General features: G+C 41.2%; 1 long non-coding RNA gene across 3 annotated transcripts; it reads left to right on the top strand.

Moving 5' to 3' along the window:
* The first annotated feature begins 23552 nt into the window (after nucleotides 1-23552).
* Nucleotides 23553-99588, top strand: LOC138737622 (uncharacterized). Of its 3 annotated transcripts, none has more exons than XR_011341074.1 (4): nucleotides 23553-24176; nucleotides 26448-26535; nucleotides 86858-86935; nucleotides 99465-99588. It is a non-coding gene; the product is annotated as an uncharacterized lncRNA (long non-coding RNA). The 3 variants fall into 3 exon arrangements; XR_011341073.1 differs by having other exon boundaries at nucleotides 23553-24362; XR_011341075.1 differs by lacking the exon at nucleotides 26448-26535.
* The last annotated feature ends 44591 nt before the right edge of the window (nucleotides 99589-144179 follow it).

The raw sequence follows: 144179 nt of genomic DNA, 5'->3' as shown, positions 1-144179 counted from the left end.
AAAGGTAACCACAGAAGTCAATGTCATCTGGTTGGAGGATGACCAGACAGAATATGAGGGGGTTTTCCTCCAATGTGCAAATGGTCTCAGTTTGGCAGTGCATAAGGCCATGAACAGACATGTCAACATAGGAAATGAAATGGGTTGCCACTGGGACATAACCACAATTATAGCGATTGGCAATCCATTTCAATTTCCTACCCCATTCCTATGCCGAAATGTCTATCCATGGTCTCATGCACTGCTAAACTGAGTCTTCCCACAAACTGGTGGAACCATACCTCATATTGTCTGGGCATTCTCTAAGTCAATGGCATTAACATCAACTTCACTGGTTTCTGTTAGATCCTTGATCTTCCTTTCACATTCTCTCTGTCTCCTTTCCTCCAATTCAGCATTCACCGAACTATCCCCCTCCTCAATCAATTCTCAGCTTTACTCTCATGCCCTCCTATCCATATCCATTTATCACTTCTTGGTTGTTGGCCAATGCTCCTCCCCTGGCCCTTCTTCCCTTCTCTCCCCACCTTGTTATGTATTGATTATTATGTGCTGTGTATTTTGTGTGCCCTGTGGTACTGAAAAATGCTGTTTTGTCTAGTTGTACAGTTAGCTGATAATAAACTTGAACTTAAGATTAATGATCAGATCAAGTACGAAAGACTGACTATGATGTATCCCAGGAGATAATTGGATTTTATTTGAGGCTCTGTAATGTTATTCCTCATGGTGAAATGAGGTGGCATTGTGCAATTTCAACTTTTGATCTTTACCATTTCCTGGTGTGAGAGTGGAGTGGTGTGCTCCTCCTGTCAGATATGGGGGATCAGGGGTGTCTGAGGACTGCATCTGCAGGAAGTGTTTCCAGCTGCAGCTCCTCTCAGGCCATGTAAATAGGTTGGAGTGGCTGCTGGACCCAACAAGGAGCATAGAGGAGTCAGAGAGGATCATAGATAGCAGTTTCAATGAGGTGGTCATATTAAAGGATAGATGGGTGACTGCCAGGAGATGCAGGATTACATTGCAGGAATCCCCTGTGGCTATTCCCCTCTCAAACAACTTTACTCTTTTGGATATTGTTGGAGAAGAAAGCTTCTCAGAGGAAAGTAGCAACAGTATCACCACAAGCAGCTCTGATGTAAACTGGATCTCAACAGGACAAGCAGCATCAGTGGGAGAAAAAGAAATGTCGGTGTTTTGAGTCAAAACTCTTCATCAGGTCTTGATTTCACAGAAAAGCTTGTGTAGAGAGCTCAGAATGTGAGGAGTGAGACAGGGGCTGTAATGTTAGTGATCATGTTTACATGGCCATTAGCAAGGCCTTGATTATAGTTCCTGTTTGATTAGACTTGGCTGCCAGCAGGAGGCTGATACAGAGCAAGAGACAGCATGTACAATCTGTAGTGGAGGCTTGCAGTCTCATGGCACGCCTCTTGGGCCATTTACATCAACTTTAAAGTAAAGAACCTTTTCCTTCATCCATGTTTTTCCAAGGAACTCATACATATGAATACAAGATGAAACATGATGTCAGAAGTGGGATGAAGGAAATTAAAAGGAAATACTTTAAAAGGTAAAATCTAAAATCAGCAACTGATCAGTGAAGAGAAGCTAACAAGGTGAAAAATGAAAGGATTACATCCACCAGCGAAACTTCATTTGACAAGTAATGTGGCTGAAAATTGGAACAGATTTAAACAGCATTTTGGATTGTATTTAGTGGCAGTCGGAGCTGATGAGAAAAAATAACAATGTGAAAGCATCAGTTTTCTTGCATTGTCATGGGTGAAGAAATCCTAGAGGTGTATAAAAACTTAACATTTGCTATAGAAGGAGACAAAATTAAATTGGAAAAAATAATGGAACATTTTGAGGCATACTGCATACCTAAATGTATTGTGATGTTTGAAAAGCACAGATTTTTCATGTGGACAGAAAATGGAAGAAAGTATAGATCAGTATGTGACTGAATTGAGAAACAGAAGCAAAACTTGTGAATTTGGTGGACTGACTGACTCATTGATAAAAAGCAAGATTTGTGTGTGTTATTTCAGATAATAGTCTAAGGGAAAGACTGCTAAGAGAGCAAAATCTAGACCTGGGAAAAGCTATAGCACTACAGAAACTGTAAAATTGCAGGCAAAGGAGCTGTTCAGTGAAACTAGCTGCAACGTGGATGCAGTGAACAAGAATGGACATAAACCATTTAACAAAAAGAATGCCAAAGGGGAAAGAGAGGTGTGGCCAGTGAACAAAATGAAAGGGACAATCAAATCACCTACCAAAAAAGTGTCCAGGATATGGTAAAACATGCAATATGTGCAACACAAGCAACCATTATGCCCGTTGCTATAGGAACCAAGTGCAACAAAGTAAGGTTCAAGCAGTAGATGAAAGGGAGATAAAGGAATTCCATGTAGATGTTGTGACTGAAAACAAGAAAGAAAACAGAGACTGGAGGTTGAGATTAAAAGTAAATGACATGTACATTTCAGTTAAATTGGATACTGGAGCACAAATTAATGTAATATTAGAGACTGATTTTAAGAAGATTAGACCAAGACCAAAGATGTATGGAACAAAAGTGAAGGTGACAGGATATTCAGGTACTGCTATACCAGTGCAATGGTCAAAGGGAAACACAAGGACAAAGAGCATATTCATCATGGTACCAAAGGATGTGCAGGCCATACTTGGTTTAACAGCCTGTGAGAAACTGAACCGGGTAAAAAGAGTCCTCGTTGTGGAAAATGAAGGAGATACAGTCTATGATGAATTCCTAAAAGAGCACAATGACTTATTTCAGGGCCTACGCTGCCTTCCAGGAGAACACACGATCAGAGTGGATAAACGTGTGCCACCGATAATACATTTAGTCACACATACTTCCTAATGCAGGATCTCACTCACACAGGAGTATATGACAGAGTTCAGCAGACACTCATCAAGATTATTTTCTATTCCTATTAATCACCTCATTCGACTCTTCAGATACTGGTAACGCAGCATTCTTTATGTAGCAAAGATATATAGCCAACGTTTTGATCAAGGTATGATCAAAAAGCAGGCAAGCACCTGAATAAAATGGTGCAGGAGGGAGGAAAGATAGGGGGAGGAGCACATGCATGAGGCCATAGATGGATATAGGTCAGAAGGCAGAATAGAAAAACTGGGGAGTGATGGGGGGGGCGGGTTAACTCTGAATGGAGAGCGAAGGGGGTGAGGATCTGGGGGAAAGAAGTCAAAGGGATAGGGAGTGAGACTGGTGAGGAGCCTAATGGATGCCAGAGAGGTTGCCGTTAATGCCATCTGGTTAGAGATTGCCGAGACGGAATATTAAGTATAGTTTCTCCAGTTTGTGGTGGCCTCAGTTTGGCAGTGCAGGAGGTCATGGTGTGGGAGTGGGGTTTGGAATTGAATTTTTTTGTCACTGGGAGGCAACCCCCTATATTACAGTGGGCAGAGCAAAAGTAGAGATGCGAAAATTCTTGTGAAGTGTTGCCTCAGTTTCAAGGACTGTTTGGGGCCCCATATGGTGTTAGAGGAGATATTTGCATGTGTAGCATTTCCTGCTGACAGAGGGATAGATACCAAAGTGCCAAAGGGTGGGAACGGGTGAGTGGACGAGGAAGTCAGGAAGGGAATGGTCCCTGTGGAAGGCAGAGAGTGGAAGATGTGTCTGATAGTGGGATCATGGTGGTGAAAATTGCAGAGGATAGTATGTTGGATGTGGAAGTTATAGGGAATGGCCAGACCAAGCTTCGATGCAAGGGATGTGGAAGCTGATGGAGTGGTAGACTTCCATGCAAGTCTAGAGGCCGGGCCAGGGAAGATATGCAGGAAGTAAGGTCTTAGTTGATGTCTGTTATAGTAGAGGGGAAGCCACATTTCTTGAAGGAGAATATCTTGGATAAACTGGAATGGAAGATCCCGTCCTGGGAGCAGATGCGACGGTGATGGAGGAATAGAAAGAAAGGAATAAAAGCCTTACGGGGACAGGTTGTGAAGAGGTGTAGATGATTGATTTGTAAATTGTAGAAAGTTTTCTACAAATCCACCAACTTCCACAGTTATTTCAATTTCACCTTTTCATACCCTGTTCCCTGAAAGGATTTTTTTCCTTCATCTCCGTCACATCAGCTCCTAAGATGAGGTCTGCCATGCCAGATCATCTGATATGTCCTCCTTCAAAAAACATGGCTTTCCCTCTATCACAATCAACTCAATCCTTACCAGCATCTCCTCCATTCACTGCACATCTGCCCTAGCCCCCTCCACCCCAAGATGCACAAGCACTGAGTTCCCCTTGTCCTTACCTACCACATCACCCCTCTCTGCCTTCAGCAGGGACCAGTACCTCTGTGGCTCCCTCATCCATTCATCACTTCCCACCAATTGCCCGCTTGGTACCTACCTCTGTGACTGCAGGAAATGCTACACTTGTGCTACATACCTCCATTCAGGACTCAATAGTCCTTCCATGTGAGCCAACTTTTCGGTTGTGAATCTGCAGGGGTCATCTATTGCATCCGGTGCTCCCATTATGGCTTCCACTACATCATCGGAGAGATTGGACACAGACTGATAGTTGCACTGAGCACCTTCGTGCTGTCTGCTGTAATAGTAGTGACCTTCCAGTGGCCAACCATTTCAGTTCCATGTTCCACTCCTACACCAATGTCTGAACATGGCCTCATGCACTGCCTTACTGAGGCTACCTTGCAAATCGGAGGAACACATAATATTCTGTCAAGGCACTCTCCAACCAGATGGCATTACAATCAACCTCTGGTTTCCAATAGGCCCTTCCCCTATCTCTCTCCCTCTCTTTCACTATCCCCGACTCCTTTTCTCCAGCTCCCGCCCTTTCCCTCTCCATTCAGAGAGCTATCCTCTCCTCTATTACTTCCCAAACTTTTCCTCTTCTGCCCTCCCATCCATTTCCACCCATGACCTCTTGCTGAATGTGGATTGTGAAGATGCAGGTGGCCTCCCTTTCTGTCTGGACTATTATGGATTGAGAATCATCATGTGTCCTCCATGTCTGAAACTTATTTGGAAGTTGCATCACATGCCAATCAAGGTTGGATTCCGGCCATCATTAGTGCACACCTTGCCGTTGGCTCATTTAAATGACTCAGGGTCATCATTGGGTAGATGACCAGCTCAAAACTGCATCTTCTGGCTATCCATCCCATAGGATGACGATGATTTCTTTTGTCAGTTTGTGGGATTTGATAAGAGGACACCCCATTCCTCAGAAAGGAACAGCGTGTGTGAATGGATTTAGGTGAGTTGGGGTTGCTCAGGTCCAAACCCACCCTCTCAATGTCCCCTCCAGATCCAGCAGCACGATGAGGTCCAAGACGGCTGGGGGATGTTCTGTTATAGGGAATGGCCAGACCAACCTTCGATGCAAGGGATGCCCTTTCTGCACTTCACAGCACATGTTTTCTTTATGACTATTGACCCGACAAGAGGGTTTGTCCACCCTTTGACAGGCCTTGTTTTCATCTTACAGGGTGTCTAGCCACCCTCTGCACCAGGCAAGCCTAATGGGGGAACCAGTTTAGTTGTCAACCACCCGACCAGTCAAAGGTAGTACTGGGTTACATGGTACCAGTAGCACTCAGGTGAGTGACATGACAACAGAACTGTATAAAACATTGGTGTATAGCATTTATTTCTCTCTGCCTCATAATCCTAACCCTGGACATCACTCTATGCCAGGTTGCTACGTGGATATTGCTGGAAGGGTCATAGGTAAAGTGTGCACTAAACTTAAGCCAAGCTGAGGTACTGTGATAGATCAGGGCTTACAGAGAGCCTCACCCCAAATGGTACAGAGAATTGGATGTGTGTTTGAAAGTCCCTGTCTGTCGAATGTGTACACATGCATGAGTGTGTAGAAGATAGGCTGGAGTCCAACCTGGGTCTGATGTTAATGCCTATAATTGTTTCGTAGAAGAGTAATTAAGTATCATTTGATTTTGTCCCATTTATTTCCTGTGCATTCAATAAAGTTACCGGTAACACTTGTGTCTAGACTTGTCTCTCCGTAGACCTACCAAACCTGATACTCTTCCAAACACAACAGGTACATACCTACTTTTTGCTCATACCGTGATGAACAGCTCAGGCCTGAAACGTTGGTTATGTATCTTTGCTACATAAATGTGGTGTGACTTGCTGAGTTTCTCTTGCACTTTTGTCTATTCACTCCTTTAGAACAAGGTTTTACACTGGGAGTACAAATGAATAAAACTGCCACTACTTTATACGAGTAGCATTTACATTAATATGTTAAACAGACAAAAATAATATCGAACTCCTTATTAACTACTTTGAAGAGATGTGAAAGGATATGTATAATGGGGGTGGATTAACTGCAAACATTCAACTGAATTCTGTATTGTGACCAGCGTGTCATCTACAGAAGGCAGCTGGAGTATTGGTGGGTATGTTTTCTGGCTATCATTTGTATTTTAACTTTTTTCATTGGTCTTGTACAAGACAAAATAAATCTTGGATTTTTGTTCTCTCTATTGTTTGCTTGGAAGTTGCATTGTTAGATACACAAGGGCAGAGAGGAATTATGTTGGCAAAAATTTAGCCTGAAATGAGCTTGATGATCCACCTGGTTTTATTTTATATGTATTTTTCAAACATTTTAAATTATGCAGTATGGGTTACCCTTGTACAGTACATATAGTAAAAGGTTTGGTAGATGTGCAGCACGAAAAGTGTTACAATTGTTGTATAAAAGACCGCCCTGCTTTACATCATGAGACCCACATCATGATGTCACCCAGAGCTATATATTCATACATATGTGCGTGCGTGCGTTACACACACACATGTATGTGCACCTATATGTATGTATATATATGCACCAATATGTATGTGTATGTATATATAAAAAAATACATATATATGCACTGATATGTGTGTACACATACACACACACACACACACATAAATATATATATATATATATATATATATATATATATACACACATAGATAGATAGATAGCCATGTTAGTCTCATAGTATTAAAGAATGAGAAAAGCACCACGTCTCCAAGTCCTAATTGTGTAAGTGATGATGTGGAATGAAACAAAACCTACACGTGCTCCACGCATCAACCGGGGGAAGGAAGCAAAAAGATAAAGGTAAAAGGTGACTACCTAACGAGCTTCATGGGTTCTCACTAAAAGATCAAAGCTAAAGCACGCCAAGATGGTGGAGGGAAAGTTCGGAGAATTGAACGAAGCAGTTGAAAGTTGGGGTAATTATGTAGAACAGTTTAACCACTACTGCATAGCCCATAATATTATTGGAGCCCCAGCAAACAGAAAACATGCCCTATTCCTCAATATAATGGGCAGCAAAACATTTGATCTCCTTAAAACTTTGCTGTCCCTGAAGGACCCAGGGATGAAGACATACACTGAGTTATGCACAGCACTGGGGCACCACTTAAGCCCCAGACCACCAGTTATGGCAGAAAGGCAACGGTTCAATGAAAGGAAACAAATGCTGGGGAAGCAGTAAGTGAATAGCTGCCAGCGCTGCATAAACTGTCCAAACACTGTCACTTTGAGCAGTTTCTGACTCATGCACTTTGAGACGGATTGGTGATGGAGTTGGCAGATCACCAGGCAAAGCAGAAATTGATGGCAGTAGATGATGAAGTAACTCTCGGCATCGCTTATAGATCTGCCTTCAGCTCGGAATTGGCAGACAAAAATTTGGATGCAAGCCAACAAGACCTTCTGGTCGGGATATTTTCCCGCCAACAGTGCTTCTGTTGTGGGAAGTACAAACGTCGCCCAGAAAACTATTGCTTCAAAAATTCCAAATCCCACCATTGCAAAAAAAAAGCGACTTATCAAAGCAAGGTCCAATTAATGAAACAGTAAAACGCAGGTGGACTCCAAATTGTGATAAGCACCCAGCCGAAGTCAAAGCACTGGCAGAGAAAGAGATCAGCCCGAACAATGAGCATAGTAACAGCTTTGAGAACAAAAAGAGCTGAAGTTTTACACATCCAAGAGATACATGAGAAAAGCACAGCAAATCATATTCAGCTGAAAATAAGCAACAAACCTCTGACAATGGAACTCGACACAGGGGCTGAAGTGTCTCTAAAGCCATTATATTTAAAGTGACACTTTCTACCACATCTACCAGTGAAAACAACTTAAGTAATACTGAGATCCATTACTGGAGACAAAATTAAAGTGTTCGGGAAATGTACGGTCAAGGTACAATACAAGCAACAACAATCAAAAATACCATCTCTTCATCATAGATACCAGGGACCAGCACTTTTCGGAAGAAACTGGATACAACACATTACCCTAGACTGGGTGGAAATCAGTTCAATACTGAATGTAAACGATGTAGACAACACATAGCCAGAACTCAACCAGATTCTCAATGACCATGCCATGGTTTTCCAACAAGGATTGGAAAAGATCAAAGAGATTCAAGCCAAACTGCAATTAAAAGAGAATATGGAACCAAAGTTCATCAAAGCCAGAACCGTTCCATTTGCAATGAAAGGAAAAATTGAAGCTGAGTTAAATAGATTAAAAGATGAAGGCATATTAGAACCAACAGAATACAGTGATTGGATAGCACCCATCATACCTGCAAAGCAAATGGTGAGATTCACATTTGCGGCAATTACAAAGTCACCATCAACCAGGCACTAAAGGAACCAGAACACGCCATGCCCAAAGCAGAAGAATTATTCCAAGCACTAAATGGAAGGCAAGAGATCACAAAATTAATTTGTCACAGGCATACCAACAATAGAGTTGGACAAAGAATCAAGAGAATATGTGACAATCAATACCCCCCTGGGACTAGTCACCTAGACACGCATCCATGTGGAATTTCAGTAGCAGCCACGATTTTTCAAGCTACAATGGACAAATTACTACATGGAATAGCAGTGGGATGTTACCTTGATTATATCATCACCACGGGCCGAACAGACAGGGAACACTTACAAAACCTTGAAAAGGTCTTAAGCAGACTACGACAGGATAAGTGGGTCTTCATGCTGCCCTAAGTGACATACTTGGGATTTACAATCGACAAGGATAGGGTACAAATGGTTCCGGCAGCCACAGAAGCCATTCACAATGCCCCATATACAACCAACAAGTCAGAATTACAGTCCTTTCTATGGCAAATAAATCACCATCACAAATATATCCCTAACATGTCTACACTGTGCTGCCCCTAAACTGCTTACTCAAGAAAGACCAAAAATGGTACCGGGTACTGGGATACAGAAACTAAAATCACAGTTGATCGACTGAAGGAAATGTTAACATCAGCAAATGAGGTTCTACAACCCAAACGAGGTTTGGTGCTTCACCAGTAGGACTAGAAGGAGCATTGTCCCATATATTACAGAGAAGGGAGAGCAACCAGTGGCATTTGCTTTGCGGACATTAACTATAAATGAATGCAATTGCCCACAACTGGAAAAAGAAGGATGAGCAATCATTTTTGCTCTAAAAAGATTTGAACAATATCTCTACCGAAGAACTTAACACCCTAATCACTGATAACAAACCTCTAAATTTGATTCTGGGTCCCCCACAAAGCGGCAGCCAGAATTCAAAGATGGGCCATGCCGCTAGCCACACACAACTACAAGGTAAAACATAAACCGGGAACACTCAGCAGCCATGTGGATGCCTTATCACTCTTACCACTACCCAAGACAGAACAACGAGAAGAAATTATTAAATGGACGGCAGAGGCAGCAACTATCAACCAAGAACAACTTCAACAACTGCCCATTAGGTTCAGATGATCAGCAAAGAAACCAAAATGGAGGCAACTTTAAGCAAAGTCTTATTCGTTTCCCTTAATTTTTGGCCAGAATCTGATGAGGTCATACCAGAAGACCTGAAAACTTACTTCACCCGCCACCATGAACTATCAATTGAAGAAGGATGTTTACTATGGGGGACCTGTACAATTATCCTGGCCAAATGGCAAAATACCTTATTACCAGAGCTGCACCATCCAGGAATGGCACGAATGAAAGTGCTGGCCCGGATGCATGTTTGGTGGCCATCAATAGACAGAGACATTGAAACAACAGTGAGAGAATGCAAAGTACGTCAGACAACGCAGCCAGAAATGCTGCAGGCCGAGGAAATGGCCTTTCAGACCCTGGCATTGGATTCGCATAGACTTCGCAGGGCCATTCATGGGAGAGACTTTCCTTATATTGGTGGACGCACATTCTAAAAGGCCAGTAGAGTCACATATGAAAATCACCAAAGCCGATACTACAACTGAACATCTTCGGGCCATGTTTGCCACATAACGACTACCTCATGAATTGGTCATGAACAATGGAGTCCAGTTTACAACAGAACCTTTTAAGAGATTTATGTGCGACAACAATATCAGTCATATAACTACTATAGGGAGGTGGAATGCTTTGTACAAACATTCAAAAAGGCAATAAAAACCAAAAAACTCCGAAATGCCTCCTGGACTCACAAAATTGCAGATTTCCTATTGGGGTACAAAAATACACAGCATTTCACCACAAAGCACACTCCAGCGGAATTAATATTTGACTGCAACCTGCGGACAAGACTGTCCATAGTTCACTCGAATCTGGGCCTCAGTTTAGAAAAATCAACATCACCACAAACTTTTCCAAGAGCACTGGAAGTGGATGAGAGAGTACTGGCACAAGATCACAGACAATACAAAGACCCATGGGTGGTAGGGGTGATCCTACAAAAGTTGAGCACCTAGTGGGAGACAGACTGTGGAAATGACACATTGACCAATTGTGGCCATATTCTGACACTAAAATCCATGAACTACCTCATGACCTGCAGTAGGTACAACCCGATCTGCCGTGGCCTGCCACAGCAAACCAATCCCTTGGGCTAAGTGAAAGTGGGTGGAAACGGTTAGCCCAGTAACTGCGATAAGGAGCCCAGCACGTAGAACCCCGGAGGCCAGCAAAGGTGGCATCGTCGACCTGACTATCTATGGGAACCACCCAGAACAGCTCCAAGCAAATATCAGTACACCATACCACGCCGAGGTTGTACAAGACAGAGAGAAGACCACCTGAGTGCTTTAAGGACTATGTTCCAGTTATGTGATGGAGTAGTGGCCAACCGGGTAAAACTAGCCTTCTCCAGAAAAAAAGTTAGGAAAAGACAAAGCTCAACAAATATAAAATGTAAGAAATAGAAGATAAAGTTACAGAGAAGAGAAAGAAGATGGCACCCAAGAAGGAGAAAGTAAAAACAACCCAAAAAAAGTCACCAGAGAAGAAAGAAGAAGGCCTTACTGGAATGAAGGAACAGAGAGCTGTGGTGGTGAGGAGCGCCCGATCCCAGAGGTTGGTGCCTGCCCTGCGGAGTCATGACCTACCAACATGTGGACTTCAAAAATGGCTCTCAGAGCCAAACAAAAGTGCTCAATCAAAGGAACAAGAAAACACCGATGGGAGGGGGGCTCAGCAGAGGAGTGGGCAGCCACAGCGTGACCAGCTGAGAGACGCCTGACACCAGGGTGCTCAGCTGGAGGATGAGAATAGCGGCAGGGGAGGGAGCAAGGAAACAGACAAGGGAGAAAAACGGCAGGGTAACCGACAAGAGGATCAACGGCAGGAGGCCCGACAGATGGACAGCCCAGGAGGGGAGGATCAACAGCAAGAGGAGGTCCAACAAAGGTATAAGCAACTCAACAGGAAAAAAAGAGACACAGACACAAAGAGAAGATGAAGACACAAACACTCACACAGGTACAAACACAGAAGAGGAAAAAGAAGGTCAAGATCTTCACAGAGAAATAGAAGGTGAAACAGATGGATAGAATATAGATAAAGCCTTTTTTGAAGAACAAATGAGATCATTAAAAGAATGGTTATCATTAGAATTTAGTGCAATTAAAAGCAAAATCAAAAGAGCAGAAGATAAAATGCAAAGTTTAGAACTGGTCATGACAGAAGTAGGGAAAAGAGTAGAGAATGTGGAAGAGCGAGAAACAGCTGTAGAAATGGAAGTAAATGACTTAAGAGAAAAATTGGAAGAAAATGACAAAAAAATTAAAGGGACAAGAGTTGTTATCTCAGAAAATTGATATGTTGGAAAATTATAGTAGGAGAAATAACAAAAATAGTGGGCCTGAAGGAGGGTGAAGAAGGCACAGACTTGAAGGAATTTATAAAAGGATGGATCCCGAAGGTCCTGGGAGCGACAGAAATGGAAATAGAAAGGGCACACAGAGCACTAGCTCTGAAACCACAGGCACATCAAAAACCAAGATCCATCTTAGTAAAACTTTTGAGATATACGACAAGAGAAAATACACTGGAGCAAGCAAGGAATAAAGTTAGAGAAGGTAATAAGCCATTGGATTATTATCCAAAATAATTTTTTACCCAGACATAAGTTTTGAACTCTTAAAGAGGAAGAAGGAGTTTAATACAGCAAAAATTATTTTATGGAAAAAAGGTTATAAATTCATGTTAAGATATCCAGCCATGCTTAAAATATTTATACCCAGGGAGCAAAACAAACTGTTCTCGGATCCGGAGGAAGCACAAGAATTTGCAGAACGTTTGCAGGAGAGAAGAAGAGATAAAGAGATGTAACAAGAATGAAGAATGTTGATAAAGTATATATAAAGATGTGAAAACAATGTATACGTAAAGAACTAAAGAGGGAAAAGAGAAGGGAAGGAAGGGGGGGAAAAAAGAGCTTTGTTATATGTGTTTTAAAAAAAGTGTTTTCTGGGGAGGGTTGGGGGAGAGGGAATAAACATCACTGCAAAATCAGTTGATGCTTGCGAGCAAGATCACAATCCAAATGGAAAGGGGAGTTGTGGTTGCCCGGCAAGGGATAAGGGGCAACTCAGAGAGGGGGGAGCATTTGGGGTTAAGGTATTATTGGGTGTAGGAATTGTTGGAGTATTTTATGTTGTAAATGTGCTGTTTAAAAAGGGAAAAATAAGAGATGAAAATGGGAAAAAGAAGGATGGAGGTGGCGAGGAAGCAGAAAAGAGGTGTAAGCAAGATACAAGATGGCCACATTGAACTATATGATTATAAACATTAATGGGATACATAACCAAATTAAGAGGCTACTAAATTTACTGAAGAAAGAGAAAATAGATATAGCATTTGTGCAGGAAATGCATCTAACTGAAGTGGAACATTACAAATTAAAGAGAGACTGTCTAGGATACATAGCGGCAGCATCATATAATTCAAAAGCTAGAGGTGTAGCCATATTAGTTAACAAAAATATTCAATCAAAATAGAGGAGGAAATAATAGATCCAGCAGGGAGGTATGTAATGATAAAGTGTCAGATATACTCAGAATTTTGGAATTTGCTCAATATATATGCACCTAATGAGGAGGATCAAAAGTTTATGCAGGTTATATTTTTGAAGATTGCAGACACACAAGGAAATATATTGATAGGAGGGGATTTTAACCTTAATTTGGATCCAATATTGGATAAAACTGGACAAAAGACAAGCAAAAAGAATAAAGTAGCCAAATTTATGGTTAAATCAATGCAGGAAATGAAACTTATGGATATATGAAGGAGGAAACACCCAAGAGAGAAGGAATATTCATATTATTTGAGTAGGCATAAAACGTACTCAAGGATTGATATGTTTTTGTTGTCGGCCCATATTCAAGGGAGAGCTAGGAAAATGGAGTATAAAGCTATCAGATCATTCACCCCTGTTATTAGCAATAGAACTGGAGGACATCCCATCAAGAACATATAGATGGAGGTTAAACTCCACGCTAATTAAAAGACAGGAATTTAGAGAGTTTACTGAATGCCAAATTAAAACATATTTTGAAATAAACACAGAATCAGTGAAAGACAAATTTATATTATGGGATGCAATGAAAGCCTTCATTAGAGGACAGATAATAAGTTATGTAACTAAGAGGAAAAAGGATTACAATCAGGAAATAGAGCAGTTGGAAAGGGAGATAGTAAGTACAGAAAAGGAACTCGTAAAAAGGGATGATATAACAAAAGAGCGAGAATTGGCGGACAAAAAAAATACGAAACATTACAAACGTACAAGGTGGAGAAGAACATAATGAAAACAAAGCAAAAGTATTATGAACTAGGAGAAAAAACACAAAATATTAGCCTGGCAACTTTAAAAAGAACAAGTTAAAAGAACTGTATTTGGCATCAAGAAAAAAAGACAAACAAATTACATATAACCCAACAGAGATTAATGAAAACTTTAAGGAATTTTATGAACAATTATACCAAACTGAGAATGAGGGGAAAGATGATAAAATAGAAGAGTTTTTAGCTAAAATTGAACTGCTGAAATTGCAAGAAGAGGAACAAAACAAACTAATAAAACCATTTGAAATAGAGGATATATTAAAAAAAGCTGCCGAACAATAAAACACCAGGAGAGGATGGATTTTCAATAGAATTTTATAAAACATTTAAAGAGTTATTAATTCCTCCTCTCCTGGAAGTAATGAACCAGATAGAAGAAACACAAAACTTCACAGATTCATGTAAGACAGCAATAATTACAGTAATACCAAAAACAGGGAAGTATCCATTAACATCAGCATCATATAGACCAATATCTCTACTTAATTCAGATTATAAAATAGCAAAATTATTAGCAAACAGATTGGCTGATTGTGTACCAAAAATAGTAAAACAAGATCAAACTGGATTTATTAAGAAAAGACGAACAGTGGATAATGTCTCTAATTCACGCAGTTCAAGGAAATAAGAAACCAACAGTGGCTTTTGCTTTAGATGCAAAAAAAGCTTTTGACAGAGTAGAGTGGAACTACTTATTTAAAGTATTACAGAAGTTCAATCTACCAGAAAAATATATTAATTGGATTAAAGCATTGTATAATAGACCGTTGGCAACGGTAGCAGTAAATGGATATGTATCGAGTTACTTTAAATGAAGTAGGTCAACTAGACAGGGATGTCCACTATCCCCCTCATTGTTCACCTTAGCAATGGAATCTTTGGCAGAACTGATAATAAAATAAAATAAAATAAAAGGGATAAAAATAAAGGAGGAGTATAAAATCAGCTTATTTGCAGATGACATCATAGTATACCTAACAGAACCAGAGATATCAATAAAAGAATTACATAAGAAATTGAAGGAATATGGAGAAATATCGGGTTACAAGAGCAACGCAAAGAAAAGTGAAGTGATGCCAATGAGTAATGGGGATTATACAGAATTTGAAAAAGAATCGCCATTTAAATGGCAAGCACAAGCAATCTGATAACTAGGTATCAGGTTAGATAATAACTTAAGCCACCTGTACAAACTAAATTATCAGCCACTAATAAAGAAATTGCAGGAAGATTTAGAACATTGGAAAGAATTACCGCTAACGTTGATAGGAAGGGTAAACTGCATTGAAATGAATGTGTTCCCAAGTACACAATACTTATTTCAAACGTTACCAATTCCCTTAACAGAGAAATTCTTTAATGAACTAAAGAGAATAATAAGGAAATTCTTGTGGAAAGGGAGGAAACCGAGGGTAGCATTAGATAAATTAACAGAGAGGTATAACCAAGATGGTTTGCAGTTACCAAACTTTAGAAATTATTATAGAGCTGCACAATTAAGGTATTTATCAGATTTTTACCAGACAAGGGAAAAACCAGACTGGACAAAGAGAGAACTAGATAAAATAGGGGAGGAGGTACCGGAACATAAACTTTATAAGTGGGATGAAAAGTTGGTGCAATATAAAACCTCACCAGTATTGCATCATTTACTTAATATATGGAAGATGATCCACTTAGAAAGGAAAAAAACGAATTACCAAATACCAAAATTATTATTGATGCAAAATCCATTAATCCTTTTTACAACAGATAACCTTTTCTTTAGAGAATGGGAGAGAAAAGGAATCAAAAGAATAGAAATTTGTTTTTTTCAGTAATAATTTATTAACATTTGAACAGTTGAAGTACAAACATAGAACAATGTTTGCATATCATCAACTGAAAGCTTATTTAAAGGATAAATTGGGAAACAGACTGAGATTACCAGAAGGAAGCAGCTTTGAATATGTGATTACAGACACAATGATAATTAAAAGATTTATAACAAACATGTACATTAAGCTGCAAGATAAGGAAAAGTATGAAATAAACTATAAACCTAAATAAAAATGGGAAAAGGATTTAAACATAAAGATAAAAAATGAAGTATGGGAAAAGTTATGTTCTGGAACGATGAAGAATACAATAAACACAAGGTTACGCATGATACAGTATAATTGGTTACACAGGGAATATATTACTCCTCAAAAATTAAAAAAATGGGATTCAACATTATCAGATAGATGTTTTTGCTGTAAGAAGGAAATGGTAACGACAATACATGCAATTTGGGCATGTACGAAAGTGAATATGTTCTGATCTAAATCAGATATTAAATAAAATCACAAAAAATAACACCAAAAAATCCAGAGATCTTTCTTTTAAGTAACACAAGAAGTAAAGAATTAGTCCTCAAATTGGATAAAGCACAAAAAAGATTTATTATGATAGCCTTAGCTGTAGCAAAAAAATGTATAATGTCAACTTGGAAAATGGAAGAGAGCCTGAGAATACAGCAATGTACATGGAAATGATTGAAAAGACAAACCCCTAACTTAGCCTCCGAGCAACCATATCAGTGAATAGGAAGGTAGTCGCTACAATTAGTTACCCTTCACTTCCAATGACCTGCTAATTTCTCCAGCACATTTCTTTATTGAATTGTCCAGGATATGATCCAGTTCCTTGAGGATTGTTAGTGCAGCACTCATCCAGGCAACTGGATGGTGGAAAGGGCTTCTGGTGTCTGGAATTGCTTCACTCACCAGAGGGTACCCAAGGCGCTCTGCTAACCACTACATTTGTGTGCCTGCAGCAGTTGAGTTTCCAGTTGATCCTGATTCCCAGCTATGTTAATGCCAGTGACATCGAATGCCAAAGCTAAATCGTTAGACTCGTTAATAGCATTGGATAGAAAGATTTTGCTTCCTGAACGCTTTTGGGTGTATTTTATGCTGTTTTGTATATTTATTATGGACAGTAACATAAACTAAATAAGATATTTTGAAAATACTAACATACATATATTGTAAATCCATAATTCATATTCTAAGCATACCTTTTTTCAATTAAAAAACTAATAAAACAAAAAAAAGAAATAAAGAAAATAATAGAGGAGAAAAACTCAAACCCCTTAACTAACCACATTGCTGGATGCTATACATGACTGGTATTAAAATAAAAATGAAAGTTAAAAAAATTAATATAAAGAACATGGAAAAGATTCAAGTCAAACAATTTAATTACACCAAAGTTATAAAGTAAGATAGTGAGTCATAAATGACCCCCATAACTTCTGGAATCTTATATCTGAATTATTAATTGAATAACAAATCTTTTCCATATTCAAACAGGACACGAAGTCACACAGCCACTGATCATGAGTAGGTGGGGCAGCATCCCTCGGTTTAAGAAAGGCAAAAGAAAAGGTGGAACCCTGAACCAAAGATAAAGAAGAATTATTCCCCTCCTGTTGTACCAAAGAGGGCCACCAAAGGATTCAGCATTCAATCCATATTGAAAATTTTTGATGAAGTATGGAAAACTCCAGTTATGCTGTTGATCACAAAAACACACCTTAAGCCTGTTCTGTGCTGTATATGGTTATATGTGTCATGATAATGAATATGCATGATATGTATTAACCTGACCGGAAGTCAGATGGTATGCACTGGAGGTGGAAGGTACAGGATGATGAAATAAGGGAAGCAGGAAAATAAAGACACTGAGATGTTCAACTGGTAAAGCATGTGGTGATGGTGTTATTAATTTCACATTTTGGGCCACAAATGTGACATTGGCGACGAGGATAAACATTTTGGATTTTAAATGTGATAAACATTTTGGATTTTGAATCGGTGGCTTTGAGCTGGAAGGTTTTCTTCATGGCAGTCACAGAAGCTGAATTTCTAGCACTTCGAGGTGTTCCTCATTTTGACCCGAGGGGTGATGCAAGCACTGTGAGTGTGAAGTGGAAGGCATGGCTGGAAGAATTTGAAGCCTACGCCGACAGTCGTGGCCTATTTCTCGATAGCAGTACAGCGGAACAGAAAGCGCAGCGGAGGGCGTTACTTCTCTTCACCGCAGGACCCGCAGTTCGGGAAACTTTTAAGATGCTTTCGAATACTGGAAGGAAGGAGGAATACCAGAAAGCCGTAGATGCATTGAATGCACACTATGTGGTGACACCGAATGCTACATTTCAACGCCATTTGTTTCGCAAGACAAAACAAGAAGATGAAGAAACGGTTGCCCAGTCATGACGAGATTGCGACAACTGGCTGTGGGATGCAATTACATGGTAGCTGATTTGGACAACCAGTTATTGGATCAAGTTGTGCAGCACTGCAGATCAGACAAACTCAGAAGGCGATTGCTGGAAAAAGGGGGTGAGTTGAAACTTACCAATGCTTTAGCAATTGCTGCTGCATTAGAGGTTGATGAGGGGAAATTTCATACCATGAAACTGAAAGACAACTCAAGCCAGCCCAGTAAAGACAAAGTTGGTCAACAAGTAAATAGGCTCTCACATAGCCATAGCCAGCCAAGAAATATGCCGACACATGGCTTGGAGTGTTACAGATGTGGAAACAGAGGTAATTTTGGAAAAGACCCATGCTGCCCAGCAAAAGGCAAAGTTTGTAGAAAGTGTGGAGGTAAGGACCACTTTGCAAAGAAGTGCAAAAGCAAGTCAAATGCAAACCAGAATGGGAAGAGTACAGCTTCTAAGGGCAAAGCTTGGGGGAAAGGAAAGTATCCTGGAAAGAAAGGCACTATTCGCCATTTAGAAGGTGACCCAGAAAGTGACGATGATGATGACAACCAGGATGGGCAGAAATACTATCAGTTTACATTGAATAATGTACATCACGAGAAGGTCCCAGTGATAATTGGTGGTGTGACAGTTCTGGTCATTGTAGACTCAGGCAGTGACAGTAATGTAATTGACTGACATTTATGGGAAAAATTGAAAAAAGATCATTTGTACATCAAAGAAGTGTTCAAAGAAACTGTATCCATACACAGCAACCAAGCCATTGCAGACCATTGGATGTTTCACTGCGACTGTTGAAGCTGGTGACAAGTACACCGAAGCAGAGTTTGTTGTCATAGACGAGAGGGGAGAACCATTGCTGAGTAGACGCACGGAGCAAGACCAGGCAATACTTCATATTGGAGCTCGTGTCAATTCAGTTCAGTCATACGAGGATATGAAGCAAGAATTCCCCGCAGTTTTCCAGGGAGTAGGAAAGCTGAAAGGTCGACAACTAAAGCTAGCAGTGGACAAAACGCTCAAACCCAAGGCGCAACCAGTGCGCAGAACTCCATTTGGACTTCGTGGGAAAGTTGAGGCCAAAATCAAAGAGTTGATCGAGCAAGACATTATTGAACCTGTAGAACATTCAACACAATGGGTCAGCCCAGTAGAGATCATGCCCAAACCAAATGGTGACATAAGACTGTGTGTTGATATGAGGATGGCCAATTAAGCTATAATTCGAGAACAACACCCCATACCAACAGTGGAGGAAGTACTTCAGGAGTTAACAACCAGTCAGGTGTTCTCAAAAATTGATTTAAAATGGGGCTATCATCAACTAGAGCTGGACCCAGAATCCAGGGACGTGACAACATTTGTGACTCACTGTGGATTGTACCGGTACAAGAGACTATTGTTCGGCATCAATGCAGCTCCTGAGATCTACCAGTACGAAATCCATTGAGTGATTCAAGGCATTCTTGGAATTTCCAACATTTCTGACGACATCATAGTCCATGCGGCTACAAAGGAAGAGCATGACAGACGGTTGAGGTGTGTGCTATCCAGACTACAGAGGGCAGGCCTCACCATGAATGGAGACAAGTGCCAGTTTGGTGGCTCAGAGATGGAATTCATGGGACACAGGCTTACACGGGAAGGACTGAACACAGCTGATGCCAAGGTGAAAGCTGTTGCAGATGCACATGAACCCCAGAATGCAACGGAGATGAGGAGCTTCTTGGGATTGGTTAATTATTGCGCAAAGTTCATCCCTAACTTTGCTACACTGGCAGAACCATTGAGGAAACTAACCAGGAAAGGTGTACCATTCCATTTTGGCTCTGAGCAGAAGGGAGCATTCACAGCTCTGAAACAAAGTCTGATGAATGCCGATACTCTTGGGTATTATGATCCGGCTGCACCAACCAAAGTCATAGCTAGTCCTGTTGGTTTAGGAGCCCTGTTGGTCCAGATGCGTGATGTGGGACCAAGAATCATTGCCTATGCCAGCAGATCTTTGACAGATGTGGAAAGGAGATATTCTCAGACAGAGAAAGAAGCACTCGGACTTGTATGGGCCTGCGAGAGATTCCATGCATATTTGTATGGCATTGAATTTGAACTCATCATGGACCATAAACCATTGGAGGTGATCTATGCCGCCAGGTCCAAACCGTGTGCCAGGACAGAACGATGGGTGCTCAGACTCCAACCGTACAAGTACAGAGTAGTTCATATTGCCGGGAAAGCAAACATTGCTTATCTGCTGTCCGGATTGTTGAAAAATGGATGCCCACAATCCAAGTCAGAATTGGGGACAGAAGCAGAGAGTTTTGTACGCTTTGTAGCTATTCAGTCGACACCGGAAGCTGTGACAACGAGGGAAGTCGAGAGAGAGTCCGAACATGACTCAGAACTCATGGAAGTTAGAGAATGTATCCAAAGTGGACAATGGGACAAGTGAATTCACAAGGCATATATTCCCATTAGAGATGAACTTTGTTGCATCGGGCAATGTGTATTGAGGGGGTGTAGATTGGTGATACCACAGAGGTTGAGACTGAAGGCTCATGAAGGACACCTAGGTATTGTTGGTACCAAGCAAAACCTCAGGAGTAAAGCATGGTGGCCAGGTTGTGATAAAGACGCAGAGAAATTCGTCAAAACCTGCCATGGGTGTCAACTCACAAGTAGGAGTAATCCTCCAGGGCCGATCCGGAGTACGCAACTCCCGACAGGACCGTGGATCGATGTAGCTGTTGATTTTCTCGGACATTTACCAACTGGTGAGTCAATCATGGTAGTGGTGGACTACTACAGCAGATACTATGAGTACTCTGTGATGAGGTCAACGACCACTGAAAAAACAATACAAACATTGGCAGAGATCTTCGCGAGATATGGATTGCCTGTTACGCTATACTCTGACAATGGTCCACAGTTCATTTCAGAGACATTTGCTGAATACATGAGGACCACAGGTATCCACCATCATAAGGTAACTCCTAAATGGCCGCAAGCCAATGGGGAAGTTGAGAGACAAAATCAGTCCATCGAAAAACGATTACGGATTGCTCATGCAGAAGGACAGAACTGGAGAGAAGCATTGCTATCCTATGTAGCTGTTTATCGGGCAATGCCTCATGCAACCACAGGAAAAAGTCCAGCAGAAGTACTTTTTGGGAGGAAAATCTGCACAAAAATGCCCGAAATAAAGGAAATCAGGGACGACCAGGAGATGAAGGACCACGATGCTGAAAAGAAGGGAGCAGCAAAACTGTATGCAGACTTGAGGCGTGGGGCCAGGTACTCAGAGATCATGCCTGGAGATAATGTTCTTGTGAGGCAAGAGAGTGGTGGTAAGCTAGACACACCTTATTACCATCAACCCTACACGGTTGTATCCAGAAGCAGCAGTATGGTGACAATCAAGTCTCCACCTGGAGTCCTGTACAAAAGAAACGTGTCTGGTGTCAAAAAGTACCAATCCAGAGCGACACCGAGTGAAGTGGTTGGAAGTCCAATACGAGATGCTCAACCTGAGGGACCAGATGATGTTCCAGAGGTAGTTACCAGCATTCCCGATGAAGTGGCCAGAGTACCAGAAACACCAGTGTTTCCGGTGCTGAGGGTGAACAACCAAGTTGCGACAGTTGCATTGCAGGAAGGCCGAGACGGGACAGGAAACCACCTAAGCGATATGAAGATTTTGTGCCATATTTCTAATCGCGCCTGCATTATCACGAAAGTGAAAGTTTGTGATAGTTGGAATGAGTTTCAATGAAGCGCAGTAATGTTACTCCCCAAGGAAGAGAAATGATAATGGGAACATTTGGACAGTGATTTGATCAATACATCATAAAGTACATGTATGAGTGCTGTATGAATTGCATTTTTGTTTAGTCGACTATTTGGTATTAAATGAAAAAAAAAGTATTGGAATTTAAACATGTGAGGTGTATAAATTTAAATGTTTACATTTTGCACGAGGTGAGCATTGTATTAGTATAATTACAGAAGAACAGTTGAGCTATTATATTGCATTGGGTTATAACAGGTTTATGTAACATTTTGTGAACAGGGAATTTGAAGTTGGTTTTGTTTTGAATTTGAAATTGTTTTGTTGGTTCAGAAGGCAGAAAAATGCTATTGATAGTGTTAAAGTGTTTACATTTAAACATAAAGATACAAAGTTTATTTCTGGTGAAAGGAGGGATGTCATGATAATGAATATGCATGAGATGTATTAACGTGACCGGAAGTCAGACGGTATGCACTGGAGGTGGAAGGTGCGGGATGATGAAATAAGGGAAGCAGGAAAATAAAGACACGGAGATGTTCAACTGGTAAAGCATGTGGTGACGGTGTTATTAATTTCACATTTCAGGCCACAAATGTTCCTATTTGGTGGTAGAGGCGGATTCGCTGACTATGTTCAAAAGAGAGTCTTGTGGGTAACGGAGTTAAGGGTTATGGGGATAAGGCTGGAAAGGGGTACTGATGGTAATGATCAGCCATGATCTAAAATGGCGGTGCTGGCCCAATGGCCTACTCCAGCTCCTATTGTCTATTTAGATATACCGATTTTTGTGATTTCCTGTCATATTTTAAATCTCCTTCAAGGATACAAACCCATGAAGTGCAGCAGGACATTGAAAATTCATTTCCTGCATCTGCACTTGGGACTTCCTGCTGATCCTGGTGCAGTCAGTGACCAACCATGGTGAGAGGACATGGCACCTACGCATCTGGAATCCAGCAATGCTGCCTGTGACAACAGAGGCATCAGATGCTGAGCACAAATTAAAATCAGTAGCAAAACATTTTTAGGTCAGTTGAACTAACGAGCGTCATGAACAAACATCTTAAATTCCATCAAAGTTAACTTGACATTTCTCCAACTTGCTGCGTGAGAGGAAATCTGAAATTATCTTCGTGTTCGTCTTGAAATTGTCTTTCATCATCTCCGATTTATTTTCAAGAAGCAAACCTTTTTTTGGGGGGGTGGGAGAGATGTTGTCCCGTCTTTGGGACTTCGATGGTTTTGCTCTCCCTCGTCCTTTACCAGCCCGTCTTGCTGCACGGAGGGTCTGGGCGACTTCACCTGCTGGGTCGTGGATTGGACTGCCCGTGGTGTCATGGGCTCCACCGACCCCTTCCACGGCGAGTTCACCGGATCCGGTCCATCCACCAACACCCACAGGGACGCAGCGAGCCTGGGATGAGCGCCCTTTCGCTGAGAAAGAGCAGCGGCCCCCGTAAGGGAAAGTCCGGGCCAGCAACTCCTCCTGCAAAAGTCGAGCAGGATACTCACCACTGCACGACACCCTGACGCTCCGCCCGCACGAACTCCCTCCACACTTGGTCGTTCCGAACGCCATTCAGCCTGTCCTTGCCCGGGGCCGAGCGGACGCTCCCCGCCGCCTTGCTGTGGGGAGTCGGGGCACCGACCGTCGCTGCGTCTGCCAGGCGGTAGCCGGCCGACGTGGTCCTGTTAAAATCAGCCATCCTGACCCGCGCCTCAAAAGAGACAATGGCCCAGTGATCAGAAAGAGTTTTCCATCCCCGCCGGCTTCAGAGCAAGGAAGGCTCCGGCTTCTTCTGGCGGCGCGTCGCCGCACGGAGAGGCGAGCCGGTGGCGAGCGCACAAGGCGGGAGCAGCTGCCGCTTGTTGACCGTCGCTAGGGGAGACCCGGCTTCCCGGGACCAGGATCAAGGCCACGGAAAGCACCTCCCTCTGTCCCCGGGTATGGTAAGCAGCTCCGAGCCAAACACCGGCCATCGTCGGTTAGAAGGGAGGGGGATTGACGGCAAATGAAGTTGGGGGTGGGGGCAAGAAGGGTGAGGATCCCCTCAACACTACAAGCGGATGGGTGACGGCTTCGGCAGACATCGACTGTTGAACAAAGACACCACCTTCTTAACTTGCTCGCTCGAGGTGATTGTCTTCAAATTATCTTAATGTAGTTCCATTTTTGTCAATGAATGGAAATTTTCAATGGCAACGACGCAATTGCACAGCTGGCATCGTGGTCCGACGCCGGACTCGGTCCCCGGTGCTCCCATCAGGCTGCGACAGCAATGTTCTTTGGGGAGATGTGTCCATCTCCATGCTGTGAGTCCAATAAACAGTTCTCAACCAGCAAAGACCTATAATAAATGCAACATGGGTGTACTGCAGAAATATTCCCTAACTTCCAAAGGCACTTTAACTCAGTGACTCTGTTTGTGAGCTGTGATTCATTCAGATGCAACTCCATACAGCTGTGAGAGTTTTGAGAACACATGCCCTCCTGAAGCAAGTCACCATTATAAGTGCGCATCAATTCACCTTTGTTGCTAACGTGAAATAATATTGCTCAAAGATAGCCTAAGATAGTAATCTGTTGCTGTGGCAATGATTGTACTCTGATGCCAGTTTCCATACTATAGCATGGGTAACACAATGTAAGTTCATGGTCTGTCGTACCATCTTGGGTGTGCCGAACTATTATCAACTTGGACCGTCTCCCTCCCATCATGTAACTCTCCAATCTTCTCTTAAACGTCAAAATCAAATCTCCACTCCACACTTTCCCCTTAAGCATTTCACCTTTCACTCCTAATCCATGTCCTCTTGTTCTTGTCTCACCCAATCTCAGTGAAAAAAAAGCCTGCTTGCTTTGACCCAGTCTACGCACATCATTTTAAATACCTCTATCAAATCTCCCCTCATTCTCCAAAGCTCCAGGGAATAAAGAACTAACTTATTTAACCTTTTTCTATAACTCAGCTCTTCAAATCCCAGCAAAATCCTTGTCAAATTTTTTTCCTGCACTCTTTCAATCTCATTGATCTCTTTCCTGGTAGGGAAGTGATCAAAAAATGCACATTAGACTCTAAATGTGGCCTTTACAATGGCTTTACAGCTTGTGAAGCAATCTTTCCAATTGAAAAGTCACATTAAACATACAAAACAAATACTTAAGAATGAAATAAGACTCTGACCATCCCTTTATGCAGCACATAACCATAAAGGTCCAACTGCATTCATGTGCAAATGCAGTCATCTTGTGCTTTGCAGTTAAACTTGCACAAATATTCTGTTAAATGAGACTAAGCAAATGAAGAATAAATATTATCGTTAATTTATTCAGTCAATTGAATTAAAATGTCTCTGTCATTTTTTGCTGGGAGTAAGGGCTAATGGGCTGGGGGTAACCTTGGAGAACTGTAGTGGGGCAGGGTTAGTCATTGCCAATGCATATAGAAACATAAAAAAACTGCAGATACTAGAATCTGGAGCAAACCCTCCCCCCCCCCCCCCCCCCGCCCCACGCTGCTGAAGAAATGCAGCAATCAAGCAACATCTGTCGATCCAAAGGGATGGTTGACCTTGGATCAGGACTTTGCAGGAGGTTCACGGGATGCAGGTTCTCCCTCTGTAAACATGCATGTGGGGAAGAAAAAGGGAAGCATCGGGCAGTATCAAGTTTTGGGACTTTGCTCTTCTTAGTCCTTAAAAACCATGATAACCATGACCTAAGCCCTGCCCCAATAATACCAATCCTCACCCCCTCCTCTCAACCTATGTGGGCAGTTCCACCACTGCACCCTGCACCTCCCAGTTCAGATTTGTGCAATGCACAACTGCTCCCCCACAAGCTCCATCAAATGCAATCCACTGATTCTATATTCCACATTCCGTGATGTGGATGACCATAATCTTGACAATTTTGACTTGACAACCTACCTTGTATTTCACCCCACACCTCCACTCAACTATCTCCATTATTACACATCCCTCCACTGTGTAAAGGTTAAAACCTTGGGTTTTTGATTTTTATTAATTTTGTGCCCATCCCTTAGAGGAAAATTGTTTTTTTTAGTGTTACCATAGTTACTATAATGTCATATGTCATAATATCCGAGCGGACCGAGAGTTAGTATCTCATTCTTCGAAGAATCATAACAGAGATATAAGCTCTCGCAATACTTTTTGAATTCATCTTATTTTGTTTATTTCTTTTATATCTGTATAAAGTTGAATATCGTTATACTGTAATACTTAGACGAGCTGGAGTGCGTTGAGGCTTGGCTGTCAGACCAGTTGACTCCGTGGGTTCCACTTGGTAGGTAGGCCTTAATTCCTCTGTTCTCTTGAATAAAAGTTTCTTCTGAAATTGTGTTTTCAGTTTCTTTGCATTAGTAGCCATTATACTCTTGTAATATACAGACAACTTTAGAATAAGCTTTCAAGTTTTTACAAAATCTTCAAATCGGGAATTTATTATTCCAACTGGGGAAAGGTGGAATTACACATCTTCTTCCTACGCCATCACGCCACCCCCCAAAAAATACCAGATTCTATTGCACAAGATTGGGTGAATTGGATTGACAGCCTTGAAATGTTAAAAAGTTTTGAAGTCAACAAATGTTTTAAACCTACAGACTTTGGAATTGTCACATTTGCTCAGTTACACCATTTTGCTGATGTGAGGAAAGGTGGTTTGGGTACTGTCAGTTATTTAGTACTACAAAATAACCAAGAGCGAGTACATTGTGGATTTGTAATGGGAAAAGCCAGAGAGACTCCATTAAATTTGGTCACCATACCTCAATCGGAATTGACTGCCACTACTATGGTGAGCAAAATGGAACTGTATTAAGAAGAGAATTACAGATGAAGTTAGCAGATTCTATGTTTTGGTCTGATAGTACATCAGTGCTTAAATACATTAATAATAAAATGATGAGGTTTTGTACCTTTGTGGCTAACAGAATTAATGAGACCGAGAAGGTTTTGCATGCTTATCAATGGAGATATGTTAAAACAATGGATAATGCAGCTGACATGGCTTGACGAGGATCAAAAGTTCAAATTCAAGCCAACATTTGGGTGTTTAGTTCTCAATTTCTTTCACAATCTCAAGAAGATTGGCCTCAAAATCCAGAAGAGTTAAAAGAATTTTCAATGGAGGATCCAGAAATCCAAAACACTAATGTGAATACTATTCAAATATCTAATGAGAATTATCTGATTATTCAGTTAATTTGCTATCATTCTTCATGGTTTCACTTGAAAAAGGCAGTAGCATGGATTCTTAGATTAAAAACTATGTCAAAAAGGAGAATCTGAAGACTCAAAAGAGCTGTTACTTAACAGTTGATGAATTGGTGAATGCTGAATTGGAGATCATTCGTTTTTGTCAGAAAAAGACGTTTGATAATGGGATATCAAAATTGAAGAAGAATCTGATTATTACAAAGGTAAGTCGTGTTTACAAGCTAAATCTGATTCTAATAAATGATGTATTGATAGTAGGAGAAAGATTGGAAAAAGCAATAATTCCAGAAGAAGTAAAACATCCAATTATTATTAGCTAAGGAATTACATATTTCTGAATTGATTGTTTGACATGTACATGAGAAAACAGGCCATGGTGGTTATAATCATGTGTTGTCAGAATTACGCCAGAAATATTGGATACTCAGTGCTTCAACATTCTTTCTTCTTCTTTCTTTGGCTTGGCTTCGCGGACGAAGATTTATGGAGGGGGTAAAAAGTCCACGTCAGCTGCAGGCTCGTTTGTGGCTGACCAGTCCGATGCGGGACAGGCAGACACGATTGCAGCGGTTGCAAGGGAAAATTGGTTGGTTGGGGTTGGGTGTTGGGTTTTTCCTCCTTTGCCTTTTGTCAGTGAGGTGGGCTCTGCGGTCTTCTTCAAAGGAGGCTGCTGCCCGCCAAACTGTGAGGCGCCAAGATGCACGGTTTGAGGCGTTATCAGCCCACTGGCGGTGGTCAATGTGGCAGGCACCAAGAGATTTCTTTAGGCAGTCCTTGTACCTTTTCTTTGGTGCACCTCTGTCACGGTGGCCAGTGGAGAGCTCGCCATATAATACATTAATCAAAAGAGATATATCAAAATGTGTTAATTGTCAATGTGTGACTGTGGTGCCATCGGCAAACTTGTAGATGGCCACACAGTCATGGGTGTATAATGAGTAGAGCAGTGGGCTAAGCACACATCCTTGGGGTGCATATCACATACATTTTATTAGAGAACAAATACAGTTAACATGAACTTGAATTATAAATTTGTAATATGGGATACTTTAAAAGCACATTTGAGAGATCAAATTATAATCTTTACTTCTAAAATCAAGAAGGAGTATATGAAACCAATAGACCAATTAGAAAAGAAATAACAGTTTTGGACAAAACATCTTCAAAAGAGAAGCTCTGAGGATAAACATAAGCAACTAATTAATAAAAAAAACAATATATTACAAATTTATAGAACAGAAAAGGCGATTAAGAGAACTAAACAGAGGTATTATTTGTTAGGTGAACGATTACATGAAGTACTTGCGCATGGCAATTGAAAGCGGAACAGGTATCAAGAACAATTAATGTAATTTAAAATTATTTGAATGTCATCAGTTACAAACCTCAAGAAATAAATAAATCTTTTAAGAAATTTTATTCTAAATTATATATGCCAGAGTCTTTAAAAGATGAGATTAAAATAGATAGATATTTATTTCAGATACATTTACCTAAATTGAGTATAGTAGAACGAGCAGAATTAAGTGCTAATTTTATACAACTAGAAATGAAGAAGGCAATAAGTTCATTGCAAAGTAATAAAGCACCAGGAGAAGATTGTTTTCTGTCTGAATTCTATAAAGAATTTAAAGATTTATCGATTCTTATCTTTATGGAAATGTTTGCTAAAGCATCAATATCACATACTCTTCCAATAATTACTGTGATACCAAAAAAAGATAGCGACCCTTTGAAACCTTCATCATATAGACTTATTACATTACTGAATACAGATTATAAGATTCTTGCTAAAATATTGGTGAATAGAATGACTAAATTATTACCTAAATTTATAAATATGGATCAGACAGGCTTTGTATAAAAGAGACAATCAGCAGACAACATGGGCAGATTACTTAGTATTATACATTTAGCACAAAAAGAACATCTAATTGATGCTGTGGCTTTAGATACAGAAAAAGCCTTTGACAGATTGGAATTATTTTCCATTACTCAAAAAGGTTGAATAAGATTTTTTTTAATGGATATCTTTGCCAATAACATTAATAGGAAGGGTTAATTGTATTAAGATGAATATATTTCCAATAATTCAGTATCTCTTTCAAACCTTACCTACATTGTTGCTACAAAATTCTTGTCAAGAATTATATAAACATCTAAGGAAATTTCTTTGGAAAGGTGAAATGTCAAGAGTTTCGATAGAAAGATTAATGTGGAAACATGAATTGGGAGGCCTTCAGCTTCCTAATTAAGAATTATTACCAAGTGGCTCAAATGAGGTTCATTACTTCTCTTTTTGAAGGAGTAGAAAACACAGTGTGTTTACAATAGAATGGGATAAAATAGAAGGGAGATTAGCAGAGGAATTTATTTATAAATGGGACTCAAAATTAATTATTGGTGGTAAAGAGACATCATTGTTGAAGCACTTTTTTGTTTGAAATTAAATAAATGGTGAAATTGGAATAAAAGGTAGTTTACTGCCCAAGATGCCTTTGATTCAAAACTAGCTTGTACCACCACTGGACAATCCATTTTGAAATATTTGGTTTTATAAAGTTATTAACATATTGAAGATTGATATGAACAAGGCTAATTGATGTCATTTGAGCAAGTGAGGAATAAATGTGGAATACCTAGTTATACCTTTTTTGTTAGTTTCAACAGAGAGGATATTTAAGGGAAAAGTTAGATCCAGAGATACGGTTACCTATTTGTAATGAGGTGGAAACTCTTATTAGGAGACGAAATGCTAAAAAAATTACTTTTGCAATATTTCTTTGATTGCAAACAGGAACTGTTAAACAAGGAATGCATAAATCTAGACAGAAATGGGAGTTATATTTTAATATTACAATTGATGAGCAAAGATGGTTGGATCTCTGTCAAGATTGTATGACAAATACTATTAATGTAAGATATAGATTAGTTCAATATAATTTTTTACATCAGTTATATTTAACACCACAAAAATTGAATAGAATGAAATCAGATTTATCAGATCAATGTTGTAGGTGTGGTGAAGATATAGGTACTTTTTTACATTTAACTTGATCATTCTTGAAGGTAAGACCTTTTTGGGTAGATTTAGGGAACTTTTTTAGAACAAGTATTTCCACTAAACCCAGAGTTATTCCTATTGGTGAATATAGAAAGAAGAAGACACAAGTTCAAATTAACAATATATCAAATGAAATTTGTTAAAATAGCATTAGGAGTAGCAAGGAAATATATAGCAGTGACTTGGAAATCAGATTCACATTTAGGTGTGGGAAGATGAAATACAGAAATTCAAAGCTATATCCCTTTATAGAAAATTACATATAATTTGAGAAATAAACATGCTATATTGATGCAAATTTGGAGCCCGTATATACAAATTTTACATAGAAACATTCTTCCATCCTCTTAAGACCTGTGCTAACCTTTTTTCCTTAAAATGATCATATAAACTTTGTTGGAGTTCAGTGTTTTGGAAGCAATACTCTGAGTGATCCATGATGCTATCTTTCTTATTTTATATTACTATATATATATATATATATATATATATATATGGGGGGTGGGGGGGAGTGAGGGATTGGGTAGGGAGGGAAATAGAGGGGTTACAACCATCATGTAATGAATGAAAAGTTCTTAAATTTAAATATTTATTGTTATGTATAATGGTTTATTAATTACATGTATGGAAAAAATTGTAAATAAAATATTCAAAAAATAACTACACAAAAGTACTGGAGAAACTCAGTAGGTTCCGCAGTGTCCATTGGAGGCAATGATTTGGGACTGAACCTTTTGATCAAGGTATGAGCAACAAAATAGGTGGGAGGAAGAGAGAAGAAGGGATGTTAAGAACACAGGACAACAGCCAAGAGGTCAGAGGTGGACAATGGATAGGAAGGCAGGAGAGAAAATCTGAGTATTAATCAGTGGAGAGGCAGCTCAGCAAATACAGAGCAGGGTGGGGGGGGGGGGGAGCGGGGGGAGGGAGACAGAGGTATAGTGAAAGAGAGAGATGGGAAGGGTGGTAGTGGGGCAGTGTGGATAAAGGTAACCACAGAAGTCAATGTCATCTGGTTGGAGGATGACCAGACAGAATATGAGGGGGTTTTCCTCCAATGTGCAAATGGTCTCAGTTTGGCAGTGCATAAGGCCATGAACAGACATGTCAACATAGGAAATGAAATGGGTTGCCACTGGGACATAACCACAATTATAGCGATTGGCAATCCATTTCAATTTCCTACCCCATTCCTATGCCGAAATGTCTATCCATGGTCTCATGCACTGCTAAACTGAGTCTTCCCACAAACTGGTGGAACCATACCTCATATTGTCTGGGCATTCTCTAAGTCAATGGCATTAACATCAACTTCACTGGTTTCTGTTAGATCCTTGATCTTCCTTTCACATTCTCTCTGTCTCCTTTCCTCCAATTCAGCATTCACCGAACTATCCCCCTCCTCAATCAATTCTCAGCTTTACTCTCATGCCCTCCTATCCATATCCATTTATCACTTCTTGGTTGTTGGCCAATGCTCCTCCCCTGGCCCTTCTTCCCTTCTCTCCCCACCTTGTTATGTATTGATTATTATGTGCTGTGTATTTTGTGTGCCCTGTGGTACTGAAAAATGCTGTTTTGTCTAGTTGTACAGTTAGCTGATAATAAACTTGAACTTAAGATTAATGATCAGATCAAGTACGAAAGACTGACTATGATGTATCCCAGGAGATAATTGGATTTTATTTGAGGCTCTGTAATGTTATTCCTCATGGTGAAATGAGGTGGCATTGTGCAATTTCAACTTTTGATCTTTACCATTTCCTGGTGTGAGAGTGGAGTGGTGTGCTCCTCCTGTCAGATATGGGGGATCAGGGGTGTCTGAGGACTGCATCTGCAGGAAGTGTTTCCAGCTGCAGCTCCTCTCAGGCCATGTAAATAGGTTGGAGTGGCTGCTGGACCCAACAAGGAGCATAGAGGAGTCAGAGAGGATCATAGATAGCAGTTTCAATGAGGTGGTCATATTAAAGGATAGATGGGTGACTGCCAGGAGATGCAGGATTACATTGCAGGAATCCCCTGTGGCTATTCCCCTCTCAAACAACTTTACTCTTTTGGATATTGTTGGAGAAGAAAGCTTCTCAGAGGAAAGTAGCAACAGTATCACCACAAGCAGCTCTGATGTAAACTGGATCTCAACAGGACAAGCAGCATCAGTGGGAGAAAAAGAAATGTCGGTGTTTTGAGTCAAAACTCTTCATCAGGTCTTGATTTCACAGAAAAGCTTGTGTAGAGAGCTCAGAATGTGAGGAGTGAGACAGGGGCTGTAATGTTAGTGATCATGTTTACATGGCCATTAGCAAGGCCTTGATTATAGTTCCTGTTTGATTAGACTTGGCTGCCAGCAGGAGGCTGATACAGAGCAAGAGACAGCATGTACAATCTGTAGTGGAGGCTTGCAGTCTCATGGCACGCCTCTTGGGCCATTTACATCAACTTTAAAGTAAAGAACCTTTTCCTTCATCCATGTTTTTCCAAGGAACTCATACATATGAATACAAGATGAAACATGATGTCAGAAGTGGGATGAAGGAAATTAAAAGGAAATACTTTAAAAGGTAAAATCTAAAATCAGCAACTGATCAGTGAAGAGAAGCTAACAAGGTGAAAAATGAAAGGATTACATCCACCAGCGAAACTTCATTTGACAAGTAATGTGGCTGAAAATTGGAACAGATTTAAACAGCATTTTGGATTGTATTTAGTGGCAGTCGGAGCTGATGAGAAAAAATAACAATGTGAAAGCATCAGTTTTCTTGCATTGTCATGGGTGAAGAAATCCTAGAGGTGTATAAAAACTTAACATTTGCTATAGAAGGAGACAAAATTAAATTGGAAAAAATAATGGAACATTTTGAGGCATACTGCATACCTAAATGTATTGTGATGTTTGAAAAGCACAGATTTTTCATGTGGACAGAAAATGGAAGAAAGTATAGATCAGTATGTGACTGAATTGAGAAACAGAAGCAAAACTTGTGAATTTGGTGGACTGACTGACTCATTGATAAAAAGCAAGATTTGTGTGTGTTATTTCAGATAATAGTCTAAGGGAAAGACTGCTAAGAGAGCAAAATCTAGACCTGGGAAAAGCTATAGCACTACAGAAACTGTAAAATTGCAGGCAAAGGAGCTGTTCAGTGAAACTAGCTGCAACGTGGATGCAGTGAACAAGAATGGACATAAACCATTTAACAAAAAGAATGCCAAAGGGGAAAGAGAGGTGTGGCCAGTGAACAAAATGAAAGGGACAATCAAATCACCTACCAAAAAAGTGTCCAGGATATGGTAAAACATGCAATATGTGCAACACAAGCAACCATTATGCCCGTTGCTATAGGAACCAAGTGCAACAAAGTAAGGTTCAAGCAGTAGATGAAAGGGAGATAAAGGAATTCCATGTAGATGTTGTGACTGAAAACAAGAAAGAAAACAGAGACTGGAGGTTGAGATTAAAAGTAAATGACATGTACATTTCAGTTAAATTGGATACTGGAGCACAAATTAATGTAATATTAGAGACTGATTTTAAGAAGATTAGACCAAGACCAAAGATGTATGGAACAAAAGTGAAGGTGACAGGATATTCAGGTACTGCTATACCAGTGCAATGGTCAAAGGGAAACACAAGGACAAAGAGCATATTCATCATGGTACCAAAGGATGTGCAGGCCATACTTGGTTTAACAGCCTGTGAGAAACTGAACCGGGTAAAAAGAGTCCTCGTTGTGGAAAATGAAGGAGATACAGTCTATGATGAATTCCTAAAAGAGCACAATGACTTATTTCAGGGCCTACGCTGCCTTCCAGGAGAACACACGATCAGAGTGGATAAACGTGTGCCACCGATAATACATCCATGCAGAAAAGTTCCATTTGTGCTTCAAAAGCAACTAAATGCAGAGTTGGGCAGGATGGAAAACATGAATGTGATTCAGAAGATAGATGAGCCAACGGAGTGGGTGAGTTCACTTGTTGTGGACAAAAAAATGGAAAGTTTAGAATTTTCCTGGATCCAAGAGATCTAAACAGAGCAATAAAGAGAGAACAGTTTTAAGCTTCTGACACACGAAGAAATCATTTCACAGTTTGCAAATGCAAAGTTTTTCAGCAAGTTAGATGCATCATCAGGATTTTGGCAGTTAAAATTGGATGAAGCAAGTTCAAGACTGTTCAATAGTCCATTTGGCAGATACAGATTCCTAATGTTACCATTCGGAATTGCCTCAGCTCCTGAAGTGTATCACAAAACTATCCATATGGTCTATGAGCACCTGGACAGAGTTGATACCTCAATGGATGACATCATAATATGGGGAGCTACGAGAATGGAACATGATGAGAAACTAAGGGAAGTGCTGGAAGCAACAAGGAAAGCAAACCTGAAGTTGAATAGAGAGAAATGCCAGCTCAGAATAACAGAGCTAACATTTGTAAAATATATTATTGGCAGTGAGGGCATCAGACCAGATCCCAGAAAGGTGTCTTGCCATTGGGAACATGCCAAGGCTACAATGCAAAAAGGACATACAGACATTTAATGGAATGGTCAGTTGACCATATGGGAACATTCATATCCAACCTTTCAGAAAAGATGGCTCCATTGAGAAGACTAACAGAAAAGAACATTGAAAGGGAATGGAATCATGAGGAAGAAAAGTCATGAAACTGCTCACAGAGGAACCAGTTCTGAGGTTTTACGACCCAGCGAGACCCATCAAGATATCATCAGACACATCACAAAGTGGGCTCAGTGCAGTTCTTCTGCAAAAATATGATGACTGTCAACCCATTGTGTATGGATCACACTCAATGACAGACCCAGAGATGCGATACGCTCTAATGGAAAAGGAGTTGCTAAGCATCACATATGCCTGTGAAAGATTTCATCAGCTTGTGCCATGACAAGTAATTAGTGTAGAGACTGACCATAAGCCCTTGACTGCATTGTTCCAAAAGCCATTAAATGAATGTCCATTGAGAATACAAAGAATGATGATTAGCCTGAAACACTGAATGTAGAGAAAACTCTGCGTAAGCTAATGTACACAGCAGACATGTTGTCTAGAGCTGTTGACAAGAGAGAGCCTGCAAACACCAAAATAGATGAAGACATGAATGCCTTTGTGGACATGATCACAAGTGCACTGCCCTTATCAGATGCAAAAATGGAGCTCATAAAGTCAGAGACAAACAAAAATGAAACACTGAGACAAATGAGAAAAAACACCTTGGATGGATGGCCCAACATGAAGGAGGTCTGCTCACCGGATGTTTCAGAGTACTGGAACTGCAGGGTGGAACTATCAGTGGTTGAAGACATCATCTACAAAGGAAGTAAAATCCTTATCCCAAAGAGTCTGAGAAAAGAGATGCTAAAAAGGATCCATGAAGGACATCTCGGAATCGAAAAGTGTAAGAAAAGAGCACGAGAGGTGATGTACAGACCAAGAATCAACAGTGATATCACAAATGAAGTGTCAAACTGTACAATATGCTGGACATATAAAGCAAGTAATCCTGCAGAACCATTAAACGCACACCCAGCACCATACAGACCTTACCAGAAAGTAGGCGCTGACCTATTTGAATGTTAAAGGAAGGACTATCTTGTAGTCACAGACTATTACTCCCTGTATCCAGAGGTAAGTAGACTGAACACCACTACTCTTTCTTTGGCTTAGCTTCACGGACGAAGATTTATGGAGGGGTAATGTCCACGTCAGCTGCAGGCTCGTTTGTGGCTGACAAGTTCGATGCGGGACGGGCAGACACGGTTGCAGCGGTTGCAAGGGAAAATTGGTTGGTTGGGGCTGGGTGTTGGGTTTTTCCTCCTTTGTCTTTTGTTAGTGAGATGGGTTCTGCGGTCCTCTTCAAAGGAGGTTGCTGCCCACCAAACTGTGAGGTGCCAAGATGCACAGTTTGAGGTGATATCAGCCCACTGGCGGTGGTCAATGTGGCAGGCACCAAGAGATTTCTTTAGGCAGTCCTTGTATCTCTTCTTTGGTGCAACTCTGTCACGGTGGCCAGTGGAGAGCTCACCATATAACACGATCTTGGGAAGGTGATGGTCCTCCATTCTGGAGACGTGACCTACCCAGCGCAGTTGGATCTTCAGCAGCGTAGATTCGATGCTGTCGGCCTCTGCCATCTCTAGTACTTCGATGTTAGGGATGAAGTTGCTCCACTGAATGTTGAGGATGGAGCGGAGACAACGCTGGTGGAAGCGTTCTAGGAGCCGTAGGTGATGCCGGTAGAGAACCCATGATTCAGAGCCGAACAGGAGTGTGGGTATGACAACGGCTCTGTATACGCTAATCTTTGTGAGGTTTCTCAGTTGGTTGTTTTTCCAGACTCTCTTGTGTTGTCTTCCAAAGGCGCTATTTGCCTTGGTGAGTCTGTTGTCTCTCTCGTTGTCGATCCTTGCATCTGATGAAATCGTGCAGCCGAGATATGTAAACTGGTTGACCGTTTTGAGTTTTGTCTGCCCGATGGAGATGTGGGGGGGCTGGTAGTCAAGGTGGGGAGCTGGCTGATGGAGGACCTCAGTTTTCTTCAGGCTGACTTCCAGGCCAAACATTTTGGCAGTTTCCGCAAAACAGGACGTCAAGCGCTGAAGAGCTGGTTCTGAATGGGCAACTAAAGCGGCATCGTCTGCAAAGAGTAGTTCACGGACAAGTTGCTCTTGTGTCTTGGTGTGAGCTTGCAGGTGCCTCAGATTGAAGAGACTGCCATCCGTGCGGTACCGGATGTAAACTGCGTCTTCATTGTTGAGGTCTTTCATGGCTTGTTTCAGCATCATGCTGAAGAAGATTGAAAAGAGAACGCAGCCTTGCTTCATGCCATTGTTAATGGAAAAGGGTTCAGAGAGCTCATTGCTGTATCTGACCCGACCTTGTTGGTTTTCGTGCAGTTGGATAACCATGTTGAGGAACTTTAGGGGGCATCCGAGGCGCTCTAGTATTTGCCAAAGCCCTTTCCTGCTCACGGTGTCGAAGGCTTTGGTGAGGTCAACAAAGGTGATGTAGAGTCCTTTGTTTTGTTCTCTTCATTTTTCTTGGAGCTGTCTGAGGGCAAAGACCATGTCAGTAGTTCCTCTGTTTGCACGAAAGCCGCACTGTGATTCTGGAACATTCTCGGCGACACTAGGTATTATTCTATTTACGAGAATCCTAGCGAAGATTTTGCCTGCAATGGAGAGCAGTGTGATTCCCCTGTAGTTTGAGCAGTCTGATTTCTCACCTTTGTTTTTGTACAGGGTGATGATGATGGCATCACGAAGGTCTTGAGGCAGCTTTCCTTGGTCCCAGCAGAGCTTGAAAAACTCATGCAGTTTGGCATGCAGAGTTTTGCCGCCAGCCTTCCAGACCTCTGGGGGGGGATTCCATCCATACCTGCTGCTTTGCCACTTTTCAGTTGTTCAATTGCCTTATATGTCTCTTCCTGGGTGAGGACCTCATCCAGCTCTAGCCTTAGGGGCTGTTGAGGGAGCTGGAGCAGGGCGGATTCTTGGACTGAGCGGTTGGCACTGAAAAGAGATTGGAAGTGTTCTGACCATCGGTTGAGGATGGAGATCTTGTCGCTGAGGAGGACTTTGCCGTCTGAGCTGCGCAGCGGGCTTTGGACTTGGGGTGAGGGGCCGTACACAGCCTTTAGAGCCTCATAAAAACCCCTGAAGTCGCCAATGTCCATGCTAAGCTGGGTTCATTTGGCACTGCAGATGCTGTAATAACAGGTATGAAAGCCATATTCTCCAGATATGGCATGGGAAACAAAGTCTTCACAGACAATGGACTCCAATTTTGCAATTTAAAGTTCTGACAGTTTGCCGAAGAGTGGGACTTTGTACACACCACGTCAAGTCCTCATTTTCCACAGTCCAATGGTCTTGTGGAAAATCAGTACAGACAGTAAAAGACTGATGAACAAGGCAAAAGACAGTAGAACAGACTTCTACCAGAGCATGTTCGTACACCGCACAATGCCGCTCGAGTATGGTATGTCACAAGCACAACTCCTTATGGGACGTAGGCTAAGATCAAACCTACCTATTCAGGAGAACCTCCTAAAACCAGAGTGGGAGAAAGTGAGGAAGTTCAAAGAACAACAGAAAGAAAAGCAAAAGTATTACTTTGACAGAGGAACAAAAAAACCTACTGGAACTCTACACTGGTGACCAAGTAAGGCTAAAAGACAAACAAACTTATGGACTCAGAAGGGAACTGTCCTTAGTGAAGTTCAACCAAAATCATACAGATGAAGGTGCTGTTCTGCGAATAAATTGTCAAGATCATCAAATGGAACCAGCCACAATAGACAGAAAGACGGATACTGCTGAACAACCTGAATACACAGCTGAGAAGACATCATCTGAGGCAACAACTCAGATTCAAGGACAATCAATCAGGAGGTCATCAAGACATGTGAATCTCCCCACCCCCCAGCCCATCTGATGCGACACACATGCCTTAACTCTGCCCCACCTGGCCACTCCTCCGTGCTGCACCACGCCAGCCAATCTGGCCCCTGCCACCAGCCCCCACACACCTCACCAACCAGTGATCAGGAGCCAGTCCTGTGACAGTCGCAGACTCCAACAGCCACCGGACCGTCTCAATCTGTAATACTGTGTGTATATGTTATGGGGCTCTTTACTGCAACCTCCCCCCCCCCCACCCCGGGACAATTTTAAAGAAGGGTGTGAATGTGGTGGTACACCACTGGCCTACTGCAGGGGGCGACCTCTGTACCTTCAGAAGAGCATGGGGACAAGACCAAACCTGGCCGGCTGTCAATCCGCTGACCTGAATAGACCAAGCCCCACCCGGTCTGGCGTCAATTACCCTCCGGAATATAAGCCTGAGCTAGCCCTTCGAAGACACTCTCAGAGTTTACAGCAACTCTCCTCACAGCTGGCTCTGTGGAAGTTTATGTCGAATAAAGCGTGTTGTACAGTCTTTTGGTTTTGTGTGTTTGCTTCTGACCGACACCACACCACAACACCCACACCTCCTCTCTCATTACAATTCGGGGTCCCAAACAGGTTTTTCATGTGAAGCAACACTTGTTTATCTGCAGGAATGATCTATTGCATCTGGTGGTCTCTTTGAGGCCTTCTCTACATCAGAGAGACTGGGCGCAGACTGGGAGATCACTATGCTGAGCACCTTAACTCTGTCTACATCAGCCAACCATTTCATTTCTGCGTCCAATTCACATGCCTGTCCATGGCCTCATGTACTATTCCATCAAGATCACCCATAAATTGGAGGAACAACACTGATTTTCTGCCTGGGCACTCTCCAACTGGATGGTATTAACATTGAGTTCTCTACATTCCCCCTCCCTCCCCTTTTCCCCTTGTCTTCTGTCCCATAGCTCTCCACCCCCTTACCTCTCCATCCACAGAGCCATCCCTCCACCACCTGCTTGCTGCTGCGGCCTTCCTCCTTTATCTACCTCTTATTTCCTGCCTTTGGGACCATGATCCTCCCCTACCCCTCCCCCCTACCATTTTGTTCAGAACGCCTGGCAACATTTTTCCATACCTTGATGAAGCGCTCAAGCCCAAAATATTGGTTATGTACCTTTATCTTTGCTATTATAAAGGACACTGTTTGACCTGCTGAGCTGCTCCAGCTTTGTGTTTTTACTTCAACCCCAGTGTCTGCAGACCTTCATGTTTTACTAGACTTGGGCAACTCACTCTCTCCTAATAGGCTAAATATCTCATCTCCAGAATCAACATGGTGAACTTAATCTGCACTACCTACAAAGCTAGTACATCCTTTCTCAAGTAAGGAGGCCAGGTGTAACCATATTAGTACCCTGTACAGTTGCAGCAGAACTTCCCTGTTCTTGGATTAAATTGCATTAAACCTGGCCTATAGTTATCTGTCTTCTGTCTACATCCTTGTTCGTACAACAGACTAAAGATTGCTGCCTTCCAATCTGCTTGGAGTCCAAAGAATTTTGGTAAATTGCCATAAAGGTGTCTTCTGTAACTTCCACAATTTCTTTCATAACCTATCAGGACTAGGGACTTATCTACCTTCAAACTGACTAGTTTGCTTAGCATTACCTTTTTAAGATAGTCATGGTCCTCACATCACATCACATTCTAAACAACACTCTTTGGCTTCAGGAGCTGAGTTACAGGGAAAGATTAAATGGGTTAGAACTTTATTTTTTTGGAGCGTAGAAGGATGAGGGGAGATTTGTTAGAGGTATTTAAGATTCTGAGGGGGATAGACAGAGTAAATGTTGATAGGCTTTTTCCACTAAGGAGTGAAAGGGGAATAGTTCAGGGGGAACTTATTCACTCAAAGAGTGGGACGAGTGTGAATGAGCTACCAGCTGAAGTGGTGAATGTGAGCTCAATTTTAATATTTAAGAAGAATTTGGACAGGTATGTGGATGGGAGAAGCATGGAGGGCTATGGACTGTGTGCAGATCAATGGGACTAGGCACAAAAGTAGTTTGGCAGATTAGAAGGGCCGAAGGGGACTATTTCTATGTGTAATGTTCTATGGTTCTCTGCAAGAGGTATCTTCCACCATGAAGACTGACACATATATGTCTCTGATATTTCTGCATTACCCAATATTAATTCCCCCTTCACATATTACTGGCTTCTTTTCTGTTTGATATAACAATAACAAGCTTTCACTATGTTTTAATCTTTTGGGCAAATTTGCTTCCATAATGTTTCTTCCATTTGTTACTTTCTTGGTAGTTGTTTGTTTTTTAAAGTTTTCCCATTCTTCCAATTTCCCACATCTCTTGGCCACTTCCAATATATGAGCTTTGAATATATATTATGCCTTCCTTTGTCATTTACGCTGACTCTCCCTTCCCTTACCATCCTAGTTTTAAACTGGACTATACTTTTATGGCTCACTGTGAAAAACTTCTAAAAGTCTTCCACTGTTTCTCAACTGTTCCACTTTCTAGCCTATGTTTCCAGTCTATGCTCGTCAACTCCTCACTCATCCTTTAGGCATAATACACTAGTCTTAGATCATATTATTGTGGTGGTACACCACCAGCCTACTGCAGGGGGTAACCTTTGTACCTGCAGGAGTGTAAAAGGACAGGACAACACCTGGCCGGCTGTCAATCAGTCGACCTAAATGGATCAAGCCCCACTCAGTTGGGTGTCAATCACCCTCCGGGATACAAGCCAGCACTGGCGTTCCGAAATCTCACTCAGAGTTACTGCAGCTATAGCCAGCCTGGCTCTGTGGAAGTCTTTGTGGATTAAAGCCTGTTGTACAATCTTTACCTTGTGTGTGTCTGATTCTGGCTAACAGCGCACCACAATTTAATCCACAAATTTTTTCCATGGCTGTTATGGAAAAACTCCTGAGCACAGGGAGCCTCAAAGTTGACCCACACCACCTGGAAGCCCAGAAATGCTTTGAGATCTGACAGTACGCAGTCGAGGCAATAATCGTGGTGCACGCAGGCGGCATCCTGGACTCAGATCAGAAGAGGTTGGTGCTACTCCGATCAAAGCTGAGTCCCCACACCTTCCAGGCAACCATAGGCTGCTCCACATACAAGAGCGCAATGGACACTCTCGAGAACTTGTACAAGCCCCCCATGAATGTGGCCTGGGCAAGGTACCTCCTCAATACCTGAGCCCAGCAACCCAGGGAGACGGCTGAGTCATACCTGGGATACCTGTGAGGGTTGGCCCGACCGTGTCTGGCTGAACCCGGGGTGGGCGCAGGGGAGTTTGGGAGGCTAATCTGGCATGCCTTTGTCCAAGGGCTCGAGGGCCAGCTGGCAGAAGCTGCTGGAAGATAGTATCTACGCCCTGACCAAGACAGTGGAAGTGGTCCGAACCCTGGAAGCTGCAGCCCTGCACATCGAAGCCTTTAATTCCAGGTTCCCCCAGGCTCCTTCATGACCGGCACAAGCTAAAGGTGACGTTTCCGTATCTGGATGAGGTCGTGACCAGCAGGACCACGATGCTAACCTGGAAAAATTCCTCCAGTCGGCTGGAGAGCTGAACCTCACTTACAACAAGAAGTGTGTGTTTAGCACCACCCGCCTCACCATCCTGGGGCCCATGGGGTCATCAGCCCAGATCCAGAAAGGATGCACCCTTTAATGGAGCTACCTCTTCCCCCACGCTAACGGCCCTCCACAGGAGCCTTGGCCTATTCTCCCTTGGAGCTAGGTTCCTTGCTTCTCCGACAAGGTCCGCCCACTGGCCCAAGCTACTTTTCCCCTCCCACCCGAGGTGCAGGCAGCCTTCGTCCGCATCAGGCAGGATATCGCAGACACCACGGTGCAGGCTGTGGATGAGGACTCCCCCTTCCGGGTGGAGAGTGATGCCTCCGAGGTAGCCCTTGCTGCTACCCTCACCAAGGGGGGCACCCCTTCGCTTTATTCTCTTAGACCCTCCACGGCTCCAAGCTAGGGCATTCCGCCATTGAAAAGGTGGCCCAGGTGATTGTGGAAGCAGTCCACCACTGGTGCCACTACCTTGCTGGCAGAAGATTCACCCTCCTCACAGACCAGCGGGCCGTGGCGTTCATGTTTAACACTACCCACAAGAGCAAGATCAAGAACGACAAGATCCTGCGCTGGTGAGTCAAGCTGGCAACCTATAGCTATGACATCCAGTACCACCCCAGAAAGTTTAACGACTCCCCCGATGCCCACTCTCGGACCCGTGCATCTATGCACGACGACAGGCTGCAGACACTGCATGAGTCCCTCTGCCATCCAGGTGTCACCAGGTTGTACCACTTCATTAAGTCCTGGAACTTGCCGTATATTATCAGGGACGTCAGGGTCATGATTGAGGCCTGCCGGGTCTGCGCGGAGTGTAAACCTCATTTCTTTCACCCGCCCCAGGCCCATGTCGTAAAGGCCACTTGGCCCTTCGAGCATTTCGGCATGGATTTCAAATGGCCTCTGTCTTCCACGAACCGAAACGTCTACTTACTCACAGTAGTGGATGAGTACTCACGTTTCCCTTTCGCTATCCCTTGTCCAGACACCTCCACGGCCACCGTCATCAGGGCCCTGGAGCAGATCTTCACCATGTTTGGCTACCCCGCTTTCATCCACAGTGATCAGGGGTCTAGTTTCATGAGTGATGAGCTGCGCCAGTACGAGGGGCATCACGACTAGCTGCACAACGAGTTATAACCCAAGAGGCAATGGACAAGTGGAACATGAAAACGGGGTGGTCTGGAAGGCAGTCCTCCTGGCTCTCATCAAAAGGGTGGGCTGTTGAGTACTGGCAGGATGCTCTGCCCGAGGCACTCCATGCCCTTCGGTTGCTGCTGTGTACGGCTACCAACGAGACCCCTCATGAACGTCTGTTCTCATTCCCCAGGAAGTCGGCGACTGGAATGTCCCTCCCAGCATGGCTCATGTCCCTGGGACCAGTGTTCCTGCGTAAGCACGTACGGACACACAAGGCCGAACCCCTGGTTGCACTCTTACACGCGAACCACAACTGTGCCTACGTTAGGTTTGGCAGTGGAGGACACCATCTCAACCGGGGACCTGGCACCAGCAGGAGCATCCACCACTCCACAGCATCCTTCAGCCCAACACGCCGCCAACCGGGTATATATCCCCATCCCCAGGCAGCTATGGGGCGTGCAGGACCTCCTTGACCATCAGGGGCCCGCATCAGCCCTGGGGGACGAACCTTCGCCCCCCCACCCATCCAATACGATTCTCACACGTCGACCCTGGCCCCCTCGGCCAGCCCTCCGCGTGGCACCACTCCAGTCACACAGACCCCTGCCATGAGCCCCCCCACTTCCCCTCCAACCAGTGACCAGGAGCCAGTTCTACGATGGTCACAGAGACCCTGGCGGCCGCCGGATCATCTCAATCTGTAGATATTGTATGTTGTATAGTGGGTATAATTCCTTGTTACTGCTCCCCACCCCGGAACAATTTTAAAGAAGGGTGTGAATGTGGTGGTACACCACTGGCCTACTGCAGGGGGCAACCTCTGTACCTGCAGGAGTGTAAGGGGACAGGACAACACCTGGCCGACCGTCAATCAGTCAACCTGAATGGATCAAGCCCCACCCAGTCAGGTGTCAATCACCCTCCAGGATATAAGCCTGCGCTGGCCTCCCAAAGTCTCACTCAGAGTTACTGCAGCTATAGCAGGCCTGGCTCTGTGGAAGTCTTTGTGCATTAAAGCTTGTTGTACAGTCTTTACCTTGTGTGTGTCTGATTCTGGCTAATAGCACACCACAATTATTGCACCCTGAATTTGTATGAGAAATTCAGCCATACTGCGATTACTTTTTCTGAGATGGTCCCTAACAACATGATCGTTAATTTTACCTGTCTCATAGACAAGACCAGATGCTACTCAAGAAACCATCACGGATGCATTCAAAAAACTCCTTTTTGACCAACTCAGCTTTGACCAACTTGATTTTCCCAATCTATGTGCAGTTGTTGGTCCAACAATAATAATATTGGGTCAATGGATTAAATTCAGCAATAACCAAGTGCCATTGTTGTGTTTTAGGGTGAAAATTACTTAAATGTGCAGAACTGGAAGCCTCTGTAGCAAATATTTTGCTTTAACTTTTTCATTTTTAATGTACTAGGCCTAATTGTTCAAAGTGCCATAAAATTTTGCATGTCATTTATACACCCATAACAATCAGCATATAAAACACCCAATTTGATTGCTTTTGGAAGCTTGTGTCATTGATCTCCAGAGTGTAGATGAGTTACCACTTCATAAGGATGTCAACAAAGGAACTAAATAGATACAAAACAGTTGCTTCATTTTCCTTCCTTCAGATGTTCCAGCTCCCAAGGGCCAATTCAGCCATACATGCCATAAATTCCTGTCATGCTCTGATTATCAGCACCAAGTGACATCTTTATGCTTGGATGGTTAGGCCTCAGTTTGAGCCAATATTTTCCTGCCTTGACTCAAAGATCCTTGGGAAAGCTATGTCAGTTATCCCTAAATTGTAATATATTCCATGTAGGATCTGCATGGGCTAACATTTTCCCCATCAGCCCAGAGTGTGGATTGATCCTGGGACCTTGCCTTCTGGGGTTACAGTACGATGGCAACAATGGAGCTGTGGCTGAAACTGAATGGTAATTGTAATTGTTAACTCTTTTAAGACTCCTTGAGACCAATAAAATCAAAATAATCATCCCAAATTTCTAGCCTCATAAGGTAGCCTTTCATGTCATCACCACCAACCTTGATCCAATCCTGAACTGTTCACCAGCATAGCAACCCTATCTGTCTACTGATTATTGTCAGCCATCCTTGCCTGCCATTCCTTGCTTAATACTCTCACCTGGTGAAGCAGTCTGTCTGTCATGCGGGAGCGAACATAAAATTGTTCAAATTATAGCCTTGCTATTGAGATTGACAGGCCTTAAAGTCCTTAATGTTGCCAGATGCTTTCCCCATTATCAGGTTATTCATTATGCTCCCTCTCTCCCAAGTATCTTGTAATTCTCTCTCTGCCCATAAATATCAGAACTACTAGGCCCTTCTACACTCTTTGCCTTCACACTTTCTGAATTCCCTCATGAATTTCTACAAATCGGACCAATACAAACTTGATGAGCAGCACCTCATTTTCCATCTGGGCACATTGCAGCCTCCAGACTTAATATCAAATTCTCTAATTTTTAGTAGAAGACTTTATTTTCTGCCTGTTATAATTCAGGCTGAGTTTTTCTCATGTTATTTCTACACTCTGGCTTGATGGACACGTTGAACAGATTCACCATTTACAACACATACAAAGAAGGTTAATGTGTAAATACTCCCATGGTCCCATTTGGACTCATCCTATTAAGAGATACTCCTTTTGTTCTGTCCTAAAATTAACTGCTTCCCCTTCCACAGATGCTATTTCTATTTTAGATTTCCAAAATGTTCTGGTTTTTTTTTTAAATTTCTCTCATAATATTTCCCATTTTCACAAAGGTGAAGGGTTTCAGGCTAACTATCTTATGCCTGCTTCTCTGTTAATACTAGGACTGTAGTATTAGCAATTTCACTGTGCAGGTATGAAAACCAAGTCTTCTGTGTTATACACATGCCATACCACAGAAAGCCACTGGGTAGCAATCATTAACAACAATATGTTTCCTCTATTGCATTGGTTCTCAACCTTTAGTGGGAAGGGAATTGTTACTGAAATATTTTGCTTGAGAAAAATTGTCATTGGGCACATTTCCTATGGAGTTATGAAACCGTGCGCATGAGTCAATTATGTACAATTAAAATAGTGATTTTCAACCTTTTTCTTTCCACACACATACCACCTTAAGCAATCCCTTACTAATCACAGAGCACCTATGGCACAGGGAATACTTAAAATGGTATGTGAGTGGAAAGAAAAAGATTGAGTAACACTGCTATATCCTGGTGTTGACTGCCTCAGGTGTATGTATCAAAATAATGAAGAGCCTTTTCGAAGAAAGAATGGTTGAAATATTCTAACCCAACAAAGGTGTGTGTATATCAAACCTCAAACTTTGAAACTGGTTTAGATTCTAAAACCAAGATGCAGAAACCCTCAAGAGGAGGACTGCATTGAATCAATATTAGGCATCATTTTGTGGGGAATTTTATACCTTCCACAGGGTCCTTGAGCTGGAACCTATATAGAGGGTGTGGGAGGGGGAGATATTTTTTAAAAATTCAGTATGATTCTTATGGTCTGGTTTGACCAGAATCACATGGGCCATTGAGTTAACTGCGTGCTGTACTTCTGTGAGCTTTGTGTAGTCGGTGTGAGATTACAGATAAATATTATGCCATCTTGGCCAAACGTAGCTTTGGTGAGAATGACTGGAATGACAGTAGGTGAGAGATTCATGCACACAGAATGGCCATCGGCAGCAAACATAATCATTACTCATGTTTAAAGGTGAGGTCACTTTGATGTAACTGAATTTTAAATGATCACAGCTAGAGTTCAGGTGGCAGACTTCCCAGTATGTGTACCCAGGTCCACAGCTGTGTACCAAGATGCCCACCCACTTCCCTGCCTCCATATTGTATGAAGTAATCTTTTCTACATGTTTGGGCTGCAATTGAGTTTGAGGGGCACTGGGACTATGAATGCTTCATGAGGTCTGGGGGTGGAATTTTTCTGATTATCTTCCTCCATAAGGAGCCAATCACTGTTAGAAATGGCAGTCAACACCCTCCTCTTGCTGCTTTCGATCTGCTATGGAGTGAAGTAGAATGAACTTGTTCCAGCACAAGTCACAGCTTTCTTTGTGCTGGAACATAGCCACTACTTCAATGAAACCTTTCCAAAGTTGCCACTGATCTGCTTTTTCGTCTGTTTGGTTGTGCTAACTTTCTCTTGATTGGCAGCTAAGTGGTATTACACAGAATAAAGTTTGAGATTTAAAAAGACAGCACTGAGCTCAGGCCTACCCATCTCTCCCTTACCTGTGCACAACACTCCTGGAGCTAATATCAACATTTAAAGGTTGACATAATTGCTATTATGTAGCAATATTTGGCCTCCTCAAAATTGTTAATATTCCTAATTTTTACAAGATATTTGGCAAGCAATTAAATGAATAAATTTCATTCCCATCATTTAACTAAACCTCTTTTTATTGCTTTGTTTGATCAGTCACTATTGAAAATATACTGCCTTCATTTAGACTCAGAGCTTTCAAAAATACCCCACACTGCCCCTTTTGTCCAACTGTTGCATCAATAAAACTGAATGCTTATCTCGTTTCTCCAGTTTCTTTACAAGCACTCAAGGCCGTAAGCCTGACTTAATTGGACACAGGTGAAGAAAGGATTCTACTACAATATCTCATGCAAGTTGTGATAAATCTGCTGCTATCGTTTTCAATGTTTTCAAATTCAGAAAGCAGTTGGTAGATTAATTACTCACTGTTCACACGCACTGTCCTCTGCATTTCCTCTCAAGATCTGTATATTTGGTCATGTGGCATCTAATTCTCTGACTCTCCAACTGTCCTTGGCCAGCCGCACAGAAGTGGCTCAGCATCAAATCAAGAGTTATAACCTTGAGGCACCATACAATCTTTTGGACTCAACATTTGTGTTCAACTGTTTCAGACAATAACCTCCACTCCCATTTTTCTCAGACAGTAGGTGCTGGCAATGGCTCTAAACCAGCAATATATATTGTCTCCAAACCTGATCATAAAGATTGAATCGTTAGAGTTAAGTGAGACTGGCAAGAGTGCAAGTCTTGGAAGTGAATGTTGACAGTGGGGTTGGAATGTGGAAGAAACGGGAGAAGGGGGATGGGTCAAGGCACTGTAGCAAGGAGATTCAGGCCATTAGTAATGGAAATATTGTGTATTGTGATGGGATAAAGTCAGTGATGAACTGTTGGGGGAAGATCAGTACACCAGTAGGGATGGGGTTTGATGACGTGCGAGGAACAATGATTGTGGAGGACTCAGAAGCAGGGAAGAGCAGGTGAAACAGTGAACATGGGATTGAAAAGCACAGGTCAGAGCTGTTGTGCCAGGAGGAAGTGCTCCTGCACCTCCTGGCTCATAGAAGGTATTGCAAAAATAAAAGCATAGATTTTACTTCTATATGTAAACTATGTAGCGGCTACTATGGTGGATGCTACTAAATAAAGGCAAACACACACAAAGGAAGTCAACTCAAGACCAGTTTATTGCAGAGATACACAGACCTTTTATTCCCTGCCTGTTAATGAGTTCATTAGTGAACAGCTGCTGGACAGCCCGCCCCTTTAGGCAGGGGCTTCATCTGATCTACTCGCTGTACTTTGGCACCCAGGAGTGCTAGCCCACGATGTGTCAGGCAAGTCTGTGAACTGATGGTGGCGGTTTGCGATAATGTGCTGTGTGCCCACTACATCATCACCCCCCCAGAATCGTCACTATAAGTTAAGATGCCAGATACTATTGACTTAGGTGGACGTCCATGTTGCCTGGGTTGAGGGCACTGAACTGGTGAAGTAGGGTCTGTATGGGAGATTTAAGTCTGTCCACACTGAATAGCTGTGGGTGCCCTCTGATATCTAATGCATATACCACTCCATCTCTCTTAATCACACAAAATGGTCCATATGGTTTTAGTAACAGTGCCCCTAGAACTTGTCTTTGTTAAACCTGGGTTTAAGCATCTAGAGTATAGGGAGAGAAAGGAAAGATTAGGTCTTTATTCTTTGGAGCGTAGAAGGTTGAGAGGGGATTTGATAGAAGTATTTAAGATTATGAAAGGGATAGACAGAGTGGATGTGGATAGACTATTTCCGTTAAGAGGAGGAAAGATTAAAACAAGAGGACATGAGTTAAGAATTAAGGGGCAGAGGTTTAGAGGTAACATGAGGGGGAACTTCTTTACTCAGAGAGTGGTAGCCATGTGGAATGAGCTTCCGGGAGAAATAGTGGCGGTGGAGTCAATTGTATTATTTAAGAAAAGGTTGGACAGGTATATGGATGAGAAGAAGATGGAGGGTTATGGGCATTGTGCAGGGAGGTGGGACTAGAAAGGGGTGTTTGGTTCGGTGCGGACTAGAAGGGCCTAATGGCCTGTTTCCGTGCAGTAATTGTTATGTTATGTTATAAATACAAATTCAGTGTTTAATTGTGATTGGGGCGCTTATTGCCTAGGTCTTCCATGTTCAAAAGACACATGCCACGCTCATGTCTAGCAAGTTCCAATGTGTCAAGAAGTAACTGGCGGAGCCTGGTGTACTAGTCTTCTGCCAGAGGATGAGCAATAAATTTGCTTACTCACGATGTAGTGGCCGCGTCCAATGTACTCACGACATGCCAAAATTTTGTGTCTTCCACCATTATGCCCCAAAAACAAAACTAGGTTTCAGCTTGAAGAAACCAAATTCGAGGCTGTTGTGTCCAGAAAGGAGGCAAACGATGCTCAACTCCATTAACTGCTTTGGGAGTTGTTGCTGCTGTTCACATTTTTTCCTTTTCCATAAGGATTCAAATTCATTGAATCTTAACTTTGGGGTCACCAATTTGTAGCAGCTACTGTGGTAGATACTACTAAATAAAGGCAAAGATAGTCAACTCAAGACTGGTTTATTGCAGACATGCACAGACCTTTTATTCCCTGCCTGTTAATGAGTTCGTTAGTGAACAGATGCTGGTCCACAGGACCAGCTGGTTAAAGCTATGAGCCATTAGCACCCCGCCCCTTTAGGTAGGGGCTTCATCCGATCCACTCGCTGTACTTTGGTGTCCAGTACTGCTAGCCTGTGATGTGTCAAGTAAGTCTGTGAACTGACGGTGGTGGTTCACAATACTGTGCGCTCGCTACAACTTGATATTTTTCTGTCCAAGGATCCAACTGTGTTAAAAGCAATGTCAGTAGAAGTCTCCAAAATAGATGTCAATGACTAATGCACCTCTTGTGAATGAACTGGGCACCTCTATCCTGACCTATTTCTGTTAAAATCATATGCAGTGGTTTTGGTTTTAGGCAGGCTGGGTTCCTGATTTTAATGTCTCATCTGGGGAAAAGCTTACCCATTCTGGTGGGAGGGGGTTGTGGGATGAAAGCACTAGGTTATTTATTTTATTAAGTTATTTTTTCTTATTTAATTCAGACTTTTGACATTTATAATGACAAAATTCTTGCTGGGAAATGAAAATATAAGAGTTTGGACAGACAAGGTTTAATGAGGTCACTGTGTAATTATCGGTTCCAAATTGTAATGCTACCATTACGTTAAACATCTCTTTTGGCTTATTCTCCAGAAACTTTTTTCAGAAGCATGAGAAAGCTTTGCTGAATCCACAGGACAAAACTCATTTGTGAGAGTGAAAACAAAGTGAAGTCCTTTAATTTATTACATGCATGAATAATGCTAGAAAGACTAAGGGCACTTATGAAGATTAAAAAGAAATTCAATTTAAGCAAGCTCAGGCACACATTGATAGAGATAAGCTGTTGGCATCATATATTGAAAGCAACAAGTAATTTTACTCAGGAAAATGCATGAAATGGTAAATATATTTAGACCTGTTATTTCTTGACATAATATAAGAGAACATATTTTTGGGGAAGAGTGCAGAAAAAAGTTTTTTTTTCTGTTTTACAATTGCACTAACCTTTCTTCATAAGCTACATTTACAGCACTTAAAGTCAATCATTTTGAATAAAAGAATAGAACTGTACAGCACTCATCAACAATTACTCCAGAAATAAATCAAAACAAAATGTCTTATTGTATTTTCACCTTTACTGCAAGATTGAATAAAATCTTTCAGAGATTAGTTCATCGAGAGAAGTGGGAATTTGACATGGAGTTGATGTTGGATATGTTGTTCCTTTTTATTGGTTTTAATTTTACAATCAATAAAAGTGTAACTGCAATAGAAAATTAACTTTATGTAGATACTGATGATGCATCAATTGGTTCAATGTAGAGTACTTAATTATATTGTTTAGTTTTTCTTTTCAGTCTTTGTTTATTACAGAAATATATCTGAGCCAACCTGCTAAGAACTGCAGTTATTGTGTCAATTCTCCATTATGGTTTCTAGTTGATTTCGTATTGTGATTGAAATGGTTACTCAGGGAAAAATTTATCGAAATCTGAAAAATAACAGAAATTGTGTTGGTATTCAATTTAATTGTTTTCCTTGTACTGTTTTTGCATCCAAAATGTAGCTACTGAATGATCTATTTCTAACTCTTCCCACATAAATATTCTGTCCACACTGTACACCCTCACTTCTCTCATTGGTAGTATCATGACTGCTTCATGTTAGTTTTGAATTTGTTCAATGACAATTTGTGGTCTTGAGGTAAGATTGAGAGAACCATGCATATTAATGGTATAGTACAACTCCGATTATCCAAAATGGTTGGGACCTGGCCTATTTCGAATAAACTTTTTTTTCGGAGAACAGGTCATTTTTTAAAAAAAAACAGCCCAGTAGCAACAGCAAATCACTTGTAACAGTGTTTATACAGCAACAAACAACAAGGGAAGGCTTTTGAAGCATTAAAATAAAGTTTAATTTTCACCAAAATAATGCTGGCCACCATTGATCACTGACACTTCCCCACCGAAGCCCTACTCATGCTGGAAGCCGGAGAGGGTCCTGCTGCTGCCACCAGGGGCCCCGAGGCCTGCTGCTGCCACCAGGGGCCCCGAGGCCTGCTGCTGCCACCAGGGGCCCCGAGGCCTGCTGCTGCCACCAGGGGCCCCGAGGCCTGCTGCTGCCACCAGGGGCCCCGAGGCCTGCTGCTGCCACCAGGGGCCCCGAGGCCTGCTGCTGCCACCAGGGGCCCCGAGGCCTGCTGCTGCCACCAGGGGCCCCGAGGCCTGCTGCTGCCACCAGGGGCCCCGAGGCCTGCTGCTGCCACCAGGGGCCCCGAGGCCTGCTGCTGCCACCAGGGGCCCCGAGGCCTGCTGCTGCCACCAGGGTTCCTACTATCAATTTGGCTGTGTAATTGCTTGAGACTTTTGGATGTCAGGTCACGGTATTCTTCTATACTGGGATTTGTGGCACAAGTGAGATTGTAGAAGTTGCACTTGATTGAACCAATCTTTCATTTGTTTATTCTGTTATATCATGCATGCAGTGCCAATTTGGAAACAAGATTTCCATATTCCATTAAATGTTTTCATTTTGCTTCATTTATAAATGTTTAACAAAGATTTGTTTTTTCTGTTGCAAACAATATGGACCTGGTATTAATAAGAAAGCTCTTTGGCTGCAGGTGCGGAGTAAAGTTGTTGAAAAAAGTGAGAGTAATAGTAGGAATAGACATTTCACCGAACTCGCAGTGCTACATAAAAACATCGGAACAACTACAAACAGCGTGGGACAGAAGCGCCAGGTCCTGAAGAGGCCACTGCAAGTGACTGCTGAGCCGCCATCTTGGACATTAGCCACCACTATATTCCCACAGGACAGTGAAATATCATAAAATTAAACTATCTCTCTTACAATAATGCACAAATATTTCAAATGTATATAAGAAGCACGGTGCCAGAATGCACTGATTTTCACAGGCTGGGGCATGGTTACAGAAGGGACAGGTCAAAATATGTCTTTAATGTTAAAATGTCCGCTAGAGACCATTCACCCGATCTGAAGAAGTCACTGCAGGCTACTACCTCGGCACTATCAAGGCCAGGTTTCCCAGCCTTGGTGATCTTAACTGAGAAGACCATCAGTAGTCAGTGGAACATGAGTTATTTTATTTAACTGAATTGTAGGTAAGGTAAACAACAAGGAATTATTTTTAGGTCATAATTGATCATCTGAACACAAGTTCATTCAAAGAATGGTTCAAAAATAGATTGTGCCATTTATATAAAAAAGAACAGTTATCTTAACTGCTGACAGGTTATTGACAATCCATGTCAACAAATTTTCAGCATTACTTATTGGAAAAACAGTTCAGATTTCAGATTTTTGTCAGAGTGCAGGCATGACTTCACATACAACCCTGAGATTTTTTCTGTGGGCGAGGCAGAATTTACCACTTATTGGTCATGTATGGCCATTGAAAATGCAGTGGTAGTTGATGAATGTGAAGTAATGACACACGCAGTGGCAGATTAATCAGAATTTGTTTACTCGAGTCGTGTGCTTATTCTTTTAAAACACTGAACCACACGCATGATGTTGTGACATTCTGTGCCAGTTTGCTTGACTTCTGAGAGATGTAGTCTATCTCTAGTGCCACTATATGCCCCCACCCACCCCAGAACCAGTACTATCACCTGAAAGTTTTTTGGGAGGTCGACCCCTGCGTCGGACTGCTGGCTGTTGAATAGGGGAAGTTTTGTTAACATGGATGGGTTTGAACCTGTCAATTTTGAATGACAGGCTGCCTGGCAATGTCCAAGATGCAAGTTGACCTCATTTATCTTATCACCCTGTATGGTCCCTCGTATGGCACCTTCAAGGGCTGTCCATGTGTTCCTCTGCATACGAACTCGTATTCAATTTGTGTGGTACAAAAGAAACATGTTTGCCATGTGATGATGGTGGTACAGGGGGTAATTTGCCTATGGTATTCCTTAGTCTCCTCAGCAGCTCTTTGGGATCTTCATTTTTACTGGATCCATGTGGAACAAATTCCCCTGAGACCACCAAAGGCACGCCATATACAAGCTCTGTAGACAAAGTGTGAAGATCTTTTGGAGTTGTCCCAATGCCGAGCAACACCCATGGTAATTCGTCTGCCCAGGTGGGACCATCCAAATGAGTTATGAAGGCTGATTTAAGGTGATGATGAAATCCTTCAACCAATCCCATTGGACTGTGGGTGATAGGTGCTTGTATGATTAAGCCTAAAGCTGAGCAGTTGAGATAAGACCATCCATAATGAAGATGTAAATTGAGGCCCTCTGTCAGAAGTGATGTGCGCCGGTAGGCCAAAGCAAGCCACCTGGGAATTAAGGAATGCTTGTGCACAAGAGTTTGTAGAAGCATCTGCCATGGGGACTGCCTCAGGCCATCTTGTAAACCTATTGATCACTGTGAAGAGATAGCGGTAGCCTTATGAAACTGGAATTAGTTCCACAATATCCACATGGACACGGTCAAAGCGGCCATTTACCGGTGGGAAGGGTTGTAGTGGTGCTTTTATGTGCTATGGATTTAGACTTTTTGACAAGCTACACAAGATCTAGCCATTTGTGTGGCATCCTTCTTCAGACTATGCCAAATAAGTCTGTCTGAACAGTCGATCTGATGGATGGATGAGAAAGACCATGGACAGAATCAAAAATGCAACTTCTCCACAAAGTTAGAACCACTGGCCATGGATGTCCTGTTGACATATCACAATCAAGCAGCTCGCCATCAGCATCAATTTGTACATCCTTCCATTGTAGGTTGGTTATCAAAGTGTGATACGACTCCATCTCACCATCTTATGCTTGGGCAGCGGCGAGAGCCGCGTAGTCAATACTGTGGTCCATAGCTGATACCTCGAGCGCAACTGAGTGGGAAAGTGCAACAGCCATTTCATTATCTTTTCCAGAAATGTGCATTGTACTGGTAGAGAATTGTGAAATGAAGGATAACTGCCACTGTTGTTGAGCTAACCAGCAAAGGTCAAGGGTTTATGGTCTGTGAACATGAAGTAAGTGACAGATAGACAAAAATATGACTCGGAGCTCTTTGTCAAAGGGGCTGCATTTTTTCTTGGTCTCACAGAGGTGGTGGCTAAAGAATGCCAATGGCTTCCCTTGTTCATCAACATACTGCTGCAGAGCACCCTCTATGGTCATATCAGACACCTCTGTTGAGAGGGCAGTGGCTGCGTTTAGGACTGGATAACTGAGCATGGTTGCTTGGGCTAATAGTTCCTTTGTCTTTATGAAAGCATTTTGACTTTCATCTGTCTACTGAATAGAGTTGGCATCACCAGACAGCAGATTGAACAGAGGCTCCATAACGCGAGCTGCTGCTGGAAGGAATCGACGATAAAAATGAACCATGCCCAAGAACACTTGCAGACCTTTGTCAGTGGTTGGTCTGGAATATTCATTAATGGCATAGATCTTGGAAGGCAGCAGATCCATGCCCTTGTTGGTGATTGTATGCTCTAGAAATTCTATGGACTGTTGTTCAAAAACACATTTATCTGGATTGATGGTCAGTCCAAACTCTCACATACATCTAAAAAGTGTACATAGATGTTCCATGTGCTCTAGAATGTGACTAGAATGTCGTCTGGATAAATGAAGATGTTGGCCATGCCACGCCCTACTGCATCCATAACTTGCTGAAAGGTCTGAGCTGCACTTTTTAACCCAAAAGGCATATGTAAAAATTCAAACAACCCGAAAAAATTAATTATTAGTTTTCAGAATGTCGTCTGGCACCTGGTGATACCCGTACACCAAGTCCACTTTTGAAAAGTTTTTCGCCCCATGCAGATTGTAGTGCTTTGAATGACTCAAAGACTTGTTAACTCAAACCAAGGCTTTTATTAGCGAAAGACTGGAGCGTAGTACATCGAGGTCGACCAGTCCAGACTGACCTGGGTCTGATTAGGAGCAGCACTTTATGACCTGCCAGTAGGCGAGGCTACGGCTCTCAGCCAATGTATATATGTAAATATATACATTGGTGATATTATTCTGTACTATCACATTCACCCCTTTAGGAACTAACCCCGGGTTGAGTAAAAGAAAAGAAAGAAAAAAAAAGCTGGGTATAGCATGCAGTGTACACTGGCTGTAACGGTCGGGAGGCCTGATTGTCCGACGTGAGTGCCGAGATCGGGGTAGCTGGCGGAGTATCGTCGCTGGGGTACTCGGTTTTGGGCGCAGTTTCACTTAGTCCATAGTTGTCGTTGGCTGCGGGCTGGTCCAATCTGCTGCCGTTGTCATCCGTGAGGTGCTGCTGGTCCTGTTGTCCCGGCATGTAACCTAGCGGTGGACTGGATGAAGGTTGGGATTGGAATGTGACAATGTTAGACCCGGCTTGAGCCAGGTCCCTTACTGAGACAGTGTTTTCCCACCCGTCTGGGTACTTGATTTAAGTATAGTGCAGGTTCACATGTAACAGTGTTACCCAGTCGACTAGGGGGTCATTTTTTGAGTAGCGGACATGACTTCTCACCAGGACAGGTCCAGGGACCATCAGCCAAGCCAATGTTGACATTCCCGACTCCAACTTCTGTGGGAATGAGAACATACGTTCGTGCGGAGTAGCGTTGGTGGCAGTGCATAAAAGACCTGATGGAGTGTAGGGCGTTTGGGAGAACATCCTGCCAGCGAGTGGTGGGGAGGCCTTTGGACCGGAGGGAAAGCGTCATCACTTTCCAGACAGTGGCATTCTCCATTTCGACCTCCCTGTTACCGCGCGGGTTGTAGCTAGTGGTCCTGCTCGAAGCAATACCGTGCTCCAGAAGGTATTGCCTCAACTCGGCACTCATAAATGAGGATCCCCGGTCACTATGAATGCAACTAGGGTACCCGAAAATGGCAAAGATGTTGTGCAGTATGTTTATGACTGAGGAGGCGGTCATGTCTGAGCAGTGGATAGCAAACGAGAAGCAGGAGTACTCGTTGATCACTGTGAGAATGTAGGTGCTATGGTTCATCGACGGTAGGGGCCCCTTGAAGGGCCGGTTGGCTTTAATATGTGGATCTTCTGAGGCTGGAAGAAGTTGGCTTGCAGTCAGCGCATACTGGGCAGGCTCGGGTCATGGAGCGAATCTCCTCGACAGTATAGGGCAAGTTGTGGGCCTTTACAAAGTGGGTGAACCTGGTGATACCTGGGTGACAGAGCTCCTCATGGAGTCTCTGTAACCTGTCCAGTTGTACACTGGCGGATGTCCCACAGGAAAGGGCGTTGGATGGGTCATTGAGTTTGCCAGGCTGGTATATAGTTAAAGGTAGAGAGTTCGATTCTCCACCTGGCAATCTTATCGTTTTTGATCTTACCCTGCAGGTTGCTGCTAAACATAAATGAGACTGCACGTTGGTCGGTCAGCAGTGTAAAGTGCCTGCCAGTGAGGTAGCATCTCCAACGATGGCCTGGGCCTCCTTTTCGTCAGAGGATTGTCAGCTCTCTGGGCTCTGGATGGTCCTAGAAAAGAAGGCAACAGGCCTACCATCCTGGTTTAAGAAGGATGCCACTGCAAAGTCAGATGTGTCATTCTCCACCTGGAAGGGTATGGATTCGTCAACAGTGTGCAGAGTGGCTGCAGCAATGTCTGACTTGATGTGGTCGAAGGCCACTCTGGCTTCCACTTACAAGGGGAAGGAAGTGGACTTAATTAGTGGCCGTGCCTTGTCAGTGTACTGTGGGACCCATTGGGCATAATAGGAGAAAACCCCAGGCAGTGTTTGAGTGCCTTCTGGGTTTGGAGTGGTGGAAGGTCCATGAGAGGGCGCATATGGTCAGGGTCTGGCTTTACCACCCCGTTTTCCACCATGCAACCTAGATTTGCGAGAGGAATGGTCCGGAAGACACACTTCTCGAAATTGTAGGTTAGATTCAGCCATTTCGTTGTTTGGAACATGGTCCTGCGGGTCATGGCCACAGATGGTGACATTGTTCAGATACGGGAATGTAGCTGTTAGGCCATTCTGGTCTACCATCCAGTCCATCTCTCATTGAAAGACCATTTGTCTCACCATTTGTGACACTGAAGGGGACCCTGAGGAATTGATACAAATGCCCGTTTGCTTCGAAAGCCGAGAAAGGGCAGTCCTCCGGGCGGAGCAGGAGCTGGTGGTAGGCTTATGGGAGGTCGATGGTGGAAAATACACTATATTGGGTGATCTGGTTCACCACATCTGTAATTCACAGAAGAGGGTAAGCGTCCAAGAGCATGAAGCGGTTGACTGTTTGGCTGTAGTCAACCACCATCCATGAGGTCCATGATGCACTGCCACCAGCTTCTCCCCGTCCTTCACAACTACCACCTGCGCCCTCCAGGGACTTGCACTGGGCTCGATGATGCCCTTGTCCAGCAGTCTGCACACATCACTTTTAATAAATTTCCTATCCCCAAAGCTGTACTGCCAGCTTTTAGTGGCAATCGGTTTCCAGCCAGTGGTGAGGTTGGTGAAGAGTGCTGGAGGAGCGACCCGAAGGGTGGAGAGGCTGCAAGTGGAGCATCGGGGCATGGGGACTGGTGTGGGCTGTTGCTGGTAGGAGGTCTCCGTGGTGGAGTGGTGGCAGATAGAGAGTGGGGTGACAACATAATGCAGTGACACCGATTTAAAACGACATTGAAAATCCAACGTCAACAACACTGGGGAACATAATTGTGATAGGACCAGCAACTTAAACCCTGTAAACTTGATGCCCTGAACTTTCAAGGTCACCACACAATACCCCTTGATGCCCGTTGAGTGGGCTCTTGTGGCTAGCGAGATCTTCTGGTCTGTTGGGTGAACTGCCAGTGCAAATCGTTGGACCAGGTTCAGGTGAATGAAGCTCTCCGTCGAACCTGAATCAAAAAGACAGTTAGCATACCTTAATTAGTCACCTTAATCGTTTCCATAGCCTTAGCTAGGGGGTGTGGCTGGTCCTGGTTTAATGTCACTGATGCAGCAACCGATATAGGGAGTGGGGCTGCTGCCTGTGTTGGTGACTGGAGGCTGGCATGATGTCACTGGGGGGGGCTGTCTGGTGGATCCTCGTGTCGCTGGAGTAGGGGTGGAGCATTGTGGGGCCTCGGCCTGGTGCGTGCTATGCTCGCGCAGTGATGTCATTAGCATGGGAGGCCTTAGGCGGTGAGTTGCAGAGGCGTCAGCGGCAAGCTGCAGAGGCAGCGATACTTGTGGTGTTGGCGAGGTGCTGGGACCTGGTTGGAGTCGGTGGTGGCGGTGAGCTGTGGAGGCGGTGGCAGTCGTTGTGCAGACTGATGCGGAGGTTTCATTGGGTGGGGGGTGGGGCATGTCAGGGATCAGCATCACAGCAGCGAGGATGGAGCGTTGTGTCGTAGTGGCGAGGGTGGAGTGTTGTGAGGGCAGCGCCTTCCGCAAGTAGTACTTGCGTCATGACGTCAAGCATTGCCGTGCGATCGATTCCTCGATCTCATTGGATGAGAAGTCTGAGGACAAGATGTTCAAATTTAGGGAAGGCAGTTGGGCCTCACACGATGCCATTTTAGACTTGAAGACGGTGGCAAAGTGGCCGTTCCTTCCACAATTCTGGCATTGGGCCTTCCTTGCAAGGCACAGGGATCAGCTGTGCTTCTCCCTCCACAGAAGTAGCACTTTGGGGCCGCATCAGGTAGTGTGGCGGCGGCAGTGAGGCCATCAACAGGGCATTAAATGCCCGCATTCTACTCAAATCGTAATGAGGGCCCAGCCCTGTGTATAGGCATCCATGCTTAGGGCTGCAGCCTCCATCATTTCAGCGATTTGAACAGTCTCCACCAGGCTATCTCCCCCGTGCTCCAGCAATCGTTGCCTCACTTCATTGGATCGGACCCCAGCCACATAAGCATCCTGGATGAGGTCGTCGGTGATTCTAGCCGCCGTCTTGTCGATGCACACTCGAGGTTTATCCAGTAACCTCGGTGCCTGGAGGTAGACTCTGCAAAACTCACCAGGCTGCTGCCTCCTGGTTGCTGGCATGTGCCTGGCATAGACCTTATTCACAGGTTGCTCGTAGAGTCCCCTCAGCACATTCATGGCAGCCGTGTAGGAGGTCGCATCCTGGATGTTTTCGTAGACCCTTGTGGACACCTGGACATCAGGACTAGCAGTTTATCTGTGTCTTCCTCCACGATAGGATCTGATCGCTGCAGGTATGCCTCAAAGTGCCTGATATCACTCTGGGCAGTAGCTGACTGTTGGTTGATGCTGAGGTGTTCTGGTCTCTGCATTCATTCCATCCATTGAAATTTTTGTTAATAAAATTGTAGTGAGTTGAATGACTCAAAGACTTGTTGACTCAAACCAAGGCTTTTATTGACATAAGACTGGAGCGTATTACATCGAGGTCGACCAGTCCAGACTGACCTGGGTCTGGTTAGGAGCAGCCCTTTATGACCTGCCAGTAGGCGTGGCTATGGCTCTCAGCCAATCACTATCGCTATATGCAAATATATACAGTGGTGATAGTATCCTGTATAGGTACACGATCCTTTATCGCAGTGGTTCCCAACCTTTTACTTCCTATTCACAGACCACTTTAAGTATTCCCTATGCCATAAATGTTCTGTGATTAGTAAGGGGTTGCTTAAGGTGGTATGTGTAGCACAATTCGGGTGGGCTTTCCGAAATCCGGAAAAATCCGAAATTCAGAACACACTGTTGCCCAAGCATTCTGGATAAAGGATTGTATACCTGTACTATCACACAGTTTCACTGAAAGATCTTGAATATGGGGAATCGGGTATAGTGGCGTCATTATGCCATCTATAATCTCCACAAGGTCTCCACCCTCTGGTGCATTTTTGGACTAAATGCAACGGAGATGCCCATGGGCTGTCGGACCTGCGAATTATCCCCAGCTCTTTCATTTTGTGGAATTCTTGTTTATCTAATTGCAATTTCTCTGGAGGTAAGTGGCATGCCTTAGCATGAATGGGAGGACCCTTGGTAGAAACATGGTGAGTTTCTCCATGTTTCACATTGGGGGTCGAAAAATGCAGAGTGGTAATTTCGGGAAACTCTTCTACACATCTGGAGAACTTATCAACAGTCTTACAAATAAACAACTGTAAACAGATAAGAAATGTAAACAAACTGTGCAATACAGAGAGAATTAAAGAAAATCAATAAAGTGTAAAAGTAAGAGGCCTTAAATGAGTCCCTGATAGAGGATGTTGTTGAGGAGTCTGATGACGGAGGGGTAGCAGCTGTTCCTAAACCTGGTGGTGAGTCGAGTGACAAAGTCAAAACTAGATTCTTTGAACTACATATTCAAGTTGCATGAAAAATCTAAATGTAGGAAGATAAATGTGTCTTAATAGGATAGTCAGCTAGGATATTTTTCTGACCACGAAACTTCAATGCAGTTTTGACCTTCAATGTGCTGTATTTGAAACTCAAATTTACTTGCAATCATCAGATTTGACTTGCTTTAAGCCAACCTAGCTGGAAAGAGCAGACCTTTTATGTTCTGTAGAAGTGTTTTCAAAATTAACTTTCAAAGTCTGAGTGAATGCTTGTCAACATTTTGTTCAACCACCTTCTCATAACAACCATAACCCCCGGTTGGTGAAGCTGTAGCGGCAGCTACACTGCTACTGAAAGAACACACTGGTTTATTGCTGGCTGCCGGGCTGGACTTGTACTCCCAGCCTGGACCTGGCTGAGAACCACGCTGGGGGGCGCCGATGTCACTCGGGCGTCACGTGGTCCCCCAGCGCGGGCTTCTGAGCCTGGTGCTGAGAAGAAGGGGATACCCCCAACAGCACCATTTTGGCCGGTTCGCCTGCCCAGTGGCATGCTGCCACAAGCATTATTTATCAGCACATTAACTCTCTTTCTATTTCCACAGAAGCTGCCTAACAGTTGAATATCCCCAGGTTATCTTCATTACAATTTTGACTCTTCATAGTACATGATCATTTTCACACAACTCACCCTGGTGATTGTAAATTTGGCAAACTATTACCTTGGGAGGAGGAGCGGCATTACAGTTGCACTCAATTCAATCCTCTTTCCAAACAGGTCACTAATTAATAGTTAAGATAAGGAAATATTTGCCAAATACAGTCAACATTTATTTAATATTTATTCATCCAAAATTCTCATTCAAGTGGCAAATAATTCTAAGAATTTGATTTGGCTTTGCTACATTATACATTAATGCTGTTTAAGCTAAAATGTAGAATGACACTGTAAAATGTTATTTAAAAGGATGAGGAAATGACATCAGCATTATCCTCCCATTTCCATTAACCATCCTCACTTTCTTTATCCTCCCCCATGCTTTCTCTCACCCACCCATCCACCCCATGGACCTATTCCTCCTTCTCTTTCCATTCCTCTGTCCTCTCTCCCTGTATATCACCCACACCTTCCTTCCTCTACCCCATCCCCTTGTATTCCATGATCTACATTCCATGTCCTCCCATCAGAATGCCTCTTCCTCCTATCACCTCCCAGCTTCTTTTCCCACCCCCTCCCCATTTCTTCTCCCTCCCATCTGTATTTCCCTATTTCCTCCTAGCTCATACTTCTCCCCCTCTCCATCCCCATCCCACTCTTTAATGTACCCTTTTTCTTGTGATTCCTAATGAAGCGTTATGGCTCAAAATGTTGACTATCTGTTGCATTCCATGAATGCTTTTTTACCCATTCAGTTCTTCCCGCATTTTCCATGTTGCTCAAGAAATTACCTATAGTTTAGTGATTTATTTAAAGGCTTATACAAGGAATATTACAGGGTGATGCACAGTATTTTCAGCAATACTCAAGCAACTGGATATGCATGTAGCCAGGAATTCCCCCACCCCTCCCCTCATTTCCATTGGATGCAGGATGGCTGAGAATGTACTGTTGTTTCTTTCCAGCTTAAAAGAGCTGAGACCAGTTACGATCCTCCTGGTCATTCTATTAATATATATTTAAATAACATATCAATGACCTTCCTAGCTTGTATGCTGCAATTCAGGACTAACTCACCCTGACATTAAACAGCATATGCAATTTTCTTTTATGTTCTATGTGACAATTGCAAACCCTCTGAAGAATGTGCATGGGCAGTCAGCATTAAATTTAGGCTTATGGATCTTACATTAAACCTTGGTTGGCTGTTGCACATCCACAACTTTTGCAATAATTTATAAACTTGGATGATGCCTAGTGCTATAGTTGTCTGTCTGGATGGGCATTGGTGTTGCTTGGGAATAAACTGCATAGATTTCCTCTCAGCACAGAAATTTAAAAGTCAAGCCTGACCTGAAAAGGCAGCAATACTTTCAATGCAAAGGTTACATAATTCACAGAGCTTTGCCAAATTGTCCAATATATTTAATTGCATCATTTCAGTGGTTCTCAAACTTTTTCTTTCCACTCACATGCCACTTCGTCATAGGTGCTCTGTAGGAATTGCTTAAGGTGGTATGTGAGTGGGAAGAGAAGGTTGAGCATCACTGTCTAGATCCAATTGTTACTGAAATACTTTGCTTGAGAAAAATTATCATGAGCCCATTTCCTTTGGAGTTATGAGACCATGCACACAAGTCAATGAAGTACAATTAAATCAGTGGTTTTCAAACTTTCTCTTTACACTCACGTACCACCTTAAGCAATCCTTTACTAATCACAGAGCAACTATGGCATAGGGCAGTGGTGTCAAACTCAAATTCACGGAGGGCCAAAATTAAAAACTTGGACTAAGTCGAGGGCCGAACTAAATATTTATTGAAAATTTTCAACAACATCTGCATGTTTTCTCTTCTTTCAACATATGTAATGTTAAACTTTTTCTTATTAAAATAAATGTTTAATAATAGTTTTGGATAAACTCTTTCATTGTCATTGGCCCATTTCCTTTAGCGTTCTGAAACCGTGCACATGACGAGTCAATGAGGGATGATTAAAGCAGTGGTCTTCAAACTTTTTCTTTCCACCCACAGACCACCTTAAGCAATCCCTTACTAATCATAGAGCACCAATGGCACAGGGACCCGAGTGGAAAGAAAAAGGTTGAGAACTGTTGTATTGTGGTAACTCCACATCTGATTAGGTTCATTGTTAGGCAAGTGGTCAGAGAAGGACCCCCCCCCCACCCCAAGAAAGGCTTAAATCACAGGAACAAAATAAGCTTCCATCTCACTGCTCCCAATCTTACACACAGTCCTGATGTGGAATGTGGGGTCACAGCTCCACGTTTACCCGAATTCAGGTGCTGTCTGTGTGGAGTTTGTATGCTCTCCCCTTGTCTTGGACCAACAGGTCGGTCGGCTGACGAAGGCACCCGAACCCCCCGTTGAAACGCTGGCGTCCGGGGCGGTGGAGGAATTGGCTGAGAAGAGCGCGTTGCTCCCACCCCCCTCCCATGGTTGGAGAGGGATTAAACTGCGATCTCACGGTGCCGGGCTCGTCTCCAACAAAGGGAGTGGGAGGCAGGGTCCGCCGCGCACGGAGCGAGGGGGAAGGCATCGCCAACGAGACATTCGGTCCGGCGTCGCTGCTGAAGCGCAGACCCAGCGAGGATGGTCCCCAACTCCAGCCGTGTCTGTGTGTCCGGGAGCCAGGCGGGCTGAGTGCGGCGCTCCGATCCCCGGGATTCGGGACTCTGAGATCCCTCCACACCTCTGGCGTCTTCATTTTCACCTTCAGTGTGCATGCGCTATACTGGCGCGGCGGCCAGCGGGCCAACTCTAATATATATTTAATATGATCTTGCGGGCCAAATATAATTATATTGCGGGCAAATTTGGCCCGCAGGCCAGAGTTTGACATGTGTGGCATAGGGAATACTTAAAGTGATATGAGAATGGAAAGAAAAAGGTTGGAAACCACTACATTAGTTAAATCAAAGCAGCACATTTCAGAAAAACAAGTTACTTTGCCTTGATGTGCTGTATGCAATTTACTAATAACTGCTATAGCCCAGAAATGAATTCAAATAGATTCAATTAAAATTGGAACAGTGTCTATATGAGCAAATTACAATCTTCAATCCTGAATTTCCACTTTGCTCTTCTGTTGAATGGTCACTCTGACCAGGAGCAGCATCTTGCAATGTTGGGGTTTAGTATTTTAATTTGTAAACTAGCAGGGCACATTGACCCCAAAAAAAATCCTCCTTTTGGATGTTGACTCACAAAACTCCTTGTCTAATTTTCTAAAGAGACTGTTTCTTAAAAATGCTGCAGAGAGAGTATGTGAAGGGGAGCAACTGGTTATCCATTGTTTATTGCTGACCTTATAAAGGATGGAGTTTGTACAGTACATTGATAATGGTGGTGAGTTTATTGTCGTACACATTGTATAATGTGCATATGCACCAAAATTCTAACTTGCTGCAGCTGAACAGATGGTTGGAAAGTAAAACTATAAATAGTAAACTAATTAAGAGAGACAATAAATACAGAAGATAGACATAAATATTCACAGCAATCCAAGTGCAAAATAAATGACTTGCAATAGTGCAAACAGAGTTTTTGAGTTGGCTGAGCAGTCTATGAGGAGTGAACCATTAAGATGAAGTTTGAGTCTGATAGTTATTGGAAAGAACCCAGAGATGCTGATTTTCAGGCTTCTGCACTTTCTGCTGAAGGTAGAAGAGGTTGTGACCAGGGTGGTGGAGGTCCTTTAAGAAGTTTGCTTCCTCCTTAAGGCAGTGCCTCATATATATGTCCATAATGGATGGGAGGTCAGAGCCTGTGGTGGACCTGGTGTTGTTTACTACCTTCTGCAGCCTTATGAATTTCTGGGGAGTCAAATTCTCAAATGAGGCTGTATGGCAACCAACCAGTGTGCACCACAATGCATGTAGATGTTTGATAGTATCCAATAACATGCCAAATTTCCTGAGAGTAATCGGGAAGTAGAGGCATTCGTGTGCCCTTTTGTGCTGGCTCCAGGAAAGGTCTTCTGAAATATGGACTCCCACAAACTTTAAAAGTTCTGACTGTGGTGCACGCAATAATCCCATCGACATGATGGAGTGATTAAATGGCTTTAATTACCAAAACCCTGAGAATTGCTGATAAACTACTTGGCCAAGTTCCAGGTACAGGAACAAGAGGGGGCAAGTCCGGGCATGCCAGCCTTTATTGGGAAATCTGGGGAGGAGCCAAGGAAGGGGTTAGGGAGATTCAGACTGGCTAATCTATACATCTATGCAAATGCCTTTCACCAAATTGACTGTCTCTACCTCCTTCCCATTAATTGTGCAAGTTATAAGTGAATAGGGGAAAACTTAGAACTTGTACCTAGCACATTAATTTATTGAATTTCAAACTGGAGCAAGAGTATATAGTGTATGCATAGCTTAGAGCCTTGACATGGCTCTTTTGTATTTCAGCTGTGGGTCTGAGTTTCATGGTAAACCCATTGCTTCAGGGGACTAAGATCATTGCACAGTGCCTTCTAACCTTTGCAGACTGAGTGTAAACATGTACAGGTACTGCCTGCAGTATCAAAGTCTGAACTTGGAAAGCTGGAGTTAGACTGTCTTCAGCCATTGTTGTGAATGTATGTGGTGAGCTTGTGAGCTCCCTGCGGGTTATTTCTCCAGAATTCCAGGCACGTGCATTATACAGGTTGTGTTCATAACATGCATGATTTAAGTGTCAGTGGTTAAAAAACTATCATGAATGACAGTATCATTATGGAATTGCAAACACCGCAGAAGATTGATGCTTGAAATCAGAACAGGAATATGAGTTTTCATTCACTGGTAAAGATGTCAAACTGCTGTCCCTTAGCTGCAAAGCATTGCTCACCCATCACAAAATGAATAACTTGAAATGGCACCGTGAAATGAATTGTAGTAAGTTTTCATCAGAATTTTCTCCTGGGTAGAATATTGTGATGGAATAGAATAATGCAGGTTTTTTTTTCAATTTTAGATCATTTGTTCAGCTTTCTAATTGAATGTGAAAATGAGCAGCCATTGGACATTGAGCATAATTGTCTACATTTTGCTTATTCTAATGGAGAAGAGTATTGCAATTCATTTCATGGTGCAATTTCAAGTTGCTTACTTTGTAATGAGTTAGTGATATTTTGCAGCTAAAACAGGTGACTAACAAAAGATATTCCTGTTTCTAATAGAATTACAACCAGGTTGGGGACTTACAGGCCTTTGGCTTTTAACTGATTTGAAATGGCTCAATAAGTATGTGTTCAACACCTTTTTGAACATGTTATAAGGCAGAGAGACAGCTGTAAAATGCACACATGGAAGTGCATTTCTGCTAAATATTTATTGAGGGGATATAGGCTGGGTCATCTAGTTAGAGGTGATACCTGCATATCGGACAATACCATGCTTAAGAGACCCACTGCTGAGGTAGGGGGCAAAGTTGCACTTGTGCATTCTGACCAAAGATTTGTTGTGTAGGACTTAACAAGGACAGTGGAAAAGCAGATTGCCAAAGGAGGATGACTGATGTGTTAAAGTGAGTTGCTTAGTGCTTTGTGAAACCTGCCATGAAGTTTTATTTTGATGCCAACAAGCATTGTGGTGTCCAGCATTAACTTGGCACAGAGCTTTGTGCAGAGCTTGGAACATGGTCTTTGATCAAACTACCCTTAAGTGCATGATGGTTGATGATTCAACTTCCTTCGAGGCACGAGGGATATAAACAGCCAACATATGAATGCTGGAAACATCGATTGCTGCCATTATAGTTGTGAATTACTAACTGCTAAAAGGCATATTATAACAAAAACATAAGAAATAAGAGCCATCCGACCCGTCGAGCCTGCTCCGCCATTCAATGAGATCATGGCTGATCTGATGATACACTCATCTCCACCAATCTATCTTACTCCCATATCCTTAATTCCCTATTTTGTAAGTATCTATTCAACCTTGTCTTAAATATATTCACTAAGGTAGCCTCAACTGCTTCAATTGGCAGTGAATTCCAGAGATTATCACCCTCTGGGAAAAGCAGTTCCTTCTCATCTCCGTCCTAAATCTACTATCCTGGATCTTGAGGCTATTATGCTTTTTACATAGCCATTTTGTTCTGGGATATTTGCGGCTTTTTTAAAAAAAATCTATGCCTGCTGCATTCCAGTCCTGGATTTTTTCCGGCAGTGGAGGTAGTAACAGCATTGGAATGCTGTCTGTGGAAAAAGGGTGATCCAGCATCATGATGGTGTTGGTGTACTGTATTTTTTTTGGTGTATTTACGGATAAGCATTTAAAACTTGGACATAACATGCAAGTAGGACAACAGGAAAAATCCTTTTAATAATACCACCACTATCCTGCTCTCTCCCGCGGCCCACTGCTTTCTGGGCCGCTCATGGAGAGGGGTGATGGCAATCACAAGTGTGGCTGGGTCCAGCACCAATCCAGCAAGGTATCATTTCCAGTTCATCACTGATTTGACACAAGGTCTGCCAGATTGAGCTGCAATTATACACCAAAGGTAAAAGGTAGAGTCTATCTGGCTGACAGTGAATAGTTCACTAGGGAATATCCAACTGGCTGGCATTTGGGGTTTAGCTCATCTCAGATGTCTATGCATGCTCCCATTAATGCAGAAGTCTGAAATGAGCTGTAGATGAAATCAGCTGGTGGTGAAGTAGTGAGTCATCCTCTACTAGACTCACCGTTTCGTAAGGTGGGTGAAGCACAGATGTGTTGCTGGGAGGAGAATGAGAGATGAATTAATTCATAAGGACATAATTCATGGTTTTGGTGGCTGTTGGCCTTTCAAAATAGAGGTTGATCATTCATGAATAGATTTTTTTAAAAGTATGTATGTAAGGGTACTGAATCTGGAACTCTACAGAAGGAAGGTGTGAATCCTTGGATACTGAATATATTCAAGACCGTCACTGACAGACATTCAGATAATAAGGGAGAGGAGATTAGTGTTAGGGAGTGGCATTGTGTTAAAAGACCAGCCCCCACACTGTTCCCACCGCCCACTCTCAGCTGTCCACAGGTGTCTCTAGTCACCTTGTGCTGTGAGCAAGCTGGTCTGTGGGTTTGTCCTGAGTTTGAACAGTCTGAAGCCCCAACATTATTTTTTGTTATTTGTCACTAGCCCCCAAATGATAGATAGCGGTGATTAGTAAGGGATTGCCTACGGTAGTTTGTGAGTGGAAAGAAAAAGCTTGGAAACCACTGTTTTAATCTTACCCAATTGACTCATGATGTGCGTGGTTTCATTACTCCAAAGGAAATGGGCCAACAACAATTTTTCTCAAGCAAAACCTTTCAGTAACAATTGGGTCTAGAGAAGTGGTTCTCAACCTTTTTTCCCCCCACTCACATACCACTTTAAGTAATCCCTTACTAATCACAGAGTACCTCTGGTATTCACACCCTCCTTCTGTAGAGTTCCAGATTCAGTACACTTTTGTACATACTTTTTAAAATCTGTTCATGAATGATCAACCCCTATTTTGAAAGACCAACAGCCATCCCACTTCTGTCCTGTCAAAACCATTAATTATGTTCTTATGAATTAAATCATCTCTCATTCTCCTCCCAGCAACACATCAATGGCTCACCCATCTAACAAAATGATGGGTCTAGTAGAGGATGTATCATTATTTCACCACCTTAAATAATCCCTTACTAATCACAGTGCACCTATGGCTTAGGGATTACTTAAGGTGGTATGTGAGTGGAAAGAAAAAAAATTGAAAACCACTGCTATAGATCAATACTTGCAGTAGATTTTCCCATGCTCTTTTATAAATTGTGTATGTTTTATTAAACTGTGCATATATTTTCCCACATTCTTTTATAAATTGTGTGGGTGTCTTTTATTTCCACTACAATTTTCCCAGGTTCTTCTATTAATTGTTGTACATTAATAAAAGTCAAGTTTGATTGCAAACCCTCGTGTCCAGACTCGTACCTTTCGAACCTGACACTTTCTTAATTCAACAATGACCAGTGTGGGGACTGACAGCCTGCCACCAGCCATTTTTTGAGGGAAATAAAGAGTCTAACATGCCATCAAATATGGTATGTTATACGTGACACTAGACAACGATGCCAAAACTGTTGTGTTACATATCCCCTCTTTTGCTCCCAGAATGCCGGCTTGCTGTGTAAAAAGACACACTGACCTTGCATTATGCTGGCTTTGTTCGGTTCGATGTAAACGACGAAACTGGCTTCATCCTGGGTCTTGTGACAATACTGCAGGATTTCTGTCTTTTTTTAAAAAAAAACATATACCCCTAGTTCTAATCTCCCCCACCAATTGCATACCTACATCAATCTTATCTATGCCTTTTCAAATGTTTCTATACGATCCTCTCTCATTCTTCTAAATTCAGCCGAGTGCAGCCCCAGACAACTCGAACTCACCTCGTTTGCTAACCCCTTCATCTCTGGAATCAGCCTGGTGAACCTCCTGTCCAAAGCCAGTACATTCTTCCTCAAATAAGGAGACCAGAACTGCATACAGTACTCCAGATGGGACCTTACTAGAATTTTGTTCAGTTGCAACATTACCTCCCTACTCCTAAATTTAATCCCTCTAGCAATGAAGGCCAACATTCCACTTGCCTGCTTGAGAGCCTGCTGCACCTGCAATCTAACCTTTTGCAATTCATTGATATATTGATTCAGAAATTGGCATGGTTGGTGTAGCAGTTAATGCAATGCCTTTATAGCACCAACAAACAGGATCAAGGTTCAAGAAGCTTGTACATTCTCCACGTGTTGCTGTGGGTTTTCCTTGGGGTCTTTGGTTTCCTCCCACTGTTCAAGTGTAGTGGGGGTATAGGTTAATTGGGTGTAAGTCATGGGCTGAAATGGCCTGTTACAATGCTGTATGTCTACATTTAAAATTTAAATTTTCCTGAACAAATTTGACAAACAATAAGTCATCCAGCCCTTTTACAGTATAGGAGTCCCAGTCAATATGTGGAAAGTTTAAATTCTTCTACGATCATAACTTTCTGTTTCTTATATTGATCTGCTGTTTCTCTACAGATTTGCTCCTCCAATTCTCTCTGACTATTGGGTGGTCTATAATACAAACCTATTAATGTGGCCATAGCTTGACCCATCTACCATAGTAGACAAGCCTCTAGTCTGTCCTGTTTGAGTACAGCTGTGATCTTTTCCCTGACGAGTAATTCCACTCCTCCCCCATTCATCCCTCCCACTCTATCACATCTGAAACAATGGAACACTCAAACATTGAGCCGCCTGTCCTGTCCCTCCTGCAACCAGGTTTCACTAATGGTGACAATGTCACATTTCCAAGTGCTGATCCATGTTCAAAGCTTATCTGCCTTTCCTACAATATTCCTTGCATTGAAATACAGTAGATGCACCTGAGATCATTTCCACTATAGACAAACCTTCGATTTTTGTCTTTATCTGCAGACTTAATATCATCTTTTCCTTCCTCCACACCACCATCTGCTCTGGCACAAGATCACAACCCTGGAGTTTCCCTACATGGACCATGACATCTGGCTGATCACCCTCTCCTTGAAAATGCCATGAACCCTGCCACCTGGGAGACAACATACCATCCAGGATTCTCAATCTTTCCACAGAACATCTTATCTGTTCCCCAAACTATCAAATCCCCTATCACAGCACCTTGCCTCTTCTTTCCTTTCTCAGCCACAGGACCAGACACTGTACCAGAGACCTGACTGGTGTTTTGGCAGGTCCCCCACCCCCCCCAACAGTATCTAAAATTGTATGTTATTGAGGGGAACAGCTACAAGGGTGCCCTGCACTGACTGTCTGTTCCCTTTCCCTCTCCTGACTGTCACCCAGCTACCTGCCTTCTCAGTATGATTGTGTCCCTTGTAACTCCTGTCTATCATCCCCTCAGCCTTCCCAATTATACATAGCTAGCGGGGTGCAGGAGGAGTGACTGCTCTGCCCAAGCAGATTTTTCAAAAGTGGCGCCTTTTGCCTTGTCACTGACGATAGGTATGTGTTCGTTCCGGGCCATGCGAGTTCTAGAAAAGTGTCAAACAACTCAACGCCATATCATTTTTTAAAAATCGGCCTTTCAGTGCTAATAATAATAAACAATGCACTTTAACCAGACACACTGATAACACCAACTCCAGCTGCAAGCAAGCCCATCCCATTGAAGCAACTTCAGCAATGCCTGATCACACTTCTCTAAAGCACGGAACTAATGATAAATCTTCAACAAAAGAAATCAAAGTAATAATGAGCATTCTTAAAGTGCACTCTGTTATTAACATTTGGTACCAATTCCAGCCCAACATCTTAAAGTGCAAAGTCAACCATAAATGAGCCGTTTGATGAAGGACCCCAGCGGAACCTTTGAAGAGCAGCCGTGTGGCACCAGTGTTCAATCAAAGAGCACCCCGTGTTCCATCAGAATGGTGGGGAATGGTCTGTGGGATCTGATTGGGAGATGGAGGCTCCCAGCACTGATGATGCTAGTCCTACCATCCTGCACAGGCATGTGAAGGCAATCAAGGTGCCAGCAGCCCCCAGCATCGAGGTCTTCGTTATTATCAAACCCATCGCCGTGGGGTGTTTGGTAAAGTTTATTTACTTTACAGGCGGTTCAATGTTTGAGTGTTCCATTGTTTCAGATGTGATAGAGTGGGAGGGATGAATGGGGGAGGAGTGGAATTACTCGTCAGGGAAGAGATCACAGCTGTACTCAGAAAAACATTCCAAGAATAAGGTTTATGCACTCAAGTTAAGTACTGGATTCTGTGGTCAGCTGAAGATTTACTGTAATCAACACAAAACATGCCACGTTATGTCTTTTGGTGTTCCAGGGCAGAGAGAAAGATTGTAATTTTTGTGACTTTTGGCCATGTGTAGGCATGCTTGGTGGCAATGGGACAGAACACACTCGTCCTCGTGGGCCTGTTGTCCTCTCGATGATCCTGTGATGGGACCTCATCGTTGAGCAGCGAGGCTGGACTGTCCCGCCTGCACCGCTCACCAAGACTCTGCCTCTGCTGCTCTCCCATGGCTTTCCGCTGTTACTTGATGATGGTACCCGCTAGGTGCAGCAGGTTGTGAATATGCAGAGGGAGGAGATACAGGAGAAGGGAGAGAGGAGGGGTGGGAAAGGTGAGTGAGTTCAGTGAGGGCACAGAGGGAAGGGAGATGTAGTTAGAAGGGGAAGGGAAAGGAGGCGAGAGGGATGAGTTGGGCAGTGAAGGGTGGAGGGAGGATTTGAAAATAAGTGAAGGGGCTGGAGGGAGAGAAGGAAGGGTTGGAGGAGGGGGTAAGGGTGGGTTGGGATGGGTGGAACATTAGATGGGAGAGAGTGGGGAGGTTGGAGGGCTTAGAGCCAGTGGGGGAAAGATTTCCGATTTCTTTGCTAGAATGAAGCCTAGACAAAAGAAGTGGTTGTAGTTGCTTTGTTAAATACAAAATAAAAATGTATAATGAATTTAAAGTTATTTAGTCTTTGTGGATATACGCACATTAATTTCCTTTGTGCCTGGTTACAAAACGTGTGCATGTGCAAAGCTATGGTCGTGGCTCCTTTTTTAATGTGCTTTCGCTCCCCTATTGTCAGTGGCTATGCCACTGGCTCCAATTTCCTAACATGGTTTGTCAGGAGCTGCAGTTGGATGCATTTCTCACAGATGAAGTCATCAGGGATACTGTTGGCTTCCCTGACTCTTCACATTCTGCATGAGAAACATGTCCCTGTGCTGACTGCCATTCCAACTGTCTAGAGAAAAAAAACCTGCACTTACCTATGCCATCTTGCTAAATCTTTGTTCTTCGATAAGGTTATCCTTACCTCAACTGCTGCGCCATCATCTCAGCCTCTGCTCACCGAAGTCTCGAGCACAAGCCTTCATACCCCACTCTAACTCTGACTGTTCCAATTATAGATCTCACTTATTTAAACAGTCCTGCTCTCGCACACTCTCGTTGCTGTTCTTTCATTTATTTTCCTGCAAGCAGGAATGTTTCCAGACAAGTAGTGGTATTGTACTGCTCATGCAGTCCATGATCTTCTCAAGGGTAATCGTTGTTCATGAGATGGTTAAATTATAGCTGCAGTGAATACTGCAGGTTGGACACACTACAGCCTTAATGCATGGAAGGACTTAAAGGTGGTTGAGGGGAAATCCAGTAATATTGATTATATATCCTGATAAGTTTTGGGATCATTGGGTGTCGTTGGAGATGCAAGTGGAAAAAATTGCATCACAGTTCTGCTTTGTGCTTTCTAGGCAGCGCAAATAATTTGACAAATGTGGAAGTTGGTCTCTTAGTGGAACTAATCTCTGACCTCATAGATAATAGGGCACTTTATGGTAATGCTGTTGAATACGAAGGGAGACAAATATTGCAGCTACTTCCTTTTGTGGGAGAAATTCTTATTTTGGCAATACAAAGCTATTTAGGGATACATCACTCTTCTAATTCAAAATAAACATTAAAGATGTTAGGAGATGTAGGAGAGACAGCAGATGTTGGAATCTGGAGCAAAACACAAGCTGCTCTCAAAAGGCCAGGTAGCATCAGCAGGAGAAAAAAGAATTGCCAATGTTTTAAAAGTCTTCATTAAGATTGATCATGTAATGAGGATGGATAGCTGGTGTAATGAGGACAGTGGGATATCAAAATATAAGGAACAAAATTACTCTCTGTAATATCTGTTTCCTTAGAATTCTAGTATGGTATCATTGAAATGTAACCATTTTTATGAGGCAAATCACACAAGGAGCTACATTGATTTAGAGCATGGAAAACATCTGTTAGCAGTATTCAGAACAGGCAGATTATAATGCAACTCCATGGTGTTTGACGTAAGTGCTACCATCTTAGTGCTGATGAAGTTTTGGGGGAATGCTAGGGGATTATTGTACTCTAAATTAGGTATGTTAATATCAATTAATGCCTTGCGCTCACATCTTCATCCCCTGTAAGCTTACAACAAATGTTTCATGGCTCTCAAATAGTGCAGAGCGTGCTATTTTGCAGTACTAAAGATGTAAAATCAAAGTGAAGGGTGCGGCAGATCCCAAACATGAGACTCACGTTTTTGGTGTATTTGAAACTCAAAGGGTTGTGTTCTCTGAAGGAGCTCTTTGCTTTGTGAGAAAAATATTTGCAACTTTCAAAACAATAAAGCCACGGTGCAATAATTGTGTCACTTTTCAGATGGCAGTTTTATTCTCTTAATCTGAGAATTCAGGCAGGCAAAGATGTTCATGTGAGTTTTAAATATGTTGGATAGGAAAGAGGGTTGATGCCTTTAAATTACACAGTGCAATATCCACAACATCAGTGTTAATGTTCTCTTACTTCACAATGAACATTGAAAATGGCTCACCAGCACAAACTGATTATAACTAATATGACATTGATCCAGATTTGGCATCAGAAGAGATCTAATTAGGGGTAACCACATTGGGGGGGGACACAAACTACCATTCAAGAGGTGGTGAAAGGGTCCAGGTGCAACCTCCTAGTGATGCTTTTCAGAGCACTCGCATTTAGAAATAGTTATTGCAATTATTTTGGCTTTGACAGATGGTTCTTATTGTTTTAATGTTGACCGAGATAAGCGGCGGCACTTCCTTTTTCATCCCGGTATCATTTTTGCATTCTTGCTCTCTGCACCGAGACAAGACTTTCACCCTCTCCTTCCCTGCCAGGACGTCTCGTCCTTCGATTACTTCTCCCACTGAGCTTTCCATCTCCAGCGACCCGACCCAAAACATTGATTATTTAGCTCAGCCAGCGATCAGGACTGGGATTCGAATCTGTCTATAAGGTGTTTGTACATTCTCCCCATGTCTGCGTGAGTTTTCCCTGGGAGATCCGGTTTCCTCCCACCCTTCAAATCATACCATGGATTGCAGGATAATTGGTGTAATTGGCAGCTCAGGCTCGTGGGCTGATCGGGCCTGTTACCGTGCTGTATATCAAAATTTAAATTTAAAAATTATTCCAAACTCAAGTTCCTCCACAGCTGCTGATCTCTTCCAATAGACTGTATCGAGAATTTTTCCCCATCGGAGCACGTTAATGTGAGCAATGTACAGTTTATCGCTGTGCTGATGTTTTAATTGTGGAATGAGTACCTTGAAGTGACTGCAATCTATTTCTATGTACCGTCAATCCAATTTTCTAACCCACATAACAGTAAGTGTTCACATTGCTGTTGCAGCTCCAACAGCAGGCTGTGAAAGAGGAACTCCTCCAATCTAATTCCATTCCCTCAAAGAACGACGACAGCTGCAACTAGATTCTGTGAGTTGGCATTTGTTCCGATAGAGGAAGAGGTTCCAAAACATGGGATAATTCAATTGGCAGCATCTCTAATCCTGGAATGAACTCACACTTGATGGTGTTGTGAGTGTGTCAGGAGAGAGTGCCTGGGGAAGTGGGGAATTTGCATGCAACACACATTTGTAATGGATTTGTGTTTTTTTGTCTTTGGTAGGCTTTTCAAATTTGGGGATTGGCAGTTATTTTCCATGGTTGTTGTTTCATTCTTTGATCATTGGTGAATGAGCAATCTGTCTGATGGGACCTTTTCCATATCACCAATGAGTTGAAGCTCTGCTCCACCCATCAGAAGCGCCCCTCCGCATTCCTGCAGAATCTACAAGACGGTGTTGGGGGGGATTCCCTCATTCTTTGTGGAGGTATTTGTGGAAATGTGGTGGGTGGGAGGGCACAATAACTCATTTTGGGGGCATGTGCCGCAAATGCCCCCCCACCCTCCACCCCCCCATGTCGCCGAGCCTGCATTGATCCATATCCAATACTTGTGTATAACTGGGCATGGATATAATTTCCCATGGGAAAGTTCTATGATCTAAGGCAGTAGGAGGGGATTATGAAGCTCTGGGACCAGTCCTGCTGCTTCAAGTCTCAAAGGTGCATGTCCTGTATAATCAATACTGACGGGTTGCAACTATACGTAGATTCAAGGCACCAATTCCATACTTGCCAATTAAGAAGATTGGTCAGGCCATTCCATAAATAAATTATTTTGCTTCATGCCCATTTTGAAGATGATAAGTGGATGAAATGCACATCAACTCCAAATAGTGTTTATAAAGATGGCATAGGCAGTTAGGATTTATTGAGTTTTAAAATTTACACTGATTATACCAGTTATCAAATGATTTTTGTTTTTACTTTAAGAAACTTAAATTCCAAAATATTTCAGTCTTAAATGAGACTGATAAATTAAGCCATTTGTAAATGTTGGAAAGAAAATAATCGATGTGTTCCCCATGGTGGATTGCTGCTGGGAAATTAGTATTGAGGAATTATTTGTCTGGCACAAGCCAATTAACTCCCTCCAACTCCCCATCTGTCTGTTACCTTTCACCCTTCCTGGTCACAAATCTCCCACTAGCTCCTGTCCAACTCCTACCATCCTGACCATACTGGTCATCTCCCTTCTGCATTCTGGCTTTTTGCAGGGTTCTGACTTGAAAGGCCGAGTATTCTTTCTCTGCCACTAATGCTGCTAAGTTCCTACTGAGTTAATCCAGATTTGCTCCAGATTCCAGCATCTACAGTCTTTCATGCGTCTCCAGAAAAGAATCATTGGCAAGTTGGCCAATAGTTCCGCCATTGTAAAGTTCAATTCTGCTTGAGGTCTGACTAGAGGGACAGAGGAGGGATGGTTGTATACAATAGGCCTCACACATATACCAGTAATTAGAAAAAAATATTTTCTCCACTTGCTCCAGAATGGAAGAACAAGTAGATCATGAGTTTCAACTGAGATTGAGGTGACATGATGTTGCTTTGGAGAAAGATCAAGATGGATGGATCGGGTCAAGTGCCATATTGGGGAATTTCAGAAGTGATCACGAATGGCAGGGTATGATGATTGAGGTTGAATATTGAGGTTCAAGGGTGACCCACTGTAAGACTTTGAGTTAAAATAGGCTTGAGCAAAGCTAGTTCTCTGATGTAGAAACACAGGATCTGGTTTATTTTAACATACAGTTGAGCTCATTGTAAATGCTGTGAGCTAGCGCATGTACCCTACACCTTGTACATTTCTTGTATACATTGGTAACACTCATAAATTGTATCTAGAAATTAAAATTTTAAACATTTTGTGATCCATGTACAAGGAACTTAGATCATTCTGTATTGTACTCATTTATACTTTAGTCACTTTCCATTTCAATAATTTGCTTTCTGATTTCGCTGAGTAAGATGCATGTACATTTAGTTGTACGTGCATTCTACATTTAGTTCAATTTGCCAGGTTTACACCTACTCACTCAGTCTAACTTTAGAGCCAGATACAGAATCACATTTTTTCCATTGCAATATGCCACTCCATTTATTTTTTGGTCATGGCAAACATGCATTACCTTACACTTTTTTGCGATTTGTCTTTAGTAGTATGGATTGGAGATGAATTTCTAGAGGTGCTCCAACTCCATCTATCTTAAGAACTGGAAATTTTACTTTAGGATTTGATTGATATGCTATGCCTGTAACTTTAATATGACAGAAAAAAATATGATCCACATCATGAAATAGCCATTTTGTAGAGACTGGACAACTAGTTAATGGCTTGAAGAAACTTCAGCAAACATTGGTCTCTGATGCAGCATCACAATGTGTTAATTTCCCCAAAGGGAAAGAGTTTTTGACTTTGAAAACCCATTTTACACACAATTTGCCAATTCTGTTGAAAGCTCTGCTGCCTTCATTTAACAAAGAGTATTCTGTGTGACAAGTCATGCAGAAATATGTCTTTTTTGAAGCTCAACAGTTTTGTTCTTAAGGATGAGTACTCCCGTGTACAGTTGTTTACTCCCTCCATTCCCATGATTGTACAGCCAAATGTTGTTCAAACTCACCATCTTCAAATTTGCCAATAACATGTAAAGCATCAAGTAACAAATAGACAATATAGGAAGGAGATTTGAGGGGGATAAAAAAAACACTAGTGGCATGGTGCCAAGAGAACCTTTTTCATCAATGAGACAAAGGGGACGATCAGAGATTTCAGGAGAGGGAAGATGTCACACTATGTCTACATCAATAGAACTGAAGTGGAAAGCATAGATAGCTTAAATGATTAGGAATAGCCATCTCCCAAACACCTGATCTGGACCAAGCACATGAATGCTACACTCAGGAGAGCGCATCAATGATTCTACTTTATTAGAAGCTTAAGAAAGTTTGGCTCATCCCTCAATAATTTCGGAAGGTGCAAGGTTGAAAGCATTCTTGTGGGATGCATCAAAGGTGGGTACAGGGGCTGTTTTGCTCAAGATTGGAAGGAAAATAGAGGGTCATGAGTATGAGGGAGGAAAGAAATTAGATTGTTGTGGAGTAGGGATCAATAGGTCAGGGCAAAGGTAATGTTCTTTGTAATAAGTGTTTTGAAAGGCTGGTGTTGAAGCCTATCAGCTCCTGTCAGAGTAGCGACATAGATCTGTTCTAAATCTCCAATTGTAGTAATAGGTTTTTGGCGGATGCCATCTCACTGGCTCTGCACAAATGCTTGGAACACCTAGACAGCAATGATGCATATATCAACTACAGTCCAGCATTGGACACCATCATCTCCTCAAAATATCAGCAAACTCCAAGACCTGGGCCTCAACTCCCTTTTGTGCAATTGTATCCTAGATTTCCTCACCTCCAGTGAGGATTTGTAAGAACATCACCTCTGCAAATTCCATTGGTACCAGAGCATCATATGGCTGTGTACTTAGCCCTCTACTCGCTTTACACCTACAACTGTGTGGCTCGGTACAGCAACATGTAGAAATGCGCTGAAAATACCACGGTAGTGGGTTTTATAAATAGGGGCAATAAAGTCAGCATATAGGAGGGAGATTGAAAACTTGTACCAATGTACCAGTGCATCAATAACAACCTCTCACTCAATGTCACCAAATGACAACACCGCTTCGATAACCAAAACAAATGCCCTGCGTACAGTTCTGAATGTAGAGCCTGTGGTAAAGCAAACCACTGGGCGAAGATGTGCAAGTCTGGTATGAAGAAAACAATAATATCAATGAAGAAAAAAGACAAGGAGAAGATCCACCTCATAAAAGGAAACAACAATGAGGACTCTGACACCCTGATAGATTCTGGACATAGAATCCATACACCTTCACGAGATGTCAGACGAGATGAAAGAAGGAAGTGAGTTGCACAGAAGAATCCAAATACAGAGGACAATCCAGAACAAGCCTAAGATATTTGACCTAAAGGTGAAACTGGATACTGGATCACAAAGCAACGTCCTTCCATTCAGACTCTACTACCAGGTGTTCCCAGAGAACATAAAGTGCATTGGAGAAACAAACAGCAAATGTCACATTAACGGCCTATGGTGGACCCATGATCAAACAGCTAGGAAGAGCTAAGATCAAATGGCTGCTATAAGGGAAAAAACATTCTCTGTACATTCTACGTCGTAGATGCAGACAGACCAGCAATTCCAGGTTTGGATAGCTGCCGGGTGTTGCAATTGATCTGTTAATTATGTCATCCAGATGAAGTCCCCAGCAGAACTTCTAAATGGCAGGAGATACAAAACAACTCTGCCAAGTAAAATGCATCCTCCAGACAACCAGGAAGAAACAAGAAGACTGGCTGACATGCAAGAAGAAGGACGCCAGCATTATAATAAACAAGAGCCAATGTTGAAAGCATGGACCCCAGCAAAGGTCATCAGAGAAGCTGAGATCCCAAGATCATACATTGTTGAGACAGATTCAGGCAATCAGCTGAGGAGGAACAGGATTCACATTCGGCCGACATAGATGTGATGAAGCAGAAAGATTTAATACCAGCAAAACCAATATCAAGTGAGGTATCAAGAGAACCACTAATATTGAAACATCAACACAGCAGTTGTCAGTTGAAGCATAAGCTACACCACCTACAAGTGTACCAGCAACAGAGTCCAATGGTCGCAGCCAAATCCATAAGATGGCGAAGCCGCATAATGCCACCAGTGTAAGATCAATAAGAATTATTTAAAAATAATTGTGTAAATAAACTAGTGTACAAGTTCAGTTACTTAAGTTGTACTGGAAAGAAAGTGATCAAGAACACAATTTTTCTTCATCTTGAGAAGGAAGGATATTTTTTAGTCAGAATAATTGAAGTATTTTGTAAACATGTAAGAATACCCCCTTCTCATTGTAGTACCCCACTGTGGGGCATTTGTATATGTGTAAGAATGTGAACAGTTTCCTGAGATGGTGGAAGACATCAGTAAGTAAAGTCTCTTCTGTTATTTGAATCTTGCATCTCTAAGTTATTGAAGAAGCCTCCCAAGTAACACAGAGACACAACAGACTAGTACACCTGCACATAGCTGGGGATAGATTTAGTGTTAAGGACAGTTTAAAAGTTAAGTCTATAGTTTAAAAGTTAGAAATAAAATTAGTGTTTTAAAATGAAACACTGTCTGGTTCATTGCCTATCGCTGCTTGTTATGCGAGCTTCATAACACAGCAAACTGTTGAACGTCAGTTTACATTTTGAATTAACACTTCTGAGCAGCTCCATAACATTGTCATCCTACCAGCTTGTCATGGACTGGAATAGCACAGTCATCACAGCTTCTTTCACACATAGTCCACAAGTTGGTGCTGATTCTTTATCAACCAAAAAAATCCAATTCAGGCATAATCAAATGTTAACTGTTTCTCTTTACACAGATGCTGTCAGACCAGCTGAGTGTTTCCAAATAAGTATCAAATGCTTAATTATTATTACTTTTAAAATTATCAGTACATTCTAAAAGAATAGACATATTATTTCAGTCACATGATCAGAGAAAGTAATTCTGCTATAGATAAGAATAGATTTAAAAAAACTCCAAGTCCAACAAATGCTGAAACATTTCACAATTTAGATCCCTATTCATTTTTGCAAACATGGAGAATCATTGTTCTAAACTTTTATAATTTTTAATGGCAGAGCATGAAAATTGTGAACCAAAATACCTTCATGTTCATAAACTATGCCCTCAGACTTTCATTTTGCCAATATAAAGAAATAAAATATGAAGCTTCTTAAAGCAATCTGAAAACAACAGGCATCCCACAAGTATAATCAACAAACTTCAAAATCACCAAAATAATGTTACTCCATTCAACAGATATTATCACTGTGGGGGGATAGGATATTTTCAAAACAATGTGAAAATGTTTTGGTGTGACATTTGCCAGAGGATCATTTTGATTAATTCATGCTTGTCAGAAGGTGAAATGCAGAAAACGCTGTTTACTGAACCACATCTTAAGTAATAGTGTCTATTACTTGTCCAATTTGGGCAGAAGAAATAAATTATATTTTTAGACACTTAAGTATGCGTCAATAGCACTCTATGTAAAATGCAGGGACAGCGATCTTTGACAAGATAATTCCTGTTATTAAGAAAGCAAGGCAAGTTTGAATCCAGCTAGCAATAGCAAGGGGAAAATAATTCTTTTACATGTTTAGCAGGTCTTTCATCATCCCACACAATCAATAATTTCACTAGCGTATTGAATGGTGTTTATACATAATTTATCATTTTGAACAATACGTGCCTCAAAAATAGTATGATAAAAGAGGAAGTACTGAAGGCAGCCATTTGACTGCAAGATTTTTGAAAAGTAATGCAGATAGTCCCACTTTACTGGCCTTTCCACTAAATCCAGTTAATCTATTCCTTCATTTATCTAATTCTCAAAAAAAAACTGTTGACTCCATTTCCACCTCATTTTTAAGCACTGATTTTCGCAATGTAGCAAATCAGTGAGAGAAAGCATTCTCCTTAACTCTGATCTGCCAATAAACTTCAGTTTGTTCTTTGCTTACCCACCTCCTGTGCCTGAAAGTAGTTTCATCTTAGCTACTCCAACAAAGCACCTCTCATTTTTTCTATTGTATTAAATAATTTTTGATCTTCCTAATTCTCTTTAAGTCTTTCATGTCTACACCATGTAAAGCTTCTCTGTACCTTGATGAGACTTTGGCGTTCTTCCCAAATTGCACTTGAATGTCATCCTCCAATTGAGGTCAAAGCAGAGATTTTTAGTGTTGCTTTTGTATTGACAGTGTTCCAAATTTGGCTCCTGAGCATAAATGTTTAGGTGCTACTCAATCACCGAATGTTTTTTGTGGAGAATGCACAAGATGCCATCTTGTTAAGTTATTGACCAATGGTAGCATCAGAGAGATCCACCTGCAACACCGAATTGTAGTTAGTGCAGACATTTCCCAAGTATGCACATCAACCCCAACCCGGACCTTATCTCATGCAGTTGAGCATGACATTAAATGAAAGCCATCAGACTGCTTAAAGGAATCATGATTCTCATGGTTACTTTCAAGATTATTATGGCTGTTGCACATTTCCACGTGATTTTGACGTTTTCCTATTCATTCTGTGCACACCACCATCCCAACACCTCCCTTGGATATCATTTAAAAATCATAAGACTGTGAGACACGGGAGCAGAAATACCGTATTCAGCTAATTGAATCTGCCTTGCCTTTTAATCATGAGCTAATCCATTTTCCCCATTCAGCCCCACTGCCCTGCCTTCTCCTCATAACCTTTGAAAAATTCTTGATTTGCGAGGGCATCATTTTCTACCTTAAATACATCCAATGACGTGGTCTCCACATCCGCCTGTGGCAACAAATTCCACAGATTTTCCACCCTCAGATTTATCAGGTTCTAAGTGGAAGTCCTTCAACTGGAAATTGTGCCCTCATATCCTACACTTTCCAACCATGGAAAACAACCTTTCTACATCTACTCTGCCCATTCCTTTCAACATTTAAATGTTTCATTAAGATCCCCCTCATTCTCCCAAATTCTGATGTACACGTCAAAAGTTTTCAATGCTCCTCATATGATAACCCTTTCATTCCCAAAATCTTCCTTGTGAACCTCCTCTGAAACCTCTCCAAAGTCAACACATCCTTCTTAATTAAGGAGCACAAATCTGCTCAATACTTTTAAGTCAGTAAACTCACTCCACTTTAAGTATTCCCTGTGTTCTGTGATTAGTAAGGGATTGCTTAAGATGGTATGTGGGTGGGAAGGGAAGGTTGAGAACCACTGCACTACACTAGGCCCAATTGTTATTGAAATATTTTGCTTGAGAAAAATTGTCATTGGCCCATTTCCTTTGGAGTTATTAAACGAAGCACATAATGAGTCAATTAGGTACTATTAAAACAATGGTTTCAACCTTATTCTTTCCACCTTAAGTAATCCCTTACTAATTACAGAACACTGATGGCATAGAGATTGCTTAAGGTGGAATGTGAGTTCGGGGGCAGTTTGAAAACCACTGCTCTAAGTGATTGTCTCAATGGTGTCTTATAAAGCATCAACATCACATCCTTGTTCTCATAATCTATTCCTGTTGAAATTAATGCCAGCATGAAATTTGGCTTCTTCACCACTGACTCAACATGCCAGTTTACTTTCAGGCTGTCCTGCATGAAGGCTCCCATGTCCCTTTCTATCAGGGTATTTTCAAATTTTTCCCCATTTAAATAAGTCTGCCCATTTATTTTTCTACCAAAATGCTCACCATTGTATGTCATTTGCCACTTCTCTGCCTATTCTCCTAATCTGTCCAAGTCTTTCTGCAGCCTTCCTGTTTCCTCACCATTACCTGCTCCTCCACCTACTTCTGGTCACTCTTTATACCACCATTCTTACCTTTACTTATCTAATTCCAGTATTGGCAGTCTGGGACTCCACTCCACCATGTACGATTCATCTTCCTTCACCTGACCCCTTTGTTTTTCTTGCCTCTCTCTCTCCCCCTTTGTCTGACAGCTGCCAATTTTTGCCTCTTCCTGGTCCACCAATCCTGCATGGGCCACTGTCCTGCTCCTTTCACTTGTCCTCTGTACTTGCTTCTCCATTGACGTTCTCACACGATGAAGAGCTCTGGCAAAAACCGTCCATTCTTTTTCTCCCACTGATGCCACTTGACCTTCTGAGTTCCCCCAGCAAATTGCGTACAACTTCAGATCCAGTGTCTACAATCTCCTGGGTGACTATAAATTGATTTGTCCTGGTTTTGTAAAACAGTAGCTACTAACTAAACAAGTCTTAGAAATAATTTACAGGTTTAGAATTGTTCTTTATGTAAAATAGTTCAATACCATTCACTCAATAGCCGAGTTAAATTAATGGAAGTTGAATCAAACATTGAAACCCCAGATTACAAATACGGCTGAACACTTGTTTGAGCTAGTTAAGAGGACTTTGTGAAATGATGCCTTTTAATTAAATAGGACTATGTCTGAGAAAGAAATAAATGTTTCCAAATGCTTTTGAATTTATTTTTTTTCGCATGAGCTATCTTAATGGAAGTTAAATCAAACATTGCAGCCCCATATTTCAAACATTGCTGATCACCAAGTTAGACTTCTTTGAACTAATGGGAGTATATTTCTCACTGAATAGGTTAAGTCTTAAGAATCATATAAACATTTTGAATGCCTTTAGAATTGTTATTTACATGAAGTAAAATAGTTTGTGACCATTTATTTAATGGTCAAATTAAGTTAATGGAAGTTAAGTCAAACATTGCAATCCCATGTTGAAACATTCCCAAACATCATTAGGACACCTTTGAGCAAGTTGGATATTTTGTGACATAATGGCTTCTGGATTGGAGGGCTTGAGTTGATCAAGAAAGTCAAGTCTAAGTCTATTTTTCTTGGAGTGTAGGTGGCTGTGAAATGGCAAGAAAAAAGAAACATACGGAAACTTTTAATTATGAGAGGCATAGATCGGGTAGGTAGTCATTGTCTGTTTTCAGTGGCAGGATGCCTAAAACTAGAAGACATAGGTTTTTAGGGGATCTGTGGGCTACATTTTTCCATAGGAAGCATAGTTGGTATCTGGAATGAACTGCTAGAAATGGTGGTAGAGGTAGAACTAGCAACAATATTAAGAGGTATTTGGACAGGTACTTGAATGAACAGAAGTACCTGGATGAGTAGGGTACAGAGGGATATAGAATTAATGCAAACATGGCATTAGTATGGTGAAACATGATGGTTGTCATTGATGTGGTGAGCTTAAAATGCCTGTTTCTATGCTGCATGACTTGAAGACTTCAGTGTGCATTTTCAAAGTGCTCTTTTAAAAGCAGTCAAATACATTATGCATTCCACTGTTTTAAATTTTGAAATTTCCTTGAGAACTTTAAAAATTATCCAATTGCTCAATTACTGAGGCATTCTTGAGAAACTGATAGATTCTTTAAAGTGTTTATTTTTATCTCTCCAGTCTGTCTTCAACACATCCTCCGCAGCTGATGGATGATCTGCTCTCTGGCCTCCATCGGTGCAATTTCATCTCATGGAGGTCTGTACTAGATATGTATGAATAGTCCTCATGCCCCTCTCCCCTCCGTGAATACAAGGTATTTTGTTATGTTGGTGCCTTAGAGAAAATTGAGTTACGCTTTTGTATCTCAATCATATGGCTGAGCTACCAAAAAAAATGTACATTGATGTTTTTCTGTTGTTAATACTGGACTTGCCTTCAATTCAGAAATTTAGCTCTGTGTTGGGCACTATCAGTAGCCCCAATAATTGCAATGACAAAGACTTGAGGGGAACAATAGGCTTTATTGCACAAAAAACTGGAGCTGGCCCAGATCCAGACCAGGGAAGTGCAGGGAAGGGAAAGGTGGCCCGACCTTTATGGCCTGGGTCCCAGGGGAAGAGTCCAGGTAAGAGTGTCATCAGGAGGTGGGCCAGCCCAAGCCAATTAGCACACACAATCCATACCATTACACTCTGGATCGTCAACATTACAGATGGTATTAGGCTAAAACTCCAGCACTGAGTGTTACGGGCCCAGAGAACCCCAAGACCCAGCAGCAATAGAAATTCACCAAGACAAAATGTTACTTAAACAAAAGTAGTTTCTAATTTTCTTTAAACATAAACAGGATCAAACTTAACCTCTTTTGAATTCTAAGCACATGTGTATGAAACGTGTACAAGTTCAGAAAAGTTTTTTGATTCACAGTCCAGTCTCACTTCTCATTCCTCAAAGTTCAGGGCAATTCTTCTACTGCGCCCAGAATTTAACATTTATAAATTTTCTGGTGGAAACGGTGAAATGGTTACAGCTCAGGAAGGTTCTTATCAGTTTACAGAGAGAGATTTGTTGCTCATTGGACACACACACAAACTGATTCTCTCTGATCAACCACTTCAGTGTCTTGCTGAAGAAAGTTGCCCTATCAGTTTTCCCAAAGGATAACCTCTTCTTCTGCAGATCACCACAGAGTTTCTTTTTGTTTCCTTTATTTCAGGTGAAACACTCTACCCAGCCATTTCCTCTTGTATGGACCACAAAGGTTTTAAACAAGCTGCCAGCTTGCAATGCTGCAGAAAACAATTCTCTCTCCCTTGCTGCAAAATCACATGACCTTCTTAGAACAGCAAACTGCATTCAGACAGATTGCGGCACTGGGCCCAGTCTTCTTACTCCACAGCGTGTCCAATTAACACCTACTTGTGAAGTTTCTATAGGCATTCTTCAAAGTTTTTGCAAAAGCACTTGGGTCCTGGACTGTCTGGCTTGAGTAGAGCTCTGGCATTTTAAATGAGATCTGTTTGGTGAAGTGTTTGTGTCCTACACTACTCCCAAAATCTATCCCCTTCAATAACATAAAATATATAATCTGTTACTCTTGAATTACCCTGTCAGGTAACATTTATTTGTCGCAATTAACACCATACAGCATTAAAACCAAGATAGTGTTCCTCTGACCCAGTACAAAAGCTGTCTAACAATACAATGCCACATACAATCAATTTTCAGAAAATCAGACAATCATACAAGGAGACAGGTTATAGCTAGAGGTTATAAAATGTCTGCCAGTTTTAGATGAAGAAGAATGTTCCCCAAGCATGAGGGACTGCTGCTAGCTCTATTCACGCAGCCTTCAGCAGGTTGGGTTACCAATCCCTCCACAGATGTCAAGTCCACCAGCAGTAGGGAACGTAACTACTGCAGTCATAAATTCATGGGGTCTGAGCCCTCCGGCGCCATGCCTCCCATGAGGCCCAGATATTGCAGCCTCAAGTCCTTCATTTATCCACGAGGCCTTGGCACATCTCTCCCAACTCTGAGCCCAGCAGCACTGGAAACTGCCTCCGACGCTCGTCCTTCCCACTTTGCCTGATAATAGTCACCTCTGACCAACTTTGAAGATGATCTGATAGATGATGAAAGATTAGACAGTCAAATTTTTCCCCCATCATAGGGGTTTAAAAACAAGCAGGTTTTAAGGTGAGAGGAAAGAGTTTTTAAAGGGATTTGAGGAGTACTTTTTAAAAAAAAAACACTGGAAATGGTTGATATCTGGAACATGCTGCCATAAAAGGTGGTGGAACCTAGTACAATGAAGAGCCCCCAGCCTCCAATGACGTGGGTGGCTCGGCCACCTCTGTAGATGACACTTTCTAATCTCTTATTTCCCAATTTCAAAACATGTTATCTTCTAAGAAATGCAAGCTTCAATATTCTGAATGACAATCTTATCACTCCAATAAACCAAACTTCATAGTTGCAGCTTTATGTAACCTTTAATTAGTTGATATAACCATTTTGCACAACTTTGCATCAAGATTTTCATAACTTGAGTAAATAAAGCATTCCACATAATGATAATTATATTTAAACAGTTAAACCAAAATTAAGATAATTAAAATGAAATACGATTAAGACATTAATAAGATTAATTCAAAGAAAAGTATTTTGATGCTTACACCTCCTCCAGGGTTCTTCTAAGACTTGAAGACAGGCTCCGCATTAGCCCAGAAATTACAACATGATGTCATAGTAACTATGGTAACTCTACAAAAACAATTTATCCTTCAAAGGATAGTCATAAAATGAAAAAAAAAATCAAAAAACACAAGGTTTTAACCTTTACGTCCATCTCTCGGCTCCATACCTCCTTCAGGTGAGTTCCACAACTCTGCAGCATCCGCTCAAATTTGTTTCCGTTCACTATGTTCCACTACGAACACAACTCACTGCAGTCCAATGTCCACTTCCATCCAATTAAAAGTTGTTCATGGCTCCAAACATCCAAGTTCCTGCACCAATCGTCGTTAGGAGTAGCTGCTGCAGACAAGCTGTCAGCTCCTGCTATATCTAAATTCAGGGTTACCAGATACTCAATGTCAATTATTATAGAATGAGAAACTAAAAAAGGCTGACGAACATTGAGACATGGAGGAACCAAATCCATACTTCCCTGATTGTGGCACTACAGGTGGACAAGGTGTTTAAAAAGGCATAGGGCATGGTTTCATATGAAAGATCATAGAATATGAAAGTTGGGACATAATGTTGCAACTTTACAAAAAGAAAGGTGATTGCACTTGGAGTACAGAGTGTGGTTCTAGTTGCCATGTTACATTAGGGATGTGAATGCATTGGAGAAACTACAGAGAAAATTCACCAGGCTATTTCCTGGATTGAAGAATCGTTATGGGGAAAGATTGGAAAGGCTGAATGTATTTTTCCCTGAAGCAAAGGAAGTTGAAGGTGATCTGATAGATGATGAAAGAGTAGACAGACAAATTTTTCCCCCATCATAGGGGTTTAAAAACAAGCAAGTTTTAAGGTGAGAGGAAAGAGTTTTTAAAAGGGATTTGAGGAGTACTTTTTAAAAAAAAAACACCACTGGAAGTGGTTGATATCTGGAACATGCTGCCATAAAAGGTGGTGGAACCTAGTACAATGAAGAGGTATTTTACATTTTAGAGGCATTTAGACTAAATAGACAAGGTGTAGTAGGATATGGTTCAAACGCTGGCAAATAAGATTACTGTGGATGTGCAAAAGGTCAACATGGGCATTGTTGGCCAATGGGTTTTTAATGAATGAGTTTACACAAACCTGATCTTTTACACCTATCCCCAAAATGCCTTAAACAGAGTTAGTTTGATCTTGAATAGGCATTAAGTGCACAAATGCAGAAACCAGTATGTGCACTGCATAATCCCAACAACATTAGAGATTTTCTTGAAGTTGAAACAATAGTAAGCAGTGACTTGTAACATTTGACAGACGCAGATCAGCAGACGTAGCCTGTAGTGATCCTGAGGCAAGATTTCTGGAAGTGCATGACCGTGACTTTTGAGAGCATGTCATGCACTACATTTGTTTGTATTTGAGATGTTCAGATGTTACACAAGAATGAAAGGGTTATCTGCACAGTCATTGATCCTGCAGAAGTGTTGATTAGAGGGTTGTTCCCTGTGAAAGCTTGGGAGGAGAGGGGGAGATTTTGATGTCTTCACTTTTCACCTGGTTGATGTATTTTGAAGGCTTTCTGTCATTTATTTTGGAGCAACAAAACCACTGGGTGTGGGAACCCAGATCATTTTTACTTATTAAAATACTATTGATGCATTTTGGCAAGCTCACACCAGAAAAAGCAGTACAAAGGTATGCAAAAATATCTGACTCATAAATCCATATTCTGATACAGCTGAACTTATCTGTCCCTAAACATGCCCAAAATTGGGTGATGCCTCATTTACTCACCAGCATTGATTACTCAGCCACAATCAAGGGAAAAATCTCAGTTCAATCCACAGAATTCCTCTCCGGACAGCCATTATTACAGACAGTGATTATGAATCCCACATCTCTGAACATATAACGTTGGTGGTTTCTTCTCTTTACCTAGTTATTCAATGGTCATGGAAGGACCACAACTATCTCTTTGCAAGTCAAATAAGACTATGAATTGCAGCGTTTAAGAAGTCCGTATCTCAGAACTGGTAAAATCATAAAAATTTGAATCTTGTTGTATGATGATTAAATTAAACCCCAGATTTTCTGGCAGACTCCCAAGCTTGTGTTTGGGAGCAGTCAGGATATTAAAATTAACAGTGACTCATTAAACCTGCAACCTTCTATATTTTATTAGAGAGTAAAGGGAGTCTTCCCAAGATCGTGTTATATGGCGAGCTCTCCACTGGCTACCGTGACAGAGGTGCACCAAAGAAAAGGTACAAGGACTGCCTAAAGAAATCTCTTGGTGCCTGCCACATTGACCACCGCCAGTGGGCTGATATCACCTCAAACCGTGCATCTTGGCGCCTCACAGTTTGGCGGGCAGCAACCTCCTTTGAAGAAGACCGCAGAGCCCACCTCACTGACAAAAGGCAAAGGAGGAAAAACCCAACACCCAACCCCCACCAACCAATTTTCCCCTGCAACCGTGTCTGCCTGTCCCGCATCGGACTTGTCAGCCACCAACGAGCCTGCAGCTGACGTGGACATTTACCCCCTCCATAAATCTTCGTCCGCGAAGCCAAGCCAAAGAAAGAAAGAAAGAAAAAAGGGAGTGGGGCGCATCCTTCTTGGGAAAGATAGGTTGTCAATTGGCTAATTCTGTTGCACAATATTTGGTAATCCTCACTTGATTACATTCACTCATTTCCAGATCCTTTCTGCACTCTGGTACAGACATATCAGAATTTGGGTCGACTCCTTACATGTGCATCTAATAGGTTGTCTTCCAGGTCTGACAACAGTGGTGTGAATCAGAAAGAGTGGGCACATATTTTTTATGGGTCCTACAACTGCCAAGTAATTTGGATAGCCCACAAAAAAGTCACATGGAGCTCTGTGAGACTCCCAAACCCAAAAAACTGCCAAGTGCATCTCAGTAGTTAAGAGCATGATTCAAAGACTTCAGATTCTTTAAGCTGAAGTCACAATAGAGGAGCATCAGTTTATGTCAATCTATTCAAGGAGGTAGATGTTTGAATTTCAAAACTGTGTGGTGGCACTGAAAGCATGCACCAAAACATTTTTAAGGGGAGAGACTAGTTGCATTATGAGTGTGTCCACTCAATCCTCAGGAGATCATATCTCAGAGGTTTACAACATTACATGCCAAAAGCCAACCTCTCCTACGTCATGGGAATGAGTTAATTCTGAAGTCAGATCACTACAATTCACATCATTTGGTGCTGATCAAGCTTCGTCTTCATGCAGACAACTAGGCAGAGATCTGAACTTAGAGTGGACCCTTCACCACTGGATCTGTCCTCCTACTTGAGAAAAGTGAGAGTCGCCAATCATTCATTTTACGTAAAGTTTTTTTTTAAAAAAAGCAGATGCTGGAGATTTGAAATATAAACAGAAATCAGTTTTACTGAAGTTCAAATTTATACAACATGCAAACTAATCCCAGTGAAAAGCAAATCTGATTTTCTGATGGTGTGCCCTTTCAGAGCTTTACCTCTTTTGATGAATCATTGTTTACCATGATCAATTGATTTGTACCATGCAACAAAAAGCCTTTGGGAGATTAGTCGTGGTCACTTGCGAATGTGGGCAGATATGGTTATGAAAAACATGACATTTCATTAGTGTTGAAACCTAGACATAGTGGTACATTTGAGTCATATTTAACTGTTTGTAATTCCATATTCCTAACTCCAAAATCCGGGAATGTCATAATCCCAGTGGTATTCATATCATGTAAATTGATTGATTGATGTACAGAGGATCACTCTTTCACTGATATCCTGTGCCCTGTAGGAAGGAGGAGAAGATGCACATCTGTGAATGTCATGGCAGATTATCAGCCAATGAATGCTTAGGGACAGATAAGTGCACATGATGAGGGTTATTATGGCAGAGGATGGAGGTAACAGTTGATAGAATATGTATGGATGTGAGGCAGTTCATAGGAAATATGGATGCTGCTCCAGGTGAATGTGATGAATAGCAAGCAAGTTTGGCAAGAGTGAGGAAGGTTAGAATAATCTTTAGGTGAATATCAGTTAATGCATCGCCCTGCCAGCTATTCCTAACTAATTTACCACATTTGAACTGCTTCTCTCACTAATTCTATGAGAATACTGCTTCCACCACACATTAAGAGGTGTTAGTTGTATCCGACTCCTCAGTTTCTGGCAGCATGTCTCGGAAGTTGTCATCTAAACAGGGCAGAGCATTTGCCAGTTTGGATTCCATTCTGCCACCAACTTAGATCTCTTTTCCAAGTCCATAACGCTTAAACATGCCATCTAAATACAGGAGATGAGGTTGTATTTTATCATGACCATTGCCATTGGTTGGACAAGAAACTAAAATAAAATTATAATGAGATTACGTAAGTAACTGACAGTGCAGTGAACTTATTTCAAGGTTTCCTGAGCTCTATTGTATCCCAACCCCTGCTCCAAATTAAATTCATTTCCCAGCTGCAATGGCAGAATTGTCCAGGAAAAGTAGTTGATGGATTTATGGCAAGGAAATCTTTCATGGCTCAGAAAAGTGGTTGCAAAAAGCATAAAAGGAAATAATCAACAAATTAGCACGGAAATTGTCAATAACTGGACATGCTCTAGAAAATTTGATCAATGAAAATGATCCATTCACAATCTTTTTGAATACAAACATCAAATAGAAATACCTAACAATTATGACAAAACCCATTAGTTTCTTAAAATATTCTGAATTGAATTTATATACAAAGTGCAATGGGAAAAAAAATGGTTTGAACATTTTCTACTTATGCTGTTCATCTGATCTGAGTCCCGATACCATCCAGCAACACCCGAAGAATCCTCTAATGGCTTCTTTTCCTCTTTGTACTTTGTTTTCTGTGGCATCTCACAAGGATTTACTCGAGGTAATCTATTTCTCATGCAACTATGATGCAGTGACAAGAGTAAATTTTCTGCCGGCTAGAAAGCGTCTCCAGTAGTGAACAGCTTCAATAATAGCCTGGGCTTCTTTTTCAATGGCAGGATGTTTAAGTTCAGGTCCGTGTAACGTGCGGGAGAAGAATGCCACAGGTCTGCACTTTTGATTAAGGGTTCCTGCCAAGGGACAATCTGAGGCATCAGTTTCCACTTGGAATGGGACATCCCCGTAAATGGACAAGAGCGTAGCTTTGGCAATATCATCTTTAATTCTCTCGAAAGCCTTTCAAGGCCATTGGAAAGGAAAAGATTTAGTGTCAAACAAAGGGCGTGCCTTCATGGTGTAGTTCCAAACCCATTTGCAGTAGTAGGGAAAGAATCCCATACACCTTTTAAGGGCTTTTACAGAGTCTGGGGGTGGTAACTTCTTAAGGGGGGGTCATTTTTTCCGGGTCAAGGCGGATTTCGCCCTTGCGAACAATGTAGCCCAGAATGGGTTGCTCTGTCGCATTGAAGACACATTTGCCCTCGTTAAATGCAAGGTTGAGTTCTTTAGCTGTTGCTAAAAATTTCTTTAAGTGGTTGTCGTGCTCAGCCTGTGTTTCCCCACAGATAATGACATTATCCAGGTAGGGAAACATACCCTGTAACTCATACGTCCTAACAATCTTATCCATTTCCCTCTGAAACACAAACACACCATTAGTGACCCCAAAAGGTGCCCTTTTAAACTGGTATAACCCCCCCATCAGCCTCAAAAGACGTATAGGGCTGTTCCCTTTTCTTAATTGGGTTTGGTGACGAGCTGCTTTGAGGTAGATAGTGGAATACACTTTCTATTGCGCTATCTGATTAATCATTTCATTGATGAGTGGCGGGGGTTGGCATCCAGGTTGGTGTAATGGTTGATTGGCTGTAGTCAATAGCCAGTTGTCTCTTAGTGTGATTTTTCACAACTACCACTTGGGGCCGCCACGGACTCTTACTAGGTTCAATTACTCCCTCTTTAAGCAGTCTCTGGGTCTCTGCTTTGATAAACTCATGATCCTCTTTGCTGTAAGAACGGCTCTTAGTGGCAATCAGCTGACACTCTGGGATAAATCACTGAAAATGGAAGGAGCTTTGATCTTTAATGTGAACAGACCGCAGTAACTAGCACGGGGGATGGTTGTGTTAAATTTCGGTGGGCCACTACCCACACTTCATTGTTCATCTGAGATTGAATAACTAACCCCAGTAACACAGGGGTGCAGAGCTCCGGCATAATAAAGAGCCACACATCAGCAAGGCAATGTCCCTGCAAATTTAAAGTAACTTTACACTTGTCCTGTACAGTTTTTGTAAGTTCACTACATGCCATCGATATCTTACGGTTCACTGGATATCTTCACAAATTTAAGGCTCTGGCAACTTTCTCGTGGATGTAGCTGTCAGTACTCCCCGAGTCTATTAGACAATCAAGAGTCTCACCATTCACCTCCCCCTTCATAGTAGACTGTTTCAGTCCGTAATATCCCCCAAGCTTTACAGTCAATTGAGCTATCACAGGGGATCTCACCTCGCCGTCACTTGAAGTCGATTCAGCCTGCTCGTCTGAAGATTCCCCCTTTTCACAGTTGTCTTCCATTCCTGCAGCTCCAGGATGCATTTTCTTGGTACTTCTCCTCTTATCAGTGGGAGTACTTTTCGCCTTACACACTTTAGCAAAGTGGCTGAGTTTCCCACAATAGCTACAGGTAGCAAATAGAGCCTGGCACTTCTGTCTGGGGTGCCAGCTCTTATCAGAGAAGTAGCATTTTCAGGAGTTCACCCTTTTTTTTCCTTCAGGGTTCCAGCACTCCTGGATGTTTCCTTTTTGGTTTCTACCATTTCACTGGACCACATGGCACTTCTCAGTGTTTTGCCTAGAGCGACTGCCCAGTCGTAGGTTACGGGCTCTGTCTCCAGCAGCCTCTGTCGGATGTAACTGGAGTCAATCTCGTTGACAAAAGCATCCAGCTTCAAGGCATTGCGGTGTTGTTGCACATTGACTGCCCTGACATCACATTCGTTTGCCAGCGAGTTGAGGGCCAGTGCATAGGCAGCATCACTTTCCCCAGGTTTCTGGCATCTAGTCAGCAACTGGTGTGAAGCAAGCACCACATTCCATGGGGCTGCATAATAAGCAGTCAGACATTCCCGGGCTATAGCCAGAGTGGTAGCTCCTTGCATTACGGTGAAAGGGACCTCACCAGGCAGAGAGTTCAGGTGGCCCCACTGTATTGCCTCATCGACCATGTAGTAATTGAAACCAGCAACCTAGTGGTTGAAAATTTCTCTGGCCCTCTGGGCAGACTGGTCAATTATCAGCCACTCTGGGTTGAATGCTGTATCCATTTCTGCTAATAAAATTGAAGTGTCAGTTGAAGTAGACAAAGACGATGTGGTAAAACAATAATCATGGCTTTTATTAGCAGAAATTCATGGTACAATAATGAAAGACAATGGGTGCATATACAGTTATACCCAAGGAGTGTGTCCTTAACAATAGAGATAATGCACAGCCAATGTTAGTACAGCAAGACTCGCCAGAGGGGAGACAGGCAGCTTGGCAGACATTCACCACAGGGAGCACTATCACCTCCCTTTGCTTTGCCAAGGATCCCATTTATATTTTAGTTTAAACAAAAAATTTTGCGTGAAATTCTTCATGTTTGATATATTTGGTGTTCATAATGCAACTCCTTTTCAGTGGGAAGACCGTATCAGATTGGGAATTGTTCACAGAATGCGTCCATGACCCTCTGCTTCTTGTTGGCTCTACTTGAATTCTCTGCTGCATTCTTACTGTGACCTCTGTGCTGAGTTTCCTACATCATTTCATTGAAAGTCAATGCAAGTCTGTGGTTCACCACCATCATTTGACTAGGCACATTCATTGGACTCTGTATTAGGTTCAACAATTTCAGATGGTGATTCTGCTATTCACATTTTTATTTTCTCTAGATCCATCCTTTGTTACTTTTCATGACTTTTTTTTCATGCACCATAATCAATCCCGACTTTCCCCTTTTTTTTATATATATACTTAGGCGATAACAGGTCATTTCAGCCTATGAGTCCACGCTGTCTAATTTAACTTACACCCCCTGTACATTTTGAATGGTCGGAGAAAACCCACGCAGACAACGTACAAACTCCTTGCATACAGGATGGGATTCGAACCATTAAAAGCATTGCACTAACCGCTACACAACCATGCCACTTTAGTGTTGTCCCTTCAACATTCCCCAGTGCTTGCTGACAACTGGTTAGGTTTTCTAGTACAGATGAAATTTCATCAACTGAAACATTAATTCTGTTTCACTCTCTCTGCAGCTGCTCTCTAACTGGTGTATTTCAGTTCTTCTTTCAGATTTCCCACATCCATAGTATTTTGCTTTGTGTCGCACATTCTGAAAGCATTTGTTAGATGATGAGGTTAAAATGTGTCAACATTTAAACAATATTTATGAGAGGACCAGGGCACATTTGAAAATTAATTGTCCTCAAGTGTCTGATTAACCTCCTTACAAAAAAATAAATTAATACATCTTCATTGATTAGACCTCGTTTTAAATCAAATTCCATGTTATTGGTATTGCTTAATGCAAGAACAAACACTGGTGAATTCAATGGCCCAATCAACATTTGTCTGAGCTTAGCATGCAAAAGGAGAAAATTTAAAAAGAATTTATCCTTAAACTCAATAATAAAAAACTTTAATTGAAAACATATACATAATAGGTTCTTAAGAAACGAAATATAATATATATTTGTATTGATTATCCATATTGTACATTAATGATAGAACATGAAATCACAGACAAATCCGTAAGTATTTATTGCCCCATGAAAAAAAACAATTGCTCTAACCCCTCCTACTAAACAAGGATGAATTGTTATTTGCATCCTTCGGAAGTCCAGAAAAGCATACAACCTACCACATCCATGTACTTTAAATAATCAAATTGTGGTACTAAACCATAAATGGACCCCATCGCTTACCAAACAGGACCTTAATTTTCCTGACATGGTCTAATTTTTCTCTAGACTCACTAAGGACATATTATTCTGTAACCATTGCAAGTAGGTAGGTGGAAAAATTATCTTTCCATTTCAACGGGATTTCTCTTCTGGGCAGCAATGCTGAAAATGCTAAAACTTGATACTTAATTTGACATTAAATTTATATTCTCATCTTTGGAGAAACCAAATATTGCTATTCACAGACAGGGTTCAAAATTGATCCTGAAGGTATCCAAAAAGGTTTTAAAAATCTGTCCAAAATTGTCCTAATTTGAGGTATGACCAAAACATGCATCAAAAAGGCTTCAAAACTTTTACATTTATCACATTGATATCAGGATAAATTCAAGATAGTTTAACTTTAGAAAAGTGTACTCTATGTACCTCTTTAAATCAAATCAAACTTGTCTAGCACACAGAGGAGAATTATTAATAAGGCCTAGAATTGTGAACCAATCTTCCTCTGAGAAGGATAAACTAAAATCGTTCTCCCATTTATTTTTGATCTTAATTAAGGAAACAGTCTTTATATTTAATATTTTATAATATAAAGCAGATATTCTACTTTTATGTAGAAAATGTATTTCAAAAAGTTAATTTATAGAATTCATATCAGGAAGACATGGAAGATCTGATAAAATGCCTAATTTGGTAATACCCAAAGAATGTCTATTTGGTAAATTAAATTCTGCCTTCAGTTGTTATAAAGATGCAAAATTTTGTGGAATAAAAAGATCTTTAAAGTTTTTAATCCCTAGCTGATTCTATTCTTCAAAACCTGCATCTAAAATGGAGGGCTGGAAAAGATGATTAAACAGAATCAGACCAGTGACCAAAAATCCCCAAATTCTTAGTCTCGGTCAGTCTCATTATTAAAATCTTTGTTAATTTTAGAATGGATAAGGGCAAGGATGAGCCTAAAACTGCCCACATAGAAGTTTTTTTTTAAATAAAAGATTTTAACTCAGTTAGGGCAGTTGATGGTCTTTTACTTTGTGTCTAGTCCAGAGAACTCGATTCCAAATATATTGTCATTACTTATAAATTTTTGTAAGTTTGCTGGCTATAAACTTAATTTACATATAAGTGAATTGTCACCATTAAAGGGTGCTCTTACTTTATACTCTAATTTCCCTTTCAAGATAGTGAAAGAACAACGAACAATAAAGAACAACGAACAATAAAGAACAACGAACAATAAAGAACAACGAACAATAAAGAACAACGAACAATAAAGAACAACGAACAATAAAGAACAACGAACAATAAAGAACAACGAACAATAAAGAACAACGAACAATAAAGAACAACGAACAATAAAGAACAACGAACAATAAAGAACAACGAACAATAAAGAACAACGAACAATAAAGAACAACGAACAATAAAGAACAACGAACAATAAAGAACAACGAACAATAAAGAACAACGAACAATAAAGAACAACGAACAATAAAGAACAACGAACAATAAAGATATCTAGGTATCATGATGACTAAGAACATAAAAACTTCTAAATAAAATTTTGCAGTTTTATTTAATCAAACTAAGATGATATTATTTGGATGGTTGCCACTTTCTCAGACTATGATCAGTCACATTAATTCTGTCAAAATGAATATCTTAGCAAAATCTTTATTTGTCATTTATTCCAAAATCATCTTTTGATACATTAGAGTCATTTATTATGTCATATATATATGGCAAGGGAAGAAAGCTCGATTAAATAAAGCTCATCTTCAGAATACAAGACATGACAGAGGTTTGTCATTATGCAATTTTAGATTCTTTTATCAGAAAATAAATGTTATTGTTGTAACAATTTGATAAAATAGACAACCGCCCTATATTGACTTCTTAATGGAATCCTGTCCCCTAATCCAAAATCCTTGGGGTGAAATTAAATGTTAAATTGTACAGAACAGCGAATACCAAATTGACTATTTGTTTTACACCGCATAAATTTTATTTTTAAAGTCATGGAGATAACCAGTGTAAGCTAAAATAGGCTACATATGTTTTCAAGCATTTTCATGCTATTGCCAAAGAATTGCATTGCTCCCAGTAGGTTTTCCTTACAGTCAACTCCATAATGACTAATTTTTTTTAAAGTCCAAATCAGCTCAATTGGGAAAGCAGGAAATGCATGTATACTGCAGTACATTGAAATGTAATACATTTCTCACAGCTACAGAGCTTTGGTTGGTGACACTAAAGTCTGCAGATACTGGAACAGGAGCAAAAAAAAAAACAGGAGCTCGATGAGCCAGCAAGCATCTGTGAACACAAAAAGATAGTTGATGTTTTGGGTCAACACTGAGTGTGTAGAGGGAACATAGCTAGTATAAAGAGGTGATAAGGTTAGAGTTAACTAGGTGACTCCAAGATATGGTAGTTAACACCCCACTGTATAATTGGTTCATGGATTTCCTCACATCCAGACCACAATCAGGGAAGATTGGTAAGAACATCTCCTCCACAATCTCCATCAGTATTGAATCACCACAGAGCTGTGTTCCTAGCCCCCTGCTCTACTCACTTTACACCTACGACTATCTGGCTTTGTACATATTTGCTGACAATACCACGGTAGTGGGTTGTATAAAGGAAGGGAATGAATCAACATACAGGATGGAGATTGAAAACTTGGCTGAATGGTGCACCAACAACAACCTTGCACTGATTGTTGACTTCAGGAAAGGAAAGCCAGAGCTATACAATCCAGTGATCATTTTGGGGGCTGGGATCAGAGTGGAAAGTGTGACAGAATATAGATAGGGTTTAGGAGATAAATTGGAGCAGGTTTTAAAAAATATAAATGTGTAGGTCACATACAAACACTTTAAAACAGATCTCATTTAAAACACTGGAGCTCTGTTCAAGCGAGACAGGCTGGCCCAAGAAGAGTGCCCAAGAGACTTCACTAATGGATTGTTGTTTTGAAAAGCAACAGATGAAACAACTTGGAGGAGTAGGTTTGGAGCCACAGGCTGTCTGAGTGGAGGTTGCTGTCCTAAGAGGGTTATGTGGTTTTTGTAAGCAGAGAGGGAGTCAAACAGGCTTTTCGCTGAGACAGTGAGAGATCCGTTCTCTGCGGTTTTACAGTTAGCACCAATAGCTGGGACTGGAACAGGACAAGCTGGCAAGCTTGTGGAAAAAACCATTTGGAAGACAGTTTGTGAGTGCTTAGTTCAGCCTGGTTAAAGCCCTTGTAGTCCATACAAGAAGAGAGGACTGGCTGCCTAATGTTTCACTTGAAATAAGTGAAACAGAAAGGAACTCTGTGGTGACCTGAAAGAAAGAAGTTATCGTCTGGAAAACTCTGATGGGGCAAGATTCTTCAGCAAGACACTGAAGTGGCTGATCGGAAGGAATCAGTTGTGGGTGTCTAATGAGCAACAAATCTCTCTGAAAACCAACAAGAATCTTTCTGAACAGTAACCATTTATCTTTCAAGCACCAAAGCCTGGTGAACTTCATAAATGTTAAATTCTGTGCACAGTACAAGAATTGCTTACAACCAGTGAACTTGGAGGAATGGGAAGTGAGATTGGACTGTGAATCAAAGAACTTTTCTGAACTTACACACACATTACATACACGTGCGCTTAGAATTAGAAGGGGGTTGTTAGGTTAGTTAAGTCAATAGGAATAGGTAAAGTGTTATTCTGTTTTCATGTTTAAAGATAATTAAAAGCAACTTTTGTTTAAGTAATCATTTGTCTTGGTGAATATCTATTGCTGCTAGGTTTTGGGGTCCTTTGCATGCGTAAGAAGAGAATGAGAATTTAAGTTCTTGGGAGTCACTAATGTCATTGTGAAGAAAGCACCTCTACTTCCTCAGGAGTTTGCAGAGGTTTGGCAAGACATCAGAAACTCTGGAAAATTTGTCAGAGGTGTGGTGTAAAGTTTGCTGACCTGCTCCATCATGGTCTGGTATGGAAACACCAATACTCTTTAGTGCAATACCTTACAAAAAGGTTCTGGACACTGCCCAGGACATCACAAGAAAAACCCTCCCCACTACTGACCACATCTACAGGGATCACTGTAGTTGGAGAGCATCAGCAATCATCAAAGACCCACACCACCTAGTACATGCTGTTCTTACTGCTGCCATCAGGAAAGAGGTATAGGTATCATAAGACTCGCACCACCAGATTCGGAAAAAGCTTCTACCCCTCCACCATCTGATTCCTCAACAGCAAACTCAGACTTATTCAAGGACTCTGACTTATGCACTTTATTGACTATTTTTGTTCTCTGTATTGCATAGTCAGGTTGTTTACATGTTTTATGCTATGTACAATTTTTTGTATGACCAAAAAGTGGTAATTCTGCTGCACCCACAGGACAAAAGAATCTCAAGGTTGTATGTCATGTCATTTATGTACTCTGACAATCTAATTGGTGGAACGAGGCAAGATAGAGGGTGATGGGCATGTGGAGACTGGAGGAAAATGGGAGGTGAGAGACAGGCAAAAACATAGGAAAAAATAGCAGATGGAGATGGATGGGGTGAGGGGGATGAGAGATGGAAATGTTTGCAGTCCTCTGAAGCAAGCAGTTTGGAAGAGGACTCTTGATTTGTTCAGATGATACAAAAACTACTGGTTCTCTGAAGAGTTAGGATAATACTGTGCTATTGCTGGATTTCACTGGGAGGATGGTGATGTACAGACCATTTCAATCTTCTCAGAAGGTGTTTCTGTCTGTGGCTTGGACATATCCAGGTGAGCTCTGAAATACCTGCATGTGTCTCAGATCGAGATGATTCCCTAAGGCAGATCGTTTTGCCTTATACACGCATCTCAAGATTCCCTGGATGAGGTATTAGTCCTGTCATTACTGAGGATGACTCAGTACACTGTAAGCATGGAGTAGCAAGAGAAGCTGAGAACCAAGGTGTTTGCATTCCCAGCAGTTGAAACCAGACAGAGAGTGAATGTCCAATATGATTTATTCACAACTTTGAAAGGATCAGCAGTGGGAAAGGAAACCCCCAGTGTCCAATGGCAACTGCATTCAACCTCATGTTGTGTAACAAATTGTCAGTGGAAAGCAATGCAAATTTATCATTTATTTTATGATATTCAAGGAGACCATTCAGAGCACTCTCATTGGAGCCATTACTCCTACATTTGACTGCAATCTATTCTCTAGTGTTCCCCTCAATTCTTTCCAAATTTTCCTGCCATCCAGCTACCATCAAGGCTACTAACATTAGTGACCTAACCAAACAACTTGGGATGCATGAGGAAACCTCTATTGGCAAAATGTGTGAGACTGGAGAGAAAATCAAATCTGGGTTACTGCAATTATGCTGCATCTGTGCTTCTTGGAATTGTATTGTGAACAGTGTATAGGATACTACAGCACAGAGACAGGCCTTTCAGCCCTTCTAGTCTGTGCTGAACTATGATTCTGTCTTGTCCCACTGACCTGCTCCCAGTCCATATCCCACTCATCCATGTACCTGTCCAAATTTGTAAACAGTGTATACTGGTAATTAAAGGTTAATGACAGTAGTTAATTCGTGAATAGTTCCAAAAATGTATGTAATGGACTTTATACATGAAGGCCTATGTTCAAAGTAACATTTTATGAAGGTGTTTTACAGTAAGCTTCATACTATAGAGTTTAATTTATATTATTGTATTATGGGCAAGATTAGATGATGTGTATATTTATGTTGACATACATTTATAGCCACTGGTTATTATATAGGAAATCTGAAATAAAAATGGAAAATGAAGGTCTGGCTGCCTCTGTAGGCAAAGAAACTGCTAATGTTTCAGGTTAAATGCTGTTTATTAGAGCTGGGAAAGTGAGAGGATGTGTCTGTTTCAATTTACAAAACAAAAGAGAATACTGTAGAGGACAAAGTGAAGAGGGAGAGGCTGAGATTGGCACAGAGCTGCTGGTTGGTTAATGGATTGCAAAGATAACTGACTAATGAGAAAGGAAATAAAGCTACATGTACAAAATAAGAAAAGTAGGTCCAAATTATTGAAGAGAACCGAAAACAAAAGGAGAATGCTGACAATGCCTTGAAGATTGAGGTTTCTGTATGGAAAGAAAAACTAAGTTGTAATGCAGACGGAGACTGACAACAGAATTGGCCAATACCAAGGCAAACGAGTTTCTTGTAAATGCAGAGTTCTGTTATTGAGTACTGAAGTCCACAACATGCCTAGACTGAAGATGACATGTTCTTTCTCAAGGCTACACTGGGCCTCCTTGAAATATTGCAGGAAATCTGGACAGATAAATCACAGTGAAGTTAAAGTGCCAGGAGACTGAAAGCTGATGGTTACCTCTACTGATTGAACAAAGGCGTTCTACAAAGCAGTCACCCATTTTCAATTTAATGACCCTTGGCAAGAGGGGAATTGGATTCTAACAAGCTTCATTACATTAATGTTCAATATTGAAGGCATCCCTCACTCATGTTCTCACCAAGCATCTAAAAATCATATTTAGGCTGTGCATTTGAAAAATAAAAATGGGAAGATTTAACCACTGTAGTGTACTGGAAACTGCAAAATCTAAATATTTTGTAGTATCTGTCTAGCAACCATGGACCTAGAGATGAAGTAGAGGAATTGAAAGAAGGATCAGGAGGAGGGGATAATAAACCAAATCCTTTCCTATTACACCATCATGATAGGACTGTGGCTTGGCCATTGGCGCCTTGTTGAGTACAGTGACAGAAAAGCCAAAGTCAACATTGCAAACCATATTTGAACATTTATCCATCTTGCCGAGACAGAATATTTGATGCTTTTCCTCAAGTTCAAGTTTATGATCACATGTCCCAAAATGCAGTTATAGTTTGTTTTGCAAGACCAGTTAGACAGCTCGTACATAGTGCAATAAGTAAGATAAAGTACAGAAGTGTAGAGTTAACAGCAGAGATCAGATGGCAAGAAGTAAAGGCAATATAGTTTTACTAAAGAGTCCACCCAGGAGTTTGACGATGGCAGGAAAGAAACAGTCTTCGATTCTGGTGGTGCAGGATCTCATCCTCATGAATCTTCATCCTGATGGGAAGGGGTGAAGAGAATACAACCTGGGTGGGATGACTCTTTAAATAGGTTGGTTGTTTTTCCAAGGTAGTATTCGAATATGCCAATGTCACAAGTCGCCATTAAGAACAAAAGAAATAGCAGCCAGAGTGGGTCACGTGGTCTTTGAGGTGCAGGATAACTTTCATGTCTACTGGAAAACATGAACTAGCCACTGAAAAAAATAATGTACCTGATGATTTGTTGAGGCAACTTGCATAATAGTTAGTGCAAGGTGATTGTTGAAATGTTCATGGATTACACATTTCTTGTGAGGTCTACATTGGATTTAATGGTGTTTTCAATCATGCTTGAAGATTCCAGTGTGTTTTGCTATAAACTCCAAATTAGCCATCTTAATTATTAGAAACTAGAAAATGGTGTTTTTCACCCTCTTACACAAATAGCTTACTGGTAATCTGCACATTGTCCTTAAAACAATTCATACTGTAGGCTGTATTTGTTGTTCAGAGATAAGGAAACACATTTATTCAGTCTCTTGTTTAAAAAAAAGTTACCATAATTTGACCATTGTCAGTACATAATCAGCCTTATACAGGAGAAAGCACATTTGGTCTTTTAATTTTACCCTGCATTAATTTCCTATTCAAAGGTTGGAGCTCATGCAATTACAGTGTGACAAGGATATATTCACATGATATAAATGGATTTTTTTTCTGATAGGGAATGAAACAGATTGCTTCAGTGATCATTCCTCCTTTCCACAATACAAGCACAGAAAGTCCCTTTACATGTCAGCAATTTTAAATGCCAAATATAATATTTATTCAACATATTCTGACAAACATAACAGCTGAATGTATCATTTTAAATGGAAAATTATACATATTCTTGCCAAAAACATCAAAATCATAATAGAACACAAACTAAATCCTTGAAATGATGCCTGGGAGAGGAACCCACGGGGAAGGTGACCATGACAGCAGACCAGCTTGGTGCTTGAAGAACTTGGACCAGGCTGCAGGCGACTGGAGACTGGCTTGTGATAACAGATATAGGGTTCATGATTTGTGAGGGGAGAAGGGCTTCTGTAGAGCCCCCAGGTGTTATTAGCTTCCTGGTTGTATAGGAGGATCAGAATTAGGAACTTGGGTTAACCGTCTGCAACAAACAGGATGCTTGAGAGGCTGCAGAGGATACAGGAGCACAGGAGGAGAATCCGCAAACATTCAATGTCTCTGAAAGGACCCTTTATTTGATTCTTATTAGGGGCAAAGTTGCTGGGGTGGGGGGGGGGGTGTCTCAAGTCCTTAAACGAGTCACAGCTGTTCCTGAACCTGATGGTGCAAGTCTTGTGGCACCTATACTTCTTTCCTGATGGCAGCAGCAAGAACACAGCATGTGCTGGGTGATATGGATCTTCACCTGTTATCGATCTTGGGAGGGGGGTGGTGGGGGTGTTTGCCTGTGATGTCCTAGGCTGTGCCCACTACTTTTTTTTTTGGAGTTTTTGGAGGGCTTTATGCTCCCAAGAATTTAAATTTTCTCAACCTCTCCACCTCAGATCGCCCAGTGATCACTGGATCATTCACCTCTTTTCCCTTCCTGAAGTTAACAATCAGCTCCTTGCTTTTCGTGAGACAACACTTGGAGAACTCTGCAGTTCTGGATGCCCAACCATAGAAAGGGGTGCAGAGGAAATTCACCAGAATGTTGTCATGTTTGGGGGGTTGAGTTTCAGGGAGAAGGGAGACAATACTGCCATCAGGTGTCACAGTGAGCAAACTGTAAGAGACCACATTTGGTACACATGTCGAAGTTGGTAAACTTCGACAGGTGTACCATGGAGTGCATTTTGGCTGGTTGCATCGCTGCCTGGTTTGGAGGCACTAACTCTCAGGACAAGAATAAACTCCAGAGGGTTGTTAACTTGGCTTGCTACATCACAGGCACCAGACTTCAATCCATCAAGGACATCTACATGAGGTGGTGTCTTTAAAAAAAAAACATCCTCTATTATTGTTATTTTTTTTAATGTTGTAAGATGGTTATAATATAAATTTTGGCACTCTGATGCTACCACAATACACTGAAGTTCATGACAATAAATTCTAATTCTTAATCTGGTATCAGGGTGAGCAAACTGCAAGAGGACTCACTCATTGCTCATTCATTCTTCCCTCGGTACTTCAATTTTGCTTATTCATTATCTGTTTATAGTTCTTGTTTACATGTGTTACAACCAATAAGTGGTAATTCTGCCTAGCCCACAGGAAAAAAGAATCTCAGGGTTGTATGTCATGCCATGTATGTACAGACAATAAATCTGAACCAACACCTTGTACATCTGAATCACCATTTCAACTTTATACTCTGCCCAATGAAAGCCAGGATGCCAAACACATGCCACCCTCCACTCAATTTGCCATCAAGCACACAGGCACTTTGGCCTACTGTATCTTACCATTTACTTCACATGGACCATAGCAGCCCCCACCACCCCTATATCAAAGTATGTCCAATCATCTCTTGAATATAAACATGAAATCTGCATCTATCACTTTAACTGGCAGCTCATTCCACACACTCTCTGAGAGGGGAAGCTCCCACTTGTGTTTCTCTGAACCAATACACACTCAGTCCATGTCCTCTCATTCTGGTTCACGTTACCTCTGGAACACATTTGTTAAAAGTAAAAGTACAATTCTGGAGAAACTCAGCAGGTCAGAGTGCACTTTATACAACTAAGGTAAAGACACAGCTGGCATTTTTGGCTTGAGCCCTTCATTAAGGTATCTGCAAAAAAATAAACTTGTTGATCTCCTTCAAATTTGGTTAACCTTCATCAAATCTCCCCTCTTGTATCAACACTCCCAGGAATTATGTCCTAATATACAGAAACCTTGAAAAACGTTTTGCATTGGTGGTATTGCACCTGTGTGCTGTTTCACCCAAAGATCTGTCATGGTTGCCATGGAGATTGATGAGGTGATTAAGGAAGCCTGTGGTATGCTGGCCTTCATTAGGGGATGGAGGTCAAGAACCACGAGTTAACTGGTTCAACCGCACTTGTTCTGGTCACCTCATTACAGTTACAACACAAGGTGGCAGCACTTTACAGCTCTTGCAATTTGACGTTTCCAACAGCAGATGGTGGTATTATACCTTGAGTCAGTAAGTATAAATGGCAAAGTTTGGAGATGTTGTAGATGGTGTAGAACAACAGTTTTCAAACTACCCTCCCTAAACTCACATTCCACTTTAAGTAATCCCTATGCCACAAATGCTCTGTGATTAAGGGATTACTTGAGGTGGTATGCGCTTCAGCACTTGACGTCCTGTTTTGCGGAAACTGCCAAAATGTTTGGCCTGGAAGTCAGCCTGAAGAAAACTGAGGTCCTCCATCAGCCAGCTCCCCACCATGACTACCAGCCCCCCCACATCTCCATCGGGCACACAAAACTCAAAACGGTCAACCAGTTTACCTATCTCGGCTGCACCATTTCATCAGATGCAAGGATCGACAACAAGATAGACAACAGACTCACCAAGGCAAATAGCGCCTTTGGAAGACTACACAAAAGAGTCTGGAAAAACAACCAACTGAAAAACCTCACAAAGATAAGCGTATACAGAGCCGTTGTCATACCCACACTTCTATTCGGCTCCGAATCATGGGTCCTCTACCAGCATCACCTTCGGCTCCTAGAACGCTTCCACCAGCGTTGTCTCCGCTCCGTCCTCAACATTCATTGGAGCGACTTCATCCCTAACATCGAAGTACTCAAGATGGCAGAGGCCAACAGTATCGAATCCACGCTGTTGTACATCCAACTGCGCTGGGTAGGTCACGTCTCCAGATTGGAGGACCATCGCCTTCCCAAGATCGTGTTATATGGTGAGCTCTCCACTGGCCATCATGTCAGAGGTACACCAAAGAAGAGTTACAAGGACTGCCTAAAGAAATTTCTTGGTGCCTGCCACATTGACCACCGCCAGTGGGCTGATATCGCCTCAAACCGTGCATCTTGGCGCCTCACAGTTCGGTGGGGCAGCAACCTCCTTTGAAGAAGACCACAGAGCCCACCTCACTGACAAAAGACAAAGGAGGAAAAACCCAACCCCAACCAACAAATTTTCCCCTGTAACCGTGTCTGCCTGTCCCGCATCGGACTTGTCAGCCACAAACGAGCCTGCAGCTGACGTGGACATTTACCCCCTCCATAAATCTTCGTCCGCGAAGCCAAGACAAAGATGCAAGTTGAGAGGAAAAGGTTTGAAAACAACTGTTTTAATCGTACATCATTGACTCGTTATGTGCAGGGTTTCATAACTCCAAAAGAAATGGACCAATGATAATTTTCTAAAACAAAATATTTCAGTAACAATAGAGTCTAAAGCAGTGATTTTCAACTGCTTACCAATCACAGAGCACTTATGATACAGGGATTACTTAAGGTGAGTTTGGGGGTGGGGGGCTGGGGGCAGTTTGAAAGGCACTGGTGCAGAAAGTTTCTGTGGGTTATGACAGAATATTGACAGGATGCAGAGTTGGGCAGAAAAGTAGCAGATAGAGTTCAATCCAGTTAAATGTGAAGTGATTTATTTTGAAAGATTACAGAGTTAATGTCAGGACCCTCAAGTGTGGAAGGAAAAGGGACCTTGTGCAAATCCATAGATCTGTCAAGATTGCCATGGAGATTGATGGGCTGATTAATGAGGCCTTCATAAGCCAGAGGATGGAGTTCAGGAACCATGATGTAACTCTGATTCAATGGCACTTGTTCTGTTCTGGCCACCTCATTACAGGAAGCGAGTAGAAGCTCTGGAGAGGGTACAGAGGAAATTCACTAGGATTTTGCCTGGATTGGAAAACAAGTCTTATGAGGCAAAGTTGGGACTTTTCTTTGGACAGTAGAAGGATGAGAGGAGGATGAGAGGAAATTTAATAGAGGTCTACAAGATTATGAGAGGCATAGTTAGGGTAGACAGCCAGTGCCCATTTCCCAGGGCTGGATCAGCAAACACCATAGGACATATGTACAAAGTGAAAGGAGGGAAGTTTAGGGGAAACATCATGGGTAAGTTTTTTTTAAATATATACAGAATTGTTGGTGCCTGGATTTCCTTGCCAGGGGTGGTGGTGGAAACATTGGGGGCATTAAAAAGACTCTTAGCAGATACATAGATGAAAGAAAAATAGGGGGTTACAGGGTAGGGAGGGTTTAGTATTTTCTTTTTAAAAAAAGGAATCTATTGGTCAGCACAACTTAGAGGGCAAATGAGCCTGTACTTCTCTATGCAACTGTGGAGTGGGACAATCCTTCACCACTCCCCAACTCTACCTGTTCCATCAACTATCAGTGGTACCTCTTGTACCAAAAGAGAACTTGGCAATATTATTAACTTTGCTGACAACTTGCACACTTCCCTTAAACTTGCTTGGACATTCCAACCCTTTTTGCTCCTCCATCTTTATCTCAGAAGAACATTATTCATGGACACTGCATGAACTACACATCTCAACACCCTATCTCAAGGGCCCCTACTGTTACCTCTACATCTGTTTCAAGGCAGTGCCTTTTCATGCCAGGACATCAGGAAAAAGCCTCAAAGTAGCTCTCTATCCACTTGCTGATGAATCCTTTCCCTACATCTGCATTCCTCTTCCAAACCAGATGTTCAGCTCACTGCAACAAAATGAGAAAATGTCCACAAATCCCCCAGACATTTCATAAAATGTGCAATCATCTGAGATTAGACAGCCATGTAATGAGAATTGTATCAGTGACACAGACCCTTCATCCCTACTCCAGATTAACCATGTTAGCCTACTTGAGCTGGTCTAATTTTACTGCATTTGCTCCACACCACTAATCATTTCCTATCCCTGTGCCTCTCAGAGAGTCTAAATATTGGGTGTGGGGGGATTGTGCCATCTTGACCACTTCCTCTGGCAGATCATTCCAGATACACCACCCTTTAGAAACCTTCCTCTTGATCCCCTGTAAATCTTTTCCCCACCAGCTGGTTCTGAGCAGAGTGACCTGCTATTTGCTCTTCCAGACATTTGCACCATTAGAGCAGGAAATTCAAAAGCCAAAATACACGAGCTCAACAATTGGGATCTGCCTGGACAAATCAAACTAGAGAACCATAGAACACTACAGCACAGAAAACAGGTCATTTGGCCATTCAAGTCTTTGCCAAACACCTTTCTGCTAATCCTACTGACCTGCACCCAGTCCATAACCCTCCAAATTTCTCCCATCCATGTATCTATCCAATTTATTAAAACTTAAGAGTGAGCCCGCATTTACCATGTCAGATGCCAGCTTGTTCCAGACTCCCACAAGTTTGTGCAAAGTTCCCCCTAAACCTTTCCCCTTTCACCCTAAAGCCATGTCCTTTCCTAATCCAAGTGGAAAGAGCCTATGCACATTTACTCTGTCTATACCTCTCATAACTTTATACACCTCCATCAAATCTTCCTTCATTATTCTGCACTCCAGGGAATAAAGTCCTAACCTGTTTAACCTTTCCCTGTAACTCAACTCCTGAAGATCTGGCAACATCCAAGTGAATCTTCCCTGCACTCTTTCATTCTTACTGATATCCTTTCTGTAGTTTGGCAATCAGAACTGCACACAATACTCCAAATTTGGCCTCACCTCTGTCTTGTACAACCTCACGATAACATCCCAACTCCTGTATGCAAAACTTTGATTTATGAAGGCCACATCATAAAGCCAATGTCCACAACAGTGGCTGCCATCAACCAATAGGGAGCCCATTACCCTATACAGGAGTATCATATTCTCTGGCAGGGTATAGCACTCAACTATTCTGTCTGGATTTTATTAAGGCTTTTGACAATGACCGCCCCCCCCCCCATGGTAAACTCATTCAGAAAGTCTGAGATCCATGGAATCTTGTGGATTCAGAATCGGAGTTCTGCAGGAATTTGTCTGGGATCCTGCTGCAATGAAGCAGTGAAAGAATAGGCCAGCAAGGTTGCAGATGCTGGTAGTGTGGAAGGTTGTTGTTGGATACATCAGGTCATCGACAGGATGCAGAGTTGGGCAGAAAAGTGGCAGACAAGTTCAATCATGATAAATGAGAGGTGATGTATTTTAAAACATCAGATTTATTGTCAGACTACAAATGACTTCACACATCCCTGAGATTCCTTTTTCTTGTGGGTGCAGCAGAATTACCACTAATTGGTAGTGCAAAAAATAAACTGTACACAGCATAAACATGTAAACAAATAAAAGAAATGTAAACAAACTGACTGTGTAATACAGAGAGAACGAAATAAAATAAATCAATAAAGTGCACAAGTAAGAGTCCTTAAATGAATCTGATTGAGTTTGTCATTGAGAAGTCGGAGGGTGGAGGGGTAGCAGCTGTTCCTGAACCTGGTGGTGTGAATCTTGTGGCTCTTGTACCTCTTTTCTGAAGCCAGCAGCAAGAACAGAGTGCTTGCTGGGTGTTGTAGGTCTTTAATGATTGTTGCTGCCCTCCAACAGCAGCGTTCCCTGTAGATGTAATCAATAGTGGGGAAGGATTTTCCGGTGATGTCATAGACTGTGTCGACTACCTTTTGGAGGGCTTTATGCTCAGGGGTATTGGTGTTCCCATATCAGACCATAATGCAGCCAGTTTGCACACTTTCCACCACACCTCTGTAGAAATAGGCCAGGATTTTTGATGTCATACCTAAAGAGTATTTGGTTAATGGCACATTTCTTAACAGTGCAGAAGAACAGTGAGACCTTGGTGTTCAAATACATAGACCTCTCAAAATTACCAGACAGGTTGATAGAGTAGTTAAGGAAGCTTGTGGTATGCTGGCTTTCATTAGACAGGATATTGAGTTGAAGAGCAGAGGTCATGTTGCAGTTCTACAAAACTTAGAACACAATTGGAATATTGTTCTGTTCTAGTCACCTCAAAGGAAGGATGCTTTACAGAATTCATGCAGAAGATGGATGAATTCCAGATGATTGAGGTTGAGGAGTGATTGATGGAAGTTTCAGGAATACAATCACACCAATAAGATAGGAGGAAGGTGGCTCAATGACAATCAGGAGAGGGAAAGGAAACAGGCCATCAGTGCACAACACCCCTGTGGCTGTTCCCCTCAAAAACATCCCATTTTGGATAATGTTCAGGATGACAAACTACCAGGGACAAGCCATGGCAGTCAGGTCTCTTGAATAAAGCCTGGCCTTGTAGTCAAGATGGGAAAGGAGGGAAAGAGGTAGGCTGTGGTGATAGGTGATTACATAGTGCCAGTTAAGAGGTTTTGTGGAAGAGAGAACCCCAGATGGTTTATTGCCTCTTAGGTTCTGTGGGAGAGAGAACCCCAGATGGTTTGTTGCCTCTGAGGTTCTGTGGGAGAGAGAACCCCAGATGGTTTGTTGCCTCTGAGGTTCTGAATTCTCAAGTGGATGAACTGGCAAGTGTTATGGACCATGAAGTGACCAATGTCATGGATAGGAAGCGTGCTGAAGTCCTGCAAAGAGTTCATGGAGCTAGGAGTGAAATTGAAGGACAGGACCTCCAGAATTGCAAACTTGGGATTGCTATCTGTGCCATGAGCTGATGGGGTTTGGAATAAAAGGATAATGCTGCTTAACATGTGGCTAAAGAGATGGTACAGGAGGAAAGACCAGATTTCTGGATCATTGGGCTCTCTTCCAGGGAAGGTGGGACCTTTACCAGGACAGTTTGAATCTGAACTGGAAGGGGATGAATATCTTCGCAGGAAGGTTTGCTAGTGCTACTCTGGATTGGGGGGGGGGGGGGGGTTAAAACAAGATTGGCATGTGCATGGGAACCAGAAGGCGGAATAAAGCAGAAATGGAAAGGTTTATGCAAATTGCAGTGAGTTTCTGAGCAAGGACAGGCAGTGGAAGGAGCATAGACACATGAGAGGTTAGGCAAGAAAGTACAGTCACTCTGCTCCTTTCACACTGCCAACCCTCCTAGGAAGCAGGAAAACACTGGGCATGTTGCACTCCCACTTTCCCACTGCACCATGATTTACCTGATTAATCAGCAACCTGGCATTTTTTTTTGGGGGGGGGGTAGAGGATTCCCTCCTCCAGTGGTGGCAATGCAAGAGCAAATTGTGCTTTCACACCACCAAAAGGGGATTAGTGAGACAACTTAGCTAAGCTCAGACAATTGCCCCTACCAAGGATCAAAGCCCAGTTGAATTTAACTCGCCCTGCCAGGTTGGGACATTTCACACTGCATGAGTGGACCCACTAAATTAGCCAGTTAACCCACAGGATTCAGTGGGGTGAAAGGGCAGAGAAAACTGGATTTGACATGGGCTTTATGGGAGAAGCCAGAGTGGTGGGGGATGATTGCCTCAATGAGTGGTGCTGGGTTTATTGTTGCTTAATCATTTAGATCATTGATATAGATAACAAATTGGATCAGCAAGTTTGCAGAGACAGAAAGATTGGAAGGGCTATGAAAAGTGAAGTCAGCTTTCAAAGCTTACAGACAGATCTGGACCAGCTGTAAAAAGATTAGCAAAAATGGCAGATGGAATTTAATGTAGACAAGTGGGAGGTGTTGCATTTTGGAAGGATAAAGCAAGAAAGTAAATGGTGAGGCATGGAGGAATGAAGAACAGAAAAGTCAGGGAATACAAATACATAATTCACTACAAGTCGTATAACTGGTAAATAGGATTGTGAAGGTTGAAATTTATAAATAAAAAGTATTGAGGATAGGAGTTGGGATGTTATAGTAAAGTTGTACAAGACATTAGTGAGGCCAAATTTGAGTACTGTGTGTAGTTTTGGTTGCCCAATTATAGGAATGATATCAGTAAGATTGAATGAGTGCAGAGAAAATTTACTTGGAGGTTGCCCAAACTTCAGGAACCAAGTTAGAGAGAAAGATTAAACAAGTCAGGACCTTATTTCCTGGAGTGCATTAGAATGAGGGGAGACATGATATAGAGGTATTTAAAATTATATAGACAGTAAATGTAGGTAGATGAGATACAAACCAAAGGTCATGGGTTAAGGGTGAAAGGGGGAAAGTTTTGGGAAATCTTCTGCATAGAGTAATGGGTGTATGGAATCAACTTCCAGCTTAAGTGGTGAATGTGTACTACCTGTATAACAATATTAATATTTGGGGAGAATTTATAAGATTTAGAATAGGTCACATATATACACACATTTTAAAACAGATCTTATTTGAAAGACTGAAGAATTCACATTGCAAGATCTCTTGGAGAATGTAAGCACCTTTCACAAGTAGGTGTTAATTGAACTGACATCAGAAAATGCTTGACCATTGTCTTGCTGGAGTCATGCTGTCTATCAGTATCCTTTCTGCAAAGGGCTCATAGAAAGATCACTCCTGGATTTTGTTTATCTAACAACAGATGGAGCAGAAGAAAACTCCTGTTGTTTGCTGGAGAAGGTGGGGGTTTTGCAAGACATGAGTCACATGCTCTCTTTGAAGTTTCAGTTGGAAAAGAGAGAGAGAGTTGAGTTAACAGCTCAATCAGTCAGTAGTCAGTGAGTGGGACACGGACAAGTAACTGAAAAGTGCAATCCAGGAAAAACTGTTTGAAACTGATGATGGCTGGAAGTATTATTTGTCTGATGTTTCTCTTGAAATAGAGGAAGGAATGGAACTCTGTGGTAGCTTGAAGAAAGAGGTTACCATCCCGAAGATCCTGATGGGGCAAGTTTCATCAGCGAGACCCTGAGGTGACTAGTGGTGGTACCTCAGTTGTGGAAATCCTGGAGCAACAAATATCTCTCTCTGCAAACCCTACAAGAACCTTCCTGAGTGATAAACATTTACCTTTCAAGCACCAAGCCTGGTGAACTTTATACATGTTAAATTTTGTGCACAGTATGGTGATTGGCTACAACCAGAGAACTTGGAAGTGAGATTGAAATGTGAACCAAATAACTTTTCTTGAATTTACACACACATTACATACACATGTGTTTAGAATTAGAAGGGCATTAATTTGGGTTAGTTAAGTTAATGTTTGATTCTATTTTCATGTTTAAAGTTGATTAAAAGTAACTTCTGTTTTAAAAAAAAAACTTGTCTTGGTGAATGTCTGTTGTTGCTGGGTTTTTGGGTCCTTTGGGCTCATAACAATACACAACTTTCATATTTAAGAATTTAGATGGTACATGAATGGAAGGGGCATGGAGGGCAATGGACTGAATGCAGGTCATGGGACTATGTAGAATAATAGTTCAGCTCAGACCAAAAAGACTAAAGAGCTCTTTTCTGTGCTACAATGTTGTATGGTTTTAGGAGGACTGTGGGTTAATTGAGGGATTTGGGGAAGCACAGGCTCATGGGATGGAAGGGTCTGTTAATATACTGTAAAAAGTTAAGGATGAATCTATAAACATCACCTCACATTTGTCTCTTTTCAAACTGAAGATGTAAAATATTTTATTTACAGGACTAATTCAGTCATTTTGTACCTGAAATGTACAATATTGCTACTGTAAAACACCATGATGTACTCTCGAAACACCATGATATACTCTCGACAAACTGATTTGAGATTATAGTTTGGTTACTATATACCTGGTTACAACATATTTGAACACTGAATAGTTGAGGAGACATTTTACCTCTTAACTGTACATTCATACAGGGAGACGACTGAAATCAAACATACAGAACAACAGGCCATAACAAACCCACTTCACATGTTTTGAAAGATGGAAAGAACACTTAAACACTGACAAACAGGAACTCCTCCCACTCAGCAACATGTTTGACTGTCACTTCAAGAATACTGCACTAAGGCAAAATTATCCCAAGCGATTACTCCAAACCAATGTCCCAGAGTCCTCAAATAAAACCAGTATTTTCAAGATATTTTATCAGCTATATAGCAATTAGCCACACAGGATAATACCAGCTTGTACTGTTAAAATATTTAGCAATCACAAACAACTATCAACATACAATCACTTTCACTAACATCTGATTCATTTCACACCAACAACTTAAAAAGCACAGAGAAACAAACAATTCTTAACCATGAAAACAGATTTCCTACCTTCCTCTGGGTCACTTCAACCTAAATGAAACAATTAGGGAAGCCCCTGTTTTAAACCCATGAACTCCTGTCACCAGCTTGCTTAAGGTGGCATGTGAGTAGAAACTTTTGAAACCACTCTTTTAATCGTACCTAATTGATTTGTTATGTGTGCAGTTTCATAACTCCAAAGGAAATGGGGCAATGACATTTTTTCCTCAAGCAAAATATTTCATTAAGAATTGGGTTTAGAGCAGTAATTTTCAACCTTCCCTTCCCACTCACACACCACCTTAAGCGATCCCTTACTAATCACAGAGCACTTATGGCATAGGGATTACTTAAAGTGGGATGTGAGGTTTTTTTTAAATTGCCCACCCCTACTTTAACAAAGTGGTGTTTTCCATTTTGCTGATTGTTATATAAGCTGGTGGAATTGGCTTAACCATAATGGTGCTGCGTTGGTAGTGACTTGGGTTCAAGTTTGGCAGTGTCTGTAAGGAGTTTGTGTGTTCTTCCCCACCTTCAAAATGTGTGGGGTTACAGATTTATGGGAGCATTTGTGTGGCACAGGCTCATTAGGGCCTATTACAGTGTATGACTAAATTTAAAGTTTTGTCAATTTAAATTTCGAACATAACTTTTTTTTTAAAATTGTACATATAGCATGGTTACAGCTCATTTTAGCCCAAGAGTCTGTGCTGCCCAATGACACACAATCGACCTTCAACCATTAGTATATTTTGAAAGGTGGGAGGAAACTGGAGCTGTGGGAATACCCATGCACACATGAGAAAGTACAAATTCTTTACAGAGCACTGGATTTGAGCCCTGCCCCTGATCACTGGTGCTGTAATAGTGTTGTGCTAACTGCTGCCCTTTAGTCTGTCTGTGTTGCTGGATAGTTTGTGGATAAATGTCTTGACATTAATTGTTCTCTTGTTTGAAGATATAGTAACCAAATCGTGGTCTCAAATCTGAATCTGGTCCATTGTCATCAGGGCCAGTGTTACCATTAGGCAAACTAGACAGCTGCCTAGCGCTCAGACCTCAGAGAGGTGCTGTTAAAGAGAGCAAATTGTGTCTCACATTTCAGGTAGGCTAGGGTGAGGGGTTGTGAACGTGTAGGCCGACTGCTGAGGGGATGGTTCAGATTCGGGAGCTCCCAATATCCAATTCCAAATCGTCCACTCGGCCTACACCAGAGCTCCAGATGCCTGAGACCTGATTCTGAACTCTCCCCTGCCCCCTCAGTCTACCGTGCACACACAGCAGAGTCTGCTGTGTGTGTGTGTGTGGTGGTAGACCAAAGGGAGAGTTCACAGTCAGTATTGGGCATCAGGAGCTCCAGTGTATACCTATAGGCTGACTGCCAAGGGGAGTCTTACGTAAGCCTAAATGTGTATTTGGCTGTTTGAATAAGTGAGATATTTGCATTTATTGTTCTAATAATTCTAACATTAGTTTGAGCAATTCATTAACACTTCATCAAGAAAAGTCAGTTGGCTCATTTTGGTCTCAAGCAGATTTGAGGATAGCTCAGGACAGGTACTCGCTGGTTTCTAATAGCAGAGTAACTATCGATATGCATAGGTGAGAAATATATAAATTCTTAAAAGAAATCAACTCAGCAATGACTCCATGCTACTTTTTTTGTCATTATATTATTGATATTGTTTATCCTAGTTGTCAAAGTTTCATAAAGCATGAGATTTTCAAAAGACAGACCAACAGAAGAGCGTTCTTGAATCTCTGTGTGCAAAGCCAGACTGAAATTATATAGTTACATTTTGCTCAGGGTTCTCTATCAATGTATTGCAAGTTCTCACAGCTGTTGTTGTGTGATATCCTTGCAGACATTTTTTAAAGAGACGTGTAATGAATTTTATTATTGCTATAGTTGCAATGAATAGAGCTACCACCTCACAACTTCAGCGATCTGGCTCCTGCCCTGAACTCTGACACTGTCTGTATGCAGTTTGCACATTCTCCCAGTGACCATATGAACTTCCTCTGGATGCTTCAATTTCCTCTAGAATCTCAAAAGATGTAGGCAGGTAGATTATTAGCCATTGATGTAGTGTGCAAGTACGTTGTAGAATCTGAGGGAAATGATAGAAAGGAGGGAAAATGAAAAAAAGGGAACAGCATATGTTTGTAAAAATGGTTATGGGAAAGTCAGAGCGAACTTGATGGGCCAAAGGGGCCTTTTCATACTGCATCAATCTTGTGGGGAAAAAAATGACACTGGAAGGTATATAGACTTAAAGGTATGTGAAGTAAAAGGTTTTAATGTGTTGCCTTTGGCGATTATGCATTCTACTGAGTACCATTTAGTTCAAACTGATTTTGTCAAAATAATTTGTTTTTTTATTTGAGAAAGGTAAAGATTGATGTATTATTTATTCTTGCAATTTAAAATAAGTTTAGCAGTTTCAAGTTTTGAGCTTTTAATTTTTTTCAACAAAACATCTGTTTTGAAAATAGAAGCTGGCAATTTTTTTTGCGAGGTGCAAATAGTTGGCCTTGCCCAAGGTAAAAAATAGTCTGGCACTGGTCCTGATTGTCATCAGATTTGTTGTTTTGCAACAGATGTATTGGACATTACAAGTGTGCAATTTGCAATAAATTGTTGTCTGTCAATACAATATTTAAAAATAAATAGTGCAAAAAGAGACAAGTGTGGTCATATCTAGAGGTCATACTGTGCAGTAACAGGCCCTTCTGCCACACAAGCCTGTGCTACCCAATTGCACCCAATTAACCTTCAACACCCTGATGTTTCGAGGGTGAGATGAAACTGGAGTCCCTGGAGGAAACACCTTCAGATAGGGGGAGAATGTACAGACAGCGCCAGATTTAAACCCGAATGATGGTGCTGTTATACCCTTCAGATAACTGTGCTGTCTTCATCTTGTAATGTTTACTGATTTTTATCTATTGTCTAATGGTGGGTGAATATCCACAGCACAATGTGTGGCAGAAAGGAGCTGATTTAATGTGTTTTATGTTCTGTTGAAATTAACATGGAACATTACATCACATGACAGGCTCTTCAGCCTTGATGTTGTACTCACCTATGTAAATCTTCTCAACAATTTTTCCCTACCCTCACATGCATACCACAAAATGGAGGGTTATCCATGTGATATCCATGTGGGGGAAAAACGGGGGTGGGGTGCAGAACAGGGGGGGTTCAAGGCCAAGGGGGCATGACCGTGGGTGGAGACACCGCAGGGGGCACGGACAAGGGTGGAGACACTGCCGGATGGGGGGTGTTGGGGGGGAGATGGAGGGGGCAAAACAGAGGATTTGAAACCATGGTACAAAAATGGTGAGGGGGTGGGAGGGCAAAGCCAGAGGGGGAAAAACAGCTCGGGAGCAAGAGGGAGCAAATTTGGGGGGGGGGGAGTGAAATCGAGGGGTGACACTGAGGAGGCAGAGGGGGTAAAATTGAGCAGGTGACACTGAGGCAGCGAAGTGGAGTGTGTGAAATGGGGGGGGGGGAATGAGTGGGAAAACCAAGGGGAGTGAAACCATGGGACAAAACCAAAGGGGGGGCGTGAGGCAGAGGAAAGGAAATTGAGTTGGGGGGTGGGGCAAGGAGCAGGGGGGCAAGAAACGGGATGGAGAAACAGGACCGATGCAGAGGGCGGTGACGGAGGGGTGCATCCATTGGGGCAAAATAGAGGGTCACATCCATGGGGGACAAGAGAGTGAGCAAAACAGAGAGGGGAAATGAAAAGGGCCAAGCGAAGAGGGGGGGCAGGCAAAAAAAAGTGGAAGAACAGAGGGACCTAAGGCTCCAAATCCATAGATCTATCTAGGTTACTGCATAGGTTAAGAAGGCCTATGGTATGCTGGGTTTCATTAGTTGGGGATTGAGTTCAAGAGTTGTGAGGTAGGTCATCTCTCATGAGACCACAGTTAGAATATTGTGTTCACCTCATTACATGAAGGATGTAGCAGCTATGGAGAGGGTGTAGAGGAGATTTACAGGATGTTGCCTGGTTTGGAAATATGTCTTACAAGGCAAGGTTAGCAGAGCTCGGGATTTTCTCTTTGAAGTGAAGAGGGATGAGAGATGACTTAATAAAGGTCTATAGGGTTATGAGAGGCATAGATAAGGTCGACAGCCATCACCTTTTTCCCAGGGTGGGAGAGGCAAACACCAGAGGACAGGTATAGACCAGAGTGACGGGAGTAAAGTTTAGGGGAGATATCATGGTTAGTTTTTTTTTTACACAGAGATTTGTGCGTGCTTGGAATCCATTGCCAAGGCTGGTGGTGGAGGCTGGAACAATAGGGATATTCAAGCAACTCTTAGACACATGGATGAAATTAAAAATAGAGGATTACAAGGTGTTCAGTTTTTTTTGATAAGTATATAGAGGTCAGCTGTAATTTTCTAAATATAATTAACAATGAAAATGACTACATAAAGACATTAATAAAATACAAAAATAAATACAATCTATCTGAGAATGTGAGAAGAATTCTTGCATATTGTTGCCCGCAGTGAGGATCACAGGATGGATTTATTTTTCTTTCCCATAGGGAGACTGGAGACATTTATAACAATTTAAAAATGCAGAAGCAGGAAGTGTTTGAAATATTTAGCAGGTCAGGAAGACTCTGTGGAAGGTGAAATAGAACTAACATTTAAAGGTGAATACCCTTTGCCAAAACGGAATATTTATTACTGACACTGGGAAAATGCACAATGTTCTTAAGTACCCCTTTTTCCATCTGAGTGGAAGCAAAGTGCTGACCAATCTGAAATGCTGAAGTTATACTGTCACTTTGTTCTTGAGACTAAATGTTTGGAAACTTTTATCAAGGCTCTGGTCCAAAACTCTGACCAATCTTTTTCTCTCGCTGATACTGTTTGACCTGCAGTGATCCTCCAGTAGATTGTGTGCTCCAGATTCTGGCATCTGCATTCTTTCATGTGTCCAAAAGTTCAGTCAGCCCGTCCAGTATAGGTTTGATCAAAATTCAAAGGCTACAATCTATGATTTCACAACCAGGACAAAAATGGAGTGTTTATTTAAGATAATAACTCATCAGGTTCAAAACAACGAATAGAATTGATCCATTTAAGTGCTTGGAGTCAGTGCAGGAGATTGAATTGTTTCTGGTTTCAAACAGATGGTTCCCTTCTATGTAAGATGATCTCTGCCCCAGACAGCAACAGATCTCACTTGAGAGAATACAGCAAATCAATATCCACTAAACAATCCAGCCAACAGTTCCAAAGGTTCACAATTCTCTGAGGGATAAAAGAATTCAACAATATCTACTCTTGTACCCTTGCATAAATTTGAAGTATCACTTCATATCCTGGCTAGCCCACTTCGTAAAAAAAATTGTTCCACAGGAAGGTAATGTCATAAATCTGAATCTTGTCATCTCCGAATCAGTACTTTTCAAAAATGTGTATTGAACTTCATTGGGTAAGTAAAGTGATTTTAACTAGGAATTAATTTTGTGAACTTCTGCATTCTTTCTATGTTCCTGTGCAGAGAAAGATAGAATACTTTATTTTATGGTGAATTGCCCTTTTGGTGGCTGTAATTGCATGATTTGACAATCTCATGAGATTGCTGCATTGAAGTCTTTCGGATCAATTAATTATAGTTACCTGAAGATAAGTAATGTAAGTGACCAAGATACAGAAGCAATCATGTTTTTGGGGTGTTCTCACAAAATTTACCCTTTGATTACTAGTGCGCACCTTACAAGAAACTATGAAATAAATATCAACCACCAGATTCAACATTAGGCTAAATGATTTTAGATAATGAAAACAATGGATATAAAATTGGGAGTGATATATAAATGTTTCTGAGTCAATAACTACCTTGTCTTTCCAACCCGAAATTACTGATACAACTGCAGTTTCATCCTATAATTCCCTATGCAGCAAGCTGATTCTGTTATAGATAGAGCTAGTGTAATTTTCTGTAAAGAATCCAAATGAGATGGATGCAGGTTTGCACAGAGTAAATTCAACAGGTAATTGTTATGGCTAAAAGGGGCCTCAGAAAAATGGATATTAAATTTGGGTTTTTCAACCTGCTGAAATTCCTATGAGCTGATAACATGCAAGTAAAGAAGAATCCAGCCATCAATTCCAGATTTTTAACAGAATTATCATAACTTTGTCTTCCATCATCAACACTCAAAGGGTCATTGACCACTAATTCAACTGACCAGGCATGAAATAATATAGGCACAGGTGCATCCTTACAAGTGGCTCACCTCTGGACAAGGTAGATCCTTGTGCAGTAGGCAAATTCAGGCTAGTGCATATACCTTTCACTTTCCTAGAAGAGTGTGCTAGAAGCTGACACTGTCCAAGACAATGAGTGCATAAAAAAAGTTATAAAGGCTGTAAGACCAAACCATAAAGGAATAATGATCTCTTGAATCCACATAATTTAATCCATATAATTTCTACTCAGAAATATTTGAATCCAGTCCTGTCCTAAAGATGCATTATAAATCTGTCTGCACTAAATGGATCAGTGAAAGGCAATGCACATTATTTCCATTTCAAGCTGTGGCTCCTTGTTGGCAGGTATTAGTAATTATCTGCAAATAGCACATCCACATCAATGAGTTCCAAATTAATAACTGGTTTGCTAAAAACTAACTTGACCACATTTAGAAGCAGATAGTATTCTTTCCATAGGAAATCATGAATAATATTGATCCACAACTTCTGAATCCATGTTTTAATGACATTTCACAGCACATGCGAGAAGTACAGGTTGAAAATCCTCCCCTGAATAGTAGAGTGAAATCTTAACACATACTGTACAATTAAACTGAGACAGAGGCATATTCATTATGCCTATAATGTCTGTGTACTGAGATAATACAGAATCACTAAGGCATCCAGCATAAGGAAAACTAATTTTAAAAGGAAAATTAAGAAATAAAAGTGAACAATGCAGGAACTATTTTAACGCTGATATTGTAGCCGACTGCTACAAAGAAACACACACACAGAGTGTGGCAGGTTAAACTCACTCCTTTATTAGGGCTGGAAAGGCTGCTTTTATACTGTTCAAGTTCCTGCCATTTTTGCAGATTGACTGAGTCATCCAAATGAATAACAATAGCGGGCGGGAACATCCATGCATATGAATGCCCTTCTTCCCCAGCCTGTTTCTGCTGAGTTAGCTGGGCAGCTTCACCAATGCCATTTTAGGGCTGTTGGTCTGATGATGCCCCAGCTTCTACCTCCGCTGGTTCATTGTCCTGAGAGTCGCTTTAGCGATCTCTGTCCGTGTCTGCTGCTGCGCGATGTGCCAGCCCGATCTCCGCAATTGCGGGCCGCCACAATATACAGTATTTCAGCTGATTTATAATTCTGGTCAAAACATGGTATCAATGAAAAAATAATAATTTAATTAATAAATAAAAACAAAAAATTCTTGACTGGTCATCTGTGGAGAGAGAAACAGACTTAATAACCCCATAAAATGATTTAATGTTCTTATGAAAGGCATGGGTTGCTTTCTCACTTTTATTCCCATGAGGGTCTGTACTCACTATAAAGCAGGGTGGGCATGAGAATTAGTGGTTCGTTTTGTTTGTTGGTTTGTCAGGAAGGACCTATCACAGGGCAGTTTAAAGAGCTCATCAATTACTTTCAGCCTAGTTGATTGCTATTGGCTGTTGCTGTGGTACTTTCTAAGCACTGCAAGGTTGTCAAAGTCTGTGGAATGGTGCACTTGGTTAAAAAAATTCAAGACCAGCATAAATTTGTTCCTTCCAGATGTGGGTGGGCAAGTAACAATTCTCCTGGGTATAGATGTGATTCAGAGAATCGACAGAGCTGTGCCAAGTAGACAGGTTGAAAGTAAAGAGAAAAGTAACAAGGGGGAAGTTATCACAACCAAAGATATTCACATTTCTATCCAGGAAGTTCTTCATGAACAATGTATGAATTCTCCTCACTGGAATTTAACCACCATCATGTATTTTCCCCTTTAAGAGATACAGACTACAAATGTTTGCTTAATCCCAATATTGGACTCTGCTGTGATATGCCACAATTCAACAACTTAATTAGTCCAGGATCCACTTTGTATTAATTAGCAGGCAACATTCAAGAGGCGCTGATTACAGTAGAACAATGGATTGCGATTAACCAGCACCATTGTCCACGTATCATTTTGTAAGACTATCACACTCAGCTCTCTTTACCTTTAGATTCTCCAGATTAGATTATTTAAACTGTAAACATGATAACATGATTAAAGCTAAATTATTTAACTTGTATTTGGCCAAATATTGTAAACAAAGGTTTTGAAACTTACTACTTGCTATAATTATAGTTGAAATGTCTTAGAAATCTCCAAAAAAAGGCATTAAATTTACATTGTTTTTCAGGATCTTCAGGGATCTTCCAATAAAATTACAATGAGAAGGCAAGGAGAAATCTTGCAGAAATGCATCTCCACACTATTTCATGACTATTGCTGCCAAAGCACATGGGATATTGTAAGTAAACAGTTTTATATTAGAAGAGTCCAAGAGATGAGAAGTGTCACTGTATAAAGTGCTTGAGAAAATGTGTTTGAATCACAGTGTTTAACTACAGTTACTATACTTGGTAAAAAAGACATCCAGAGAAAGATTTAAGGAAAAGCAGCAGGGACTTTAAATCATTGAGAGCTATGCAGAGAAATTTAATGAAACTTAATCTGATCTTATTGGAAAGAAGATTAAGGTGAGCTTTGTGCACCCATCTAATATTCTTGCTTCAGGCTGAGATTTTAACTGATTACACTCTAGGAATCTTGGACTCATTTCCTTGATGAGCAATATGTTCTCATTTGGTAGCAAGGAAAATTGCCTGAATCTTTGATTGATACTGACCAGATTTTGACCTTATGTGCATTTATTTACCCTAGTTTAATTTCTTATCATAGGTAGAATAATATTTAATTTAGTCATATTTAAAAATAATCAAATTAAAGATACTTCTATTCTCACCACAATAATTATATTGAATGACTACTGTGAAATGCCATTCAGTCTATATCAGCATTTTGAAAGGGCCTTTCAATTTGCCTAGTTTTACACCATTGCCCTCCATTTTTAAAAAAATCCTTTTCAGGTATTTATCCATTCCTGTTTGAAATTCACTGCGGAATCTGCTTCTAATACGTTTTCAGGCAGTGCATTCCAAATAATATTCTCCTCATCTCCCCATCATTTTGCTCCTACATTACGTGTCATGTTTTCATTCCCTAAGATGGACTGTATTAGCAAGTGTAATTGTCTATAAATTTGAACCAGAGACACAGAACCTCAAAGAGCTTTTTGTGCTTGGATTTAACAAGTTTGGTGTGATTTTGTTGGTCTCAAAAATAGAAAATGATTGTGCTTAGTGCTCAGCTGTGTCTACTCATCATGAGCACTTTTTCATTCTCTGCAGGTCGCCTATCTAGATGCCAAACAAATACTAGTGGAATGCTTTGTCTTTTTCAAGGGCAGTGAACAAAGCAGAATATGAAGTAGAAATAAAGTCGTGCTGATTAGTTTGAGCCTTGTTCTACCGATGATCTTGAACAGTCCTTTCCAGTTCAAACTTGCTGAGCTGAATTATAGGGCATGAACCAATTAAACACTGAAAGAAAATATTCCAGAAGGCCTTCCTGGAAAATTCTTTCAGTCATTTTACAATAAATTTCAACCCTTCAAAATTTATATTTTAATTAATTTTGCTGCAAGATTTCTGCCTATGCTTTTCAAAATATAATACAAAATATTCCAATCCCATGTTTCTAGTACTGAGCTAGTCTATAGCATCACAGTAGCAACCAAGAGAAAAATAAAATCACAGACCGAAATAGGGTGAAATGCATGAACGAAATGGAAGGATTTATTGAAACAATAGAAACAGTGAAGCCTGAACTTGCTTATTGTTGTTAGTGATTTTGATTTAATTGTGTTTTCCTTGGACAGAAAGTTGATACATTTCTTAACTAAAGCTTCTCTTGATAATTGAATGTAAATGATTTCACTGAATGTTGCTAAAGATCAATAAGCTACTTTCAGACTAGACCAAAGACACAAACACAGCGCATAACGAATGGAAAGGAATATTAGTCAAGTTTGGTTGTTCATGTCCATCAAACGCAGTGATAAACAACTTCCTGTAACCATGTAAGGAGCAACACATTCTCACACTTAGATATTTATGGGAAAAGTATATCCTTGGCTCTGAATAGTCGGATTAAGTTTATTTGAAAGAAAAATATCTGATGTAAATGACAAAAAAGTTGCATCTTTCTTTTCCATGGAAAGTTGAAGCTTCGTTGTCTGATAAATAATACAAGGTTGGAGGGACAGGTTCATCCATCATCACAGTCAAATGTACTCGAGTTCATTTTCTTCTCAAAATTGCCCAAAACGAATGAACCAATGTAAAATATACTTGTCTTGGAAGATAAACATTAATTTTAATTAATTACTGTGATTTCAGTCGTCGGTCAGAGCACTGAGTACAGGAACTGATGTAATGTTACAGCTGTACACGACATTGGTGAGACCGTACTTGGTATGTCGTGTGCAGGTTTGGTCACCCAGGCTGGACAGTCTGGGACTTTTCTCCTTGAAGCTAAGCTGGGACCTTATAGTGGTTTATGAAATCATGAGGTGTATAGATAATGTAAATAGCCATACGTAGTGGCGCTATGGTGGCACTACAACTCCCAGAAGGCATCAAACTGGCCATGTGACATCAGTGCGTGATTATTGTCAGTGCGGGTTGTGCTCATGATTCGGGCTTTCAAAAGGTTGCGCAAGTGATGAAGAGTAAATCCGTTTGATTCGCTCTAAAAGCGCCTTGTGTGGTTATTTTGTCGTGTCCACTGCGATTCCAAACTAAAACTAGTGAGTACAAATCTAAAGTGAGAGAGGAAAGATTTAAAAGGAACCAGAAGGGCACCTTCTTCACACAGAGGGTGGTGTGAATGTGAAAAGAGCCACGAGAGGAAATGGTAGAAGCTTGGACAATTGTAACATTCAAAAGACATTTAGACAGGTACATGGATAGGAAAGGTTCAGACCAATGGTTCTCAACCTTTTTCTTTCCACTCACATACCACTTTAAGTAATCCCTATACCATCGTTGCTCTGTGATTAGTAAGGAATTGTTTAAGCTGGGATGTGGCTAGGAAGGAAAGGCTGAGAATCATTGCTTGAAACCCAATTGTTACTGAAATATTTTGCTTGAGAAAAATTGTCATTGGCCCATTTCCTTTGGAGTTATGAAACAGTGCACATAACAAGTCAATTAGGTATGATTAAAACAGTGGTTTTCAAACATTTTCTTCCCACTCACTCATCACCTTAAGCAATTGTTTACTCATCACATGGCACCTATGGCATGGGGAAAACTTAAAGTGGTATGTGAGTGGAAAGAAAAAAAGTTCAGAACCACTGGTTCAGAAGGATTAGGGCCAAATGCAGGCAAACTAGTTTGGTTGGTGTGGACAAGTTGGGCCAAATAATTTCTTTCCATGCTGTGGAACTCCATGAATCTACAAAAGAAAACAAGCTAAACGATCAAAAGCTCATAGATCCTAAGGAACAGAAAATGTTTTACATGCAACTTAAAAACTATTTTGTTAAAATTAAATTGGTTTATTTTATTGTTAGTTTGGGAACAGAAGCATCAAAGCAGTGTGGCTTTTATTATCTTCAAGTGTAACATCTATTTAGAAATAACAGACAAATGTGAAAAGTAAACTGTGCGTGAAATGTAGAAAACCATTTAAGCTCGGAGTACATATGAATTTATGATGGCTGAAGCAAGAACAGTTGGAACATTAATGCAAATAGGAAGATTAGAAGTTATCTCTACCAAAGACAAATCTCCAGAGTGGAAGTGCATTTCATTTATTTCCCCACTCAAGTTTTGTGTGTGTGAATAGACAGGGAAGCTGTCTGTTTCATGGTATTTTTTTCAAAGGCTACTATTGTTTAGAAATTGTTTATTGTTCATGACGTCTTTTTTTCCCCATTGTCCAAAATCATTTATTGTTTACTTTTGCTCTTTGTTTTCCAAGTGATTTAATGAATTACATTGATGTAAACTAGGTTAAGTTACTTGGTTATAGAATGGAATAACTCACTTGTTTGAATCAGTCCTGATTGCTTATACCACAGTGCACTGACTTTAGATCGGTGGTTCTCAACCTTTTTCTTTCCACTCACATACCACTTTAAGTATTCCCTATGCCATCGGTGCTCTGTGATTAGTAAGGGATTGCTTAAGGTGGGATGTGAATGGGAAGGGAAGGTTGAGAATCACTGCTCTGGACCCAATTGTTACTGAAATATTTTGCTTGAGAAATATTGTCATTGGCCCATTTCCTTTGGAGTTATGAAACTGTGCACATAACAAATCAGTTAGGCACGATTAAAACAGTGGTTTCCAAACTTTTTCTTTCCACTCACTTATCACCTGAAGCAATCCCTTACTAATCACAGAGCACCTATGGCATAGGGATTACTTAAAGTGGTACGTGAGTGGAAAGAAAAAGGTTGAGAACCACTGGTTTAAACTCATGCTCTCAAAATATCTTGTTTTTCTGTAGCCGTGATTTTGGATTTGATAAATTTTCACCAAAAGGTTTAACCCAGAATAATTCTGTTTCAGGCCAGTTTCTGTTCCAATATCCTTATATGGATAGCAGATAGATATCTCTGGCAGCATCAAAGCACACATTATGGTTGTGGCCAAAGCAATAATCAAGATGAAGTTTAATCTAAGCAAACCCATGACAACTAAAGAAAGACCTGGACAACATCCTGGTATTAGTGACAAGTGCCAGATAATATACAGAATGCACAAGTGCTGGATAATAACCCAAGTGCAAAAGAGAATGAGCATTCATTTTAAGATTTTTTGTCTAACTATTAATCACCTGCTCCTTCAAGGTATTGTTCAATCTTTTACATGAGTCATTAAATAGAGGCTTTGTTTGCTTTGCACTTGCAAAGTGAAGAGCAGGAAAAAATGGTGAGGAGCTTTGTTCACAGTTATTTGAGCAACAGCTAAATCTGAGTAGACATCATTTTAAAAAATATTTTATTTTTGCTTTATTCCATAAATACACACAGTAAACTCTCCAAATCAAAAATACCAAACAAAACAAAACAACCCTTTTCCCCACTCCCCCTTTTCTCAATATAAATCCACACACCATCAGGGCTCATTTTTATGTTGACCATAAAATACATTCTCAATGGGGAAGTCACTTGCATTTATACTGTAGCAGCATCTATTATTGTTCTCTTTATTATTGTAGTTTTATTTACAATTGGGTCCCTATAAGATCCAAGTATGGCTGCCATTTCTTGATAATTATGTCATATTTGTTCTTTAAATTACTGGTATATGTAATTTTTTTCCATAGGTATAACTATTCAACAGACCATTGTGCTATATGTAGAGGGAAGTCGAATTTCCAAGTAATTACAATACATTTCTTAGCAACTGCTAAGGCTATTTTAACAAATGAAATTTGCAATTCAGTTAGTTTATTGCTTATTTCAATAAAGTTGCCCAAAAGATAAATCTCCAGGTCACCTGCGAAGGCCACCCCCATTATCCTTGTTAATATTTCAGTCAGGAATATCCTGCCAGAAAGTTCCTAACTTCACGCATGACCACGTGGCATGTAAAAACGTTCCTATTTCTGCCCCTCACCTAAAACACATAGAAACATAGAAAATAGGTGTCAGGCTAACTGGTCTGTAGTTTCCCGATTTCTCTCTTCCTCCCTTCTTAAAGAGTGGGGTTATGTTGGCCACCCTCTAATCCTCAGGAACTAATCCAGTATCCAAAGAGGTTTGAAACATTATCACTAACCCACCCACTATTTCCTGGGCTACTTCCTTCAGCACTCTCGGATGCAGACTATCCGGCCCCAGGGATTCATCCGGCTTTAATCCCTGCAATTTAACTAATACAGCTTCTCGACTTACAATTATTTCCTTTAGTCCCTTTGTCACAATAGATCCCCGATTCTCAATAATTTCCTGTAGATTAGTTATGTCTTCCTTGATGAAGACAGAACTAAAATAGTAATTCAAACAGTCTGCCATACCCTTATTCCCCATGATCAACTCACCCGTTTCTGTCCGCAACAGACCCACATTTGTCTTAACTAACCTCTTTCTCTTAAGGTATCTATAAAAGCTTTTACAGTCATTTTTTATGTTCCCTGCCAGCTTCCTCTCATAATCCCTTTTACCTTTCCTAATTAATCCTTTTGTCCTCCTTTGCAGAACTCTGAATTTCTCCCAATCATCAGGGATATTATTCTTTTTGACTAATTTGTAAGCTCCTTCTTTGGATTTGACACTCTCTCGGATCTCCCTTGTTAGCCATGGATGCAATACCCTCCTCGATTTAATCTTCATACAAACAGAGATGTACATTTTCTGTACTTGCTCCAAGCTATCCTTAAATGATTGCCATTGCATTTCTACTGTTAGTCCTTTAAGTACCATTTGCCAATCTATTTTAGCCAATTCACATCTCATACCATCAAAGTTACCCCTCTTCAAGTTCAAAACCTTTGTATCCATATCAACTCTGTCACATTCCATTCTAATGAAGAATTCCACCCTATTGTGGTCACTCTTGCTCAAGGGGTTCCTCATAACAGGATTGCTAATTAACCCTTCTCCATTACTCAATACCCAGTCTAGAATGGCTCATTCCCTCATCAGTTCCTCAACATGCTGATTCAGAAAACAATCCCGCATACATTCTAAGAAATCCTCTTCAACCTTACCCTTACCGATTTGGTTCACCTAATCTACATGTAGATTAAAGTCACCCATTACAACTGCCGTCCCTTTGTTGCACGCATTACCAATTTCCTTCATGACTCCTTCACTAACCTCACTGCTACTGTTAGACAGCCTGTACACTACTCCCACCAACGTCTTCTGCCCCTTCGTGATTTGCAGCTCTACCCATATGGATTCCACATTCTCTACACTGATGTCCTTCCTTTCTATGGCATTCACCTCCTCCCTAACCAACAAGACTACTCCACCTCCTTTTCCATTCTGTCTATCCCTCCTGAATGTTGAGTAACCCTGAATGTTGAGCTCCCAGTCATGTTCCCCCTGAAGCCATGTCTCTGTGATCCCAACTATATCATAGTTATTAATAGCTATCTCAACATTCAATTCGTCTACTTTATTACAAATGTTCCTTGCATTGAGACACAAAACCTTCAGTTTTTCTTTAGCCACACTCTTATCCCTTTTGCCATTATGTAAATAAATAACTCTTTTTGATTTCCCCCCCCCCCCCCCCCCCGCTTTTACTTGCCTGCCACTAATGCTTTTCACCTTGCTACGTTTTGCTTCTATTCTCATTTTATACCCCTCTGACTCTCTGGACTTGGTCCCATTCCTCTGCCACATTAGTTTAAACCTTCCCCAACAGGGCTAGCCAACAAATCCCCAAGATCATTGGTCCTAGCCCTACTCGGATGCAGACCGTCCTGTTTGTACCAGTCCCATCTGCCACAGAACCGGTTCTAATGTTCCAAGAATCTGAAACCTTCCCTCCTACACCACCTTTCAAGCCACAAATTCATTCTAGCTATCTTGTTGTTCCTACTCTGACTAGCTTGTGACATGCGTAACAATTCAGAGATTGTTACCTTTGAGGTCCTACTCCTCAATTTACTTCCTAAATCCCTAAATTCATCTTGATATTTTAGAATTTGATTTATGCAACTTCTGTTGTGTGAGATAATTGGTGTAGGAAATTATATTGCACTAATCTATATCTTGTATTTATAATCGATGTCATGCTATCCAAATACCAATCAGACCAACATTTTTCCATTATTGCAACACCTAGATCTGACTCCCATCTCTATCTTGATCTTTGTAAACCTGGTTTTGCACTTTCATTCTGGAAAGCATAGTACATCTTAGTTATAAATGTAGGTGTGTTCCCCAACCAAATCATTCATTCCATTTCACTAATTTCAAGTGTGGCCAAACCTGGACCCCATCTATCTCTTAGGAATGATCTTAGCTGGAGAAAACAAATGAAAGTTCTATTATCTACTCCATATTTATTTCTTAATTGTTGAAAAGACATAAGAGATCCCTCCACATAACAGTCATCAATAGATCTTATTCCTTTGTCATTACCATGAATTCAATATTTTGTTACCCAGATTCATCGACAGCAACACACTTTTACATAATGGTTTTCTTAGTGATATATCTGCTTTTTTTTCCTGATGCACTCATTTATTTCTTGCCATATTCTAATCATATGTATTAATATAGGGTTATCCATCTTTTTTGTTACTAACTTAATATTCCACGTAAATAAATTCCTTTGCTGTCTCCTCTTTTATTGAATTCAATCCCATTCGGATGCAAGAGGGGGGACCGTCTTCTTTAAAGAAGAATGATAAAAACTTGTTTGTGCTGATAAATAATACTTCTTAAAATCTGGAAGCCTAAGTCCTCCCAGTTTACAATCCCATGTTAGCTTTTCCAATGAAATTCTCGGCACTTTGTTATTCCATAGGAATTGCCTTATGTTAACATTATTTATAATTTAAAGAATTTTTTGGGTATGGTGGACAAGACAATATAATATCACATAGCAAAACAAAATGAAATTTCTCCCATGTTAGTGCAGCAACAAGGATCATATAGTTTACCTAAGAACAAAAATCCAGTTTTTAATGGAGATCCATTACAATATCTGATGTTCATGAAATCTTTTGAACATCACATTGAATGTAATACTAAAAATGCTAAAGATCATCTTTATTACCTGGAACAGTACACTGGAGGACTGGTGAAGGAGTTCGTCAAAAGTTGCCAATATATGAATCCAGAACAAGGTATTAAAAAGGCAAAAGAATGATCACATCCATCATTATGGCAATGAACATAAAATTGCAAGGGCCCACATGGACAAGATTCTTTCTTGGTCAGCAATAAAATCAGAGGATACAAAGGCTTTACAAGGATATGCAGTATTTCTGAGAGGATGTTGTAACGCAGTGGAAAGTATGTACATTTGCAAGAGTTGAATTTGCTTGCTAATTTGTTGATTATTATCAGAGCCTAAGATACTTCCCGGAAGGGATGCCACTTTTGAGGATGTTGTTAAATTTTTGGAATGGCATGTGCATGTTAACGCTGTACCAGTATTTGGAAATATTAAGGATACCTAAATAGTTCCTAAAGATGTATTATGTTGTAATATCCAATCCGACTAATGACTTGCTCATTATTCTTCATGAAGGTTAAGCTCAATATATGATCCTTTGGGAATATTGGCAGTGGTAATATTGATAGCAAAGAAAATATTGCAAGAATTGTACTGAAGATAATAAAAAGCAATTTAGTTCTCCAGCTACAAACATCATCAGAAATAATTTCTTTATTGATGATTGTCCTACTTCTGTGGCTTCAGAAAAAGAAGCAATAGATCTTTATCATGAGTTAAAAGAGATCTGTAATTTGGCATAATCTTCATTTTAATACAGTTTACTCTTACCACTAAAGTAATCAGCAGGTCTTTCTATTTCTGTAAATTTTCCTATTTTTTCTAATACAGAAGTGCAATTAAGTTGATATAATTTCAGTAAAATTATCTGTAATTGTTCTTAAACATTTGATTCCATCTGTCTTCCATTTAAATCTACTAGCTTTTTGATATCTTTCATAATCAAAATTCTTCATAATCTCACTCTTGTTAATATTTATTTTATAACCTGATTATAGATGACACTTTCCTTACCCTAATATGTCCTAATTTCAAAGTATCATCTTCCAAAAGCAAGAGCTACGATATTCCAAATTTCAGTCTCCTTAATCCAATAAATCAAACTCTGTGGCTGCTGCTTTATGTAGCTTTAATTCATTGATAAAATGGTTAAACATTTTGCATAGCTTTGAATAGGACTTTCATAATGATGAATAACAAAGCATTTACTTTATAATGAAAATATAAAATGTATATAAAGAATCTTTAATTTTAAAGATATAAATAATGATATTCAAAGACAAAAAATTCAAAGAAAATTTTCTTGTGCTCACGCCTTCTTCACATCTTGAAGAATAATGGATATTATGACATATTACATCATAGTCACTATGGTAACATTAAAGACAATAGTCTCTTAAAGAGACAGTCACAAAATTAACTAAGTGTCAAAAAACACAAGGTTTTAACCTTTACACTGATACTCTTCCATTTTTAAAAATATTGTTTGTAATTTTATCAAGGATTCAGTTGGGTCAGACATATATAATAGAACATCATCAGCAAATGACATAATTTTATTTTCCCTCCTGTCAAACTTTGAAGCCCTTCATATCTGGATCTCTCCTTATAATCTCCATCAGTGGTTTGATAGCTGGGATAAAAAGTACTGGGGACAGGGGACACACGCCTACTTGATCTACTCAAGGGAAAAACCACTGACATCTGATTATTAGTTATAAGATTGGCTTGGGTTTATGATAAGAGTTCTTATCCAATTTATAAATGTTCTGCCCATACCAAATTTTTCCTATGTTTTAAATAGAGAAGACCATTCTAATCGGTCAAATTCTTTTTTCTACATCAAGGGAAATAGTTATACTTGGATTCAATGTTGATTTTGCTATATGTATTATATTAAATAGTCTACATAGACCTTAAGAAATCCCACCTTGTCTGTAAGCTTTAATTTTGGTAAATATTGTCCCAATCTATTAGCTAGTGCCTTTGCCAATATTTTATAATCAGCATTCAGAAGTGATATAGGTCCATATGATGAAATTTTTAATGTGTCTCTACTTTTCTTTGGTAGCACTGTAATTATATTAGTTGAGAAAGATTCTGGGTGGGTCTGGGTCTCCACTGCTCAGTCCAATACATCCATCATAAGAGGCATCAATAAATATTTAAATTGTCCTTAGAACTCAGTAGAAACCCATCTTCCCCCAGAGATTTGTTGGCTTGTAAAATATCCAAAACTTTCTCAATTTCTTCTCATATGAAAGGGACATCTAAATCAACTCATTCTCTATCTTTTAATTTTGGAAGTTCAACATTTGTTAAAAATTCATCCATCTCATTTTCATCTAATAATTCTGATTTATATAGTTTCATATATTGTCTAAAATATTATTTATTTCATCTTGATTATATGTTATAATATCAGCCTCTTTTTATTGTGCTTATCATTCTAGATAATTCTTCTGCCTTCGCCTGCCAAGATAAAAATTCATAATATTTTTGTTTGTCTTTTAATATAGTTTTTTTCATTCTATATATTTGTAATGTGTTATATATTAGTTTTATTATTCTCTCATTATCTATATTTTTCTTGTTACCCTGTTCTCTGATATTCCTTTTCCAATTTTGTTATGTCTTTCTCTAAACCATCCAAATCTGTAGCATATTTTCTCAAGATTTTTATGTAAGAAATAATTTGTTCTCTTAGATAAGCTTTAAGTGTATCCCATATTAAAAAGCTATTATCAGTAGAAGAAAGATTAGTTTCACAAAATAATTCTATCTGTCTCGTAATAAACTCACAAAAGTCCTTCCTTTTCAATAATGGGGTATTGCAGCATCATCTATACACTTTCTCGTTTTTTCCATTATTGCAATAGTTAAAGTTAATTGCAAATGATCTGATAAAAGTCTTGCCAGATATTCCATTTTTACCACCTTTTTTTAACTGAGCAGACTTTAAAAGCATCAATCCTTGTATGTGAGACATGTACCCTTGAGTAGAATGAACAGTACATTTCTGCAGATTAAGCTGCCTCCATATATCAACCAAATTTAAATCCTTCATAAATGTAGCTTTTCCCTTTGTTACTATTCTGGGTAATTTATCCAATATTGGATCTAGACAGAAGTTGAACTCTCCGCTGACCAGTATATTTTGTCTTTCCTCTGCTATTTTTAAAAAGATATCCTTCATAAAGGCTTCATTGTCATAATTTGGTGCATAAAGGCCATGATTCTGCATAAATTTTACAATTACAAATCTTCGTCTTGGTCAGTCAAAGTCTCTTCTATTATTATTGGTATATTTTTATTAATTAAAATCCATACTCCTCTTGCTTTTGAGCCAAATGAAGAAGATATTACTTGTTCCACCCATCCTCTTTTTAATTTAGCACATTCCAATATTGTAAGATGTGTTTCTTGTAGAAAGACTATATCTGCCTTTAATTTTTTTTTAGGTGTGCCAAGACCTGCTTCATTTTCACTGTTCCATTTATCCCATTAACATTAAGACAAATAAATTTTAACATTTTATCCATATCGATTTTTAAACAAATATTGTTTAACAATAAACCCTTTTGATTGTTGAAATAATAGTCATCTTTCCTCTTTAAAAACACATACAATCTCCCTGCCCTGATGGTGACGTAAACAGGAAATTCCAAAATCCTGTGAGGAAAGCCCATAGAATTTTTCGAGGAAGAAGAACCCCTCCCTTTAGTGCCATCTTTTATAGATACTCCTCGCAGGCACCTTTCTTCCCCTTAGACTGGAGTCTCTTCCCTGCTACTACTTTTCCTAAGTTTTTACTCTTTTCTGAGCTCTCTGTTAACATTTCAAATAAAATTTACTTTTCAATAATAAATGCAAGACAGTTTTTAAAAAATACAACTTTTACTTAGTCCCATTGTAAACATTCTTCTTTGACAACCTTAGGCTTTCTATAAACCTCACAGGAAGTCTTCCACCTCATTCTTAGTCTTGAAAAATCGCCATTTACCTTCTGCTACTTGAACCCTCAGAGTCGCGGGGTATATCATTGAATATTTCAAGTTTTTGAAATGTAATTGTCTTTTGGCATCTTCAAAATTCTTCCTTTGCTTAATCAAAGTAGGACTAAAAGCTTGAAAAAAAATCACTTTTTCATGGTCATTTCATGGTCCATTATTTTGCTTAGAGTATTCATATACTGCTCCCAGAAGTGTCTCCTGTTCCAGTTAACTTAAAAGTCTTACCAGGACTGGTTGTGCCACTGGTACCTGGCTCTCCTGGTCCAAGTGTTTGGTGAGCCCTTTCAATATATAATTTTTCTCTGAATTTGTCTTCTCCCAGCACTTGTGGGATCCATGTTTCAAAGGAATTCACCGGATCTCTTTCAGTCTGATAATTCAACCATTGTTTCATCTGCTAAAATTTTCCACATGGTCGATCTTGTCCAGCAGACCTTGTCTGTCCGACTCCCATTTCTTTGCATCTTTTTCCAAAGCTTTTAGCTTATCTTGTGTTTTAACCAAATCTACTTCTGCTTGGTTTATCCTTTCCATTGAGTCTTTCTACATTTTCAGTCATCCTTTCAGACATGTTTCTCATTACAGTTTCAATGCCTGCAAATCGATTGCTCAAGTTTTCCATTTTCTCCAGGATAATATTTAGTTCTTGTCCTGACTCCTCAGTTCTACCAGGGTCCGCCTGCACCCAGGCCTGTCTTATGCTGCTCCTTTTCAGGCTTTCACTTGGTGTTCCTGGCTGAGTAGAAAGTTCCTCAATTTTTGTTCTTAGTGCCTTGGTTTCTTACTACTTGTTTTGTTCATTTTTTTTTGTGAAAAAAAATCTTAATTTTAAGATTTTAACTGTCTTTTTGATTCTCTTCATGGAGAGTTCAATCAAAATACATCTAAGTCTTTTGCATGACCCCCACCCCCCCCACCCCAAGTAGACATCATTAAAACAGATTGGGATCTAAATTTGACAACATCCTGAAAGCAGGTGTGGGGACTGGAGGGTATAATTACCCATGCCTTTTTGAACTGGGCTAGCTCGTGCACAGATTCAAGGTGCAGATGCTGCCTGTAAACTGCAGTATTTTTAGAATCTAGCCAAAGCCAACCATGCTGTTCCTTGCCTATTCAAAGTTCAGATTTATTGTCGGAGTACATACCTTACATCACATGCAGCCCTGAAAGTTTTTCCTGTGGGCCAGGTAGAATAGGTAGTGCAAAAAACTGTTCTCAAAGAAGCTCATCCTCAGCCTTAGCTTGCCAAAGCTCCATGAGCCAAATTTTCAAAAGAGAGAAATGTAAACAAGAAAGCAGTGCAAACAAACTGTGCAATACAGAAAATAAATGTTCAATAATAAATAATGTGCAAAAGCAGCCTTAAGTGAGTCTCTGATTGAGTTTGTTTAGGTGTCTGATTTTTCTTTGGCTTGGCTTCGCAGACGAAGATTTATGGAGGGGTAATGTCCACGTCAGCTGCAGGCTCGTTTGTGGCTGACAAGTCCGATTCAGGACAGGCAGACATGGTTGCAGCGGTTGCAAGGGAAAATTGGTTGGTTGGGGTTGGATGTTGGGTTTTTCCTCCTTTGTCTTTTGTCAGTGAGGTGGGCTCTGCAGTCTTCTTCAAAGGAGGTTGCTGCCCGCCGAACTGTGAGGCACCAAGATGCACGGTTTGAGGTGATATCAGCCCACTGGTGATGGTCAATGTGGCAGGCACCAAGAGATTTCTTTAGACAGTCTTTGTACCTCTTCTTTGGTGCACCTCTGTTTCAGTGGCCAGTGGAGAGCTCGCCATATTACACGATCTTGGGAAGGCGATGGTCCTCCATCCTGGAGACGTGACCTACCCAGCGCAGTTTGATCTTCAGCAGCGTGGATTCGATGCTGTCGGCCTCTGCCATCTCGAGTACTTCGATGTTGGTGATGAAGTCGCTCCAATGAATGTTGAGGATTGAGCAGAGACAACGCTGGTGGAAGCATTCTAGGAGCCGTAGGTGATGCCAGAAGAGGTCCCATGATTTGGAGCCGAACAGGAGTGTGGGTATGACAACGGCTCTGTATACGCTAATCTTTGCCTGATAGTGGAAGTGTAACAACTGTTCCTGAACCTGGTGGTATGAGTCTTGTGGCTCCTATATCTCTTTCCTGATGGCAGCACCGAGAACAGAGCGTGCGCAGAGTGGTGTGGATCCTTAATGACAGCTGCTGCTGTTCTCCGACAACATTGCTCCATGTTGATTTTCTCGATGGTGGGGAGAGTTTTGCCTGTGATGCAGAGGACAATTTAAGTGTTAAACAGAATGGTGATTGGTGGGAGTGAGTGCAACAGATAAAGGGCAGTGACAAATGAAAAGAGGGGAAGCTCAAGCAGAGCTTCCAATGTCGAGTAGCCAGTGTGTGAGTGGCTCAGTGTAGCAGTTGGAATTTGAGACTTTGATGAGCATAAGCTGAGGACGAGCTTCTTTCAGGTAAGCTAAGGCCAGGTAAGATCTTTGCATGAAAAAAGGAATAGATAGTGGAGATGGCATCTTGGCAGTGGAATGCTCTGAATGCAGGATGTGGGAAATCTGGACAAGCACAATTGCCCATGATGAGTACACCTGCAAGAGGTACATCCAGCTGCAGCTCTTGACAGACTGACATAAGGAACTGGAGCTGGAGTTGGATGAACTCTGGATCATTTGGGAGACAGAGAGGGTGATAGACAGGAGTTACAGGGATAGCTAGGAGCAGGAGGAAAGTAGCTGGATGACAGTCAGGAGAGGGAAAGGGAACAGACAGGCAGTGGAGGGAATTCCTGTGGTGATTCCCCTCAATAACAAGTATACCATTTTGGATACTGTTGAGGGGGGGGTGCGGGACAACCTATCAGGGACAAGCTACGGTAATAATGTCTCTGGCATGGAGTCTGGTCTTAAAAGTCTGTGGCTAAGAAGGGAAGGGAAAGGAGGAGAAAAGGTACGCTGTAGTGTTAGGGAATTCCATAGTTAGGAGGTTTCTGGATGATATGATGCCTCCCTAGTACCAGGGACTGAGATATCTCAATGAGTTCATGGCATTTTCAGGAGGGTTGGTGAGGAACCAGATGTCATGGTCCATGTTGAGACCAATGACATGGGTAGGAAAGGTGATGAGGTCCTGCAAAGAGAGTTCAGTTTGTCATATATTTCATGATCTAGATGATAATCTGGTATTTGGATTAGCAAGTTTGAAGATGACATAAGATTGAAGGCTTATGGACAGCAGGGAAGGTTTTCAAAGTTTGCAGAGGGATCTGAACCCAGCTGGAAAAAATGGGATGCAAAATGGCAGATGGAATTTCATGCAGGCAAGTGTGAGGTTTTGCATTTTGAAAGAACAAAACAAGAAAGGGTATACACAGTGAATAGTAGGGCACTATGGAGAGGGGTAGAACAGAGGGATCTGGGAATACAGATACATAATTCCCTGAATGTGACATCATAGGTAGATTGGGTGGTAAAGAGCTCTTGGCAGATTTGGTCACCTAACTCTAGGAAATATATCAATAAGATTGAAAGAGTGCAGAGAAGATTTAGTTCAGGAACTGAATTACAGGGAAAGGTTAAACAGATTAGGATTTAGGACTTTATTCTCTGGAGCATAAAAGATTGAATGGAGATTTGACAGAGCTATTTAAAATTGAGGGGGATAGACAGAGTAAATGTAGATAGGCATTTTTTTCCACTGAGGGAGGGTGAAATATAAATTAGAGGAAAGGGTTAAGGGTGAAAGGAGAAAAGTTTAGGGGGTACGTAAGGCGGGACTTCTTCACACAGAGCGGTGGGAGTGTGGAACAAGCTGCCAGCTAAAGTGGTTAATATGGGCTCAATTTTAACATTTAAGAATTTGGACAGGTACATGGATGGGAGAGGTATGGAGGGCTATGGACGAGATCCAGGTCGGTGGGACTAGGCAGAAAAATGGATTGTCATGGACCAGAAGGGTGAAGGGCATGTTTCTGTGCTGTAATATTCTACAGTTCTACATGATGTACTGGGCCATGTTCACTATCTTTTGCAGGGCATTCTGGTCAGAGATATTATGCCCCATTCCAGATCATGATGTAGTCAGTCAGCACACTTTCCACTACACATCTGTAGTAATTTGCCATGGTGTTCAATGCTCTACAAACTCCTGAGAAAGTAAAGGCACTGAGATCCTTTCTTCATAATGACATTCATGTGTTGGGTCCAGGAAAGGTCCTCTGAAATAGTGGCTCCCAGGAATTTAAGTTTGCTCACCCTCTCCACTTCTGATCCCCCAATGCTCACTTGATTGTACACCTCTCGTTTTCCACACCACCTGAACTCCACAATCAGCTCCTTGGTTCTGGTGAAATGGAGTGCAATGTTGTTAGAACACCATTCAGCTAAGTTTTCAATCTCCCTCCTGTATGCTGACTGTCTCATCCTTTTATAAAACCCACTACTGTGATATCGTCAGCAAATTTGTAGATGGTGTTATTGTCGTACCAAGTCATGCAGTCCCAAGTGTAAAATGAGTAGACCTGGGGGCTAAGAATGCAGCCCTGTGGTATTCCAATACTAGTGGAAACTGCGTATTTATCAGCACTCTGCCCAATTTCATGAGGGGATAAGTAACAGCTCAAACTAGATTTCCTTTCTGAAAAGAGAGTGCATTGTGGCACAGTGGGATCATGACCACCTAGACCATACCTGATACATGATGGAAGCAGGTTCCATAATTTTTGGATGCTGTGTTGGCCAACTTATTGGTAGGAATTGGAAAGGAAATGTCCTGTATTTGCAGAATCTGACAGGCTCTCCTGATTCACATATCTTCCTGCCTGATGCAACAATGACAACACCACCCTTTAAGGTGACACCACTCACCAAGGTACTTCACAATTATGTTATCATTTCAAAAGTTCACATATGAGATATTAGAACTGGTGACCAAACCAACATCAAAATGATGAGTATCTAAAAAAAAAGAAAGACAGGTACAAAAAGCTGATAGGAGTAGAGAATGAATTCAGTGGCGCTGAGACATGGCTTTAATCCTGACCTCAGGTACTGTCTATGTGAAGTTTGCATATTCCCCGTGTCTGCGATGGCTTCTGGTTTCTTCTCACGTTCTAAAGGTGTGTGAGCTGCTAGTTAATTGGCCACTGTGGATTGCTCCTGTCTGGAGTCTGGTGGAATTGATGGCTATGTGGGGAGAATAAAATAGGATCAGTATAAATCAGTGCTTGATAGTTTGGGTGGAGTTGGTGGAAAGGCTTGTTTCTACACTGAACAGATCTATGAACTTGGTGGGGAAAAAAAGTAAGTTTGCCATTTAATTAAATGCAATAAAATATGGAGTACCACAAAAAGCATAGAGCTGATAGAAATTATAAGGCTGCAAATCACAAAGGAAGGGGAGGACTTAATTATTGGGAATTTTGAAAATAAGTGAGTATTTGAAATTCATCTGTCACAGTCGCCCCCCCATTGTCACTCAGACAACTTCTGATAGCTCCCAACTTGACACAGGAGGTGACCCTCATCCTCCTGAGCAACGGCCAATGCATGTCAATCTTGCCAAGTACCACCTTGCTGAGAACAATTCCACAGGATGGATCTTAGGTGGAAGCGGGATTTGCACAAAGATTTTCTCATGCTATATTAGCATAAAATGTGTGCCAGAATGAAGTTTAGTTTTGTCCAAGTTGATATGTATAGAAGACACAAGAAACTGCAGATGCTGGAATGCTCCAGCAGAGTTTTGTTTTTCCTTCTTATGCCCACAGATGGGAGTGGGAACAAGTGGAAGGGGCAAATTTGGAAGTGGCACCTTAGAGAAAATATGTACCTGAACATAAAAGAAGATAGCGATACATCTTAAGAAAGTCCTTAGATGGTTTCCTGATTCATCCTAATTTTTTGGACTGGAGAATATGAGTCACTTGTAGCTGAGCTTTC

Source organism: Narcine bancroftii, chromosome 6 (genome assembly GCF_036971445.1).
Source record: "Narcine bancroftii isolate sNarBan1 chromosome 6, sNarBan1.hap1, whole genome shotgun sequence".
NCBI classification, from domain to species: domain Eukaryota; kingdom Metazoa; phylum Chordata; class Chondrichthyes; order Torpediniformes; family Narcinidae; genus Narcine; species Narcine bancroftii.
This window is presented reverse-complemented; position numbering and strand designations above follow the sequence as displayed.